Source organism: Sylvia atricapilla, chromosome 15 (genome assembly GCF_009819655.1).
Source record: "Sylvia atricapilla isolate bSylAtr1 chromosome 15, bSylAtr1.pri, whole genome shotgun sequence".
NCBI classification, from domain to species: Eukaryota; Metazoa; Chordata; class Aves; order Passeriformes; family Sylviidae; genus Sylvia; species Sylvia atricapilla.
The window spans coordinates 10,849,867-10,994,045 of record NC_089154.1 but is presented as its reverse complement, the minus strand read 5'-3'; the positions used below and the strand labels follow the sequence as shown (position 1 = coordinate 10,994,045).

The 144,179-nt window shown below is 41.9% G+C and overlaps 1 long non-coding RNA gene across 1 annotated transcript; it reads right to left on the bottom strand.

The window, feature by feature from the left end:
* Nucleotides 1–23,939: 23,939 nt before the first annotated feature.
* On the bottom strand, nt 23,940–118,437 carry LOC136368153 (uncharacterized). Its single transcript, XR_010744779.1, has 3 exons — nt 118,376–118,437; nt 24,265–24,308; nt 23,940–24,153 (listed from the first exon to the last, which is right to left on the bottom strand). It is a non-coding gene; the product is annotated as an uncharacterized lncRNA (long non-coding RNA).
* Between the last annotated feature and the right edge of the window lie 25,742 nt (nt 118,438–144,179).

Below are 144,179 nucleotides of genomic sequence, written 5' to 3'. Positions count from 1 at the left end.
AGGGTCCTGCAGAAATAGCTTTGTCTTTTGGAATATTCCCAAAAAATATTCAAAACTAAATCAGCTTTTCTTTAAGCTCTCTACTCCAGGATTTATGTACAGTGAATGATTAAAATTATCAAGAAGTCCATGCAAATGCTTTCCAATTACAATGTACCCCTTAAACACTCTTGGTCAGAAGGCTCCAATACCAAACCAGGTCTTGTTGAAAACCCTTTTCAAAGCAGATGAAACCTCTCCTGCTTATGAACCTGGAGCCAGGTCCTTCTGTTTAGACCAAGGGAACATTACAGTGCTCCATCAGTTCAAGATGATAAACCAGCAAAAAACCATCAACAACCAGATTCTGGAGAAAGAATTCATTTCAATATAAAATAAAAGTAAGTTCAGTTTCACCTGAAGGAGATTTTAGTGGAAGTCACTATTTTGAAATGAAAAGAACACAGAAGCATGACTGAAGGCCCACCTGAGGCCCCAGATTAGAGCCATAGTGAGTCAGGAGCTGTGCACTGCTGTGGGAAGGACAGTGAATGGAACTTGTGTCTTCCATTCCAGGCTGGCTCCATTTTATACAATGAAATTTCTTTAGTTGTGAGGGAGGTGACTGCTTTAAACAAGAGAGAGGTTCACAGATGATGTTTCAGGAGCAGCCAAAAAACTAACCCTGTGTGAGAGCAGCCCAGGCTGAGGCCCCCAGTCCCATACAAATAGCCCCTAAAACTAGTGATGTTCAGCACAAGCCCTGGCATCACAGCAATTCCTTCTCCAGCTGTTACTAAGGCACAAACCACACAAGAGTTCTGCTTGTCACCTTTGTACCACTGAATAATCCTCGCCGTTATTCCACAGGCTAACAAGGTGAGGCTGTCCCCTGCCCTGTGCTTTCACTGGCTGCAGGCTGTCTGTCACCTCTGCACAGCCCCAAACCCACAGCCAGGCTCAGGGAAAGGACCCCTGCCTGCAAGGGGAGAGGGCACAGGGGACAAGCAGCTCCCCAGGCTGCCAAGGGAGGACCTGACATCACCTGCCAGAGGGGAACTGCAGCTCAAACGCTGCTCTGAATCTTGTTTCCATGGCTGAGAGAAGTTTAGACAACCCAGCAAATCTAGAAATTGCAGGGAAAAGCCAACCTCTCTCTGATGCCTTAAAGGCTGAGCTGGAACAGAGACTGGGCAGAGCTGGAGGATAAAGTAGATATTTATTAAAAGGCCTTTAGGGTACACCTTGGGCAGGACAAGAGCCTGGCCAGGGCTACACCCAAGGTGGACCCAAAATGGACACAAAATGGACCACAGGTCACCAGGTCTCACACTTTCATAATGTTTGGTCCATTTGCATATTGGGCTTTAATTACAACTTCAGGTTATGAAGTTCCATCCTTGTTCTCTCCCCTCAGCCCTCCATTGTTTGTGCTTTTTTGGGCCTGAAAATTGTCCTTGGTGTCCAGCAGGAAAAGGATTTGGTTTGTGTCCCTGTGCAGAGCTGAGTGACACTGACTGTGAGCTCAGAACTGCACCCCTGGGCAGTTCAGAATCTGAAAACCACCAAAGTTAAAACTTAAGGCGTCATCTCCAGTCCCAGCTGTGTGGGGAGGTGTGAAGGGCAGGGCTGGCATGGAATGAATGCAGTGTGGAAGTTCTGCAGCACTAAATGCTGCTCTGAGATGGGAGCTGTGTTTGTGTCACCAGCCCCACACTGTGCTTGCTCTAAAACCACTTGTCTCTATCCACCAGTGCTCCCATCAGTCCATATTGTTAATTTTTTATTCCACAATCAAGAATTCATGGAGGTTAGTGTGACATTGCTGCAAATACCCTCGCAGCCTAGTAAGTGTAAATAATGGATATGGCTCCAGCAATCCCAACCAGCCTCTCGTTGTTTTGGGACACTTAAATCCTGCCTGCCCCAGCTCACCTGCCAGCAAACAAACGGGCTTCTCTCTCTGCACTGCAGCAAATCCCTCATCTCTCAGGGAAATTAAATGTGTCATTGAAATGGCTGATGTTTGGGGAAGTGCACACAGACGTGTCACTGTGACGGTGCCCACAAAGATGCGCCGAGTGCAACTATCTCCTTTCCCCTCAGAATTGCAAAATGCTGACAAATCTTCAGCAGCTCTGGTGAATTTTAACACAGTTTGTTGCATTTCATTCCACACTGCAGTAAACTACATCGCCCTCTTTGCATTTCTGCTAATTTCTGCCATTTATTTAAAAATTCTGTAATGAACAACTGCTATTGATGGCTCATTTGCTCCTCCCGTTTTCCATTTAACCTCAAGGATTGCAGCCTCCCTTATTTCCTTCGGTGTTGAAAAGTACTTTTACAGCATTACCAACCCAACACATTTGTTAGATTTCTCCTAATTAATTTTCCATGAACCTTTCAGCATGAAAAAGAAGAAAAAAAAATCTCATATTTCTGCATGAAAAATGAATTATATTTTCTCCATTTCCTTAGAAATTTACATTCTGGGCTCATCTGTGCCACATATTCTTTATGGATAATGAGCAAGGCATCCTCACTTAGCTGTCACTGAGGCAGTGAAATGTTTACAGTGTGCACTTTGGAGATTTTGGCAGCTTAGATTCCAAGAATATTTCTTATTCATGACAATAAGCTCTGTCCTAAATTTCTCTTGCACATGAACAGAAAAAGATTGATCTGAAGAATCCTTGAACTTTGCTGACCCGCAGTAATGCTGTTTGAAGAAAGGTTAGTTCAGACACTTCACGCTCATGATCTGTTTCATATGATGTGACAAAGAATCTTTTCTGCCCTTAACATCCTGCAGAACTGGTTGAGAAACTGAGAATTTCAACTAATGGAGAGACAAATTATGAAGCCTACAAACAGAATACACATCGTCTAACTGTGGAGTAAGTTCTCCTCCCGTGTTTATTCTGTAACGTTTTGGGGACAGATTATTGCCAGGCAAAAGAAACCTCAGGCATGAATCTCGTGCCAGTTCCATGCAGGAGATTTCACTTAACTCGTGAAAAATCTCTCTCTTTAATTACCCCTCTGAAGCCATTCTTTAGCCAAGTCATAAGAATACGCCTGTTGTAAAGATTGTGTTAAGATTTCATTTCTGTGCTCAGGTCCACAGGCTCACAATGACATGTTTAAGCCTCTGGGCTTTATTGAACCAAGGCCTGGGAAAAAAAAATCTTTTATGCTTCTTTCCTAGAAAACCTCATATAGTTTGAATAAATCTTTGAAATGTAACCAAAAGAATCTCGCACGAGATTGTCTTTCATTGAAGTCATAACATCCAATTCATGTAGCTACAGTTGGAAGGTTATTGCTGTCAAGTTTTGAACTTGGGCTATGAAAGACATAAAAAGTGACAGATTTCCTCCCCAGAAAGGAGAACAGAGCCTTCTGCAAACCTTTCCTACCTCAGCCCAGCTCCTGCACCAACCTGAGCCTACCCCCTACTGCTGGGGTTGTTTTCTATAATCAATCAAATTTCCAAGTGTTATTATTAACACAGTCTTTAAATAAATCCATTCCTTTGGATACGTTCTAAAGAAAAGTCAGTTATTCAGTGTTAACAATTCAAATGCTTCAAGTGCCTCTTTGAGTTCTGACTTGGAAAACCTAGATTAATTCTCAAAGGTCTTTCATACAGTTACAAGTTCTAAAGAAAATTTTAAAATATATTTAAACCTATGCTTTCCATATATTACTCTAAAATGTTCATCAGCTCATCAGGAGTAATTGCATTTTGCAGAATGAGGCAACTTCTGCCATTCCAGGAGTGCTGGTACCATGGCTTCCTTGACATTTCAGCAGTTCTACTGCTTATACTATTTCCTCTAGAACACTATACAAAAAAAAAAAAAAAAAGATATTTTTTGTCACATAAAATGTGGGTGGAATAGCAACCCTAAGCCTCCTCAAACATACAGAAAAATCCCAACCTGAACAATGCTGTTTCAGACAAGTTGTTGTTTTTCACACCAATTATCCCGTGACTCGGTAACATCTTGATAATAAACGAAATAATGTAAAAGTATTTCTTGCCAATGATGGAGGTCCCCCAGCCTTTTTAAACCTTCATATTAACTTGTCAGAGGTGAATCTCTCAGATTTAGACTGGCAGCTGTGAATACACAAACAAGATTTCGGTATTCCCTGCAATATCACTGGGCTTGTTCATTGGCACACTGGAGAGTGACTGGAAAAGTACTTTCAGAGTTACATCATGAGAGGAGCAGGGAAAAAAGGAGCTCTGCACTCTGGGCCAGCCTCGAGATTTCTGAAGGTTCAATGCAGTACAACTCATCAGCTGCAGAAGAAAAAAAAACCAAGGTATTTGTCTAAGCAAGGAGGAATTGTACCTGGTATTCCTTTTTGTAAACCTAATGGCCCCCAACCTCCTGTGGAACTCTAAATTATAACTTAGATAATTATAGCAACAGTCAGGAGATAAATTATTATAATAGATCTTCATACAATAGCATCAGCTCTTCAGAAGGTCTGGTAAGGACCCTGACAGAGATGCTAAAATCAAAACCAGCAAGAAACTACAGGAGATCAAGTCAAGCTAAAAAAGGTTGTTCAAGGCAATCAGTTATCATCTCTAGTCTTAGTTTTTGAGATCTGTGTTCTCTATTAAAAAAAAAAAAAAAAAAAAAAAAAAAACAACCAGAGATGCAGGTGTCTTGAACCCATATGAAGAAAGCAAGGAGTCCATTTTCCCACCTAAGTCCAAAATCAAAAGGAAAAAGTGTATGTTGCAATTCAGAGTTCAATTTGGAGTGACTGATCCAGAGTTAACCCAGGCCACAAAGCTGGGAGCCCTCTCCACAGCCTTTCAATTAATATTTACATGTGTTAGCCTTGGATTTGTCTTTACTCCCCTGAGGTTTTGAGACTTTCCCATTCCACTCCAAAGAGAAACTCACTGGGGATGAGGTGCAAAAGACAAGTGACAGGTAACAGAGGTACAGCCAAGCACCTGAGACACACTTAGAGCTAAAATTAAGCTTTAATTGATATTAAAAACTTGGGGCAAAATTAACATCCATTCCTAGACATGACAAAGGATGGCACAAGAGGCGAGGCATCCTCTGCATTCTGGTGACCGAGAATTTTCTATAGAGAAATCTGGGATAAAACTTCTGCAAGAAACTGAATCTATTGGAATTCTGTCTGCATTTAGAGCCTAATATAAATTCCAGCTTTTTAGTTAAAAAAAAAAAATCCCATCCCTCTCTACCTAGGAGATTTGAAAGATGTATTTCCTGGAAAGTATTACACAATTAAGCTATTTTTACTGCTGTGTACACTACAGAAAACCAATTGTCAGAGAAACACTTCGCATTTTTCTCCACAGTTGTTTTTCTGTGCAAAGAGAATTGAAAACAATTAAAACATTTTCCTTAATTTCCCCACTGGAAAGGATACTAGGGAAGTCTGACTAGCAGAAAACATGTATTATTGATTTTTCTTTTTATATTCTTTCTTGTGAAGAGGCATACTCCATTTCTCCTTTCAAGGAGAGGATCCCTGATAGCCATTATCCTGTTGTTGGAAAGGGAAGCTGTATCTTCCCCTATTATTCCCCTGTTCTCACACTCATGTGTTACTTGCCAGTAGAAACCTTGTAAGAAGGCTCATAATAAAGGAATGAAAAAATCAGGAAAAGTTTCATCATTACCAAAACAATGTCTATCTAAGTGATGCTAACAGACTTAATTCCAAATGCAAATGGAGGAAAAAAAATGTTAATTTAGAAGAATGAAGTGACAGAAAAAGGAATTATCTTAATTGTGCTTATCAGAAAACTTCCCTATTGTAATTGTGATTTAAATATTGTGGGCATAAGCTTTGATTGCCTGAACAATTCTATTGATTATATATTAATCTGTCTTGAAACACAAACCTGCTTGAATTCAACTCTCACTTTTTTAACACCACCCAAACAAAGGTACAGAATATGCAAGGTCCCACCTTGTCCCATCCCCAAAAGGACTCGACCACCTCCCCTACACGAGTGTTATTTGTGATCCCCTCTCAAACCAGCTTATTTCACACAAGCAATTCAGAGAGAACATCCCAACTGCAGAGCAAGAGGAGACCCAGTAGTGGCTGAGCTGGAGGCAGGAATTGTTTTACCCACATGGGTTCACCATGAGCGTCAGTCCTGCAGACCTCAGGGTTTGTTCAGCAGCTCTGGCCTGAGACACCTGAATGTGTGTGAGGAGGGAAATCAGCTACAGCAACCCAGCACAGCGCCTGGAAAGTTACACACTGCTCTGAACAGCTCAGACAACTGAAGAATCAAAATGCTTTTCTTTGCCATCAGCCCCGTATGAGCTTTCTCCTTAATGCTGTCAAATTATCTTCTTTTTTGTCTGTGGAGTTCACACCATTTGCAGCAGTTGCACTTGCATATCAATGAGTTGTCACCCAGCTCTGATAATGACTGTGCAGAGGTGCCTGTGCTGTCTCCTCCCTGCTTTCTGCTTCTCCCCATTAATCTCTGCTGCCTGTGCCAGGAGAGGCTGCCCAGAGCTCGGGGTGAAGGAGCTGTGCAGCAGCAGCAAACCTGCAAGCAGACACTGGATAACCCATTTTACACTGGCCTTTCCCAACACCAGGCTCTGGCCATGTGCCCCTGGTGCATCCTGCAGTGTCTGTGTGTCCTGTGCAGCCTGTCTGTCTGTCTGCAGCCCTGCCCCAGCAGCAGTGCAGAGGATGCAGCAGCACACAGCCCCTTCAAGCTGTGCCTCAGCACTGCCTTTAGAGTCTCTTCAGACACCAGCTGAAGTTGCAAACAGCTCCAGCAGCCCAATTTCAGTTTCTTTCCATGCTTGTCTCAGATGTCATTTGGAGAAATTCATATATTTTCATGCATTTGCTTCCCACAGACTGGCTGGGAAATAAGGAAATTATATGCTCTAGGAGCTGTTGGTGGCCTGTCACATTGTTTTGGTCAGGGTTGCTCTGTTTGTGTGGCTCTGAATTTTCAATCACCTCCCTGTGACTTAGTGGTGACCCCAGAAAGACGTTTTGGGGCACGAACATGGAAAATGAGCTGTACCCTCCTCACCTTACACTGTGTATCGCTGGGAACAACACACAGCATAGCACATGAGCTTTTATAACTCAAGAAGAATAAGCAACAGCATAGCATCAAAATGCAACTCTTCTCTGAAACAGATTCATGCAAAGGTCACTTTCCAGCAGAAGTAAATAACATTCATTTTGGGGGAATCACTGTAGGTGAAGGGGAAAGAAATGAACTATTTGATTTGGGGAGAAATTGGTTAGACAGAAGGTGTTTCAAAATATAATCAAAAAATAATTAGAAAAAGGAACAAGCCAAAGGACAAACATCTGTGACAGAAGGATGTGAAGAGATAAACAAATCCTATGTATGACAGTTAATTTCAGTTCAGACCAGAATCCTGCTGGGCTACATTTGGAGTAGTCTGTAAACACCCTGGGAAAAAGGAAAACTTACATTAATTTCAGTGTGAATTGTGGCAGCCTCAACAAGCAAAAGACTGGGAAACCAAACCCAAGACACTGAAAATACCAGATTTCAGCAGAACCCCACCACATGGGGACAACAAATAACAGTAAAGGAAAACTACAGCAATTAACAGACCGAGAGTTCTCCACAAGTCATGAGGCAAGAAGGCTGAGAAACAAATACACACTAAAATCCTGCACTTTGCTTCCCTAAACACCCCAGATGAGAGGGGGAAAGTCCCAGTGGGCACAGTCTGGCAGGAAAAATCAGTCTCCTAAGGCAGATGCCACTGGAGACTTCATCCTTCTCTCACTTGCTGACTTATTGTTACCATTCAGGATGGTTCATGTAACGACACAGAGAACTCCAATTTTTCAGAGGGTTTATGGCGAAGTTTAGGGAAAGACAGATTATTTTTATACAGTGTTTGGGTACAAGGAATAGGATTGGTCCTTTAGGGCACCACCTTTTCGTAAACATCTTTACCAGTAAACAAGTCGGAAAAACACCAGGTGCCAGGAGGAGGAGTTCTACAGGGATGGTTTTGGGTTTATGGTTATCATTTCCCAGGCCAGACTGAGAGAGTTTTGTCCTTGGATTTCTCACAGGTTCAAGGCACTGCCTGGAGCCTGAGAATCCATGTTCTGACCACTGATTGAGGGCTGGGGTTTGTCAGAGCTGAGACAACACCACAGGGAGCAGGAAAGGGAACTTTCTGCAGCAATTGAGGAGAGGGGTTAATGCCACTCCTTGCTGGGGCTGGTGCTGATCTGCCCATGGAATGCTCCTGCAGCATCCCAGAGGGAGTGTGGCCCCATTCCTGGAGAGGCTGCAGTGAGAAAGCTCCAGCTGGGGCAGGGAGGGGATGTGAGCCCTGCCCTGAGCCCTGCACACAGCAGCCACACCCGGGCACCCTCAGCCCCTTCTCCCCCACAGGGGCAGGTGGAAAATACAAAATTCGCTGTGGAGGGAAGGAGAGAGAATTCACAAGCCCAGATCCTAATTTGCTTCTCCCCCTGTTCTGTTTGCATTTTGTTTAGCTCACCTGTACAGACCACGGCTCATGTGGGCACAGGCATAGATTACAAATAATGATCAAGGCAGAACTGTGCTGTAACTTCAGCTGTGGGGTTGATGTGCTTCTGTCATGAAGGTGATGGAATAAGCCTAAACCCATAATTTGTTTGAATGGAATTGCAGAGAAAAGCGGCAGCAAGATGTTGAGAAGCATTGCAACCTCCCCGACTGAGTCGCTGAAACAAATCTCTTAATGGTTTTTTTTGTGATTAATTCTTTAGCTGAGTTGGAGTTTGTTTGGGAATAGTCTTGGGTAAATACACAGTTACATAACTCTGCCTCACCATAAAATAAGTGTTATTAACAGCCCTCTATGGACAATCAAAGTTAAAATTTCTTTTTCTGCAAATATTCTGAAGTATTTGTTGAAAACTTGATGCCAGCATGCTTATTGAATACCAATAAACCCATCTGCCAGAGTATTTGGGAAAAGCAAACACAAAGCAGGTGCAAATGAACTCTGATTAAATTTGTTCAAAACTTCATGCAAATACTAAAGTTTGAAGATGAGTGGAGATGTATTTTTCATATTTGGCTAACTGTAATTGCAATTTCTGTCCATTCAAAGCAGGATAATTAAGCAAAAGACAAAAAAGAATCTGGCAGCAGGCTGAGCAAAGTAACCATCCCTAAAGAAAAAGAAAAAATAAGGGTGTAGTGAGAATGTAAACAGAGTTAATGAGGGGATGTTACTACAACACCAAAACTCTGGACAAGGAACTGTAAAGCAAGTTTTTATTAGGAAAACTTACTTAGCACAACTAATTAGTTACTAATAAAATTATGTTAATTATTGCCATCAACCACAATTTCAGGCTAAATTTAGTAACTGACCATCGGCTCTCAGAACCTGAATTTGTTTTGAGCAGAAACAAAAGAGGATTCCTGGTAAAGCAGGAAATATTCAGGTCTAGGTTTCCTGCACCATGCAGCTAAACTGCCATCACCTGCTCCAAACATTTCTGGGGGTTCTCAGGATGTGCAAAAATATCCACAGCTTTAGGTTAAAGTTAAAATTAAAGCTGTCACCTCAATTGCATCCCCCTTTGACAGAAATGTGATTATTTGCTCACATCATCACTCCAGCTACAACGAATGAGCTTGAACATAAAGGAATAAAAAAGAGACTACAGCTGAGCAGGGATGTTTGGTTTGGAGCAGGCAGGGAGGACATGGAGAAGAAAAGCCACTGTGTATTTAATGAAGTGGCAACTTTACCTTGGAGCACTTCCAGGACGATAAGAACCCTATTTAAGGAACACAGGAATACCTCCTGATTGTCAGCTCATGCAAATGACAGGAGCACAGAAGGATTAAGGGTAGAAGAGTGAAAACTATTTCCAGAAGAGATGAGTGCCTAGTCTTAAGAAGGAAAACATGAAGAATTAATTGAACTAATGAATGAATGAACTAATTATCTGCATCTTCCTTCTAGACCCCATGGATTTGATTTTATCAAGAAGTTATTTAATTTAAACTTTGTAAAGGTTTATAAAGGTTTAAATGTTCTCTGGTACTAAGATTTCCTTTACTGGGATAACCTGGGGCCTGGTTGTTGAATCTTAATTTACTGGAAAGATGTTTCACCCAGACTTTCACAAGATTCTGAACAAGCCAATGGCTCCTTCCAAGGAGCTCACAGGTGGGCAGAGAGGAACTTGTTGGAGACAATGAAATTGTCATCCCTTTATCAGGGATCAAGGGATGTTTTATCATCCTGCTCCCCGTTGAGCAGGAGGAGTCTGAACACTCTGGGCAACCCAGGCAGGCAGAAAGTTACTCAACACACAGAACAAAACCAGTGGTTTTTGCTCCTTAGTTAAAAACAGTGGGAAAACCTTCCCAGTAAGTTATTAGTCATGTTTTCATGGGATTTTAGGATGAGCTTCCCAAAAGCTTCCAGTCAGGTGAGCAGAGAAGGTATTTTTGGTTTCAGAACAAACCACCCTGGCTGGAGGCAAGGAAAGAGGTGCCTCCTGAACACCATTAATATCTTGGCTCTGCATCCAACACCCACCACTATCACATCAATGAAGAGATGGAAAAACCTGCTGCCAAATTCCCAGATCAAATGAATTCTTTCTTTAGTAAATTACTGGACTGCCCCAATGGTGACTTTCAGAAGACATCTGCTGAACTTTTGCAGAGCATTTTTTTTTTTTTTAGCCACCAGTTAAAGCTGAAGGGATTTTGAGGGCTGAGTACTAAAATTTAGCTAGACCTTCCTTATTAAAAGGAAAATCTTCAGTAATTAGCTCTTCCCCTAACTGCTTTTTGGCTCTCATTACAAACAAAGTGCTATGCTAATATACCTTGTGTTGCAAATGTTTCACAATTCCTGCTAATCAAATTAAACTCAATTTTCAGCAAATAAACCCTCAATGCAGTTAATGGAAAACAAGGAACAGCACTACTTTGCCTGAGAATGGGTCATTACCACAAGCTCCTAATTACAAGTACCTTAATGCATAATGTAAAGCACAGTCATAAGACTCTAGACATAGGCTCTTAAGAATTAAAGCTGTAGCAGGATCAAAGACTTGATGTGTCCTTGAATCTTTTATATGTACATTTGAATACAGATGGAGAAAAGCAACAAAGAGAAACAGAGCAAAGCTGCAAAACACAAAGATTCATTCACTTACCCACCCTTCAAAATGCATAATAATAATAATTTATGCAGCTTATGAGTCTGCAGAAAGAGACTGATTTTGACTCAGGACACATTCTGAAACCAATTTTCATTTGCCTCCTCCTCTACCCTCTTGATAGAGAATGTTTCACACCTACCAGTTAATGAAGGATTATTACTTTCCTCTAGAGTAAGCTGCAAATACAACCAAGGTTAAAGCAGAGGACGTTCATCCTGAATTAGGTTATATGATGCCATCAAACAGGAGCCCAGGTGATTGATGACATATTGCTATTACTGCACCAGGCATTTATCAATACTGCACTGTGAATTATTTTCCAGTTTAGTTCTCTTATTGTCACATGATGGTATATTTTATCAAATTTACTTAACTGAAAAAAAAAAAATAGAAACCCCAGAGAGAAAAGCACTGGAAACAACAGAAGGCATAATAAATCACAGTTACTTACAAAATGCAGACTCTGGCATCACTTGCCAGTCAGAATTCTGCTGTTCTGAATGATTTCACAAAGGTTGCATTTTTTACCCAGGTTTCAGCAACAATCTGTGGGAATGGGCACAGCAGCCCAGCCCATGAGCCACCCTTAACCAAATCCTCCAGTTCTAGTTCAGCTAGAATCACTAAAAAAGACTCTTCCACCAAATTAAATTTATTTTCATTTTTCTGCCAAATAATTTGCGGCTATTTATTTTCTTGGAGAATCATTACACGGAGCTTTGAAACTTTCAGCAAGACGAACACACCATGCTCTAACTCACTCTGGGTATAAAGAATTCATGCTGAATTATATCTGGTGCAATTGTAAATCTTCACAACGTTACATTTGCAAAATTTCCGTGTGTTGTTAGATTCAGGCTGCCTCTCCTCACCCTCATTATTATTAATACAACATGAACTGCCTGTGCCTATCCTCCTGACACCACAGAGTATGTAAAAGCTGAGCTCTTTCTTTAGCTTTGTAGTTGTCCTCTCCCTGAAGGGCATGCAAGCACAGAATGGGAATTATGGCTATTGGAAAGCCAGTTCTTTCCTGTTTGGATATCCATGGAACTGTGGAGAAGGCAAGCTCTGGAAAAATCCCACCTCTTACCCCTGGGTTCATCCTGGGCCTCGTGAAATAAAAGATATTATCGGGAGTTTATGAACAGCAGCCAATAAACAGCAGATCCTCTTCCACCTCCCACTCACATTCACCCAATTTGCCCACCTTCAGAACCCCCAGGCAGAAATAAACATTCTAACCAGTCCTGGAAGGGGTTCCTCCTACGGAATAATCCATTGAAATACTCCAAATTCAGTCAGCTTGAGACTTGTTTATTTGTAAACTGCAGAAGCAGCAACTGAGACAGACACTCACCCTCCCATGAACAGAGAGAGGGATGGGGAGGTTCTCTGGAGGAAAACCTCTAAGAATAGGTGTGAATGGACAAATATTTGAAGTAACCTTGCTTAACAACAGACCATCCAAATTTGAGCCCTGCCCAGTCAGTTCTGCTTTCTTCTGAGATTTTCCTTATGTCTCTGAAGTATTGGACTATAGTGAACAGTCAGTTCAAATACTGACTGTTACTTAACTCATTTCTATGTCTGAAGATAATTCGCCCTCAGATCTAGAACCTTAAGCTCCTATAACCTAAAGGTGCCACCTGTTTTCAATTTTCTGAACAAGTTTTAGTTTTACCCAGACTTTACAGCTTCACTTTGTTCCAAAGTAATAATTTGCATTTCTGGAATTTTCATCCCTTGTCTCTGGCCTTCCCTCTTCTTTGCACTAAACACTGATAGTATGGACAGAAAAACCCCAGATAGTTCTGGAATCAAACCCAGAGAGTTTCCCTAAATATCACAATTCCTGTCCTTTGCACTGGCCATTTTTGCACAGACAGCTCTTGCCTGTCTCACATTCCTCAGACTGGTTTATTCATAGCAAACAAAGTGCCTTATCTCACCAAACCGCCTTTCAAAATATTATGCAAAGAGTTTTCAGACTCTGAGTAAAATGCCCCATATCCATCCTCTAAACAGCTGTAATTTTCACCTTTTTTAATTAGACCTGTGACAGTTTATGGATAATTTTGGTAAAAGAGGCTGAACTGAAATTCCATCTTACAGAGAAATTAAAGACTGTTTTTTTCTGAATCACCTTCAAAACCAAAGGCAAAGCTTAATAGATGAGTCAAGAGAATTTACAGGATCCAAAACATCTGTGCCAGAGCATTATAAAATGCAGTTTTATGGAAAAAATTGAGGTTCAGCTATGCAGCTTTGTGGGTACTGGATACGTTCATGTCTGAGAAGGGAAACAAAGAAATTGTGCCCAGGAAGAACTTGATTATTTGTGTTTTCTCCAAGTGGAGGGTAACAAAATTTACAGCAGCTCAGAGGAAATATAACTCCATTATCTACCTTTACAAGGAAGTCAATGGGTAAAGTCTCTGGTGCTTTTAGAACCCTTCCAAAACCAGGTTTGTTTTCAGTGCACTCTCTGTCCATAGCCTTCATTTTCTTTTGGCTGACTTTTGATAGTTTCAGCTGCACTCTCTCCTGTTCCCACTGCCATTAATAAATAGGATCTGTGTAGTTTTAATTACTTCCCTTAAAACAGATTGAAACCACTGCGAGAAAGATAATTTCAATGAATTATACGCAAACAAAAAGATTTTCAAGATAACACTCCTCCCTCTTGCCTGAGTTTTGTATGGTGACTCTCCAGCTCCTGCACTGCCTTATTCCTCCGGGGAAGATTCCTGCCCTACACATTGTTTGACTCAAATACTGCACTGTTACCTGGTGCTGTTCCACAAAGGCTCCCAAACTCTGTTCATTCTCAAGCTGAATATCACTGAAGTCAGACTTTTTAACCCTCAGGAGAAAGCCCATCTTGTTTCTCAGACATCTGAGAAAGAAGTGAAGTGATAATTAGAGGCTGATTCCTGTAAATACCTTCAGAGTGAGCACCCAGCAGTCCTGGAACACATCTGAGTGCCATTTATTTTTTAATACGGACAAACAGAGATACAATTCCCAGACACACGTCGTTAAGGCCTTGCTAATTACAGACAATAATCCAGTGATACAATCTTAGTCATATATTAATAGAAGTTGCAGATCCAGGGCTGATGTACAACTGACAGTGGAAAGGAGATCCATTAATTTTGTGTGTACCATAAAATTAATTTCCAAGTTTGATTTCCACAGCCACTCTCCTTTTTGATGCAGCAGAGAGTTATGAGCAAAGAAGTTTGCTTGCAGGGAACTCCAAACAAAAACCAGATCAAATGAGTGAAGTAACAGTAGCACCTGCAGATGGTGTTTCCAGAGCAGAAGCACAAATGTGCACACACAGAGGCTGGATTTGTAAGAATTGCCATGAAAGAATATCTCCCCCTTTTAATCTCATCAGGATGAGAGAGTACCTGTTCTTCATCACTATCTCTAATATATGAAGAAACTTTAAGTCTGAATAAGCAACATCAAGATCAGTAAATTCATCAAGGAAAACCTCTGAGAAAAATAATATCCCTTTTTCATATCTTTGCAACTTAAACAAATCTTGAGTTGTTTGTTAGACAATTCCACATGGACTTTCTTGTCACCATTTCACCATTAAAGTGTGGTGTTGTAAAACACTGGAGACTTCCACAGACTTAAGCCAATATAAAAATCTCTGCAGTATGAAGTAATTTTATGTCACTACTCTGGTTATTTCAGAATAGGCTGCAAATAAGAGCCTGAGGATGATTTAATGTGTCCTCAACCCATCATGGCCATGGTTAAACAAAGTAAACACATCAGTCTTTAGCAGTTATTTATAACTGGAGGAAAAGCACAAACCAGCCATGGTAAACAGAGCACTGGAAAACATTCTAAAGGGGAACTAAAAGTATCTGAAAATGCCTTTCTTCACATATTTCTATATTCCATTTCTCAGTAAAATAAAATCCCAGTGACCATCCACAGGAGGATTTATTAGAACTAAACTCACCATTTCCAAAGAAGATCCCAAGATACCACGGCTGGAGTAGAAATTTAGGCATTGAGATGTGATTACACACCAGCAATTGGCACTTGTTGTGCAGTTTTAAAATAGAACAACCAGCCTGCAGAGCTCACAGCAAAGACCCAGCTATTCTGGGGTGGAAAAGCCCAAATCCTGGAAAGCTCTCCGTGCTAATTGGGGCCCTGCAGTGGTACCTGCACCAGTGACCTGACTCCACAGTGCTGATGGTGCTTTCCCTGCAATCTGCTCAGAGAGAAGATGTTCATCTATCGTTGGGGTTCAGGACAGCTGAGTGATGATACGTGGAACTCCAATTTCTTCAGAGGCCTAATGGCAAAGCTTATGGAAAAGCAGATTCTTTTTTATACAATGTCTGGGTACAAGGAATAGGATTGGTCCTTTAGGGCACCACCTTTTTGTAAACATTTCTACCAGCAAACACGCTGGAGAAACGCGAGGTGTCAGGAGGACGGTATCTACAAGGATTGTTTTGGGTTCCTCCTTGTGATTTCCCAGGCCAGACTGAGAGACTTCTGTCCTTGGCTTTCCCACAGCCTTCAAGGCTGGAGCCTCAGAATCCATGCTCTGACCACTGTCAGTTCCCACATTAATGTTGCTGCCAAAGCCAGAATTCCTCCTGCGCTGGGGATTCCGGAGGAGCCTGGGCTGAGGTTTGCTGGCAGTGAGATGTGTGACCCCAGAGGTGGAGCTGCAGGCTGCTCACCCTCTGCCAGCCTTCAATAAAGCTTTGTGGGCAGCCAGAGAGCTGTGTGCATGGCTGTGAGGAGGAATTGGTCCTGCAGAAACCATCCCTGAGGAGCAGCTGGATAAACTGGTTGGATCATGCTCTGATCTCTGCTGAAAGGAGGGAAAGATGGGATGACTGGAATGGGGTGGGCACGCTCCCAGCACGCTGGAGACTGCTTGGAAAATGAGACAATCTCAGCACAAAGGACTGTGAGGTGCCACTGTAACCTACAGGACACAACTGCAATTAAAGCCTCCTTGCTGGAATGCAGAACTGGAGGTTTCAGTGCAGGGGCTGCTGTACAATGTCACAAGGGCCCTTCTGGAGGCCCTCTGCACTCACCTGCTGAGGAGGAGTCACCCTTTCATGAAATCTTAGCTTCAGGATTTAAGAAATTAGTGCTGGTCCATGTGTGGCCAAACTGACAATTCACTTCCTTACATACTAGATACTCATATAACTGAAAAATGTGCCCAGATAGGGTCATGCATCATAATATTTGGCATCTAAGAAACCCAAAGATGCCCACAACCAAAAACCAACAGCGAAAGTTTTGGGAAGTGGGTTCAGATTGTTTTCAGGGAGGGTTGTTTGTTTGGTTTTTTTGGGGGGTTGTTGGTTTTTTGAGTGCAGTTTTTTGTTGTTTAGTTTTTTGGTTGGTTTGGTGGAATGGGGTTTTTGGTTTGTTCTCATTTGGTTTGGGGCGGGGGGGATTTTTTTGTTACCTTTATTTTAGGGATCAGGAAAACTTTATTCCTACCCATGCAGCCTCTGCATACAGTGCTCTAGTGCTGGAAACAGTAGGAATTATTTGTGGAAGCAGTAGACAAAATTGTCTCCTGAGTGGTGCTGCTGCATGCTTAGAATTGCCAAGTCTTATGATGAGAGAGTCATGATTAGCTGAAAAAACTGATTATTCCCAGGCATGAAAAATAAACAATTGGAAACAGTTTTCCTGAATTCTGTCTGTAGTTCTGTTGTAATTTTCTGCCTGTGAGAGATGTTTGGAAGCCAGTACTGCTTGTCCTGTGTTAGCTCTGAGATTGCTGTATTCCACCTGAGGGCAGGGGGTCTTATTTTAGCATTAATGAAGCAGATTTCATATTGGAAATCACGCCCATGGCAGCACAATATTTATTTAAAGTTTAGCCTCTATGTCTTTTGTTATCTGCACTGGGCAGCCTCAAATCGTAAATAAAAACTTGAACAATTTTCCCCTATAAACTCGTTCCTTCCACAGCTTTGCCGGGTCCTCTCTGATCCCCCTTCCTTAATTATAAAATTCTTCTGAGGCACAGGATGCATGTTATTTTCATCAGTGAGAGATAAGAGATGTCAGCAGAGAACTGAGCTTTTGCTATACTTAGTCATAATCCTCCTATCACTTAAAAAGGCAACTGGAGATCTTTTTCAATAAAGCCATCAACAGGGATTCAGACATAAACACTGGATTTAGGCACATAAGCTTAATTGACTTTCAAAAAGAGATGAGCATCTCCCCCACTTAGGCTTTCCTGATAACACCACCCTGAGTAGCTCAGGTTTATGGATGCAATGATTAACTTGGAGGGGAGGAGCCAAAAATAAGAACATTCAAAGATCACTATCTTGCTCTGGTCTATACAGGGAAGTACAAAGAAAAAAAAGAGAAAAAAAAGAAGAGTTAACACATTCTTCCTGTAAAATCATTTTCAATGTGAGAATTCTCAGAAGCACCTGCACACTGTTATCCTTGTATTGATTTGCTGCAGTATCACACTGAACTGCGAAGGGTGCTGGTGATTTAATTGCATTTACATTTCACTGGAACTTCTAACATGAATTACATAACAACCTCTAGAGCGTTTTCTCTCCCTTTTTTTTTCCTTTCACTTACAATTTTATTTGATCCCTCTTCTCACAGTCCTGTTTTATCTGTCCTCCCCTCCCTGTAGTCCAAGGCTTACAAGGTCAAGGACTGAGTCCCACATCGAATGAGGCACTGAAACCAGGTAACCCAGAGTGCAATTGATCCCCGATGAGCAGGGGGATATTTCCATCTAAATGAGGAGGATGAGCTTTGTGGCTCCCATTAAGGTTAATGGGGGTTATATGGCCGGGTCCTGGTGTACCATAAGAAATGCTTGTCCCCTCAGCCAATCCATTCCCATCTCTGAGTACTGAGAGAGAAAAAAATATTTTAAGGGGGAAAAAAAATTAAAAAAATAACTGATTTAGAAGTAAAGCTCAGAGTGGTTCCATGTTTCTTCACTAACTTTCAAAAGTGTTAAAGCAGCACATTTCACCACTTTCCACTTCATCTGCAAGAGTGCTCAAGTTAGTGAGGGTTCTGTGAGAGCCATTAAAAATCTGTCAGAGAAGTGCTGGTAATGGCAAAAACATTTTTCAGGAGCTGTCAATTTGCCCAAATATCCATCAGTGCTACCAGGCACAACAAGGGATTCCTCATTTAGCACGTGTCAATTCTTATTATTAATGTCATGATGAAAACACCTGCTAAGTGTCTGTGTCTGGCAAAGTGAGGCTGTCACAGAAATGAGAGGGTGAATTCTGCCTGGATTAGTGAGCAAGGAAGAGCTGGAGATATATATATATATATATTATGTTTTCCTAAAGACAAACACCTTCTCTTTATCCTGAGCTGGGCTTGTAAAGGCAGGATACAGAGAATGCAGCAAGGTATAACTGATGAGAGAAAATGTGAAAATAATGTGCAAGATTAACTCTTTGTAACATTCCACATTTGAAGAGATGGGTTATTGGTCCTTTGTTTTGTTTGCAAGCTCCAGGTGGGAGCCCCACAGCCCAGCAGACTCTGCAGATGTTGGGGTTTTGTCGCAAGGTTTTTGACTGCAGCTCCTAAGGACATACCAAAGGATTTGGTTTGGCTTCTCCCAGCAGGAGCACTGTGGTAAAAGGAGTTCAGGTGGGCCAAGTCTATCCTCATAGGAGCACTTGAATTTCTGAGCACACAGAGCTCTGCAAGCTGGGCTCTGCTTTTACAAGCACACAGAGAGAGGAAAAATGTATCCTGGGACTCACTGAACCATATATTCCAGTATATACAGTGACAAAATTAAAATGGTAGCACTGTCTTCCTAAAAAAAAAAAAATCCATAAATATTACACTCATGGGATTATTTGAGCTAAAAGATTATGTCACCTGTGAAAGGTCCTACTGAGACTCCAAGGTAGGGTTTGGAAGAGAATTTCAGATTTCTGCTTTGGATCAAAACAAATCATATTCAATAAGAAAGGTGGTCATTAGGGAAACTATTCAATATTTTCTCCTTATCCTTACACTCATGAGACAAGTTTGAGGCAGAAGGAAATGCTGTAAAGCGGAGTCAATCCAGTTGGCCACATGCTGACCAAGAGGAAAGGCTCCCAAAACCACAGCTGCCTTTCCCAGCCCTGCCAGGGCACTGGGTGGGCACCAGGCAGCTCTGCCTTCTGCAGCTCATCCCAGCAGCCACTTCAGTCCCTGCTTAACTCCAGCTCATGGCTCTAAGCACAAGGCATTAACTGTAATGAGCGTTCTTATATTCTTAATCACACACTTGGATTCCTTGCCAGAGCCGCAGGAGGACATAATGGGCCATGTCTTCCGTTTGTGGAAATTGGTGGGACTCAATGGAAATGAATCCAGTTGTGTCAATTTGCTGCCAGATCCCCGGGGTTCAGAACCTCCTCAGTGTCAGTCAGGACCCAGGGCAAGTCTCACTGCACAGCTCACACTCACACTCACACCATCCAGCTCCTGTCTGTGCACACCTCACACTCACACTCACACCATCCAGCTCTCACTGCACACCTCAAACTCACACTCACACCACCCAGCTCCCCCAGGCACGCAGCAAGCAGCAGTAGATGCTCATACATCTCTTTTTTGAGCCACCCAGAAGGATAACCCCTGTGTCTCAGGCAGCATTGCTCGTTCTCTCAGTGAAAGACTCTATTATCCAGGCTGGTGAGTTATTACCCAGAGCACTTTGCCTGTCATATTTCACTGCAGAGCCTGCACAGTCCAGCTCGCTGTTAGGTGCCTTAAAAGTTTTTGCACGTGACATTTCAAATAGAAATCAGACAATTGGCTTTTAAATACTTCAGGTAGGTTATTTAAGTCTCATCTTTTTTTTGTTCTCAGCTCTTAGTTAGTGTAATTTGGCACACACAGCTCCTGTCCATCCTACTTGCACACTGACCCATATTCCCTGAAGAAAAGTAGGTTTCCAAAGCCCTTACAAACTCCCATCTTACAAATACTCTTTTGCAAACATCCTCATGGCTTGAAAAGAACCCAAAACCAGCTTTTGGGCAAAGCCCAATGATAAAGTTTAACAAAAATGAAGAACAAAAATAATTACATCTGAGCAAAACATAACAAAAAGAGGGCAATTTTAAATATCCTATTCTTACTATAGTTTTTTAGCCACACACTCAAATAAATAATTTAAACTTTGCTTTCCCTTAATATTAAAATGTGATTAATCTCTTCCCCCATGAAGAATTTCACAGTTAAAGTGATTTCTGTTCAGCAGAGGACTAAACCCAGAGTCTAAATCCATCTCATGCCAGCAGAGCACACCAATAGTCCGACACAGCACTTTGGCAGGATTGAATTTCCTAATCAGAAGTGCTGGCAGACACCAGCACAGCTTGGCCATGGAGGGCAGCTGGGGGCTCCTACAAGGCTGTGCCAGTCTGGAGTTCTACCTTGTATTCACTCTTGATGCAACAATTAAATCTCTACCCTTGGCAAGTGTCACATTTAAAATAACCATGCTCTGAACTATGCACGATCCAATGTTAAAATAAAGTTTAAAAAATAAATTAGGAACCACTCAAACCTTATTGATAATTCATTGTTGGATTGCTTGTACCAAACAACCACGTCTGACAGCAGACCCCAGCATGGTTAAAATATGAGAAAAGCTTTCACTTAAATTTGGATTTTTCAACAATATGCATTTTTCATGGAAATATGTAATTTTCCAAAGGTTTTGGTTTTTAACTGTGATGTGTCTACATCATATTTGGGGTTGGGGGTAGGAGCAAGCTCAAAGCAAAACCTTTCAAATATTCCGGGTCCTTACCTGAACATTTCCTAAACACTGAATTTACAAAAACACCCAGCAATTCCTGCTTCCATGTATAAACCTGTGCCAAAAGGGCCCCAAAACGCTGTCCTGTGCTAACATTTCACACAGAAAAGTGAATATTTCTGTAGGCAATCACTGGTTTACAGCAGCATGGGGTGAGCATGGCCCGTGGCATGGTGTTGTACCTGAGAACAGGCTGCTGCTGAGAGAAGTGCCTGATTCCAAGGCAAGAGGCACTTCTAGCCTAAAGGTCAGTCTGAACTGAGCAGGATTTGGGATCTGCTGGCACTTCATTTCCAAGGAGTCCTTGTGTTGCCCACAGCACGTTTTCTGACCCCTGGGGAGTGCTTACCCCCAGCAGCCAGAGCAATGATGCTCTGTCAAGGTCTGGCAGCTGCTTTCCCCCAGATAAAATCCTCTCTGAGAGAGGTAAGAGCCCCCATCCCCACATGCCCACTGTCTCAGTGTACAGGACACATCTTTCAGAGAACAATTTAAACTTGGAGCCGTTCCCTCCTCCACTAACCCATGCAGAAACCTGAATTTATAATGTGGGCATCAATGAAAACACCTGGATTTAAATAGTGCACCTCTCCAGTCTGAAGTATTTACTTGACTTCAAGAGAGCTGTGAGATACAACGTGAATGCTCCACACAGGGTTGTTATACCAAGGGGAGAAGCTCAGAATTTTAGGGACCAAAAATTCTGGTTTTGGTCACTAAAATCACCATGTTCCTCCCATGGAAAGAGATGAGCAGGGGCTCTCTGCTCCAAGGCAAAGGCCACAGGAATTGGCTGCTTTAGGCAGCACAGTGCCTGCTGCTTCCAGAAAAGTGTGAGGAGACTCCAGATCTGTCCAGCAGGAAGATCTTTGGGGTAGGGGGGATGAATTCTTACATTTCTAATTTTACCAGCAAACTGGCTCACGTGCCTTGCCTTCCCTTTCAGCTCTTGGTGTCTGGTGGATGTGACAGACACTCACTGAGGAAGCACCACCCCAGTGCTCCCTGTGGTAAAACTGAGCACCCATAAAGAGCAAAGCTTTATTCTTGATTTTTCTACATTAAAGGCTGATTGGGAGAGACTCAAAACTCAATAAAACACATAGAAAAAGAAACAGGAGGAAAATAGTATGGTCCTGCTGCATGACATTTGGCATTAGATGAACACTGAATTGGTTCATTTACCTTAACCTCTTCATATTTCAATTTTTCTTCCTCTGCTCTCCACTACTCTTTTCCATTATTTTAGGGAAAGGATAAAACAGTACAAAAAAACCCCATGAGGCACTTTTACTTCCTTTTTAAGTGAAAAACTAGAGAATTTTCATTTAAAACACATGCACATATAAGAAATTAATCTTTTACTATGAGGAGAGGTTAAGAATAAGCAACATGAGCTAAAATGCCTGGGTAGCTCTACAAATTTCCCTCCTTTAAGCTTGGTTCTATCTGTGTTCAGTACTTAGAGCTGCCTCTGTTTCTGCAGCCCATCTAAAATTAGATCAGAAGCTCTCCAGGGTAAGGATTGTGTTCTGTTTGCTGCTCAGCGCCTGCTGCCATTTAGATACTTGACAAAAATAATAATGAAATGTTGTTATTTTTCTACTTTCATGTGTAAAACTCTAAAATTCTATGAGAGCAATGCCAAAATATATAGGCAGCAGAGATAACAGCCAGCCTGGTTTAATGGCTGAGCACACCAGATGTTTCCCCTGTGTTATTCACACGCGGGTTTTGGTGTGTCTTTGCTGTTTATAAATCTCCATTTTCCACCATTATATCGGGTTTTTTTTTTTTCCTAGTTAGCCTCTGAACCTGATTCCCAAGAGGAAAAACTGGAGAAGCCCCCAGCCAGTGGAGGAGCCAGGGCTGCAGCCAGTGCACATATGGGTTCTATTGTGAGTCACTGCCCTAACGACAGCTAAGCATATTACTGCCTGCAAAATTAACTCACACACTGTGAATAATCACAGAAAAGAAATTTGTTTTGCTACAAGGTTGTTTTCCAGCTGTTTTAATGCAGACAATTTTTTCCTGAAACACAAATGGTATGGGGGGGGGGGAATAAAAAAAAAAAAAAAAAAAGACAGAAATAAAAAGACTTTGAAAATCTGCATAATTTGAAAGTGCTTAATGTAAATTAGATAGATCCGCCTAATTTTATTTCAGTACTTTTTAATTGCATTTATAATTAGTAAAATACATTAATGTGCTACACAGAAGGTCAGGAGTTCTGGTGAAAGAATCTAATTAAGATGCTCTGCTGCATTTATGTCACACATGCTCAGTAACCTTGAGGCCTTCCTGCAGCAGCAGAGGAGGGGTTTGTACTTATGTTATAAATAACTTTTTTCCTCAACAGTGCACAAGTAGCACGTGATATGGGAGTATTCTCATCTCACACCTCATCTGCACTAATTGAGATGGTTTGGACCATTCCATCTTGCACTTTTGATGAGAGACTGATGAACAAAAGTGGGCTGGTTCCCTTTCCAAGGAGCACTCTGGGAATCCCAGCTCTGCCCAACCTTTCCCTCTCAGGGACCCTGAATCAAACTGTGCCTCACACCACTGACAGAGACAGAGCTGAACTTGGTGACAGCCAGAAATTTGAGTACATGTGGTGTCAGGAATTTATCTTGATGTCTGGATCCACTAACAGCATGGATTTAAAAAGAAAAAGAAAAAAAAAAAGATTGAGGAACAGCTTACAGCAATAATCAGCAAGCAATAATTAGTGATGCTAATTTTTCTACTTAGGACTCATATTGTGATTTTATTACATTTAAATTATACATGCTCAGGTGTTCGACTGCTCTCCTTTCATCACCCTCTTAGGTGGTAAAACATCATTAACATCCTTGTAGCACCAGCATGATTGCTCAGTAAGATTAGAGATCTCTGCCTCAGCAAGTTCCACATTCTCCCGTGAGCAAAGCCCAAGGGGAACAAAATAGGAAGGGCACATTTTCATATTATACATCCACTGTTAGCCCAGCTTTGGTTTCTCTACAAGCAGCAGAATTTAAAAGTTGTGGAATAATCACTGGAATTGCAAATCCCTGAGCTGCCAGCTCTGCCTGCAACAGAAGATGAGTTACCTCAGTCTTCAATAAGAGGGAAAAACAGGAGGATGATTGCTCCTGCTCAGGATGAGAAGCTGAAGCTTTCAAAGGCTTGCTGCTCCATACCTGCTGTAAAGATGGGTCAGTGTCTGGGATTGCTGTTTATTGGCCTGAACATCACAGGAAAGAAAATGAGGTATACAGAGTAAGTAGGTTAAACTTACATAAAAAACAAACAACATTCACTCCTTTCCTTTATAATCCCTTCCAGCAGTTGTAAAGCAGCCATCAGCACCTGTGGGAATATCTCTAATAGCTCTGAAATAGAAGGGAAATGATTCAGTTCACTCAATATCTGCTTTTACCTACTGGGACTGAAGGGATTGAAGTCCTTTCTGGAATGAAAGGATGGCAAACACTGGCAGGGCTTGCAGGCTGGCTTAGCCTGGTGGGACTAAACTATCAGCAAAGCTCCTGCCTGAGGGACAGAGCTGGCTCTGCTGAGCAGTTGGGCACACAACTGGCAGCCAGGAGTGCAGAACGTGTGGACTGGCAGGAGTGTGAAGGGAATAGAGGATAAGGGCTGTGTTTGCAGAGCACAAAGAGGGAAGATAAGAAACACTGAAAGCTGCAGACCAGGGAGAAGAGTGACATTCACTCACTTAAGTTTTCTCTGCCACTCTGATAGAGCTCTAAATGTTGTATCAGAGCTGGCAGATAAACACTGGCTTGCTCTGAAATGTGTGTCCTGAGCTGTTGGCAGCATGGTCAACTCTATCTCCTCCTGTTGGCCTCCAGCTCCTGCCAGGGGGCCAAACTCATCTGGGTTCAACCAAGAACTGAAGGGAGATCAAAGCCAGGTGGCCCAAGCCCAGAAGAGTTCAGTGGCATGGCTTGCACCAGGAGGCATGAGGAGCTGAGCAGCAGGGCAGGATCCCAGCAGAGCTGCCACCTCAAACCATGAGCACCATCCCCTGCATCAGCCCCAGCCGGGGAACCACCTCCTTCCTCACCCACTGCTGCCACCAGCACTGCTGGCTGCAAGAACCACCTCAAACCCACACACCTCATGGAATTCTCCCCTAATCCAAACAGGTTTGGGTTGCTGCCTGCATCACAAGACAGTTAACTTCTGAATGGGGCTGAGGCTGGTGCTGATGTGCTGCAAATGAAATGGATTTGGACAACAGGCACAGGAGCTTCTCAGAGCTGTACAGCTTATTTGCAATACCTCTTAGATGTAACGTCATCTAAAAGGGCAGGGGGATATTTTTTTAAATGCATGTTTATTTGGTCACATGCAGCTAAAAGCACAAGCTGTGCTGAGAACATTATCAATCCTCATTCCTGTCCCTACACCACAGAACAAATCACCAATGCCATTCCTAAAGTTATTTATAAAGGCCAATTCATAAATTACCTGCACGTGTGAATGACACAATCAACTTTTCAAACCCAGGCCATTTTGTTTGTCAGTGTTAAGAATTCCATACACTGAATTCACTCTTGATCACGGTTGCAATTTCAAGACAGAAAAAAAAAATAGTTTAAAAATAATTTGGCTTCAATTATATAATCTTCTTTAAAGTGCTGAACAGTCCTCTTGGGGGAAATAATTCCCACTGCATACACTTATGCTTACTAAGGCTTGCTGAGGCAGATTCTTGGAAAGTGAAGACTCACCTCAAGGAACCATCCTACCCAACCACAGATTTTATGGAGATTTGAAAAAGTCACCTAATAAAGAAAAAGGGGGTAATTTTCACAAGATTTAAAAATATCAGCACGAGGCAGAGACAGATTATCATAAAACCCAGCTTAAATCTACTGAAACTTTGCAAGGATCTGTTTGCATGGTTAACTATCCCAGACAGACTGATACTCTCAGGAAAATACAGAATTAGGGTCTCAACAGTCAGCAGGTTGATAACTTTCCAAAAAATATTATGTAAATAAATTAAGACATGAAACTTCCCTCACAGCCAGAGTGTACAGAGATTTACAGAATAGAGAGCAAGAAAACTCCTGGATCAGGCCAAAAAAAGCCTTGAAACCTTAACTTGGCAGTCCTTAATAGTCCATAATTTCACACAGGGAAATTAATATGAAAAGTAAAATCTGACACATGTATAAAATTAGTCTTTTGTTCCCCCCTAATGATTCAAACTCGCATTAGCAGCACCATTGTCCCCAAATCTAGATGTCAATTCCCCATTACACACCAGGCACCAGGTCAATGGTACAGCTAATGAGGATCTGCTGGTGCAAATGCTTATTGTATCTTAGCCTAATTCTAGTAAAATTTAAATGGTCTATTAATTTTCTTAATAAATTTAGATATGGCTCCTGCCTGCAATCTGTCTTTGATTAGCTAACAAAAGTGTATGAAGATCCTGCCAAGCTGACAGTTCAGAATATTTCAAGCAAATCATCATCTACATTAAAAAAACATCAATCTATTCATTTCTCTGTAGGGCAGGCAACCAAAAAGGGTTCAGATCCTCAGACTTAGCCTGCCCAGGCCTTCCTGTTCTGCTTTGTCTGGACTTGGTACAAATAAATTCTTTTACTACTGTTGGAAAGTCTCAAATGTGCAAGTGCTTCCTGACTAAGACTGCAGCTCAGGAGCTCATTTGGGCACAAGAATAACTCTAAAGACTTTTTTCATCCTTAGACTCAACATGGAAAAAGGCAGGTCCATCAGGGGGAGAAGTGCACAAGAGAAGCTTCCCCCCACAGATGACTTTTTTTTCTCCAGATTTATGGAGCATGGGGCTGAAGTAAAAGGGTCCTTGTCAAGGGACTGCAAATACATCTTGTTACTGAGGGGGTTGTGCTATTTCTAAGTGAAAACATTAAAAAGGGGGACTGGGAATAATATCATTATCATCTGTAATCATCAGCTCTTCCTTGTGAGATCACAAACGAGTTTAGCAACAAAAACACCCAGGGACCCTGACTATTAAGATAAACCTGAATAATACTGAAATGAAAGCACAGCCCAGAGAAGAGGCAAAGCTACTTAAACTAAACAAGATTGTGCAAAAACCATATAAACAGCCCAAGAATAACCTCAGGATTCCTGATAAAAGGTTTCTGTTCTCTGACAGACCAGGGCTCTGACACAGCCTTCGAGTGGGGTTTTGTACATTTATAAATGTCCAACCTTTACCCAGACACGGGGTCAGCCCTTATCTTTTCATTGCAGATCACCTTCCACAGATGATAAAGCCCAAACACAAGGTACCAGGAGCCAGGGAGGTCAATCCACCCGTGGTACAAGGCAGTGGAATCATCTTTTTGCTCCCAGTGTGAGAGAAAAGTCCAGGGCCACTGAAAAACTTTTACCTTTGCTTGCAACAGGACCAGACTCAGAATAAAGAACTGTGTTACATTGCAAACCTGAAAAGTATTCGTGCAATTAGTCTAGTGTTGGCTGCATTAGTCACTGACAAAGCTCTGCACTAAGATGGAAATGATGATCTAACCCCAGATCCAAACAACCCGAGGCAGGGGATGTTGAAGACAGAAAATATTCAGCTTTCCTCAGCACAGCAGTACAAAAGTTCACAGGAAAATAAACGTTTCTCAGCTTTAATTATCTTTGAACTCTTCTTTGCTTCTGTTCTTTGGTTTGGTTTGGGTTTTTTTTTTTTTTTTTTTTTTTAACATTTTAATTACATTTGGCAACTCTGAGTCTCCTGCTGGTTGCTGTAATCAAAACTGAAAACTGATTAAATGATGCAATCTATGCCACTGGACAGCATTACTCAACCCACATACAAACAACAATAAACCAACACAGGATTTTAATATACAAACAACATTCCAGCTCTCTTTACAGCAACGAGTTCAGAACATCCAACCCGGGTCTGAGCACTTCCCCAGCCAAGGATGAGCGGCATCAGTGCCACATGTCAGTCACCATGGCAGTGTTTGTGTCCCCGGGAAGCCACAAAAGCCTCGCAGTGGGGAAGGGGCAGCTCCCAGCCCTGCAGAGCTGTCTCGGTCACAGCAAGCCCCATAGGAAACAACATTCCAGATTCCTGAGTGCCATCTGCTGGCACCCGCACTGGCAACCAAATCTGAGAGCAGCAGAGCTCAGGTCGCCCAGGAGAGTTTCTGACAGGAGTGCCTTTGTTCGTGTCCCACCTCATCCCACGGGAAGGTCAGAAGGATTTCAATGCACACTTTTGGGGGGTTTTCCCCACCGTGGTGTCTTCAGTGGATGTGGCACAACAAACCCAGACACAGCGGAGGGGATGGTGATGGGCTGGTTTGGTGCCTCAGGGAGGGCAGCCCATGCCCATCTCTCACAGACACAATTCTGTGCTGGGCCAGCACAACTTTGCCACTTTCCCACCCTTTGGAGCACAGAGCCCATATGAGGAGCTTGGGCAGCCAGGTGCCGACAAGAATAGTGGAAATTACAAACCACATTTAGGAAAAAAAAAAAAAAAAAAAAAAAAAAAAAAAAAAAAAAAAAAAAGGCTCAAAGATGCTCTGAAGCACTCAGTTTAAAGATGCTCTGAAGCACTCCCAAAAGGTGCAGGAGCCCAGAGCAGCTCTTGAGGACAAACCCTGCAGGCACAGGGAGGTGGTGAGTGGTGTCCCAGCAGCCGGGATGGAGGCTGGAGAGGCAGACAGGCCACCAGGGAAGGAGATGGATGAGCTCCGTGCTCAGGCCTGCAGGGAGGGTGGCAGCACAGCCAAAACCACCACCACTTGTCATGGGCTTGGCGAGATAAATCACCCCTGGCCACACGGGCTGCCTGCTGGGCTGAAGGCACTGGGAAGTTGGAACTTCCCCCAGCTCCCTCCAGCCTGAGTAATTCCGTGCTCTTGTGACGAGCATTTCTCAGGACTGTGACAAGTGATTTTTCAGCCCACCAGAATGATGAAAGGGTCTCATTTGGTGAAAGTCATTCTCGTGTAGCTGATCCAGGACCAGCAGTCTTTTCTGCCATTTCTTACATCAAAATGGCAGGTCAGCAGATGGATTAGGGAAAACAGCAGAACCCTCCAAGGGAGAAATCAGTTCACTTAAAAGCTACTCAGTGGTTCTTCTCCATCCAAGCATGCCACTGAATGGGCTCCTTCCTCAGTAACACTGCACCTCTTACAAAGAGAATCCAATAAATCTGTTGGCTACCTCAAATTCTTCTCTATCATGAGAAATATTTGGCATTTTCTCCCTCTCTTGTTTCATGCAGAGTTCATCTACAAACTAGGTCAGAAAGGACCCAGTACCTGAATTGCAGGAATTGCAGTTTTACTCTGGCTTCTAATAACAGTAACCAGATTTCAGTTTATGAATGGTGCCAGTTAACAACTGTGAGAAATAAATAGCAATTTTAGCAGATTGAAGCGCAGCAACTTCAAAAGACAGCTATAATGTATTTCCAAAGAAGTGTTCTTGACTCAGGAATATGTGAACTCAGGGATTTCAGGCCAAGCTTGTCTGAAATTAATCATCTCTTCACATCCCAGTCGTGGTACTGACACCTGACCATCTGCTGAGCAAAAAGAGGAAGAACCCTCACACAGAAAGAATTCACTGTACATGGATTTCGAGAGCATCCAAAAACTCAAGTGTGTTTTCAGTGTAATTGCATGGCCTGTGAATAACCAGTGAAACCAGTGAATAAACAGGCAGGAAGAGGTTTCTGTAAGCTCTATCATCCAGGTCCAGTTTCATTCAAAATATACAGGAACAGAAATGTAAAGATATATGTTTCATATTTTGTAGGATAGATTTTAGTGAGAAAAAATTTAATGAGAAAAAATTTAATGAGAAAAAACTAAGTTAAAAAATCCTAAGGAAAAAAACCCCTTAAGTCTTGACAGCAAAAAAAAATAAAAATCAAAGAGAAGCTGAGTACGAATCACTAGGGCTGTTTAAAAGTTTTTCCTTAGCAATATCTCTTTCAGATCTGGATTATGGATGGAGCAATTTCAAAGCGAATGTTTCAGTGGAACATTTAATCTCTGACTCTCAACGTTAAAAAATTACATGCCCCAGACCCAGAGTATTTCAGTTTCAGAGTGTTCTAAAGTGCATGAAAATTCCTGCTTTAGTTCTGCTCCTTTTCCCCTAAAGTAGCAACAAGCCACCAAAACCTCTTCACCAGTAAACCTAAACAAACTCACAGCACGTGAACACAAGTTTGTCTCTAAACTTCTATTTTTTGAAGACAACAGGGCTAATCTCAAACTGTGACTTTAGGGGTGGTTTTTTATCACATTTATCCTTGCAAGGCTGAGGGCTGAGCCAGCTGTCAGGAGCTGGTGTTTAACACATGGCTTTCTGTGCCGGTTGTGGCTGGGAGAGCAGGGGTTTGCTGCCAGAGGCAGGTGAGGGGCTGGCTGTGGTTTGGGTTTGTGCTGGGAGCAGGGTGAGAACAGGGGGCTGCTCTGGTCACTGCTCAGCAGGGCTGACACACTCCTGGCTTCCCAAGCCACTGGGATGGAACTCAGCTCCTTGGGCTGGCTGAACCTGCCTGCCCAGGGGGATGGGGGATGAACTCCTAACTTTGCTTTCCAGCTTTTGCTTTACCTATTGAACTATTTTTATTCAAACCCATTGATTTTTCTCCTATTTTTTTTTTCACTTTTATCCTTCTGATTGTCTCCCCCATCCAACTGGGGATAGAGCAAATGAGCAGCCACGTGGTGCTTCAGGTGCTGCCTGGGGTCAAACCACAACACTTCTAAAAGTGCTTTTTTTAACACGTTATTTTAAAAACAAACAGTTTCTTTAGCCAAAAAGTCTTGTAATACCAGCGTATTCTCTCTCAAAGCCTCTCCAAAGCCTGGTAATCTGGGAATAATTTGGTTGTAGTCACTCGTGATTAGCAGCACTGCCTACATTCTCAGAGACCTTTCAGGGTGGCTTTTGATTATTTTTCCCCTTTAGTTGGTTATCAGGGTACTTATAAGCGTAATTAATTCATACTTTGGACTCTCAGGATTATGAAGTATTATAGGATGGCAGCGCTAAGACAGAATGCTCTAATTCACCAGCTGTCATGTATTTAATTAGAGATTTTGATGGATCTTTCCTACTTAGATGAGCCTTCATACTTTGTGTTCTATTTAAAAAAAAAAAAAAAGGAAAGGCAGAAACAAAGGGGGGAAAAGCCTTCTTTTGTACAAGGAGTGTAGGGCTGTGATCAAGCCTTTGTCAGCACGGCAGCCTTGTCTATCACCCTGATGGCAGAGCTGGAGTCAAACATCTCGTCAGCTGCCAGCCCTGACACTGCCACAGGAGCAGGACTGAGGCTGCAGCCTCAAAAACGAGCCTCCTTTCATGCAGAGACAGAAGGAGCACAGGCAGAATTCCTTTCCAAAAGCAGGCAAACTTCAGGTATTTCAACCAGCTCTCTCTGTGTTTTGTGTCAGCCGGGCGTTCACAGAGGTTAAACCAACATTCTTGCCCTCAAAAATGTGAACTGGCTCCCCTCTGAGATCTGAGGAATAGTTTGTATTTTATATATTCTGTATGGAATACTATTCAACGTGACATAAAGTTGGGAATATATTTAAGTTGATCTGAAAGTCGTATTAGCTGCAGCATAGAAAAAAAATTGTGAAAGAAGTATAGAACTGGTTTATTTAAGCTATTGTGAAATGTGCTTTAAACATTTTTTTTTCATGGAAATTCCTCTTATAATGGTCATGGATAATGCACAGGACACAGTATTTTCAATATCAATGTCTACATTAATAAATTAAGAACCCTGACACTGGAATACAGTTAGTATTGAATAAATATTTTCAATTTTAGATTTTTAAAAGGGGTTGTATGGTATTTAAAGCACAAAAAAATTGTTGCAGTAGAAAAAAAATCCTGCTATAGTGTTACCTTCAATCTTTTTCATCTTCTCAGCATGTTGGTAATGATATGATCCAAGGATCTGCCTTTCTAAAAATCTTCCTTTCTATTTGGGTTTGGCAAGCCTGACTCCCCCATGAAAATAAATTTCTTGATATCTACTTCAGTTATTTGGCCTAATAACAAAATACTGATGGAAAGATAATCTTTAGAGAGGGCAGAAAGATGACAGGGATAGTTTTTAGAGAGGAACCAAAATACTGCTCATTTTAGTTTTCCTCTGTTAAATGGCTCTGCCAGTGTGAGTGGATTTTTGATCCGTAATTTAGGTTAGGCTAAGAATTATTTTGTATTAATTATTAATTAATTAGCATTATCCAACTCTGCTCCCATTAAAGTCAATGCATGAATCAATATTTAAAAGGAGAGAAAATTCAAACCTGGAGTATGTCCTCATTAAAGAACTGTGAGGGGAGAAAGCAAACAAGAAAAGGTGCAAGAACAGTTCTCCAGAGCATCTCTGCAGCAAAACCCCGATGCTGGGGAGCTGCCAGTAAAATTGGTGTTATTTTTCTGTTATTGGTGTTATTTGTGTTATTTTTCTGGTGGCTGCCTAAACTAAGATGTCTTATGGGGGTGGGTAAAAGGAGCTTAGAGGAGATCTTCAGTTTCCAACCCTCGTGGAACAAACTCCTGAGAAAAGAGACTCACCAAATCCCCAGGGAATCCTCAGCACACTGCGGGCTGGACAGGAGAGAGGTTTTTTACTTCTGAGGGCTTCATCTGGGGCAGTCTCCTCCCAAACTAGGGTGACCCCACCCTGTCCCCACTCCTGCTGTCCCCTCAGGGTGGGTGGGATGGGGATGGCACAGGGGATCCCCTGGCAGCAGCTGCTCAGAGAGCTGTGACACAGCCCTGCAGCCAGCCCAGGGCACTGCCAGCTCATGGCACAGCTCATGGCACAGCCCATGGCACAGCCCAGGGCACTGCCAGCCCAGGGCACAGCCCATGGCACAGCCCATGGCACTGCCCATGGCACAGCCCAGGGCACAGCCCATGGCACTGCCCAGGGCACAGCCCATGGCACTGCCCAGGTCACAGCCCATGGCACAGCCCGGGCACAGCCCATGGCACTGCCCAGGTCACAGCCCATGGCACAGCCCGGGCACAGCCCATGGCACTGCCCAGGTCACAGCCCATGGCACTGCCAGCCTATGGCACATCCCATGGCACAGCCCATGGCACAGCCAAAGGCACAGCCCATGGCACAGCCCAGGCACAGCCCATGGCACTGCCCAGGTCACAGCCCATGGCACAGCCCAGGGCACATCCCATGGCACAGCCCATGGCACAGCCCATGGCACTGCCCATGGCACAGCCCATGGCACAGCCCATGGCACAGCCCAGGGCACTGCCCATGGCACAGCCCATGGCACAGCCCATGGCACAGCCCATGGCACTGCCCATGGCACTGCCAGCCCATGGCACAGCCCATGGCACAGCCCAGGGCACAGCCAGCCCATGGCACAGCCCAGGCACAGCCCATGGCACAGCCCATGGCACAGCCCAGGTCACAGCCCATGGCACTGCCCAGGGCACAGCCCATGGCACAGCCCATGGCACAGCCCAGGGCACATCCCATGGCACATCCCATGGCACTGCCAGCCCAGGGCACAGCCCATGGCACTGCACAGGGAACTGCCCAGGGCACTGCCAGCCAATGAAGGTGCAGCATCACCAAACTCCAAGGATCCTCAAATTATCTATACAGAATTTACAGAATTCACGGAATTACAGAATCACCAGGCTGGAAGAGACCTCCAAGATCATCGAGTCCAACCCAGCCCCAACACCTCAACTAAACCCTGGCACTGAGTGCCACATCCAGGCTTTGTTTAAACACACCCAGGGATGGGGACTCCAGCACCTCCCCAGAGACCATTCCAGTACTTTATCACCTTTTCTGTAAAAAACTTTTTCCTACCATCCAACCTGTATTTCCCCTGGCACAGCTTGAGACTGTGTCCTTTATTTCAGCTGGCTGCTGCAGGAGGGGGATGGGGCTAGACAAGGGAGAAGACAAAGCAGCAAACTCTTTGCCTGTCTGGTTTCTCTCAAATGTTTCAGTGGAAACATGTCCAGACTTTAGCTGAGAGACACAGAAAAATGAAAGTGTCACTGACTGTTACAGATTGGTCCATCTCAAATATTAACACACAGATTCATCTGCTTTGTGGAAACTGAAGTTGCCCTTTTGTTCCCACAGATCCAGCAGATGATTCAATATTCAATCAATGGCAAAATGGACCCAAGTAACTCCAGGTCCTGAATTTCCAGTTTCCCTGAGAGAATGAACTGCAGGATTTGGCTTTAGAGAGATTAATTACAGACAGAACAATGTTACCAAACAATATTCCACAGAGCTTCCAGGAGACATCTGATATTCCTGTACCATTTCATAGTCTGATTATGACCGCCACTGTATTTCCTGCAATAGAATGTTCTTTCACAGATCACTGTATCACATCATATATTTAAATACTCTCCTTAAGTTCTTCTTCTCAAAATATTACTCATTTCCCTTTCTCTTCATCCCCACCTTTGTTCCTGTACATGGTGTGCAAACCAGCAATACCAGGACTGAAGAATTCACTATATTTCAAAATAAACAACTGTGGAATTTGTTTCCACAATGCAGTTGATAATTTGCATCACAAAAGCAGCAGATCTCCCAAAAATTCTTTTATAAATCTGACATTAGAAGTGATTTTTGCAATGTGTTTGACAACCTCTTTGAGGGAAACTTAGGCCTTCTCTAAGTTCTCACACGTCAGAAGTTACCAATAAATTGGTAATGACCAATAAATTTAATGACCCCTTCCATGGGATATGTGAAATGCATCTTTTGATAGAATTATGCCTAATAACTGAAAAACAACCCAGTAGTACCAATTTGCAATCCCATCATTATTTAGGTGAGCTTTGGGCACCTCTCAAGTGCAGAAGTTCTGCATTTAGAGTCTCTCCACTGCACAAAACCCAGTTAAGCATTTCTGTGAATTGAGGCCATGACCCTGCAAGAAGCTGAGGAACAGAACTGCTACTGAAGGATTTTTCTGATGGATCCCCTCTTTCGTTTTAAATAGATATGCAAGAAGATTTATGAACAAGACGTGCTCCTTCCTAAGCCCAGAAAGTTCATTTTATCACTTTCATTTTCTGCTTGAACAAGGATGCTTCAGGGCAATACCACAGCTGGCCAAAAGGCAACCATTTAGGTGAAAAAACACAGGTAAAAATTGCCTCTTTGCATTCCTTTCTGCTTTTATTGAAGAACTATTTTCACTGATTAACACTTTTCTCTGAAGTGTAGTAAACCACCCCTTATGAAGCCAAACTTTGCTATCCCCAAAATAATAATACTCCATGAGAATGCTTGTGTGCCTCATTATGTGTTTACAGAATAACAGATGACTGGAGACTTCAGGAAAACAACAACAACAACAAAGCAATATTTCTTTGAAGTGATAGATACAATCCATGTATGGTCACAAAAAGGTTTTTTAAATGCACACAATGAATTTTGCAGTTTGGAAAGTCCTGACTCTGTGAATGATAATTAGCTTACATATAAATCATATTCAGAAATATTTATGATGAAACTTCCACTCAAAATAAAATAGACAAATGTCTTTAACCTAATGAAATTGCGTAGTAAATTATTTCCAAGAACATTCCAATGTCAAGGTAACTCACTTAATTATCCATTATCATCGAAATGTAGACATAATGTTAATTAAAATGAAGGGGCAAAACCATTTCCATTTTTTATTAAGATCCATTGGGCTCCTGAAGAGCCATTAGCTGAGCTGGCAGGGTGAGGTGGAGGACGAGCCCTGCCCTGCCAGGTGGAGCACGGAATTCCTCAGCTCCAGAGCGGCACTGTGCTGGAGACAGGGAATTCACTGCCTCCTGCCAGCCCCCAGAGCCCCAGCTCACCTTGCAGGGTGATTTTAGGGCTGGATTATCCCATGCTGGAGGGAATTTTCCCTTCAGGGCTGAGCAGTGCAGATGAAGGGGAGCCAAAGGCATTTTCAAGTCCGTGGTTCAAGTCAACCACCTGGACTAAAGGAGCTATAGAAATAAAATGGCAAATTGGGGGAAGTTTTGTTTTCCCTTGGGTCTGGACACTGAATTGCAGTTGTGGAGGAGATGAGGAGTTCCACACTGGTCTAATGAGCTGCTATAAATCAGCAGCTCAGTGCACCCTCACACAGCACCCTCACTGCTTCTGTCCTTCACCAGCAGCTAAGGCAGGAACCTGCTTTGGCTCTGCTAGCGTGCTGCTCAACCTGATTTTTAAAATAAATATATATTTATCTGAAGAACTTAGGGAAATTACTTCACAAAACACATAGGTTTGGGACACAAATGCCTGTATAATCCTGGTTCACCTTTCCTTCTTCTGTGTTTTCACAATCCTTTAAAAAGCTACAAATAACATCACTTTTTTTTTAACTAAAATGTTTGTTTAAGTGGTTTGAATTATTAGGGCAACAGCATTTAGTCTTGTGCACAAATATGTATTGCAAAGAACCAAATATAGTAATTTTTCTTGCCATTATATTCCTGAATTCCTGTATTAATCCAGAATAAACTTCAGATAGCCACTGTTATTTTTTAAACTTCTGTTTTTCAAGGAATACATCGTAGAAGAAAATAAAAAGGACACTGACGTGGGTAACAGGATCTAGCTTTGGGGAAAATATTGCCAATGCCCACCCTTCCACAAGTTTACTCCAATTCAGGAGTTTGATATACTCACGTTTCATTTTGGTTTTCACTCTACGAGTTAATTGGAAATATGTCAATGAATCCCATGAGTAACTGCTACAGACCATATTCTTTTACAAATACCATGTTCTAACCAAAAGTGGTTTAGACATGTACTAATTCAAAATTTATTCATAAAGAACTCTTCCAGTCTATCACATTTTATTGTCAGACCAGCTAAAACCCCGCTCACCTTCTGCACATTAATACTACTCTTAACATCACTGGGGATTTTCATTAGTAAAGTGTTTCATGAAATTTAAAGCATATATTACTTCCTTCAGACCTTTGAATGGTGAATTATAATTGCTTTAATAATTCAGACTGACATAAAAATGAATCTAAGGTAATAACCAGCTTGCATATTACCTACCACATATTGCACTCTGGAAGTAATCAGGGATACATTAATTAACCAAATCCTTTTTTCTGACAAAAAAAAAAAAAAAAAAAAAAAAAGCCATGGTCGCTGACAATAGAAAGTTTCACTGGCGTGTACTAATATTTCCAAATTGTTTGAATAATCCTTTCCCATAGCCCTCATAACCCTGACACACCTGAAGAAATTCAGTATATCATAATAAGTTTCTAAATGGCTAAACCTCTCAACTTTTAATAAAGAATTCAGAATACAGAATTCTTCACTGTTACCTTACAGAAGTTGTGGGTTTGGGGGTTTTCTTTAATAAATACAATTAGTTCCCTGCTTACCCCAGAATAAGCTTGTGGTTTGTTTGGTTTCCCTCAGCCCACCCTGGCTCTGTATTTGATGAGTTTCCTGGATTCATTTTAGAATCCCACTAAAATAAGGGGAGGATGGAAATATTTGTGTAGCACAGCACTAACTATAGTGTTAAAAACCAACCCAGCACACGAAACAGAGTCTTCCAAGGATTTAGATTCTACTACGCTGCAAAATACAATTTTAGCTAGTGTAAAATAGTTCCCAAATTTCACTCTGCAAGCACAGACAGTTTTAGCACATGAAGCACCTTGGAACATGCAGGAAGCACAGCAGTGAGTATGGAAATCTGAGCCAGAAAAGCAGAAAAGGGATTGAAGGCCAAGTAGATGCTTCCCAACTCTCCTCATACCTGTTCAGGACCTTCTTGAAGCTACCAACGTGCCTGGCTTTTGTAGGATGGGGATGTCCTGTCCTCTCCTCTTCCCAATATGATCCCACAAGGAGATGAAGGAACACTGATCTCCCAAATACCACTCCCTGCTTTCCAATGGATGGGACAAACCCCACAGCACCTTAAGGACTCCCCCACTGCACCCCACAGATTTCACATCTGGGCAGCTGCAAGGCAGCCTTGTGAAGTCAGGACACTCTGGGCTTTAGGGATCACAGCAAAACAAGTTTCTCCCCTCCCTGGGTGAGCTCTGTGCAGCTTTACATCTCTAACAATCAACTTCAGCCCATTTGAAGGACTCTCACAACACCGTGTTTAAGTCCTCAATTTTTAGAGTCTGTGTTTCCATGGTTACCCCCACAGCCCATATTGCAAAAGTGCCAGGGCAAAACAATTTTAACGAAGAGCCAACTTGGTGCAGAGCAAGTCCCTGCACTCCAGCACTTCTCCCTCTCCCACCCCTCACAAAGCTCTGGGAGCTTCTGCTGCTCTGGGGCTCTCAAGGCAGGCAAACACCTGTTTTATTGAAATGACCAATTTTTGGACAAATTTCTTATCTCCCCCCAAGTAAGTTCCCAACTCCAGTGCACAGCTACCAAGGAAGTACAACAGTTACTATAGTAACATTATTCTGGGGATAAATAACGCTATTGCTTCGGATTCCTTTCAGCAAATAAAACGAAAACAAAACCCCGAGCACACTCTGGATTAATGGCATTATTTATTTAGGAGCCTTCATAGGTTGTTATTTACATTCCATGCCACGAGCTGGTTTTGGTGCTACATTCTGTCTTCTGCAAGTAATGAGGGCTACATCGAATAATCAACCCCCTCTGACTGCACAGGAGCTATGATCTCATTTGTCAGCAGGTCATTGGAGACTGACACTGCTAAACTGATGGAAAAAGCTGTCACACACCTGTAGGGCATGCACAGGCTGCACCGGCTCTGAGCCCACCCAGGACCAACACCCAGAGCCCAAGAGCTCCCCTCGGCTCTGCCTCTTGCTCCTGCAGGTGAGGCTGACAGCAAGGTGCCAAATGCCTCAGTACGCTCCTGGTGTCAACAAAAAATGATTTTTAGCTGGAAAACAATATCCTGAGGGGTGGCTCTGCTTTAAATGCAATTGCAGAATTTTATTTATGGCTCAGACACTTATGGACTGTTTAAAATCGAACCAAAATAACAAAGCGAACAAACAAAAAAAACCCTAACCCGGACTGCCAGCAGCTCTGCACAGGGCAGTGCTTGCCTGGGGAATCAAACCTCTTGACCCATGTCCCCTGTGTCTGCCCAGATGGTGACAGGAGTCTCCAAGGGGGCTGCAGTCCCATTTCCAGCCAGAGCCCCCAAAACCATCCTGCTGAATCCTTGTGTGCTCCTGTGAGACCTCCCAGATCAGGCACGATCCTAAAATAGGGACAGAGCATCCCAAATGTGTGCAGAGCCTGTCCTGTGCCAACAGCCCCGTGTCCCCAGCCCCGTGTCCCCAGCCCCGTGTCCCCAGCCCTGGCCCTGCAGGGTGGGCTCTGCTGCCTGTCCCCAGGAGTGGGGGGCCTGTGCAGCAGCAGGAGGCTCTGGGCTCTCAGTTTCTGGGCTGTGTGGAATTCCCAGCAGGAGAAGGCTCAGAGCAGTCAATCACTGCTTGAGCTGGGGAGAGCCCGGGGGGTTCAGTGAGCACATCCCACCTTCTGTCCCACTGCTGATGGAGCTGGGAGCTCCTGGGTCCCACCAGAGGCCAGGAACAGCCCTGACCCGAGCCACAGCACAGCTGGCACTGCAGGACAGATGCAGTTTGCTGTTTGACCCAGTGCAGTTCTGGATTTAACTCGGGGTAAACACCACAGCTTTTGCCAAACTTCCTACGCTAATAAAATTTAACTGAACGGGCAGGCTGGAGAAAAATTATACCATTATTGCAGTGTTTAACTGAGGTCTAGTTTAGATGGAGATCTCAAAGTTATAAAAACTGGAGGGTGTATCAGAAATCGCTGCAAACTGGGGTAAGGAATTCACCACGGATGAATCATCAGTCATTATGCAACCAAAACTCTTCTCAGCATACTAATGGTACAAGATGGCCCCTGGTACAGCAGTTCCGATTTTTGTGTTTTGTTGCATTTTATCTGCTTTTGTCTAGTCTGCTTTTATCACTCTTAATCCTGTGCAAAGAGGGGAGGCTCACCCTCAGGAAAGCTCCAGCCTCAGAAAAAAACACTTTTTTTCCACATGAGAGGATATATTGACAGACAGGCATCGGCTTGAGCATGGTCAAACAGCTCCTGCTCTTTCTCAACAGCATTATTTCACACAAACATGCAAAGGGCAATTCAGAAACTTCCAGATAAAACTTGTCAGCAGAGCAGGTAACTGCAGCAAGGTCTGTTTGCAAAGCTTCCTGCAACAAATCCTCTCTGCCCACAGGTACCAGGAGCAGAGTGAAAAATCACCCTCAGGTAATGAATGAATGTCTCAAAGAGCCACATTCCAATCACGGAGTGATCACAAAGTGATCATTGTCCAAGTGTGACCCACGGCACTCAAACAACCAGCACAAGAGTCAGAATCCCCTGATTATGGAATCAAGTCTCCTGACTTATAATAGCAAAGCAAAGGACATGAGAAAACCCAGCAAGGCATGTAAAACGATTTCTCTACATATTGCTGTTCAGCATAGGTCAAAATTTTTGTCCCTGAAAGGCTGGAAAGCAGTGTAAACTGGCCAGGAAAATGAAAATCAATTGTAAGATGCTCTAGGAAAAAAAGCAAGTTGCAAACTTGAACAAGGACAGTTAAATTGATGGGAAAGCAGCTCTCCCTGAAACACATCGGGTCATTGGGACGTCCCAAACATTTGGCTTCTTTCTTAAAGATGGAGTTATTAGAACATTAAAATTTCACAAAATATTCCAACGTGGAATGAAGACTGATCAAATTAGGTGATGTTTCCCCAGAATTTGTCATGTGCTGTAAAACACAAGTTCAATATAAGGAAGAAGGCAGCTCTGGAAAGGATGATATACAGGGAGCTGTTTCAGTGAAAGAAGAGTCTGACCAAAATCACTACAGAGCAAAACCCAATTTTGGGTGGTTGCAGAGTTTCAGTCTTTTTTAAATAACTCCACGTGACGGTTTTAGGAGTTTAGGTGTCTTCTTTTCCTCAGCAAACATCAATAAATGCAAAACCACACTCCAAAAAACAGGCTAACAAAAAAAAATAATTAAATAATCATGTCAGGTTTCATGTCCAGTTCCAAAAACCCCAGTATCTCTGCACATGAAGAGGATGAAGAAGCCTCTATGCCCAGGAAAGGGGCAGGGCAGCTTTGACAGCACTGCAGGTGCAGAGCACCTGGGGAAAGGCAAAGCAAACACAACCCCAAACACACACCTCCAACACTTCCTTCTGCTGCTTTTACTCAGGCCAGATCTCCAGTTTCTCCAGCTCGGAGATGTCTCCAAAGGGACCAGGCTGTTTTCTGCCAAAACAGCCACATTTTCATGGAAATGGTCAAAGGCTTGATGCAACAATTACCACTGAAAAATACCTTTACATTTAAATTTTTCCCACTAAGAAGAGTAATAAATTCGCAAATAAGAGGCACAATGAACATTCCTAGGACATGGATTTTCTATCTTCAGTGAAATGAACAGTTTGTAACCCAAGCAAGGTGATGGCACTAATGAATTATAAAGGCCTCTCCTCATGAGTGGGATTAATCTTACGTGTCATAAATACTGATTAGATACCCTATGTGCAATATGGAAATAAAACGACAGGTTTATTCATATTAATGTTGTGAGTTATGTTCAAACTGAGGTAAAACCATGGGAGATAAAGACAGGAGGCCATGAGAAAGCTTTTCTGGACCCCACATACTCCTGCCTGCAGCAGAAAATGGGAGAGATCACGGGCAAATCCCAGTGTCCTTCCCCTGCTCCAAGGAAAAAGAGTGAAAGGTGCAGCCCAACACCACAGCAGGACTTGAGATGAAGGAGCACAGGGAAATGCTGTAGTTAATACAGGAATAATGCTGTTGGATAAGCTTTATCTCCTGTGCTTTATCTCCTTTATCTTCTGTGAAGTCAGAACTTCAGTAAGTTCTGACTGAAATCATTTCAAATTATCCCATAAAAAGCATCCAAACTTGGCTTTAAAGAGATCCAAATCTGACTTTAACTTTCTATCAATAAAGAATTTCCCACAAGCTTTCTTGGAAGATTCACCCAAACAAATAGTCACATTTACAATTGGAAAATCTACATGTCCAACCCCTCCAAAATGAACTATTTCAGTTTCATCTGCTGCCAGCAGCCTCAGTGAAACACTTTTGTCTGGCAGACTGGAAACCCTCCATTAGCAAAGTTTTGTTCCTGCTGTAGTTATTTGCACCTTGTGATCCCATAACCTCCTCCTGGTTAACCTCAGCCAGAGTTTGCCCCCAGAATCTCTGCAGTTGGAACTGAGGGGTCATTTAGGCTGGCTGAGGTAATTACAGCAGCCAGTCAGAGCCACAGCACTAAGGAGCCGCTTTGCGTGGAAGGGGCTGGGGCACCACTAATGACTACAAACCCTGCAGCTCCCTTAATTTGGACTCCAGAGAGAGCTTTGAGTCGAGCACCCAGTGCACTGTGCTGGGACACAGGTACACCCCACACCAGCTCTGTGTCACACCCTCTCTCCCGAAATCCAGCTTTGCTTTTGACTTTGCCAGGAGCTGTTCCCGTCTCGTGGCCTTGTGAAGCTTCCAGAGCTCTGAGTGCCTGCTAAAAAACCCCACAGTGCAACTACAGGATGACAGACTCCAGATCCCTGACACTGAGATATTAAAGTGGTTTTCCAGCACATTTGTTGTTTCCTGGTATGCTTTATCACCGCCTTGCAATCTCTGTTTTCAGAGCAGCTCGTCTCACAAACCTCAGTAGGAAATAAAGATGATAAAATCTGCTTCTGACAGTTTGATTTTTTTCCTATCTTTCCCTTTGCTTCTCTCGTGCAGCACTCTCACCTTCCTCTCATTGACTATCAAATCTGTCCCCAGGTTTATAGAAATACTGCTCCTGGTAAACATAATGCAGGTTTATTGCTAATTCAGGGTGATTACTTGATGCTACACCAGAACTCCTGTTTCTCACCCAGTTTTTCTGAGATCTTACCAGTGCAGCTCTTAAACATGCAAATAACAGCGACTTGAACACTTCTCACACACTGCACATAACTAAATTTATGCTTTTTCTATATAGAAAAATAAATTTTGCTAATGCCTGCCACTTCATTAGTAACAAGCTGAAAATAAGAACACCTCTGGATCTCATCAAGGCAAACAAATTCCTGATAACTTTCCTGCCCAGCATCTGCAATCCCCATGGGACTGCTGTTCTCAGATGCTCAGCCCCTCTCTGTTTGGAGCACCTGCTGGATTCTGGTGGGTCTCAGAAGGAAAATGTTTCCATGGAGAACTGATGCATCCCCCCGTGTGGAATCCAGGGGGGTGCAAGGGAAAGGTTGCTGCTAATTCTGACCATTATCAACATACTCTGAACCATGAAAACATATTTTCCACTTTGAATTTCTATTTAAAAAATTAGAATCAGGAAAATCAGCTTGCTATTCACTTGCACATTACATTCAACTCCATGCTGATACTTATTCAGCAGTCTATTTTTTTTTTCTATGAATAAAGAAACTAATATGAGAGAGAGAGAGAGAAATTCCTGCCTGGTTCTGCAAAGATCTTCAAATAATCTTAAACATTCCATATTCAGAATTGTCATTCTTAAACTTTACTAGCTGAAGAATCAAGATATTCATTCCTACTCATGCAACTCATTATATACTATCTGTGTTTTTTGTTTCAGCCAGTAAATAATAGCTTTATAATATTGTTTTGCAGATCCTGTTTTACCTGGAACTTGTTTGAAGTGTCTTGAGCAAATTAAATCCAGAAGTGGAGCCTTACACAGTGTCACCCAAGTTATTGAATTTATTAAAAGCAGATAAAAGACATTTCTTTCCTTGACTACATCTTAAATTTAAGAAAAGTTTCTACTTCAAGTTTCACTTTCAGTATAAAATATGCCCTTGTGGAAGCTGTTACAAATGTCAAACTTTAAGGAGCATAAATTTATGGTGGCATTGAATTTTAATGGCACTATAAATGTCTATAGTAATGGTGATATATCTATTGCAATAAATTGCTATGGAGAAATATAAAAATAAATGTAAGATAAAAGATTGTGTATAAAATATGTTTTTACATACTCTTTAATGATTAAAAATCATAGAAAACTAGAGGCAATAAATCACTGCAAAGTACTGTTAGATTTTACATGCTGTTTTACTCCTGGAACATATAGACACAATCCTTTGGCCAGAAATTGCACCGACTTTAATGAGGCTAATCCAGATGATCTTTTTTGTTGACTTGAAAAAAAAAAAAATCTGCTTTCCATTAAGGATCACAGAAACACTGCTATGCATGACCCACATTACTGAAGCCATGGCTGCTATAAAAGGGAAATTTATGGAATTCTAACATCATTGTTTGGCAGTGCTTCCTGCCTGCTCTCTTCCTCTGCACACCTCCCTGTTATTTGCCACAGCTCGTCCCATTTGGGCTGGGCTCTGATTCCCAGGACAAAGGAATGTTCACATTGTAGTGAGAGGAGAACTCAAACCCAAAGAACCCACAGACGTGCAGAGGAACAGACAGCATTGTCTCTGTGTAGGTCAAAAGCAGTGCTTGATATAATAAATGATCAGTCTACACTTCCATTAATTCACTGTCTTAAAAACCTTTATGTCCTTGATTTATTTTCTTAAAACAGGGACAGCTGAAAATGATGAGATTGTTCCTTGACAGTCATGGAAGCTGACATCAATAAAACCTACCCATCCAGGAATATCAACAGAAAAAGAAAGGGAAAAAAGCAAAAGCAAAGGGAGCCTGGTCAGGAATTCTGGAATCCCAGTCAACACTCCAGGCTGGGGCAATGGGCTGGGTGGGGGGAAGTCACTGTGGGGTTTTTTAGTCTGGTTTTAAATACATTACAGTCATTTTAAATGTGGAAAATCAGCTTTTTCTCTAAATTGCAGTAGTAACATATTCCAAGTATTCAGCCCCTGAGACATAAAAGCAGCCTTGGAAAACTGGGCAGTGCTGCTGTAATCTGTGTGAATGCAGATCTGTGGTGTCTGGGCCAATCCCAGTCCACATCTTCCCCACGAGGAGGTCTGGGGCAGACACACCCAGAGAAATTGGGGAATCAGAAGCCTTGCAGCAGGACAAACTGCAAACCTGAGCCCTGAGCCCTGCCTTTCCCTTCCTTGGGCTCAGGACATAACTGGGGACTAATGAGATTAAACTGCCCATGACTCGATTACCAGTGACACTTCTGTTGAACATTCAGAAGCAAGACCTCGGTGAACAATAAATGGGAGCTGCCAGCTCTATAAATATCTGCAAATAAAAGCTCCAGGACCTGTGATGGCACTGCCAGCTGCTGCCAGGTGCAGGGTTCCAAACATCTTGGCAAAGGGTGCTCCTGCAGTGCAGAGAGGGGAGCAGGGGAGGATTCTGGAGCAGGGGCTGGGCTCACTCCACTGACAGCAGCACTCGCTGTGCAAGTGCATCCTGCAGACACCAGTGGATGCCAAGGGAGAAGGACAGGCCAGAAAACAGCACTGGAAAAGTGTCTGGAAAGTGTCCCACGAGGAGACAAACTCCAGAGAGCAGCAATGCTGCTGGGTCTGCAAGAGCTGACTGTAGCAATGTATCTGTAGAACAGACCATGCTGACGGACCAGCCAAAACTGGTTGTGAGCAATGTTATCAAACCACCTGCAGTTCTGTTGTTGGAGCTCTCAGGAATTCATCAAGGTTACTGAGAAAACAACAAAAGGATCAAAAATAAGAAGAGGGCCTGAGAAAACGTCTGCAAAAAATGTCAACCCTGGATAGGGGAAGCACAACGTTCAAATCCCTCTTATTTACACTGCTACTGGCAGCTGGTGCTTTCTGCCACCTCAGAGTGAAGAGGATGGGACACAAAACACTGCTGCTCATTTCCCACATCAACCATAACCTCTCCTGATTTCTTTCCCACCCCTTGAAGGGAAAGGAAGGCAATGCCATCAGTTCTTCGAGAGTCTTATGGAGCTGAAAACTTTTTACACTGTGTGTTTCCTTGTCTTGCCCATCACAACTGTCACTGACACTCAATATTAACATTATTATAACCCAGCATCAGCATTACACAGTTTCTCTGGGGAAAACCTGCCAAAGATCATCCATTTGGCTGCTGCTCACCTCTTACTGTGGCCTCACCAAACATTTCCCACCTTTCTGCTTTTTAGTGTAATTTATTTTTTTCATTAAAAGAATACAACGTAAATTATGAATGGCTTAAACTTCATTTTATCACTATTAGATGCAGACATATTCTTATAAAGGACAAAGAGAAGCAGATCCTGCTGGCATATGGAATGTTTTATTGGCACCCCATGGATGGCATGGATCATCTTTCCCTGCTAAAGAGGCATCATTTCCACGCTGAGAGATAAACTCCTCTCACAAAGTTATCACATGAATATTTCAATTCGTTCTTCATGCATAAGAATTTGGAACCAAGGCTGCAAGATCTTTGGGAAAATCTCTCTCTGTACTTGAAGAAAGCTCATGCAACTATAAAATAATATTGCAGAAAAACCATGGCCTCACTATTCTTTTACAAGCTGCAGACAAATGAGGGGACAAGGTGATAATACGGGATTATTCTCCTATTTCAGCAACCTAATTAATTTCATTTTGTTCACACTTTCATCTGATTTCATTTTCTTACCAATATTAATATTTCCACATACATGCACTTCACATAAAGGATTAGAACTTTCCTAGTTCAGCAGGAGAGAGAGCTGGAAATGGTCTCAGAGAAATGAATGAGCTGAAAGCCACAATCCTTCCAGGCACAAACCTATTCTAACACAACATGGGAACTACTTTTTTTTTTTTTTAAATACTTGTTATCAAATTTTCTACCAGATATGGCCACTTGGGAGTGATTTCAAGACCTTTCATGCCATGATAATAACGAAAAACCACCCCAAACCCCCACAAATAAAGCAGAGAGACCTGAAAAAGAAAATCCGTTCAAACTCCTATTAAGTTTGGCCATAAATAAGAGCAGGTGGGAAGGATGGCAGAGGAGATCACAGACAAAAGAATGTCAGCACCACTGTCAAATGAGTAAACAGGGATTTCTTCCTGCAATTCCAAGGCAATAAATTGCTGCCACCCGTGTTTATGTGTGGCACAAAGCAGCAGTCAGCGTGGACAGGCCAGTGATTACAGTGATGGATCTGAGCCCCTGCCGCCTCCATCCTGCAATGCATCTCACCTGCACGGACAGCTGAGGGGGACGTTCTGCTGGAGCTTTCAAACAAACTGCTGCTGTGGCTGAGAGCCTCAGCTCATTCTGGAGCCACACAGAGCCCTGAGCTCAGCCTGGAGCCACACAGCTCAGTTTAACACCAAACAGAGCCACACAGCTCAGCCTGGAGCCACACAGAGCCCTGAGCTCAGCCTGGAGCCACACAGCTCAGTTTAACACCAAACAGAGCCACACAGCTCAGCCTGGAGCCACACAGAGCCCTGAGCTCAGCCTGGAGCCACACAGCTCAGTTTAACACCAGAGGCACACAGCTCAGCTTAGAGCCACAGAGCTCAGTTTAACACCAAACAGAGCCACACAGCTCAGCCTGGAGCCACAGAGCTCAGTTTAACACCAAACAGAGCCACACAGCTCAGCCTGGAGCCACAGAGCTCAGTTTAACACCACACAGAACCCTCAGCTCAGCTCTAGCATCACACAGCTCAGCAGTAAAGGCAATATCTGTGTGTTATCAACAGCATTTTGGTGACAAACCCAAAACTCCCATGAAGAAAAATAACTCCGTCGCAGCCAAAACCATCACAACTGGAGACCCCAATGACTGACATGCCAGAATGAAACCTATGGTGATTGAAAAATTGCTCTTAAATAAAGGTGGAAGGGATTTTGGATATGTCTTATGGTCAGGATCTTAATTGCTCCAAGATTATAGCCCACACATTCTGGGAGAAAGTTTGAAAATGTGGTATAGATAGAGCAAACAGAGGGGATATTTCTTATTCATCTGCACTAGGTTGTGATTGTATTTTTTACTACTGTTGCCTAACTTAATAGTTGGCAAAACTAAGAACTGGTGTGTAGAACTTTATGGATGCACACCTTTAATTTTTGTCAAAACCTACATTTCTTATTCAGCTGCTAGGAATCTGTCTAACCTACATTAAAACAGACCTTTCACACCAGCAATGCTCATCAAAGAAACCTTGAGTAGAAAATAATCAGTTTTGCCACTCCTGGGCAACAGTGAAAGATTTAAAATGGTGAAAATAAAAATCTGTGTCTAAATAGGATGTTACAAATAAGAGTGGCTACAATACCCTTGTAGTCACTGCAATGAAGATGTCACTAACAAATTTCTTACAAGGAGTAACTAAGGGACTGATCATACATCTGCATGAAGAGAAGAGCAGCAATTGGCTTTTTTTAGAGTTTTTTGCCTGATTCCCAGTTTCTCCCAGCTTCCAGAGCTGTATCCTGCTTGTGCCTGCATTGGGCACCTTTTAAATCCCCTGCAGTGCTGAACTGAGCTTCACAAAGGCAAAGGGCCAAGCTGCCCACATCCCATAAAAAGGGAACCAGAGGTTGGCAAAAGCAATTCTGTTCTGTTAATTGTATGAAAATCTTGGCAAGAGTCCCCAGGGAACAAAGGATCCTGTTCCATATGAACAGGTAAATGTCAATTTTGCTGGGACAGTTTCCCCAGACAACTCCTTCTACAAACTGAGGGACACTGACACAGCACTAAAGTTAAGGAAAACTCCCCACACCTTCCAGAAAGTTAAATCCATAACTGCCAGTGACTGCCAAACTTCCAGGAAACTCTGGGACTGACACAGGTAGGCATTTATCGGTTTTGTCTAGATCCCCTCATTCCACGTGACTGTATTTCACTTGCCTCAGGCTCAAGCATTTCTTTTGTCAAAACAGCGAGAGCACAAAGCCAAGCTCTGAGCTGTAACATCTTCTGGCTGGACACTCCACCCCAGCCCTGGGGAGGGACACACCAGGACATGCCTGGGAAGGGTTCACCTGCCCAGCCCACAGAAATCCAGGCTCCACCGGGGGAAACATTTCCAGGTGCAGCACCGAGCTAGCCCTGGTGTTCTGACTCCAAAAGGGAAATGTCTTTCTCACCAGACTGTGATTTCCATGAAGTGACCCCATTTGGTGGCAGTTCTATAATTTCTCTGGTGCTCACAGAGCCTGAGAGTTCTTCGGATGTGTGCCCTAAGATCTGCATTTATAGAACACCAGCTGGTGCTTCACATTGATCAAGTTCTGCTGTTACCAACATACTACAGGGCCTTGTTTCCCTAAATATAGGACTGGTAAAATTATCCACAGTGTTATTCATCTATAACACTGAACTAAATAGTGCTTCCACTGATTTGTGATTTTTGTTATTGTTTTCTTAAAATGTCACAGAATCACATTTTTTTTTCCATTTGAAGAGAGAGTGTGATGACAGCTATAAATAGATCCTCTTGGACTGCTGCTTCCAGCAGCGTCTGAAATATAAATTCCTAACCAGCAGAAATAGAAATTCCTAAGTGGCACTTTCAGAATCAGAATTTTGGAGGGCACGTGACCAAGGCACGTGGCCACAATGAGAGCTGTTGGCAGTTCTGTCCCAGACCAGGATGGCCTCTTGGTCAGAAGTCAGAGGCACCAAGCAGCCAAAACACTGAGAGAAATGACAACACTTTACTACAAAGCACACAAAGATCGGTGAAGCATGTTGAGTCCAGAGCTCTTTTTTTCTGAACCTTTGCTCAGAGAAGAATTGAGAAAAAAATACTATGCACAACATTATCTCCTAAATTGCTAATAATGCCCCTCAGGCACTTTGTGCCACACACAGCAGCAGTCACAGAGTGGGGCTGCTGCAAGCAGGAGGAAAACTCAACATCCTGTGCTAACATGGCCATGATATATCCATCAGCCTGCTGATGGGTGATTTGGCTGTACCAGATCCACAAACAGGAGAAATGCAGGAACAGGGACATTTCTGACAAGCTGTGAGAGGCAAGGCTAAAATACAAATAGCGGAGAAGAAAATGAGTAAGTGGTTCATTGTTGAAGGGGAATAGCAGCACTGCCATGTCTCTAGGTCCTGACAGGTTCCAAGAGCATGTGAGCACAACAAGCCAAGTGTTAAATCCATAAGGAGGCTCCAGGAATGGATGTAAAATTATCACAGACATGCAAATATACAAGGAAAAACAGGAAATATTCCTGTGGGGATAATCTACCAAAAGGAAAGTCTTGAGAGCAGCCAGGGCTGCAGCTGTCCAAAAGCAATCTATGGACTCTGAGAAGAGGCAGAGGACAAAGAAATCGCCCCGTGGTGTGAGGGAGCACAGTCACAGGGGCTGCAACCCCACCCCAAGACACGACTTTGCCTTACAGCAAGCGAAATCCTGTCCAATCTGTGACAGGATTAAACGTCCTTAGAGTAAAAGATTTGAACTGAGGAAGCTCAAGGTTTGGTTTGGATTCTGGTGGGGATTCAGGCTCTGATACCCTTGTCAGCCTGCCTGTACTGACATGAAATCTGGATTAGTTCATTACAACAAGTCAGATAATCTTTTCTTGTGGGCAAGAGACTCGAAATTATTTCCTTTAGTAACTTTCCAAACAGCACTCTGGGTTTGAAAGCAGCTAAGCTCAAATAGTTTCCAACAGACAGGTTTCCCTTGTTGTTTCTTATTCTTCTCTCTTTTGACTAATGGTAAAACTTTACAATAAACCTGTGAGGAATGTCAGTTCTTCATAACACAGTGCCATTATCCCAGTGCACAAAACACCCAGGATTATCTCAGATGCTAAATCAATGACTTTAAGCCAACTGGTGATTTAATTACAGCTAAGAAACACTTTATGAAGTTCCTTACAGACGAATAATATTATTCCAATTTTATTCTTTAAAAATCTTTTTTTGGAGAATTCAGTCTGAGGCACTAAAAAATACATCACTACAGAAGTGCAATGATTTGTGTTTAGAGGGTTTTTTTCCAACATTGATTTTAAAAGGTCAATTTCTGTATCCTCTTTAGGTGAGGAAGGGATTTTTTTTTTCACTCTACAACAAGACACAGCTAGGCTGTAACAGCATTCCAGTGTTTTCTGGCACTTTACAGATGGGACTGACACAGACCTGTGTTAACATCAGCAGAACACTTTTTCCTGCAATTAACCTTTACCATTAGAACAATCTGAGTGGATATTCGAGGAGAAAAATGGAAAGGAACCACACCTTTGGTAAATGTAAAAAAAGCAAGGTTATATTCACCTGTGACCCCATGGGGTGTCTGTATCAGAAGGGATGTGTGTAGATATAGACAGATACAGATTAAATAGATAAAGATATATAGATTATGTAGATATAGATTAGATATAGATGATACAGATATTTGCATGAAGAAGGTCACTTCACCTGTATTTTCAGAAGGTTAGGAGACACACTTCTCAGAGTGGAAAATGAAATTCATTATAGCTCCATGATCAGCAGTCAGTTCCAGCAGTATCACATCACCCCCTCAATATGTCTCAGAAATAACTGTCAAGCTTTGTGCTTCGTTTTGTTGGGTTTTCACCTTGAAAAAAACCCAAACACTAAAAAGTGAATAATTACAGAAAGTTCTCACTTAATACTAGTAAAAACCACAATAATTTGGTGTATAACATGAGTGACTTCAAGGACAGCCAGCTCAGTCCTACTACGTGAAAGTATTTAGTGTTTAAACATTTTAAAAAGCCTACCTTCAATACAGAAAATATAAAGTAAAATATGCAGCCATAGTACTTCAGTTCATGAAAAAAGATTTGGTGTACACACTCGAACACACCTCACCTAGGAAACTGAAGTTTGCAATACAATTCAGATGTTTACAGCAGTTTAATCATATGTGAGTTGAAAACGAGCAAGATTGCAAGAGGCTGCTTACACGTTTAACAGTCACAAAGCCTGGAATAATGCACTTTGAAGTGTGGCTGTTTAAAGTCTCTCTTTTTCTTCCATAAATAACTGGTTGGAATTCAGTCCTGAGCTCTCCATGACCCCTAACAACTCCAAAGGCCAGCTGCAGATGGTGCCCCTCGACTTGCTTACACATGAGAGAGTCTGAGGTCGACTTGTATAAACTGCTGGCACATTTAGACCCTCCCGGGATTCCAACTTGTTGTGTGCCAGCTCATCTTAATGATTTAAATTAGTGCAAAGTTCTGCACTTGAATACCAAGGCACCAGCCCCAGGTCCATCTTTCCAGTCAGGGCTGGGCTGTTGGCAGCGTGCTGAGTGCTGCTGCAAATTCACTTAATTCTTCACTGAGCTTCAGCCACCTTCTCTGGGCTTTGAACTTGTTATTAAAATCTAAGGGTTAAAAAAGAATAGCAACTCTTTCACGTTTTACTGAAGGGCAAAAAAACCCACTAAAATTGTTGGTTTATGTATGTGCCTTTTTTTAATTCCTGGTTACTCTTTAGATAAAAATGATCATGAGAAGATTAAAACAACAATCAACTTCTAGTCTGGCAATCAGGAATGGTTTTGATTCATTGCACATTTGCCTCTGTCATTGATTTTCTACTCCCTAGTGAGCAAATATCTGGCAACTCTTAAATTTAAGCCAGATAAATACAGCAATGAAGATTTCCGTTTAACAATGCAACAGGTTGCTCTGATTTCTCAGGAAATACTCTTCCTTTTTCAGAGAAAACCAAATTCATATTCACACAGCTGCTTCTCAACACTACCCCCATCTGTACATCTAAACCCTGCTGTGAGCTGAGCCTTTAGAAAAGCCCCCAAACACTGCCCAGACCAGATAAATTCTGTGGGCAGCCCAGACCTGGGAACCCCCTAAAACAACTCCAGGGTTTAATTGCACCCAATAGGTGCCAGCAGAACAAACCAACCCAGCACAGGCATCAGTCAGGGCTGCCCCTACACCTCCTTTCTCAAAACAGGATTCTCAGGGCATCAGAAATGAAAATATAAAAATTAAAAGTGCAGAAGGAGCAGGAGGTTAGCACACAGGAAAGCAGAGACTGAAGGGGAATGATGATCAAGATTCTTAAAGCAAAGAATCATTCCATAAATGATTGTGACACTTTAAATCCTGTGGCAGGATGCTGCCCCTGCCCACTGTGTCGGCAAGAAACAAAGTATAAAGGAGCAGTTGATTTCCAGCACCACATTTCCCTGGATTCTTTGGTTTCCTTTTCATCCTTCTAAACGATAACACCCAGAATGAGGCTAAAGAAGAGGTGAGAAGAGCCCTGAGGAACCTGGGGAGAAGGGCAGGTGCAAGTCTGCAAGGAAACAAGACGAGACAAGCGAGAGAAACCAGAAATATTAAACATTTGTTTCATTCCAAGTAACACAATTTCCTTCAGGAGCAATGTCCTTAATGCATTCCAAAGTGCCACTTGGATCACTTCCAGTCAGACTGATTTAGAATAATGAAAACCACTGCTGTGCCCCTGATTATTGTACCTGTTTGTGTATGTGTGTAACCAGAACTGAGCTGCTTTTTTTTGTTGTTTGTGTTGGTCAGGGCTACGGCTTTTCACTGAAATAATTATACTACACTGCTACTTCACATAATTCCCCTCCAGGTATCAGCTGGAGAGATAATGTTATTACTTGGGAATAACACTCAGAAGAACTGTACACTCGGGAGGGAAGAGCTGCTTCACTGTGATGAAATAGATAAATTGGCACTTCTCTGGGTGCAATCAAGAGATATGAGGCTGAGTCTGCATCTATTACCATGACATCGGGACGCTGTGATATCACCCCTGTAGCAGCCCTCTGATGTAACTCTATCTCTAGATTACAGAGAGAAAGCCAAAATCAAACCTCAAAAGGCAGATACTGCAGCAGGGCTGAAGAAGCTGGAAGGAGACTTAAGTGGAATTTACATACTTGAATCTCAGGATGCAAAATTAAAAACCCTATTTGAAGGAAGAAAAACCGATCCCAAACGTACTTAGCAATGAAAAAGAACCCAACAGTCACTAGGCCATTTACCAAACAGTGAGGAACCTCTGCCACTGTCCAAATGTTTGCTGCAAGGTTCTCTGGCCTGGAGAAACAGCTCTGCATCATTTTGGGGTTTTTGCTTGGTGCTGAACAGACGGTGCTCAATCCCAAACCTCTGTGCTGTGATCCAGCCTGGGTTTCCTGTGCATGCTGCTGCTTTCTCTAAGAAAAAAGCTCTGAGGGAGTTTTTTGGCTTGCCATGATCCAATCCCTGCGACTGTGGCACCTGTTCCCAGTTTGAGCTCCTCAGCAGCACCCCACACTACAGTGTGCCAGCCCTTTAAACTGCCTGGTTTCTGAGCACTGGGTCAATTTATCTAGACGTGAAGATATAAAAGATAAGTAGAAAAACTCAAGCTTTACAAACTGCTTAAGACAGCTAGAACAAAACGCAGGGAATTAATTTATAAAAATACAGGGAATCAATTTATTGCAGCAAAACGAAACATTAGCCTGCTTCACTTTCAGCCAAAAAAAAAAAAAAAAAAAGTGTTAAAAAATAAACCCCCACATTCAGCACTGGGAACAATCAAAATGACAAAAGGGCAACAATAACAAGTTCGTGGTGACAGCTCTCACTGCAGGGACTGTTTGTGTCCACATCCCATTTGGAATGGGGGACTGCACACCTTTGCTGCAGGGAGAGGATGCAATGACCAGAGCCTCTGGAGAGAGGAGCATGCCTCTGGTGCCTGGATGTTAATCCCAGCTGGACAAAAAAACTGGGATTTGCAGTGAACTGCCAGGTCCCTCTGTCCAGTGGGAATTCTGACCTCCCTGCCTTGGAACCCAGCACTTTCCAAGAAAGCACACACAGGACTTGAGTCTCTCCTTCAGGCACCAGCTGCCTGAGAGCCTTTCTCTGCAGTGACTAATTTTGTTGCTCCAGCTTAGCCTCTTTGAGGATTTAAGTCTCCATGACCTTGCCCAGGTCACACTCTACTTTCCTGCATAGCAAGAAGGAGAGGCTGACACCATAGTAACCCAAATCTCAGCCTGAAACCATGGAAACAGGATCATCTTGCTTCAGGCACGCTACCCGAGGTGCCCAGCACCATTTCAAAATATTCAAATGGAAATATAAACTGCTTTCCACCAAATCAATTCCCTGACCCCAATGCCTACAAATTATTCCAGTGGAGAATTTCGAGGTAGGCTGGAGCTCCCCTCGGAACCTTTAGGGGAGCATGGCTGGGATTTATCTTGATGCATCAAAGAACGGGTGGTTAGCAAATTCTACCCGAAAATTCCCTTGAAACGGTGGTACAGAAAGACAGAAGGGTCTCCATCTGTTCACCTGTGGATATTCTTAAAAGCCTTTCCTGTGAGTTTCTCCTTTAATATAGAAAAATGCCTCAGAAAGTAGCCCTGGTAGTGCTGTCTAACCAAAATGGAGAAAAAATAGGGGGAAAAAGCCTTTTTGAACTGATCAGCTCCTTTTATTTTTCATCAGCCTTAAGGTTATTTGCAGCCCTAATAAGTGCAAGATTGCTGTTTTCAGTTTCATTAATCTTAAGCTTATTTGTAGAAATAACAAGAATTTCTGACAGAAATGTGATTCCTATGTGATGTTTTTCCTTTCAGCGACCATAATGGAATTAAGAAGAGAGAAAAGGCAGGGCAGCTTTTCGAGCTTTCCTGCGGGCTGTCACCAAATTTACAACCTTTACGCCTCCAGTTTGTCTGGCAGCAATGAAACAAGGTGGGGCTCAGCGTTTGTTGTGTCTCACAGCATCCAAAAAGCACCACGTCCTCCCCTCACAGGAAGGTGCAGTGAGATGTGAACAGCCAGAAAAGCAGCAAATGGGATGGGGAGAACAACACTGCACAGGACTGAGGTGATGCCATTTGTGTAGATGGAGAGATCACCTCTGAGAACTCAAGGAGATGATTAAATACAAAGGAAGAAATTGTTGGACACAGGAAAAAAAAATTCTACATGTGAGAGATCTTTTGTTTTTTCTACAATTTCTACCATGAGATATTCCAGTAAGTTAATGGCAGATTGTTTCATGAGGTATTTTACTGCCTGACTCCCACTGAATTTTTATGGAACAAGCTGCCTGAAGGTGATGGTTTTTCCTAATGTTATCTGCTATAGGTTTTTAACCCAAAGAGTTTCTTTCAGAAAATTATTTAAAACCCCCCTAATTTAACTGTCAATATTTTATAATCCACATAAATGTCAAATCCTTTAGCTGACATTACTGTTTTATTGGCATGAGTCTACGGACATGCTGTAACACATGTTCATTGTGCACTGCATCATATTTCACTTAATTAATTACGGCCTTTCTTCTTGATGAATGTCCTTGGCTTGTTAAATTGTTAGCAAGGGTAAACAGGAGCACACCACTTAACTTTTCACCATTAGTTTCAAAAGTGTTTCTTCCATTCTTCCTCTTCATCTTTTTTATGCTAAATAGCTCTACTGCACACGGCCATATGCAGAATGTAAATTAAATGCACAGAATATTCATCTGTGAAAAACCAATTTGAGTGTACAATGCCCATTATATGAAGATATATAAGCAGAAAAAGATAATTTCAAACCAAGTCCATTTTTGAATCCAGAAGTGTGATTTGCCTGTGCAGTTTCTTAATGGCTAAAATACCTGAAAAGCGAAACTTAAGCTTATTGTTTGGGGATCTGGGGCAAATACACTGGCTCAGAAATAAGTAAATGAAAGAAAAGGTAATTTTATTTTTTTTTCTAACCCTATTTCCTGTTTGTCTGAAAAGCACATGGAGCAGCCAGCCAGCCAGTCAATGATATTAAAAAAAATCATTAGGCTGAAGCCAACAGTAATATTATCAACTGATTAACAGCCACCAAAACATCATCAATTCAATAAGGCAATGGAAGACCTTATTCCCCTCGGAGATTTCTTCACTTCTATAAAAAAAAAGCAAAATGAGAAAGTGCCTCTTGAGCTGCACAGTTCACAGTGATGAGCTGGGATGGGCCTGGGTTGTACCCTTTGGAAATATATGTGTACACATACACACCCCAAAACCTTGAATAAAATGCACCTTCAGCTGTCCCTAAAACAAATAAAATTAATGAAATTAATAAAATAGACCTTCAGCTGTCCCTACCCACCTGCAGAGAGTCTCTCTGCCAAGGAGCCCATTGCTATGGAAAGCATGAGGGAGCTCTCCTCAGTCCAAAGATGCTTCCCAAAAATATTTTGTCTTCTCAGCATTACACATTTATCCCTATTCTAAGGCCTTTTGCAATTCAATTGTATTTACCAGACCTGCCAGCAGTTCTCCAGTCAACAGCAGGAAATTATCAGGACTATTTTATTCATCCTGTGCTCACTCTGCAGCCCACGCTGCCTGCTCCCTGCTGGTGTCCTGGGGAGCTCATCCCATTAACTCCCCCTGCTCCCACCTCCCCTGGCACCGACCTGTCTCAATAGTGTCTGAATTCATTGTGCCCCCTATTTACACACCTATTAGTGGCTAAAACCCTCCCCTCTCTCCAGCTGGAATGACATTACACCCATCTGAGCTCTTTTTACATCAGATTTATTTGCAGGTAAACACAAAACAAACGGGATGATTCTCTGGCAAACAAGGTGTTTGGAGCAGCAGTGAATAGAAATTGCATTCTGACAGGTTAGTTCTTCTGCTTAAGTTCTGGAGCTGCTATTATGGTTGGAAAAACATTTATGCAAACTGCTCAGAAATTTGCCTTGGTCTACTGCCCATCCAATATCTTATTTCTCCGATGGAGTCTCATTTCAATGTAATCATATTCCCAGTAAAAATTGAATAGTGCAGGAATGGGAGATGCAACACAAGTTATGCAGTCTAAAAGACATGAAAGACTATTAAACCTGGCCATGGGGTTTTTAGGAGGGGGAAGGGAATGTTTACTTGACTATATTTCAAATATATTTTACATGAAATTTTGATTTTATAGTAAATATCCCTGCTGATCCCTTTGCCACTTCCCTCTGTAGTAAACATGATCTGGTGCAAACATAAGGCTTATTTCAAATCCTAAAAGGTAATTAAAGCTGAGAGAGTCCAGAAAAAAAATCACCAATGGTTCTTCTGTGCCTAAGGGAAGTTTTAATTAAAAGTCACAGGAGAATAATCTGTAAGAAACAAAACTGAGATGGCTGCTGTTAATTTGCCTGGGTCTCAGGCAGATGAACAGTAAATATTGCAACAGCTAAAGTTGCTGTGGGTTTGTTGTTCACTTTAACACTTGATGGCAAAGCTCTGCCCTCGTCTCGTGTCCTGAGCATCCCTTGGCAATGCCAAAGCTCTGCTCTCCTGAGCTGGGGCTGAAATCCCACCCGGGAAACTGCAGCACCTGCTGAGCCTGGGCTCCAGAGCTGGGCATGGGCACCAGAGAGTTATTCCTGGGGAATGGGACGGGATCCCAGACCAGCAGCTCCTGTGGGGTGAGACAGGATCCCAGACCACCAATTCCTGCGGGGTGAGACAGGATCCCAGCTCACCCCACAAGCCCCTGAAGCAGTCCAGGTAAGGAAATCCCTTTCCTCAGGATCAAGTCCCTGCAGAGGCTGTGCTCCAGCTGTTGGACACAGCCCTGGGCTCTCACTCTGCCCCACAGTAAAACCAGCAGGGAACAGCCTTTCTTTGCTCCTTTTCCAGAGAACAAAAGGAAGGGAAAGGATTCCCCCTTTCCCCCCTCTTTGCTGTGTCCAACTTTTGTAGGGAATTCATCAGTTTGTAGTTTTCTGTGGATTCTGTGGCTGCAGCAGGTCCCACTGTGACCTGTGGGTGAGGATGACAACGCTGTGCTGGAGGAAGGGGACAGTCTCCCCCTGCCCAAGCCCAGGAGGAAAACCAGGAGACAATTTTACCACTGGGCATCCCACTGCCCACCACGGACATCATCCCCCAGAACAGCAATTACTAACTGTTATCCTCCAAGAGCCCTGCCAAATGTCAGATCAAGAAACCTGGGGGCCTGCCCTTGTTTTGGGGAGAAGGAAGAGTGGTGCACTGTGTGCACACAGAATCACAAAGCTGCATTCTGCTAATGAGATCAGTAACTGCCACAGATCCAGTGTCTTTCTTGCACGGGGCAAATTTCACTGCAGGCCAAAAGTGACTATTTGGGTTTGCTCAGAAATCTTTCCACAGCTTCATTACAGCCAATGGACATCACAGATAAAATCTAGTAAGACAACCACTTCTTCTTTTTCTTTTTTTTTGGTCATATTATTTTTTTGTAACTTTTATGCATCCCTAACAAAGAAAATCACATGTATTTTGTGTTTTCTTCTTGCAACACAAGGGAAAAATCTCTACTCCCGCCCACCTACCTGCCCAGTAATTGTGTGTTTCAACAGGGTAGCTCCACTTATAAATTCAGACATTTCCAGGTAAAATGAGCAGCAAATCAGTTCTTCCTACAGAACACACTGAATTGTGCTATTATCCTACACCCAGCAGGTGCCAATTGTTACAAAATCAGGAATGTCACAATTATAAGCAGAACTGCTTGTTAAAATTTAAGAAGCAGATAAACAGCAAACAGGAACATTAATTACCCAACAAATTTTGAAGAAAGGAAAAAATGTTTGTGTCTGATGAGACCAGTATAATATTTTTTGTTCTATGGGCAAGATGCATCTCTTCAAAATGTAATGTTTGGTTAAAAACCTTTATGAAGACTATTATTTTAAGTGTTTCTTAAGTTACCAACCTAAGTATTTTTCCTGTGAAACATTTACAAATACTACAATTAACCATGGTGGCACTCAAAAACAGAGATGCTGCATCCATTTACACTTCTTGGTAGCTGTGTTTAGAGAAAACTGAAAGGGAAGTGAGGAGGCAGTGTCTGAACAGTGACTGCCCTGGTGTTCTGCCTGCTTGGCCATGGTTCTTCCACAAGGATCTTCCACAGGGAAGGTCCTCATTTGAAACTTGTTTCTGGCTCAGTTTCTCTCTCAACCGTGTCTGTCCTATTCCATGGCCTTTCCAAGTCAGCATTTGTTATCTCAGAGTTTGCACACAGATGTGCATGAGTATGTGAGCTTTCTGTCAGGCTTTGAGAATTCCCTACAAATCCCACACTGGATAATGAGCACACATCCCACAGCTGTCAATGGGAGCCCCAGAGCTGCAGCTCCCCAGGGGACAGGCAGGGCAAGCAGGGCAGGGTCCCTCCAGTGTCCCCGTAGTGGCACTCTCAGTGTCCCCAAAGTCACACTCTCATTGTCCTCACAGTGGCTCTCTCAGTGTCCCCAGAGTGGCACTCTCTGTCCCCACACTGGCACTCTCAGTGTCTGTCTGTCTGTCCCCACACTGGCTCTCTCAGTGTCCCCACACTGGCACTCTCAGTGTCCCCACAGTGACTCTCTCAGTGTCCCCGCAGTGGCTCTCAGTCCCCGTTGACCCTGAGCCCAAGGACTGGGCTGGGCTGACCAAGCCCTCACCCATCTGTTGGTCACTGCTTTGTCCCCCATGGGACAGGGGAAGGAGTGGGAAAAACTGCAGAGAAAAAACTCCCAGGCTGGAGCAAAGACAGAGCAATCACCCAGCAGTGACTGTCACAGGCTCACCTGGCAGAATTTGACTTCATTTTTTACCAATTAATGTTAATTATCTCTATCCCTTCCTATCACCACAGGCTGCACTCAGTCCCTAAGCATCCCCTTTCCTCTCTCATGCACACACGCCGTTATTGCACGGTTCATATTTCTCCTGAAAAGCAAAGACAAAGACAGATTTCCACTGTTTCACAGTAATACCGATTTTTCTGTGTAACTGTGGGGTTTTTTGTTCACCTACTTGTAGCCTGACAGGAATGGGAGAAGTATCTTCAAGCAAAGCAGTTTTAAAAATAAAGAGACAGATTACTCATATCTTTATAGACAGCTCGTAATGAATACTCAAAGGAGAATCTGACAGAAGTGGCGAAACACACTCCTGAAAACTGGAAAGACAGAGGAGAAAGAAGGCTTCTGGTCTACCAGAGCTGATACCTTAATTAGGCAATTATAACTATTAAACATTGCCAAAGCTCCAGGCCTAGATGAATTACAACTGAGAAATCAGTAGAAAAATGGTAAGGGGAAAAGGGAAGCCCTCGGCAGGATTTGTGATAACTCAGGAAGGAAGGAAGGGACTATTTGAGAACTAGAGTAGCAGTTAACATAATTCTTTTTACTTTAAAAGGCTCCTAGACCATAGAAAGCCCAAGCTTCTTATCCTGCACTCAGCTATGCAGAAGACAGAAAATTATTAAGCCAGATTTAGAAATGCCTGAGTGAGAAGATGACAGGAGACTGAACAGAGAGAAGAGGAGGTCGTGGCAGACAGCTCCAATTCCCTTCCTGTGTTCCTTACCTGGAGACAACCCAAACGGAATGGACAATTTATTTGGAACTCAGAAAAGCATTTGGTAACGCAGCACAGAGCAGATTGGTTTGAAAGGAGGTGAATAAGTTTGCAAAGGACTGGCAAAACAGATTCCAGCAGATTCAAAGACACAGATGCTGCAGCAGCAGCAAGGAGGAGGCCAGCTGTGAGTGCAAAGGGGCAGCTGGAGCTCCTGGGAGCTCACAGCTTCAGATTGTTCTCCAGAGTCCTGACCTTGGCATGTTGTGCTCAAAACTGTTATATTTGCTGGTGGCTGAGGCAACAGAAGCAGGAGAGAAGCAGCAAATGATTTCAGACTGAGCTGGCTAAATGTGGTTTATTTACGGCCTTATCCATGGCACACACGCCATGGGCAGGCACCTCGAGGAATTCCACAGCACTGCAGAGAAAAGCTGCCAGTGGGAAAAACTGGGGGAAACTGGGATGTGTTGGGCCTGACACAAAGGGTCCTCTTCTAACTCATTACGGAGAAAAATTAAATTTCTCGTTAAAGAGAAAAATTAAACAGATCTTGGGGTATTTATAGTGAAAAGTATGTAGAAGAGAAAATGATTGAGAAATGTGGAATGGGATGGCTCCTAAGAGGGTCGTAACCAATGAAGTTATTGAGTTTGTTTCAATATTGGCTGATAAATATCTAAAAATAAAATATAACTTAGATTAAACCCTCAAGAATTTTGTATTTTTCAGACATCAATGATTTGTGAATTCTGTTCAGAAGAGAGACAATCTTTGGATACAAAATACTTTAGCTTCTATACCATGGATGAATAACAAAACTATTAAATTCCATGCTGTTGAATTCTTATTTTCTTAAAAGGTCTCAGTTTGGGGTTGATTCTACACTTATCTATAATTTTATTAAAAGAATTTTAATTTTATTCATGTTATACAGGGATGAGATGAGAGAGAAATGAGAGAAAATAGTAGATTTAAATTTTTGGCACCATAACTTAAGGGAAATGATAGAATTATAAAGTAGGTAATTTCTTAGGCTTACTGAAGAGAAAGCAAAAAAAATTGATGTAAAAACCTGTGACTAATACAAGGACAAAATAGCAGCTTTTCTATTGTAGTGTAATACACAGAATACCCATCTTTTAAATAGATCCAGCATGAGAATAAATCTGGAATAGTGAATTAAAATGATGCTGAATGTGGCTCAAGGAGGAAAAGGTTGAGTTTGGGGATTATAAAAATTGCAAGTACATAAACTAATCTGTTTCTCTGGGAGAAAATGCATGTTTTGATGACTCTGTAGTTTTGTCTTTTCTTATAAAGGTATTACTGCATGTTCCTAATTTTAGTGTGGCAAGACAAAAGGATTTCCTGCCCAAGTACCTCAGGAAACAGCCTGAGCTGATCTGAACAGCCTCAGACACAGCCTTTGACCAGGGACTGAGGAATTCCTTGCTCCTAGGAAAAGGCTCCAGTCAAAAACATTTTAGGGGATGTTTTGAATTTGTATCTGTATGTGACTGCTGATTTAACTGGGCTTTATGTCCTTACATTCACTTGTAAGCTTAAAGTGATAATTTTGGCAAAGTTGTAGCCTAATGACTTTCAAATAGACTTAAGAACATATTTTGATATAAACTGCATTGCCAAAGTCAAATATATATCAGTAAGTAAAATTAACCTTCAAGTGATACTTGAATAACTAAACCACAAGGGTATGGAAGAGATTAGATATACTGTACTTTAATTATGTGACAATAATTCACCTCATTAATCTCTTAGGAAACAATAACCACAACAGTTAAATACTGTAATTAACAAACCCTATTTCAAACTTAATTTTCATTTTATATGACTTTGCAATATTATCCAGTGCAATCATAGAAAAGATAAATGAAAAAAAAAATAAAAAAAAGCAAATATTAGGTTCTCTGAAGACATTCAAAGTGTCCTCATCTCTTCCACCTATGACAGGAAAGGAGCAAGACCAGCAGTACTTGGACCTGTTTCTGTTCCAGTAAGTGGAGACACAATGGCTCCAATTCATGTGCAAATAATCCCAGATTATCTCAATTCCCCTTCCTGCTAGGTCCAAGCACTCTGTGGTCATTCCTGGTTCTCTCTACTATCACCATTCCTAATTCCAGCAGCACACACTGGGAGGGCTGCTGCAGATTTGGGTAGCACACTGTGGCTTAACAAAGCTGATTTAATGTGCATTTAAGGGTTTTTTGCCCTTTTGTTGCATTACATGACGGTTTCTTAAATTGCATGCAGAAATAAACCTTTCTGGGTTGATGCCTTGGAGTGGACACCTGGAGCAGAGGCCAGACAAGATTGAGAGAGTAAAAGCAGGTATTTATCAAAGCAGGTATTAAAGCAGGTATTTATCTTCAACAGATACACCTTGGGCAGTCAGAGCCTCCCAGGGGCTACACCCAGGATGGACAATGGTCACGGGTTTTTCACACAATTATAAATTTGGTCCATTTACACATCAAGGGTTAATCCTCCACTTACAGCTTCAAATAATGAAATCATTTACTCCAAGTTTGCTCCCCTCAATTCACTTTTTTTTTTACATTTTTCTGGGCCTGAGACAGTGAGGTGTCCTTGAATTCCACAACCAGAGAGGAATTGTGTTGTTTTAATAAAATGGGAGAACAGCAGCAGACAGGCCACGGAGTTTTGGAGTTACACACTAAAGCACTACAGGATCTGAAAAATATAAAAGCTAAATCCTGAGGCATCACTGTCACTGCCCTTGCCAAAGCCTGAAATCCCCCAGACCTTCTTTAGCCCTTCCTAGCATCAGGAATGCTGTGGGAGGGGAGCACAGTGATGTCCATGGCTCAGGAGATCCCAGTGTGGGCAGAGAACATTCCTGCACAGCTCTGCAATGCCTGCAGCAGCCTGGGGCACCTGAGCTTTGAGTCCCAGACAAGCACAATGCAGGAGGAAATCCCGCAGGAAAAAAAAGAGGATTCACAACATCAGCACCTCAGGGTTGCTGCCTTGCACCAGATCTGGTCAGCAATCAGAAATCTGACAGAGGGTGTGTCCAGCAGGAGCAGGGAGGTCATTCTGCCCCTGGACTGGGCACAGGTGAGGCCACACCTTGAGTGCTGTGTCCAGCTCTGGGTGTCTCAGTTTAGGAAGGACACTGAGACCCTTGAGCACATCCAGAGGAGGCCACGAGGCTGGTGAGGGGCTGAGAACACAAACCCTGTGAGGAACAGCTGAGGGAGCTGGGGCTGTTTATCCTGGAGAAAAGGAGACTCAGGGGTGACCTGATCACTCTCTACAGCTCCCTGAAAGGTGCCTGTGCTCAGGTGGGGTTGGGCTCTTTCTCCAGGCAGCACTGACAGAACGAGAGGACACAGCCTCAAGCTGTGCCAGGGGAAATACAGGTTGGATGTTAGGAAAAAGTTTTTTACAGAAAGGGTGATAAAGTACTGGAATGGTCTGTCTGGGGAGGTGGTGGAGTCCCCATCCCTGGGTGTGTTTAAACAAAGCCTGGATGTGGCACTCAGTGCCAGGGTTTAGTTGAGGTGTTGGGGCTGGGTTGGACTCGATGATCTTGGAGGTCTCTTCCAACCTGGTGATTCTGATTCAGAGATGGAAAAGGAAATGGGGACCAACGGAGCCCCTCAAACCCACCAGATGAGCCTGGCACCTGCAGCACGGGCACTCAGGTGCTGCCAGTATCAGAGAGGAGACTTCTGCAGGAAGCTACAGGAAAAAGCTCCCAGCTCCATCAACAAACACCAAAACACTGGTTCCTGGGGATCTCGGGTCTGTTTGCACCATAAGAAGATTCAGTCTTTTTATTTGATGAGCTCACAGTCTAAGCCCATAGCAACTGCAGGTCTTTTCCATGTGGATTAAGCCAGATACCCTTTAGTTTACAGCTGTACATCAAAACCTCACTTTCAAATATTTCTTTGTAGATTATATTCCTCATTCAAATGTAATGCAAATAGGAGGGAAAATGTTTGTCTTGATTACTTTGATTTTAGCTTTTTAACATGTTTAACAGGTGTCACGTTTACTCCACAAAACTTCTGTAAAACTACACTTGGATTACTTGGCTTCTGCTTGCTGACCTTTTCTTCTTTATAGCTCTCCAAGGAGAAAAGGAGATATGTTTATAAAATCAGTGAGCAATAAACAAGAAGTTCATGCTCTCACGGAATGAAAAATAACATCATCGAGAAAGTGGTGTTCAAAAATATAAGTGTCTCAGAGAGAATAAAACTCATTCATTTATAACATTTTTCTATTAAAACAATGTAATAACTCCTGAAGTTCCAATGATGTATGAGTATCTCCTTGAAGAAGATCTCCTGTACATCTGATAAACCATAAATACTGTAGAGTGTACCTCAGGCAGAACAAGCACAGCTTGGCGTGATCCTGAAAAATACCCAACGTTGTGTGAGGATGAGTTATGAAGGTGAACAAATTTAATATATCTCCTTGCCTCGTGGACACCCACAATTTGCAATTTAATCATCCAAAAGTTACGGTGTGTTCATAATTGTATTAGATTTTGAAATAAGGCAGTGCTGGTTATGTTAAGCCTAAAAAATAGCCCACCTTTTCAGCTTTATGGTAATTTATAAGGGAAATAGTTACAAACAAGGTGAATGGAAGCATTAGAGCTGCACTGAACAAAAGGACAGTGTATTGCAGACAGATTCTTGAATCTACATCACATTTTTATCATTGTCATATTTTATGTCTCCAGATTTATAGACAAAGAAAAAAAACACAGTCATTTGGGGAGGGTGATGATTTTTTTTTTTTCTGCAAGCTAATTTTAAGAATATCAAGACTTTCAGAGCGGAAAAAAAACACATTGATCAGTCTTGAACCTCTGTTTAACAAGTAGAGGCACAGGCTGTATGCCTACAGACCCAGATCCTGGCAAAATGGGATTATATCAGAACCATTATTTTATGTGAATTAGTTTAAAAATCACCGAATTAGATCTAGATAGAGAAAGCTAACTTTGTGTTTTAGTGGCTTAGACATTACCTGAATAAAGCACAATGATCTGCTAGCTCTTTTTTCATTAAACAATTTCATTGTTTAGAAGAAAAATGAAGCATTTACTTCCAGAAAGATGGGAAGAGATTATCCTATAATAATGCAGCCAGGTGCACAATTTCAGAAATCAAAGACCTTGGTTCAAATCTGTACTTTGAATTAAGCAGAGATTTAAACATGATCCTCCCATTTGATATAAAATAAAAGGAACAGCAGCACCAGCCTCTTTCAGGATCTAGACATTCAATCAGAATGTTTTTCACCCTCTCTGGGCTGAAGAATGAGGAAAATGTTATTTTGGGTAGATTTGAAGCAGCCCTTTTCCCAGAGGGGTGATTTCCTCGCAGTGCTCAGGGCTGAACGGCTCCAGAGGGGATGGAGGCTCTGCCTGCACAAGGAGCCACAGTTTGAAGCCAGGTACAAGCTGCACCAGCAGAGGCTTCACCTTTATACAGGAATATTTTTTTCCACAGTGGAAACAAGGAAGCTTCTGAGGCAACCTCCCCATGGAGGCTTTTCAAAGCATGACAGGACAGGGTGCTAAAAAGGCTCCTTTTCTCCACAAAATGTTGGACCAGATGATCTTTCAAGATCCCTTAAACCTGGCCTGTTCTATGGTTTTTTCCCTCAGCAGCTGGGCATTAACAGTAAAGACAGCATTTTTTCAGATGCTGCAATAAAAATAATTTTTAAAAGGGTAACTCTGAAGTTTTCTTGCTCTATTATCAGTGAAGGCTTTAAAAAAAAAAAAAAAACACAAAAAACAACTCACCACTATAACATAAAACCTTCTAATTCCTCCCCAAATGACAATCACATAACAAGATCTCTAATAAAAAAGGAAAAGATTAATTGGAGAGCTGCCTTGAGAGACCGAATGTTCCAGACCTGACAGTTTTATAATGTTAGTAATTAGGGCAATATTATGAGTTATGTTATCAGAGCCAGCAGCATGATCAGCAATTGTTTGCATTTCAGGAGTACAGCACACAGAAAGGAGAGCACCCAAAGCAGATGACACAGATGTTGATGGAGCAGAGCTGACTCCTCAGCTGAATGCAGTTCTCACCCTGCCATGAGTTCTCACCCTAGAAGTGCCTTCCATGCATTTATCTTCATTAAAAGAAATGTAATCTTCAATCAAAAGAAAAACAAGTGACTTAGAAGTTAACCCAGAGGAGCCTCCTGCAGGTGTCAGCTTTGTGTAAAGCAAAATTGAAGCTGAGCACAGCAGCAAGGGGAGGGTGGGGAATGAACCCAAATCCTTCTCACTTCCACAACTGAACCTGAGGCACCATCCTGCTGCTTTCCTGCAGTGATCTTGATTCCAGGGGGGAATTCCAGCATCCCTCTCTCAGCCCAGGGCTGCACAACAGCTGAGGAAAAACAAAACCCAAACCCCCAAACTGAGCAAGGTGCCCCCCAATAATGCTAAAGCCAAGGGTCCTTTGCTGGATTAAACAGTGAAAAAGGGAAAAACAAAGTCAGCTTGAAAAGTAACGTCCAAGAAACATGAAATATTTGTACCAAAGGGGAGAGAGAGAAGGGTGGGAGGTGATGTGTGGGGTGTTTGACTCGGTGTGTGCCAGGAGTGACCCCCAGAGCAGGGAAACCCCAGCTCAGCACGAGGAGACAGAAGTGGGGAGTTGTGCTGGACCCCTACAACAAGGACAGAGAGAGGAGTGGCTAAAGAACAGGGAAAAACAGAAACTTCCAGGGATTATTGACAGAAGGGTTTAGAAATTTCTAGTTCCATAAGAATATGTCACAAATGTCAACTATTGTGGCTTATCTACAGACTGGCTGATTCTGTCTGAATGCCTAATGCCTAATAACTAATTACATGTCATCAAATAAGTAAATAAACTGCTTTGGTGATGATTTGATTTAAAGAATAAATTTTGAAGTTTTCCTTTATTTACAAGCGCTTGTTCTTCAAATGATCTGCTTGTTTAACTTTCTTTTCTTCTTGTTTCTGTACCTGTTTGAGACTATAACCGTCACCATATGTTCAAAGAAATTAACTTCAACTGAAATGAGGTTTTTGTCATCAGTTGTATTTTTGGCTTTGTCAAATAAAAACCTGGCGAACATCATGCAAAGGATCACAGATGTAGTAAAACACGGGATGCTTATCAAAACCAAAATGATAAATCTTACACATCTTCCATCACATAAAATAAATATCATTTATCTGATCACTTATGGCAACTCACGAGAAGTTCCTGCACTCTGATCCAGAGTGGTGTAAAAGTTGATCTTTGACTTCTACTAAAACCATAGAAGAGAACTTCCAAGTGAGTTATTTTATACCAGGTGCACAGTTTTTTAAAATCAATAGAGAGTAAAGTGACTTTTGTCTTCAGAGAATCAGGCCCTAAACAACTGCTCCAGTCCTCGCCTTACAGATGGAAAAAGCACCGAGGTAATAAACACCCCGACAAAAATAAAGCCTTGTTTTACAGTTGAACTAAAGGCTCGGAATAACTGAAACAAAGTAAATAACGCAGCAAAGATTCATCTCAAAGGAGTACTACTGTAACCACTGAATAATTACAAGCAGCAATGTTTATTAGCATGCAAAGAAGCCAGATCTGTTCTGCTTCCAGAGCAGCACAAAGGATAAAAGTCAAGGAAGCAGCGCACATTATAATATATCACACACCAAAATTCTCTGTTTGTTTCAGAGAACATCTTTACTCTGGAGGCACGGAGTGCAGAGCTTCTTGCCCAGAATAAAAAGAAAGTCTTTAATTTCTATTTCCAGTGATGCATTGTGCCTTCGGAGCTCTTTCAATTGAAAAAGTACAAAGGTTTCCGCGTACAGAACTTTTGTCAAAATGATTACAGAAGTTGTCATGGAACAATTTCCAAAACAAACTGTGTTATTTTCCTTTTATGGCCCCCTTGACATTTTAGTTCTTTAGAGCTGGTGTAAGTGGTATAAGTTTCTATTTTCACAAGAGTGGCAGTGTTTTCTCTGATAAATAGCAAAAGTTTAAGAAAGTCACAGGCATCTGTGAGCATGTTGAAAAGACAATATTTTCAAATACTTCATGTTTGTATGTGTAAATTAATAAGTGTACAGAGGGAAGAATTGAAGCAAGAGAGTGAAGGAAAGATTTTTCAGGTGTTTTCAAGATACTGCTCCTCACATAAGGAATTACTGACAAATTCATTTTTTCCCTCTGTGTTTGCATCTTTACAGACACAAATCAGCAAATGACAGAATAAAAACTACAGAGAGATGCTGTCAGGAGCCACACAAAAGAAAAGGTGAACTTTAAAATGAAACCTTCAGAAACATGACTCATTGTAGCAGGATGTGAAGAAACATGGTCCATCTGAAAAATCACAGCTCTACTTCAAGAACGTACAATTAGCAGTTTAAAGAAGAAGATGAATTATTTGCCATTGGGTCATCTTTTAAAAACAGTGTTTAATCAAGACACTGCAGATGGAGAGGGAGCTAAGAATTGGCTATAAATTAGGCATTCTCCATAACAATAGTGGGAAAAGGGAAAGTTTAATGAAATGTAGTTGCAGTTTTCTCAGAGAAACTTTGTGAACAGCTGAGCAGATCCCCTCAGCTCTCAGAGTGCAGTCACACATTAATAGTCAGTGCATCTATCAAAACTACTACCTGCACTACAAATGTGTAACCTGTCAGACAAGGGAATCCCAGGGGATGCACATCCTGCTGGGCTGCTGAAGATGAGTTACTCACTGTCTCTGTGACTTGAAAGGAGCAGAAAAAAAAGAGAACTTGGAAATTCCATCGTACTGAGAGTGTCAGTACCACACCTGAGAGATATGGTTCCCAAATTAGCCTCCTAAAACACAAACTGAGGAGATTTAATTTCCCTGGACAGGTCACCCACACTATTTTCCCAGTCTGCCTCATTCATCTTCCAGCTCCAGGAAGATGAGTAGACTGAAATGGTTTTCAGTTTCCACACAATTGCACTTTCTTTCATATTTAAACTTGCTTTCACTCACAATTCAGAGAATCACAGGATGATGTCACTTGGAGGGGACCTCTGGCACTCACCCAGTCCAATCTGCCTTGTGCTCCTCCACTCAGAGCAGCCTGCTCAGGAATAGTCTGGTCCAGTTTGGAGCATTTGAGTACCTGCAGTAAGTGCCATTCCTTCCTTCCACCCACACACACACAGTCTGTCCCAGTTTCAGGATAAAAATGTCACACACATACAGATATGAATACACACACACATATTGAGATGTATTTATATACACAGGGAATTTCACACATTCTGCCTCCTGTCCTTGGGCAGCCATTGTGCCTGGCACTAAAATCACAGCAGCACTAGCAAGGTTCCCCCAGCACAAATGCAAGATTTCCTCAAGTTTGGACCACTCCCCACAGAACCACAGGTTGCCACAGCTTTAATAATCATTTGTGGGCCTCTGGATGAAAAGACACAAGAAGCACCATCCAAGTCAGTCTCCAGGTGGATACGTGAGTGAGGATCTGTGTGCACTGTGGGAGCTGAACCCAGCCACTTCCCACTGCTGAAATCCCCAGTCCAAGCAGCCTCATGTCCATGGACAGCCCTGAGCATCCCCTTCCCCAGCTCCTCAGCCCACAGAGCCCAGCAAGGGCACCTCCACCACTCTACACCAGGCTTTCCACCTGAAAACGCAACACAACCAAAGAACTCCTGAGACAGCAGAGCTGAATCCTCTTGTCTGCACCAAAGACACAACCATGAGCCAAAAAGATAAACTGACACCCAGGAAACACCACTATGTTTTTACAGTATGATTTCAGCAACCGCAAATATCAATTGCTTGTGTATATCTGTGTCATTAAACAAAACAAAAACCAAACCAAACCAGAAAATCAACCAAGCAGTCCAATTCTCCTCCTTGAGTGCAGGTTTATACTGATTCTCTGAGGATTCTGTCATACTTCAGGGCACTCAACAGAGACCATAATTAGCCAGAAGTTGTGCAGGAGACCAGATGATCTGACACAAGTATTTGGCAAAGGACGTGCTTATGGTCTGTGTGTGGGCACTCAAGGTTTTAGAAATAAAAATAACAGAAGCATCAGTAACTTAATGACAAGTAAAAATACTGATAATTAAATGATTTTAATAGCATGTCAAGATGAGGAATAACAGTCTCAGGAAGTGAGACCAGGAAATTATTATCCCTCAGGTTTCTTCCACACTTTGTTGTTCGAGTGTGAAAAAGACAATATGCAAACTCCACGGCCATATATTTAGCTTTAACACTTGATTAGTGCCAACAACTCCAGAGATACCATCTTCAGGAATATCTTGCCATTCTCACCCTTCTGGATTGAGTAGATGCTGAGAAAGTTTAAAAAAAAATGTTCCAAACTAGATGTGTATGTGGATTTTTTGAGACCCTTAAACATGCAAGCAAATGAGAAGTTTACCTCTCACAGAAATACCCTAAATTTACATTTATTTTAGGTAAACTCTTTGGATAAAAGCTTCATTATCATCTCCTACACTACACCATAGTGTAAAATCAGCTGGTGAGCAGTTCCCATAGCCACAAACTTGGTTGTTAACACTCTGCATGGTTTTTTAGTTAGATTTATAAAACATTTTCCTCACAAAATGTAAAAAAAAAAAAAAAAAAAAAAAAAAAAGCCAGCCCTGCAGACAGCGGTCCATCTCTAACAAATATGTTGTTCTGGTAGCTGTGTTTATGGAGACAAGACAGGAGCACTCATGTCCCTGTAGACCATGATTTCTGTGGTTAGGGAATTGCAGAAAATTAAGTATTTGCAAGTTCAGGAGACAACTTAATGAACAAAAGCCAGAATTAAGAGTGGAAGTGACACCATGGACAACTAAACAATCAGGCCCTTTTTTTGTATTAAAATTTCTATTGTCTTCACCATCTGTATGAAAATAGCCTAGTTCTGTGTTTCATTTTCTGTTCTAAAATATATATTTTAGCAAGTGTTAACTGCATATCCTTACCAGCAAGGAGTTCAACTGCTCCAATTTAAAGCACTACTTAAACAAACAATAACAGCTTTGGGGTGTTGTTGCTGTTTCTGGGGTATTTTTAAAATATTCTCAAAATTCACGTGCTTTAACAATAAGTCTAGAACTCTTACGGTGGGGAGGCAATAGAAAGATTTTTATCCGATTCCTATCCTCTTTGAGATCTGTCTTGTAACAGTGGAGAATCCTTGGAACAGAGCAAATCACCATTGTTAATTTACTAATCCAAGTGCAGGCAGAGCAAGTGCAGTGTCAGATCTGTAATGGATTTTCTGTAGCATCTAAAAAAAATAAAAAATCCAACAGAAAATATTTTGGACCCCCTGGGTTCAAAATATTGAACTCCCTAAAATTCTGGCAAAGCCCTTCAAAGCAGATAGATTATTTTCTGTGTGCCTTTTTTTAGATTTCTCTGCCAATCCATGATATCATGGAGGAGAGTTTGTCCCTGCTCTGCAGAGAGATGTAGATATTCACACTCATGGATATCCACACAGACATCAAAGGCTTCAAAATGGGACACTGGATTAGACAATTGACATCATCTTCCTCAACCCTGTAAATCTAGAAGCAGCTGCCACTTCGATCCCTTCCTTAGAGGTGTCCAGCCCAAATCCCAGCTCCTCCAGGAGCTCAGACATCTCCACATGATTTACTGAGTTTTTCCAATTAAATTGACTGCAGTTTAGGTGCCTGACAAGAAATTTGCTTTAAATACAAATGTACATAACTGAGCTCAAATACAGAAATCACTCACAAAAATATATTAGAAAGCTAGAAATATAACAATTAATTTCCTGTGTCCAGTAATTGGATTCTCTTTGCATAGATTATTTATTGCACAAATGACAACAGAACGTGCACATTAATACCTTGCATATTTCCACTCGTGCTTCCCACTCTCACAAAAGCTATTTTGCCTTTCTTCACATTCATGGAGATTCTTCACCCTTTCTTTTAATTGTCAAAACTCTCAGTAAGTGCAGTGAATTCCTCATCATTATTTTTAACAAGTTTTCCATGTCCCATTGAATCAAAGAGCTTAAAAGCTTTGGCTTCAATTGCACTTTTTGAACCTCCTGTTCTTATAAATATAGACACATTTCCTTAATAGGATTTCCAATTTGATGTGCCCTGAGCTGCAATGCCAGAAGGATTACTTAAATTATTGAAATTTAATTCCAAATCATTCTAGGTTTGATCACACGACTGAGGAGACTTTGCTGTGTATTGTGCAGGGACAAGCCACACGAGTCTTCTTCACATCACAAAGTTTGGAAAAACAGCCTTTGTAGGGCAAGCCAACTACACTTTACTTTTTTGGGCCCTGGCTCTTAATACCGTGATTTTTAATACCACAATTTCATGTATCTGATTTTCACAAGATCACTCCAGCAGATATTTTGTGAGCCAAGCCATTCCTGGGCTTCTAAATGAATGACAAAACAGTCTACAAATTTATCCCATTGCTGGTGTCTATCCCACCAGGGAATCAGATCCTCTGGCAAGAATCCTTATGGGTTTGGACAAGGATTTTCCCCTTTTGTAGTAGGCACAAGCCAAAAAAAAACAAACCAAAACCCAAGACCTGAGCAGGAGGAGCCACAACCCTTGAAGTCTGAGATGGAGAACCTCAAGGAGAACGTGGTGCATGAGGAACATATGGCAAAGCATCCAGGAGATGACAGGAGAGATGTTCAATGGGCAAACAGTCAACACCAACAGAAAGTCCAAGGCAGAAAGTCCTGAGTGTTTTAGAAAGGTAAGATGTTTGTCCTGCATAGTCAATGTCATTGAAAAACATTGCCCTACAGTCAGTGAATAATAAAACTCGAACTCTGCTCCCCTGTACCCCCACAGAGTTTCATTCAGCACTATCTGAATCAAATCTGTAACGTGTGTTAGAGCTGAAAACTCTTCCTTCAAAGATAACTCAAAATTCCTACCTCAAACGTGAATTTTAATATCTTAATTGATATGAATTTTTTTATTGAGAGAAACTTTTAAACTTTTCGCATTTCCTTTTTTCAAACACCTCCAGCATTATCCTGTAGAAATTCTGACCTTTCTGGAATGAAGTTCAGCCCTCTGCACAGAGAGTATTTATCTTATAGACAACTTAAAACCAAAACCTTTTTTGGGGATCCCTGAATTCCTACAGGACAACCCCACAGAGCACCTACATGAGAATAAGGGGTCTGTGGGAACACTGATGAGCTCAAAATTACTCTTTTTCCACCCTTTGTCAGAATTCACATTTGAGATTTCAATGAGTTGAGATTTGTTTGCCTTCACTGCCTTTTTATGCTCTGTTTATCCCTTCAGCATTTGTCACCTTTGGCACTGCACTGAGCACTGTGCCCAGTTCCCTGAACTGCAAGCAAAAGTCAAAACCATCCAGAGCCACCACTAACAGTGTCCCCCACACTTTCTGTGTCTTTCCCTAAAATTACAGCAGTTGGAAAACCAGATTTGTAAGATTTGAGCTTTTCTCAGTTTATCTGACACTCTTTTTTGGCAGGTGATTTCCAAATTTCTAGTCTCAACCCACTTTTTCTGTACAATATTCCCTGTTGCCCTCTGTGTGAGTTCACTGTGGACCACATCTGTCCAAAATGTCTTTCTCTGTGCCTTGAAGTTTTCTTTGACTCTTAAGTCTCTCTGATCTCTTGTAGTTAAACATGAGGTGAGAACCTGGGTGATTCTTCTGAAAGAAGTGAGAGCAACATTTTCCCCTTTAACTACCTGCAATTTGCATGATTTCTGGATTTTATTTCCAAAGTTAAAAGCAAACGAGAAGATTTAAAACAGAACCTTTTAGAACTAAACCTAAAACGCTAGAAAAGAATTTTCTATTTAAAAAAAAAAAGAGTTTTCAGTGAAGACTGTAGCTAGATAGGTCAGATGTGTGAAAAAGCCTTACTCTCCATTTTCATAACATGTTTCTATCCCAGCATATCTTCATCTAAGTAGACTCTCTCTTTGATCTTTATGTATCAGCAGGGCAGAAGATAAAGGGATTTGATAAATCCCCAGCCAATAAAGGGGAAAATCACACTTATAGAACTGGCCATCCAGCAGTCTTCTTCCCCAAAGTGAACATTACAACTTATCAGGCTGAAATGTTTTTTTGCAGACAGAGAGGAGGAGGCAACTTCACCCCTCCAGTGGCACTGAATGTGGTCAGGACTGACACTTTTACTAAGTGTTGACATCAGCAAATCCTGACTATTATCTATCAATCCAAGAGCAGCTGAGCCCTGTGTCCTGCACTGGGTGTAGGGTGAGGGTGGCACTGGGGGCTGCTGGGGTGGCCTCTGCCACACGAGGCTGGGGACAGGGACAACTGCCCATCCTGAGGCACTGATTCCCAGGAAGAGGCAGGGAATTGGCAGCTGGTGGGAAGTTGTGATGAAATTTCCTTTGGTTTGGCTTTGCTTCTGCACATCACCTCTGCTTTATTTCATTAATCTGCCTTTACTTCAAGCCAAGAGTTTTTCGTGCTATTTTCTGCCCCTGTCCTGCCTGGGACATGGAGTGAGAGAGCAGCCCCCAGCAGCCAAGCTGAGGTTACCCACCACAAACTGTACCCCAGCCATCCATGGGTAATGAACTGTTAATCACTTTTAAAGCTACTGGGCATTTCTTAAAGGATGGCTGATTATACCTGGCAGTTCCAGTTTCTCTGAATGTGCCCTGCAATCAAATGGCAAAGTGGTAACAGGGCAAATCTCACTAAATGCATCACACTGCGAGAGAAATCTTCCCTGGCCCAACAGGAAATCTTTCTGTAGTGGCAGCAGTTCCTTCAGACAAAACAAATTTATGAGCCTCCTTTACAAAACTAAAGTTTCATTTCACGTTTTTTACAGTTGTAATCACCAGTTATGGCATTTCTTCAAGCCCATCATGGGCTTTCCTTTGTGACAATTCAATATACTAAGCACAAGCCCATCAAGAAATTATCTCAATGAATATGTCAAAATAATACAATGTGTTTTCCCCCATATTGTGCTGATGGATTTAAATCCAGTCTTTAGGAAATGGTAATGTTTTGGGGAGATGAATCTGCTTATGACAGACGCACAATTGAAAAAATGATTTCTTTTCAGACCAGCAATTTAGAAGGGCCAGGTGGAGGATGATATAAACCTAATGAAAGTTTGAAAACAGAGCAGGACTGAAGGCAGTGCATCAACTCCTCAATCTCCAATCAAGAAGGTAACATCTTTAATAGCTTTTTAGAGCTCTGCTTCTCAGAGCTATAATCTTAAGTTATCCAGCTCATGCAGCTCCAATCTTCTCCAGTCTCACTTTTCTCCCCAGTGAGAGATTATGAAATCCATTTATCTTCACCCAGTAGAATACTGCAGCTATAGACACAAAATATGCTGCTATCAGGGAAACAAAATGCAGTGGAAAGCCTTCTGATATATTTATTAACTGTTTAGTGTTTCTTTATTAGAGAAATAATATAAACTCAGCTTCTACAAAATCCCCAAGGAATCAACACAGCTTGACTGAAGCGTGCCATTGCAATGAATACTGTAAAAAGTTTATTTTCAGGGAAAATATTCCTATGTCTCAACTTTTTATGTACCAAAGAGCAATACAAACCAAATCCTGATTCTCTGGGAACACACCCCATGTCCCCCCTATTCAGTCTGCATCCCCAGAAACTACCAGGAGCCATTAATAGGCTCATTAGCTGATCCCAAATTCTTCCAGGGACATAAAGTTGTACCCATACAGGCTACAAATATTAGAATTACTGCAGCTACTGCAACGCCAGCCTCTCCAAATGACACTGACATTCCTCTCTATATTAACAACTTAGTTAAAACTGGGCATTCTGTTTTCTGCTCCTGCTGCTTCCCCCGATTCAGAAGGAAAAACAAGCTGGTAACAAGGAGGTACAATGGGCAGGGAAGCAGGAGCATGCAGAAACACCATGTTGTGAAATAGACCCTCACATTTCACCAGCCATCCAAGAAAACCTGTCTGAAAATAGGCAAGCAGAGAGAAAGGGCTGAATTCAGGAGCACAGGTGCCCGTGCACAGTTCAGCCACCCTGCTGGGAATTGCTGCCATCTCCCAGGATCCAAACCTTCAAAAACCTGAGCACCAGAATTGCTCAGACACATGGCTGTCAGTCACACTTCGGGGAAAATGGAATCTTTCCCAGAATCTAGCACCACTTTCAATTTTTAATCTCAATTTTAATTTTTACTCTGTCAATTCAACAACAAACAGAAACAAATTCCCCAAATTTCACATTAGGGCTCAATTCAATTAAGAGTAGACTAAAAACTCAGACTGAAGTCTGAAGCATTCAAGTTACTTTAGTTTTCAGAACCTTTGAATACACTCTTATAATTAATTTGCATTACCATAATATAAGTATAAAGACTAGAAGAATAAACCAATTTTTACCAACAGTAGCTGCAGGCTCCCTACTGTCAACATTACAACAACCAGAGAGAAACTCGTGGCCAGAAAGTACAACATTATAAAAGAAATATAATGTTTTGCAGTACAAAATTCTTGATACTGGAATTACATACAACTGAGCCCAGCTTCCAAAAGAAGCAGTGCTGTTACAGGTTCTATTCAGGAGCTTCCTTTTAGAATACTGGGTTAACTCACAGTTTGAATGAGGATTTTTACAAAACTGGGGAAAACCCACAGTCCACAGAAATCTCTTTATTCACCCCTCTGACCACCTTTAAGAGCCAAACAGATGCCTGTTTATTACAGTATTACACAACAGCAAAACATCCAAATCTTTGCATTTAGCATTCAAAAGAAAAAATAGAAAATAGAATGGAAAGCTCTGAACATTCCTAAAATGCTGAAATGCGAAAACACTTCTATGGATATATTTTTCAAATATTTTCCTTCCATTTTTCAAAGGATGGAAATCAGAATGCCCAAATTTTTCACCTACAAGAAGGATTTAAGAACCTAGACTAGAAAACTGTCCATGTGTTTGCTGTAACATTACTGGAAACACGAAAAAAAAAATTTAGGTTAAACAATCTGCAGTAGAGTATGAAATACAGTCCTTACCTTGCTATTTTTCCTTTTCAATTGTGTGAGAGGCCATCAGTAAGCAGTTATCATTATCAATAATGAGACAATTATGACAATCCCTGGAAGCAATAACCTTTTATAAACATCTTGACACCTACAAGAACCCTTTTCCACAGAGGACTTGGGTGATAATGACAGATGCTGCAGTCAATCAGAAATTCAGCATTTATGTCCAAACTCCCATGGACAGGATCTTCTTTAAACAATCTATTTTGGTGTGAATTTGTGTGGTCACATTTGCAGCTGAACCAGGAGGCACAAGGGACAGAAACTTCAGTGGAGGGCAGAAAGGCTTTGTAGATTGAATAATGGAGATTTCCTCAAAAATAACACTTAAGAGCTGGTTTATTTCAAAGCACTACCTGAGTACACATCAAACGTGAAACTTTTCTTGCTAAAACTGAAAACACATTGTCCCATCAGCATTTTTATAATTTCAATTTTTTTTAATTACCTCATTTCAGAATTCTCTACTTAAAATCATGGTAAAAGGAGAAAGCTCATAATTTAAATGACTTACAACTCTGTTAAAACAAAATCTTTTGAAAGGCACAGAAAGGGTTTCTGTTTTTGTAGCTCTCTATTTTCAAGAAATTTTTGTTCTCATTTAGGATCAAAAAGCCAACAATAGGATAAATTGGTAAACAAATAAATAAATACCCCTCTACGCATTTCTTCAGATTTTCCACAGATATACACCAGCAGATCTACATCCACTTTTTTGTGGGTTACCATGGTTATCTGCTTCCCTTCCTTGTTTGAACGAGAAATTGAGAAAAAAAGAAAGAAAGAAAAAAACCCAAACAAATCACATTTAATCAGAAAAATCACATACTCTGCTGCATCCTATAATTCCTTTCTCCATGGTAGCTAAAAGTATCAAGGGCCAAGGGCAGTGGGATTCTCATGTCCTGGGCAGGTTTGGGATGTCACATTTCCAACCTCTGGACCAACTCTGCTGTGTTTTGGAGCCGTGTGGACACAGAGCAGCCCTGCCCATGGAAATGGCAGAGCAGGAAATTCCTGAATTCTTGAGCCCCTGATGGAGGCCAGCAGTGCACAGGCAATGATAAAGCTTCTAATGCATGCAAATTTGCAAGGCATGATGCATTTAATAATCCCTTGTCTGAGCAAGCTGTAAAAAAGCCAGCAGGAGGAATAATTAATTTGTGTTAATAGCTCTCAGTGTGGTTTGTGTAGTGCTGGAGTTAAAAGATTAAATAATCTGGAGAGCTCCAAGTAAGACTTCACTCCACCACTCACATTGTGATTCTGTGCAAACCTGTGAGACCCCAAACATCTGGGCCCCTCGACACAGAGCAAAAAGTGCCAACAGCAAACTAAAGGAACCCAGCAATGAGCCCAGCAGGGGGAAATCTGCCTTCCACAGCACTGAGTTCACAAGAAGGAATAATTCCAGAGTGCTTCCTGATCATCCTGCGTGATGGCCACTGATGGATCATCCTCACAAAGTCTTCTGAAGTCAAAACATTGATTTTGTATCACAGTGCGCTACTCCCTGAGTAACTGAATGGAATAATGCAAAATGGTGTTATCCTCATGAGCTTCTTGCCCTTTTAATATCACCTTGAAAAGTACAATAGGGGCTATTCTCACATGAAAATAAGGTCAGCATCTACAACAGCTCTATTAACTCTTGGTTTCAACTGGTCAGTCTCCACATTTCATTTGGGTCACTTTTAGCTCCACCCTAACACTTTGAAACCAGGAGGAATATTTTCTTCTGGTAAATGAAAATTATGAGGAAAGAGAATCTATCTACAGGTGGAGGGCCCAGAGAAATAATCTCAAATCATCTTATACAACCCATCACCTATTTTTGAGCCAGAGTGTTTCTGAACATCATATGTTTAACAGAAAAAACATGTGACTCAAGATATGACTTGGTCTGACAATTTATGAGCAAAGTGGTGTAAAATCTGGATGTAGTCCAGATCACTCAGTTTAAAGCAAGGCAAGAACCCAATTCTTATTTCCATTCTCCATGTGGCAGGCTGTGTTTTGCTTTCCACTGTGGATCACTCCTGTAAGTGTCATTGTAATAGACACTATTGTCAGAACACAAACATTTTATATCACAGGGCTGAATTAAAGAGGCACAGAGACTAATAGACCTTCTATCATATGGCAACAACTGCAGCAATCAGCAAGTTAAATGGAAACACTCAGTAGCTGCTTCCTAATGAAAACAATATGCTTACAGTCTGTTCTGCATTAATCACACTTAGAGAAAGCTGAATTACAGTTTCCTTCCTATGGCAAATATTGCCTTAATAAGATATAGAGGTAGAGGGGGATCAGTGGAGTGAAAATGAAAGATGTGGGGCCAGGGTTAGGTAGATTGCTCTCAAGGAAAAATCATTGCAGAGCATCCACACTAGAAGAGAAAGCAATGGTTAGGTAACGTCTCCTGGCTTGGCTTTCATTTCCTTTGTCTTGTGTGGAGTAAAAGCAGGTGAGGAAACAGGTGCCAGCACGCTGCCAGCCTTCCCCAGCTGTGGGGAGTGCTGAGCACACCTTTCTAGCCCTGGCAGGAACCTCCTCAGCAGCTGCACTCAGCTGCACACACACCCCAGGGGAATACACGGACTTTTTTTAGTACTTCACTTATGCTCCCCTCCTTTTCCAACCGCTGTGCTTTACTGCTTTCCCTGCTCCTGAAGGTGTGAGCAGCAGGGATGTTCAGGGAGCAATGAACCCAGCTAATTAATGATCTCAAGGGAAGGCAAATAAAATCCTCCTGGGTAGAGAAGTTTCAATTCAATCACGTTTTCTAGCTTGTTCTTAAACAGCAGGATTTTGGTTTTTCTACTCCCTCTATTCTTCCAGGGTTGGATTCAATTGCCAGTCCCCTGTCCATCTCTGTGACACTCTCCATTGTCCAGCAGTGTGCAGGAAGGAGGAACTGCTGGACACACGTCACCACACTCAGTCTCCAGCTGCAGGACTCTGGGCACCACCCTGGGAAAGGCACAAGGCCAGCCAAATCTCACCCTGATGAGCCACGTCTTGGCTTCAAGCCCTGAGAGGAATTTTTTAATTTAGGGTGAGCTAAAATTATCCTCCCAGAGGCCTTTGCAGTTATGTTAATGAATCCAAGTTCTGCTCACCTATTGGTTGTCTATGATCCATATTTGGTATTACTTCCAGAATTGTCCACTCCCAAGTCTACAGATTGTCACTCCTCCCTTTTTTGTTTCTTGTCTTTTGGGGCTCTGTCCTCTATACTGTGTTTGGTTTCTGGGCATCGTCCCTATTTTATTTCTTATTAAAGTGATTTTCCTTTTCAGGCACTCCCCCATCCCCACTCCTTTCTCTGTGCCATGTTTGCCCTGAAATCAAGGAACCCAAGAAGACCTGTCACAGTCCCCACGCTGAGACAGGTGGCCCCACACAGGGACTTGAGCCCTGGCCCCTCAGATCTGCTCCCTGCCACTTTATAAACCCTGACTGCTCAGCAGTGGTGTGAGTGGAGCTCTAAAAATGTGCGAGGTCGTGTCACAGGCCTTATATTTGTTAAGTTTCATTTTAGTGTAGCATTTATTTATTTTTTTTTACTTTTACTTATGGAAAGCAATGCAAAAGAAAGAAGCATTGGGGATGTCATTAACCTCCACCTGCTCGTGGATCCTTTTTGGGTTAAGGCAAATGCCCCAAATGCCAAAGGCACTCACTGAACCTTGAGCAGGGGACAATAGAGCCAGAGGAATTCCTGGGCTGGATTTGCTACAAGCAGCAATAAAAACTGGAAAGAGCTGTGAAGGTTGAGGGCAGCCTGAGCTGGAGTAGTGCTGGGATTATGAGTTTAACTTCAGCAGAGAAGTAAGCAAGACAGATAAATTTTAGGGATGGGGCAATCTGTAGAGTAAAAAATATCACTAGAGTCCTCTACAGCTGCCAAATAGAAAGGTGAAAGCACTAAAGGATACTTGAGAGTGGGATCATAATGCAAAAGTATCCTTGTCTGTGACCAAACACATTTATATTCCTAGGAAACATGAATGAAATAACCTGTGAGCTCACTTAGAACCTCCCACTTTCAGAGAAGTCTAACTTTAAAAAGCTAACATAAACAGGGCTTATTGCATTACATCAATAATAATTTCAACCAGTGCTCCTAAAAGCTTTATGAAATTTTGCACCGTACCAGAAAGGATTAAGGTAGAAGAAGGTTCTATTGATTCTGTAATATTTACTCTATGAAAAATTCTGGATCAGACAGGAATACCCCACTGTGAGCAGCAATGGCTGGAAAAATCACAAGTCCTGCCCATGAATGGACGAGAGGCAGAGATCAGTGGAATTCATGTTTACAAACTAAAAATTTGCCTAAGCTGATTTTTATTCCTCTGTAATATGAAAGGTCTTTGGCATAGGGGGTCAAGGTTTGACTCATAAAATTTAAGTCAGAGTTGAACACTTTGGAAAGCTGGTAACTGAGCCTTGTGCATGACAAAGAACTTCAGAGTTCTGGCACGTCCCGTGCAGAAGGCATCTGTATTTAAATGTCAAATAACTGAGAACATATTTCAGCCATAATGAAGTTGTTCAAAGGCTAAACTATTCTCACTCTTATAACGTCTATATCCTGTCTGACATCTGAGTTTAAGTTTTCATTTTCCTACGGAATCTTCTACCCTCTTTTTCTTCTGGAACAGACACGATCTCCTTACAGTGGTATTAGAAATGCAGTAAGAAATCAAAGTAAGATAATTAGATTCAAATGCCTTGTTCTATCACAAGAGGAAAAAAAATCAACATTAAAAAAACATCTGCACTATAAACCACTACCAAATGCCAGATCCCACTGGCATTTTCCAGTGGAATAACTGATTATAAGGGGATTCTGTAGAAGACCAAAAAGTTGCAATGCTATAGTCCACAATGGCCAAGAATATATAATTACTTCGCTTTTTGGTGTTCACCTCAACATTAAATAAATGCAGAAATGAGGATGTGAACTAACTTTGGAGCAGGAGAATTACAGAGTAAAAGAATTGAAATATGTCCATGATTTGTGCTTCCTTCACCACCCAAACTACTAAAATAGTAAGCAGTTCTACAAAAACTGCACTGCACTTTTGCTGAAATGGGTTATCTGGGGATGAAACAGCAGCATCCCTCTACTACTGACTGCCCTGAAAGGAGCTCTATTTTCAGGCAAGAGTAAGAAAGTTTAACTTGTAAAAATACCACTTGAGCAAAATCCCACCTTCCACTGCCAGAGAGCTGCAGGCACAGCATCCCCTGAGGGAAGTGCAGATTGCTGGATTTATTCTGCATTTATTTATTTATAACTGCTCTGTTACAGCCTGGGATTAGCACCTGGAGGCCTAATCTGAAATAAAATCACGATTATTTTATATAACTTTTTATTAAATAATAACTAATCCTTAATCCTTACAGGGTGCTTGGTGCCACAAGAACACTGTTTTTCTCCAAAGGTTTTGCACCAGGGGGATGCACCTGCAGAGATGAAGCTGAAACCTTGCAGAGGCTTTGGGAAACAAAGGGTGCCACATTCCTGGCTTCCTGTGTTCATCAGGGGAATAAAGTTAACAGTTGTAGATGAAGCCAAAGCATGGGACTAAACCAATTTAGCAGCATTAAGGGAAATAGATGTTGCAGAATTGGGGTAGAGCAGCAAGTTGGGAAGCAACTGACAGGAAAAAAAGGTTGAGATTTTTTGTTTGGGAATTTTTGGTTGGTTTTTTTTTGTTGGGGTTTGTTTGATTTTATTCCTATAGGTTAACATATGGCAACCAAGTACTGAGACTTGAAAGAAAGTTTGTTCTTAGATAAGCTGCAAAAAAATTAGGTATGTTTTTAACATGATGCTTGAAATTGAACTCCAAAACCTGATTTGACTTCCAGATGAGAAAGTACAACCTAGGTGAAAATGGCAAAATTCCCTTTTGCCTCTGCAAATCAACAGCATTTAACGCACTCCAAGAAGTCAGGAAAACCTGGAAGAAATTGGCCCTGCCCCTTCCAATGAGTCCTGCCAGTCCAGTCATGGGTCAGCTCCTCCTGGAGCCTATTGAAATTTATCTCTCTGTTCAAATGCCATCAAATATTTGGGAATGTCCCACTGCAAGTTCAGGCACGGAAAAGTCAAATTGGTCAAACAGGTGCCAGGGTCACATCAGGACCTGACCCAGAGGCCACTGAGGGCAGTCAGCAATTCCCCAAGGCTTTGAATTTAACACACACAGAGTTGTTACATCAGGGGATCTGCAGGGAAGGCTGAGGAAAGATCCATTCATCCCTACTGTTAAATAAAATAAACACTGGGAGAAGTCACGTTAGCAGACATTTGTTTCTGTCGTGATCCAAAGCAAAGTAAATGAAAAAGGCACTTATTTTCAAACCTGTGTTCTTTATCTTGTGATCCTGTTAAACAGGAAAAGATCTGTTTCTTGGGTTTGTGCGTTTCTAAAATAAATGTTATTTTTTAAGTCTTTCATTTCATTTAGTATTTTTTATAATAGTTACATATATAGCTTATGTCTCTTGCCTGTATGTCCTCAAAATAAGTATTAAACTAATTAATAAGAATCATTATAATGTTTTGCTTCTGGCAAAAATACTCCTTTTCAACATTGAAATCTTTAGTCTCTGATTAACAGAACACTTTTATCATGTTTTTCTTTACCAAATTCATTTCCAGTTTATATGAAGCAAAAAAACCTGGATGCCTTATTTGATTTTAGTGTATTAGCACACAACTTTGGGTTCACTTGGGAATCCTTGTGAAAAATAATCTGTCACTTTTCAGACAAGCACAATAGAATTCACTAAGATTAAAAACTGAAATAGAAGATATACCCTTCTCTTCCATCTTTTGAAGTGTTCTCAAAACCTTTTCTGTCATATTGATGATCCACTTAAACTTTTTCATCTCAATCTGATTACTTTGTTCACACTGCTCCACAGATTAGCCTGAAAAAAGACATTTCAGCCACACTGTTCAGCAAATGCCAAGAGCTCATCTTCGTAATATCAGTGCTATGTGATTACTTACATCATATTTCCACAAGTAGAGGATTATACAGCCTGACGGAAAATCCACTTATTTCACAATTAGCAAAGGGAATTTTTTTAGTCATAGGAACTTACATGCATTTTTATCAGCTGTGTTCACCAAAAAAAAAACAACAGTTGGAAAGAAAAAATGCCCATATTCCTTTCTCCCAGCAGATGTAATTAATCACAAATCTCAGGACAGATGGAACTGTTGTAGAGGCTTGGAAATCTCCACAACGCTTCCAAAGCCATTGCATTTGCTGTTTTGTGATACTGCAAAAACAAACAAAAAAGCGCTCGGTATTCAAGTTCAATTTTCGTGTTTATGTTTATCTGTCTATTCTGCCCTCAACACTGCCTGCTTTATTTCTTATTTGGCTGAAAGAATAGGCTTGGCTGGGATTAGGACAGCTGTGTTTCCAGCATTGCCAATTGTCTGCAGTTTGAAGTGCTCAGGCTTGATCCTCTGCTGTATTGCTGGTCCACCATGAATATTAGGACAGCCAGCTGTCACCACTGCTTGTTTGCACTTTTCTACCCCTATTTCTTCTCTGCCTGCACAGCCCAAGACAGCCTCGAGTTCTGGTTTAAATCTGGGATGATCAGAGTTACTTCTGTTGCAAATTGAATGGCCAAGGTTTGCTCCTTGAGGCTGGGATGAATAATGCCCTGAACAAGCCTGAAGATATTTTGCAATGAGCTTCATCCTTCATCCCTGTGCACTCAGATGTGCTCCTGCAAACTGGGTGAGGTTTGTTTGGTCTTCACTCCGTCTCACCCATGGGTCCCTTTTAGTAATGGATCAGGCTCAGACATGACACTTTTAAAGACACATAAAACTGTCTCATTATTATAGAACTTGAGCTGATCAAAACCAAAACATTTTTTTTTCATCATTTTCAGGACTTGCTCAGCAATTTTGATCTTGCAAAGTACATAAAGAGACTACAGAAACCCAGGGGAGATGGAAGTCTAATGAAAACCTCAAAGTTTAAACCTGCCTGACCCAATCCCTGGCACTCTAATGCACCTCCCTGAAATGCTGTGCCTGGGCATCACACCAGAGCTCCTGCCTCACACCTGAGCTCAGGGCATTGATCTAAACAAGGCAGGAAAATTCCTGATTTCCGCATGGTCCCCTGTTCACTGCACCCCCACGACCAGGGAGATGTTTTCTGTAGAAGGAAAAGAGTTCCAGTTTCACCCCAGGACCTTGGAAGGGAAGAACTCCAGAAACATCTTTGCCCTCCTGCAATAATTGGCTCAATACCAAGACAAAAACACTGATGAGTCTCTTCAGCTGTTCCTCAAAAATGTACCTATTCTCTGTTGGGCTGTTTGCCAAAAAACCCACCCAAATTGTTCAATACTTAAGGAAGAGCACCAGGTTTCTCAGCACATTCCCGGGGTGTTGTAGCAGCTGGAGAATGGAGCTCCTCTTCACTGTGCACAGCTTTTGTTTTATGTCACTTTCTTCTTTAATTAAAACCTTTTTGATTTTACAAGCCACTCCTGACCATGTCCTCTTGCTAATTATTAATAAGCCATTTCTGAGGAGTTGCTGGACAGCACTCAGAGTGTGTTGGACCCTCGTGGAGCTAAAATCATCTGGCTTGGTGAGAATTCCACAGTCCCCCTTCCACTGTTCTCCACATGCTGGCTGGAGCTGCTCCCTGGTTCACCAGCACAGCACAGCCTGAGCAGGTTTAATCATCCCTCTCCCTCCCATCCTTTGACCCTGAAGAACATTCAGGGTATTTCTGTTCACACACGAAATCATTTCCCCCAATGTAAAAATAAAATATTAAAAAAATGAAGCCACCAAATTCTAAAACCAACCAGTGCTTGGAAAGCTGGCAGTTTCTCTTTAAATATTTCACTAATGTATTCATTGATTAAAGTATTTCAGACCCAAATCTGTGCAATCAGCAGAATTACCATTACTCATCGCATCACTCACTCTGAATCACAAAATGCTACAGCTATGAAAAGATTAAATTTGTATTGGCTTTTAAGCATTAATACTAAAATAAACACTTCAGCAATAAACATGTCAGCTAAGTGGCACTGCAGTCCTTCCCATAATCTGAGGGAAAATAAATGCTCACAAACTGTTTTCCATATATTAGAAACATGTAAAATTACAGGAATTTCTCTTCATCTGTTTTTATATTGAAGCTGACAGTCATGGAAATTTTTTCCAGAGTTTAAATCTGTCAATTCCATTTCAGTGACAGATGTCAGCACGTTTAACTTACATTTAAGTGACGTTATTAAGCACTAAAGAGAAAGAAAATATGGATGTTCTAAGGACACGCTATCTTTACTTTTTCCCTGTTGGAAAATCCTACTGAGTTACCTGTGTGAGGACTTGCAAATTTCACATTAAAACATTTGTTCAATATTTTAAATCAGATTGTTTTAATAATTTGAAATGTGACAGAGAAATATACACTAAAGGAATTTTAAAATAAAAATCCTCAAGCAATTTAAGTTATTTATGTCTCTTTTGATATGAAAGTACCCAATTATTCCTGAACAACCTGGTACCAGTAAAATGTCAGAAGCTTAACAGCAGTGCTGGAAATACAAATCTGTACCAAAACCTGAGGTTTGAGGAGGTTGTTCCACCAGCAGCATTTGAATTAAATCTTTCAGATGAGAAGCTACTTTAGAACTTCAGTCAAATACTAAACACGGACTGTAGCAAAGCTGTGTAAGCACAAGAAATTTTATTCTTTCCATTTCCCTGATGTGGAAAATGAAAACCAAGAACCTTCTCCTATAATAAGATAATTCCCTGGGTTATTTCTTTAAATGTTCCCTGAATTTGATTGTTGATTCTAATCTAACCTTATTTTGACTCCCAACAATCCTTAACTAAAATGTTTACAAGATGGAGAGCATACATTGTTTCTAATTAATTTACAATTACTTAGTTGGAAGTTAATTACATCCTCAGTCAGGACAACCCAGTTCACTACTACCAATTTACCTCAATTATTCAAATGAATTTAATTGATTTTTAATGCATTACTCAAATGCAAACATAGACTGAGCCTGATGTTTTCCTTTTGCAAGAGAGACCCTTAGACTGCTTATGATTTGCATAACTTTGTGAGGCCTTTTCTTCATTCAAAATACAGACAATAAATTTTAAATTAACTTGCTATCAATAAAACACCCTTTTTTCACATTTCAGGCTCAAAACCCAACCTTGCAAATAGCCAAGTGCTTTCAGCCAAGGGTGCAACAGTCTCAGAGCACCAGCTTGCCTTCCTAACATTTCTGAATTTTTAGTTTTCTGGTTTGTTTGGGGTTTTGTGGGTTTTTGGGATGTTTATTTGGTTGGCTGGTTTTTGGGGAGTTTGGAGAGGTTTTTTTGGTTGGGTGGGTTGGGGTTTTTTTTGTTTGCCTTTTTTTTGTTGTTGTTTTGGGTTCAGTTTTGGGGGGTTTTGGTTTTTTGTGGGGGGTTTTTTTGGTTTTGTTCTTTTTTTTGGTGGTGTTTTTTTGTTTGCTTTTGGTTGTTTGTGGTTTTTTTTTTTTTTTTTTTTGTGAGAAAGGATAGATTTTCCATTGGGACATTAACATCCTTGTCCAGGCAATACAAGTGTTCTGAGCAGAGCCTTTTACTGACAATTCCTTCCAGCAGCCTGCAGAGCAGATCCAAAAGCACTGCCCAGGAGCTCGGCAGGGTGCAGCCTTAGGTTTACTAACTCCTGGGAAATAAATAAAAAACGCTCAGGTGGAACCCAATTCCAATGTCCAGCTCTGCTGATGACTCAGATAGACCTCATTAAATTCGTTCTATTTTATTATGCCAAAATTCTCATTTGCAAATTGAGGATAATTCATGGAGCAGACCAAGATCCTGTGATAAACGGCCCTGAAGAAGAAGGAAGTGCTACTGTTGATGAATTAGCTGTGGCAACACTTCCTTTAAAAACAAAAATAAACCCAAAAAAAGTCCAAATGACTCTAGAAACAGCGTTGCATTCCCCAGGATTTGCATTAGCACTGTGATCCAACAAACTCTGCATTTCTTTAGAGGGAACAGAACAGCTTGTCTCCACACTCTATTGTAATTACCACTAAACTGCACTGGAAACTTGGCAATTCTGAATTTCATAACACCCATGACTGACGTTCCTAATTAATACTATTGTTTTTCTCCTCTGGCTGAGTTTCCTGAATGCCAACCTCCATAGCATAGACTGAAAACAGACATTAAAGAAAATAACATCAATGCTAATCTCTAGCACAAATACATTAAATGCCTCAGTAACACGCAGAGGAAAGGACAGCATTCCTATAAATAATGGATCATTGCAGCCTGATAATCTTTATCCTCCTTCACTAATAAGATGATAATCTTTCTCCTCCTGTGTCCTTGCCTTTGAATTTCAGTGCTGCAGTGGCTGAAGTGCATTACCAGCTCTCCTTCTCATCTGGCTTTGAAATCTGTAAATAAAAGACCCTTCCAAAAGAGGAAAGCAAAAGCAGCCTAATGAAGATACAATGCAGAACGCTCTGCTGCATTAGGCCCTGATTAATTCTTTTTACTTTCTGTCATCTGAGCACAGATCTGAGGCCAGGAGAACTCATAAAGTTATGTATTTGGTTCATGCTGCCTCGCTGGGGAGACAGCTCTAATGTGCAGCAGAGATCACAGATCTCCAGGGGATCCCAGGCTCCTTGCAGAGGCACAATCAGCATATTCAAAAGCAGCAGCAGCAGCTCTGAGCTGACATCTCTGCACACTTCACTCAGGAGCAGAGCTGGGCTTTATTCCTGAGCTCATCTGTACTGGAGAGGATCTGTAAGAATAGCAACTGTTCCTGGTCTCATGGCTAGACATGGTGTGGAGGGTGAAAAATATTTAATACATTAAAAATTCCTCTCATTTGAGAAATGCTAAACTGGCTTTTTAACCTTTCATTTGAAATAAGGTTCCTGATGCAGGTGGTGGGAAAAAAATCATGGAAAGGAAGTAGGATAATGTGAAAAGCAAATTGACTATTAGAGGTGCTCTGAAAACTATTTCATTTATAAATACAGCTGTGATTTGGTCTCCCAAACAGGCCAAAACCCCATGACATTTAAGTTGAACCCAAAGCATCCTATAAACCCTTGATGTCTCAACTTTGCAGTCCCAAGGCTGAATAAAACAGAGTCCCTTTGCTGAGATTGGGATGTAGAGAACAACCTTAACTTGGTGTGCCAAGATCAGCTGGAAATCAGCAAAGCTTTAATTTCCCATAGACTTCCAGCAGCCCAGATACTAACACCTCTAAGATTTAGGTCCAAAATTTAGAATAATTGGTTTTGACAGAGTTAAGCCGAAATAAAATGAAAAAAACATCACAGTGGTGACTGTGCCTTACATATTCCACATATGGATCAAAAATATTTGAAGTAGACTATTCAACACACAAAACCATGTAGCTGATCAGTTAAAACATCTGTATTTCTTCGCTAAATTGGACAGAAGAGCTCTGCCTTCACAGACCTTCCAGGAAAAGAAATATGGTGGGACTTTCACACCTGACTCTTAGAACTCACAATATAAAGAGTTAAATGAACTTGTAGCTACAGTCAACTGGCAAACACTGTGAAGCATTGAAAGAGAGTTAGAGATTCAGTCTAAATGCTGGAATTGTGTATGGAAAGCTCAACGTCTCCTGTTCCTAACTCTGCAGATTGCTTCCAAATGTCTCACATGCATAAGAACCAACAAACCCCAAAATAGAGCAGCGAAGCTTGGAAATGCCATTCAGCAGTGGCTGAAGAGTGGGAGCCTGGTGTGCAGCAGCACTCAGAGAGCCCAGTGCACGTGTCACTGATTGCAGGGTCTGTTCTGTTGGAGGCTGAGCACAAAATGTGCTGGGTTTTTTTCTTTTTTCCATTTTAACATGAAAATATTAAAGGCATCAGTGTGTGTTTGCCTACTGAGTTCCAGTAAAACCTCATCATTTTCAACGCACTGAACTTGTCAGTTTAAGTCAATCATGCTTTGTTAAATAGTTGTGATATGCTTTTGACTTATATTTCACTTTATAATGTGTATCTAAATTGAACTGAAATTTCAAAACAGAATAATTAAATCAACTCGGGGGAAAAATGTGCCAGTTTGAAAACGCACAGACTAAAGCAGGTGCTTTCTTGACTTCTAAACTTTAAAGCATTCTGAGTTGGGAGTGTCCCTGTGGCAAGTTCTCTATTGTTTATGGTTTCAAATTCTGCAGACTATTATTACTTGTTAAAATGACCACAAAAATTTCGTAAATGTCCTTTTGCTTCATTTTCAAACCATATAAGTAGGAAAATACCAAATGCACTTAAAGTCCTAGTAAATGCCTTACCCACAACCTTGCAAATATCAAGCAGAGCATCCACCTACAGATCTTGTTTTGAACACTTCCCTTTTTTCACAAGGTCATTCAGTCAGCACAACACTCAAAGACCAAAAGCCTCTGCATGTCAGAAGCCTTTATTTTTTCTTGTCTGCAATGTCATCTCCATCAAAGTCTGCAAAGAGCTTGGAAGAGGCTCCAGTCCCTTTGCAGCCCAGCATTTTGTGGTGTGTGGTTTGAGAGAAGCTTTTATCAGGAAAAGTGTCACAAAAAATTTCTTTCTGAGCCCCATCACGTTCTGTGCTTTGCTACGGATACGTTCCTGGAATACTGAATATTCCCCTTGCAAAGCTTTGACATGTGGCAGTTCTAATGATCTTTGTCTTCTACCCTTCACCTCATGACACGTTTTACCCTCCCACTCCCCTCCTGATATCCCACACCCAGGGTCCCTGTGCTGTGAATTCCTCTGCAGAGCTCAGTGCAGCTGACAGCAGCTTCTCTTCTCATCCTTGGGGCTGTGCTGTGGGAGATGCACTCCATGGCAGAGACAGCCTGTCCCTGCAGACCCTCTGGTGACCAGATCACAGCAAGACTGACAGACGTGACACCGGGGACAAACACGTCGACTGTCATCGGCTTCTGGAGAAAATACTTATAATTCAAAAGTAGAGGGTTTTTTTTTTATTTGGTTCCGAGACAGACACCAGACCCTGTGTCCCAGATTTTATTGGATAAAGGACTTCACGGCAGTGAAAAGCCAAGTTAAAAAAAAAATTAAATGATTGAACAAACCATTAACAACAAAAATACTAAACCATCACTGTTTCAGAATCTCTTTCTTTCGTCCTTTCTGCTTTTCTCTGGTCTTCTCCTGGTTTTGTTTTCTCTTTGCATCTAATACTTCTGATATACTAATACTTCTTAATACTTCTTACTTACTCCAGCAAGACTTTTAGTGTATTTAGTCAAAGTTATACAAAGTATAGGCACTTTTTATTATTTAGTCTTTTGTGATTTGTCTTCTCTTTAAAAAAAGACTGTGACTGCATTTCTGAAAGTATCTGTAGTTGGATGCACAGTGTTTTCACTGCTGGTTTGGGAAATGCCCTTCCCAACAGAGGCTGCAGGATTACAGTTTGTACTGGATGCCTGGGGAAAAGCTGCAAAACTAAGGGAAAGGATATCATGGGCAAGGAAGGGAAGCTCTAACCCAGGCCAGTGTTATACAAGAGAAAAGAGATTCAGTAAAATAAGGACCTATTCTGGAAATGTAGCAATCCTCCAGGAGAGTTTCACAAAGGATGAAACATAAGAGGAGTAAGAGAAGATTTCAATTTTCAGAGAAAACAATTGTTTCTCAATATTGCAGTGCTGGCTGGAGAGAAAAGAGACCAGGCAAACCTGTTCTAACTCCAAGAAGACTTACAGCTACATGGAGATGGCAAGTTTTTTACTTAAATAACATAATAAGCGTCTCCAGCTGATAAACTGATATTGAAGAAGAAACACAGCAGAGAAAAAGAATCTTTTTTCCCAAGGATTCATGAGAAATAAAGCAATCAAGGGAGAAGGAATATGTGAATCTGCAGGAGATGACCAGTGCACAACTAAATTACAAAGCAGCACTGCCAAATAACAAAAGGATCCCAGTAAATATCTGAGCTTATTCTTCGTGCTTCATGAGGGGAAAAAAAAAGGAGGGAGAAGGAGAGTATAAAATCCTGTTTATTTCCAATTAGAAATCAGGATTTCAAAGGCCAAATCTTTTTCTCAGCAAACACATATAAATCTGTGGTTAATCTGCCTGCCAGACAGACATTTTAACAGCACACTTCCCCAAACAGCAATCATGGCACAGAAACTGGCACCTCTTCTCAGAGACACTGCAGATTACCTCAGAAATCACCAGCAGAAAGCAATGAAGCATGAAATATATGACCCTCCAGGTGAACGTTGCCCTATCTCAGAGCCTCGTTTGTAAGCTGAAAATGTACCATATAGGCTTTTTTATGGAGACTAACATTTAAAATGCTAATGCAAATGGCATGCAGGGAAACAGGCACTTTGAACACACAAGGGCATCCTCAAAATGCAGGGACATATCACTGCCAGTCCTTTTGGGAGGTGTGTGATGAGCCTGATGTATGTGTTAAACCAGGATGTGGTGCACAAAGTCATGTTGAGCTTTGTTCAGCTTCAGCCAAACCCTCTGATTTCTTACCTACTGTACTTCAGGCAATTCTAGGCAGGGTTTTTAAGCTGCTTCTTCCCTGCAGAATGCCAGCTTCTCTTCTGTTCCCATTTGCCTGGGCTTCAGGTGAGCAACACGTGTGATGGTCTTTGTATCTCTCCTATTGTATGCAATTAATGTATATCCTCATTGTTGTAGATGTATCTCAGCCTCATCCACCCTTGCTGGCAATTGTTGCATCCCAGGGCATAATCTGTGATAATTAACAGCTGCTTGTTTCATCAGCTTGGCTTCAAATAGTTATTTTGAACATGTTCTCTGCATTGTGTATGTGAAAAAGCAATGAACCCTGGTAAAAAATGTATGTTAGCTCTGGATACAGCAAAGACTTGAGAATACAAGTGTGCTCCACGGTGTGGCAGAGCTTCTGGGAGAACACTAAAGTAATAAAACATAACATTACTCAGAACTGAATGTGGTGAAGCTAAACTGTGCTGAACTTTATCAGCACTCAATTTGTATCAGATGAAAATAGAACTGCAAATGAGTATCAGCGGAATCTAGCAAAAAGTAAAATTTGTGTCTTTAAAAGCTTTAGGTAAAGGAAATTTAACCTCTACTGACTCCGTTATTACAAAAAAAGGCAACTGAAAATTTGGTGTATAACAGATGGATATAATATAGCAGCAACATGGATTTACTACAGGGATAAGAAAACACTTTCTTGCATCTAGGGTAGAAATTCAGTGAAGCACATGAGACATGAAACACACTCTGCCTGCACAACAGCTGGGCTTTGGGAAGGAACTGGGCTTCAAGAATGACCCATTTAATGGATCCCTTTCTAAAACACCTCCAGGGGGTCGCTTCTCCTGTGTCCAGCACTACTGGAATCCCTGCTGCCATGGGAATTCTGCTCCTCCATGGCTGATGACAAGGGCGGTGGGTAGTGTGGGTGTCTCTGTTCATGGCAAAGACTGTTAATCCTGAAGGGCTCAGTGCTTTCACTACCTCGAGGACCAGAAGGAAAAGCATTCCAGAATTCAGTACCCCAAACTGGCAGATAAATTAGCTAGAGCTCCTGATTGCCACTTGGAAAAAATAAAACTGTTGGAAAGCCATAGTTAAGATTCTTCCCCTAGCTGATTAAGTTCATCATCAAGGGAAATGTGACCACAGTCTGTATTCCCTGGTTGCAAATGACTCACTTGAGCACGTCCCATTGCACACAGAGCAGAGAGAAGCCTGAGCTGCTGCATTGCTCTCAGCTCTGCCAAGGAGAACCACACTCAGCTTCCACCTCAGACATCAAGCCCAGCTGTTTAAATGGAGTTTGAGGCATTGCTACTGGAAATAGGCCAAGTATATCAGAGGGTCTAAATGCAGGTCTGTTCCCTCTCAGGAGACAGGCCTGAAAATCTTCCCCATTTCTTTTCTTCATCTCTCTCATAGTACATCATATAAACACACTCTAGAATAGTAGAACTGCTTTAGAATTAAGAGATCTCTGTTCTCTTGTTCATGCATTGCCCAATAACCACAAATGGTTGTTTTTCTATTCATTCCATGCGTGGCACCATGCTCAGTTCAGGAAAATGTTGTAAATAACTAAAACCCAGAACCCCACACATCCTCAGCCTCTTTCCTTTTTCCCTCTCCCTCTCTCCTGTCAGCTGCTGGTACAGATGTCAGTCCCTGACATGTTTTCATGATCCCCTCACTCAGCATCTGCCCACAGGTGAGACATTGCAGAGGTGGCTGTACAAACCCAGACTTTAGAAGCACAAGAGGTTCAAGGAGATCCTGTGGCTCCCTACACATCATTTTAACCAAAGATTGTTCCAAGAAGGTGGCAACTTTATGTGCATTCTTCCTAATAAAATTAAAGAATAAGCTGAACAACTTGTATTGAGACAGCAAGTGATAACCTATTGAAGACGAATATAGAACTCAACCCCACAGCAAGAAGGAATCCCTGGTATGTAAGGAACTGATGAGAACAGTCAGTCTCTGGCATGGGGCAGCCCGGCCTCCCCTCTGCTCCCCAAACTTCCCCATGGACACCCAGCAGAGAGCCCAGCTCTCCTGCCAGGCTGCCCCAGGGAATGGTGTGCCAGCCACAGCGGTGTCACAGGAGTGACATAAACCAGCTCAGCAGTCAAGACTTTGCTTTGGGGCTTTAGGGAAAGTGGCATCACTGCAAGGAACTGAGATGACAAGTTAATACCAAATCTACATCATTCTGTGGAGCAGAAACTCACCTTCTGACCTTGCTCCATTTTAACCTGTCATCACTCTTTAAATATCTCCACTACTGTAAGACAATGAGAGCAAAAAGCTTTGTACCATTACAACAACAGCTTGAATAAAGCAATGAGGTTTAGAGATTACCTCTCCCAGCATCTAAAAATACAGAAATAATTGAGTCTGATCTTTTTCAAAGCTTTCCACCCCCGTAATGAGGTCTGATGGATTCAGCATTGAAGATTTAACAAGAGGTGCCTTTACACGAGGTGGCCACACTGCACAGGCACAAACAGCACCTGAGTGTCCTCCTCAGGAGTGCTGAAGGAGGCCTCACTCTGCTCCCTGCAGCAACAGCTGCTCTGCTAAAGAAAAAAATAAATTCTCTTGCATAATACTCACAGCTTGCCCAGGCCCTGGTCTCAATCCCAGAGAAGGAGTTTGTTTCTATCCCAATTACTGATTTATTTCTCTTCCCAGTTTTGGGGTTCAGCTTGCACTGTTTGCTGCAGGTTGGTGGGAAAATCAGCCCTTTTTCAACCCAAACCAGCACATCAAGAGATGTCAATCAATAATCAGAGTCTCAGCTTAGTGACTGTCAGCACTACCCATCACTGCTTATTTTCATGGGCTTAAAGAAGAAACACTCACATGGTGAATTACATGATCTGGAGTTTGTTAATAGATGATCTAATAAACTGCATTACACTTAACCAGCTAAAACTTATAAAATGTATCCTTTGATTTAATAAATATGCTCTAAATCATAGATAACGCTCCTACAAATCCTTCAATAAAATATTTTGGCTGCTTGAATTATGAATGACACCTCCATAAATTGTTAAATCTACCCAAGCTTCCTAAATAAAAACACATCCATGACTCCCCAAATCCAGGCAAATGAGAAGACTCCTGCCCAGGGGCAGTGTCTGTGGGCTGTTTTTGGGGAGCTGCAGGGGCTGAGCACAATCAATCAGAGCCCGTTTGCTGCAGGAGGCAGAGCAAGGAACAGTGCTAAGCATTTTTCAAAAATGAATAATAACCCAGGTACCTGGCACCTGCGTGTGACGTGAAGCATTACAAACAAATGAGGAGTAATAGAGCTTACTGGGCATAAAATGTTACTGTTTTATAAAAAAAAGTGCAGAATAAGCAAAGTAGAAGTAATCACCCTGAGCGCTTCCACCAACTAAACAACCTTTAAACTTTCTGAGGTCCTACAAAATAACATGATGGATTAGCATCTGCATGAGGCTATAAAGGGAAATGAGACAGAGATACTTTGGAACGATCCTAGAATTTTAGTCCTACCTTTGCTCTGCTGCTGTTCAAATACTAAAACATTGAGTTAACTATTTTAATGGTCCAGATCTTCCTATTGTGTTCCCCAGGCTTTTAAAGTGCTTGGAGAAATATTATTCAGGCTTTAGGCATTTTCCAAATTAATGTCTGGAGACTTCCAGGCATTTTAAATAACAGTGCCAATTAAATATTTCCTTATATTGCATATTATTGAATATACTTCACTAGAGATCCATCTTGCTAACAGTTCCCCTGCTTGGAACTTTAAAGAGTAAAAAAAGGAGGGGAAAAAAAGACCTTTTAAAGGAAGGGCAGGCTGATACATGTGCAGATGGAAGGTGTGCAGCTGGATACTGCCTTGTTCAGAAAAGGGAGAAGTTACTGCATTTGCTGGGCAAAATGTTGCCAGTTTGCTGAGAGCTTCACTGCAGAGAGCTGGAAACCTCATTTTGCCATAGAACTATATTAATTCTGCCCTAGAAATCAAAATTGAACTTGGATTCATCGTTACCAGTTTCTCAATTTTAGCAGACAATTGTTGCCATCATATTTTCCAGTTTGTTGGTTTGGGAGTTTTTCATCTGCTTTAGCTTCTTGCTAAAGATTCCTTGTACCTGTTTTGTCTTTCCAGAATAATCCTGCTCATGTATCCCAAAGGATTGAAAGAATTTAGGGTCCCTTCAGTGGAAATACTCTCTATTTCCATTAATAACCAGAGGAAATCTCTTGGTCGCTAATTCCAGCCACTACATAATAAATTCCACTTGGAAAGGAGAAAGAATTCACTGTATACATGGACCAGCTTCTGAAAAGAAAGATCCCTGGGAAAGTATTTAGAGTCCCCAACTATAGCACCTTTAATTTAAATCTAAGGACTTGGATTTTATCCTGGATTTATATTCCATATTCAGGCTTAGAAAAACAGGCAGAGTAAAGAGAACTTGAGCAAACACTATTTGCTCATCTTCCAGAATGCTTGAAGTTCAGAAAGCTGAAAAATTGGAATTTTGGGGAGACAGCCACTGCCATATCCTTTTGCTTTCATGAATCACAAGTTGTGGGGAAAGAAACCAGATAAAGGCAAACTTATTTTACTTTATTGTGCCATGAAAAAGTTAAGAGAACAAAAGTTCTAGCACTCCTAGAGCACAATAGGATTGGGTAAGGCAGACACAGAGCAGAACTGGGTCTATGTGTACAACTGACTCGTATCAAAATTGGCTGTCTTATTTCTCCTGAAATTAAAGTGCATTTGTAGATGCTCTTTAGAAAACAATACAGTGCCATTATGTTCTGAGAGAAGTGGGGTATTTAGAAGACAAATTTACATTTGGCATAGTTTAAATGTTCACACTGAAAGAAGTGAGAACCTTTGTTTTGAAACACAAAAATATCACACTGCAGGAAAAGAGAGAGAAAGAGACAGTGAGAATAACCGAGTGATGGACTGAGAGATAAAAATTGTGCAGTATTGCTTATCCAGGCAGCCAGCAGCACTAAACACAGCTCCCAAATATCACTACTGTGGTGATTAACAGCCTTTCCCACATTTAAAAATCATTCCTGAAACTCTAAAGTGGATGGATTTCTCCCCACTATAATTAATTCTTCTACATTGAATTGCAGGAAGCTGCAATGCCTTTTCAATCCTGCATTTTCAAAACAGTGGCTTGAATCTGCTCTGAGCTCTGTCCTGTGAGGGACCAGTGGCCACTGGTGTGTGCAGGTGATGGAGAAGCTGGTCCCAGCCTCTTCTGCCCACAGCAAACACCTCAGATCTCCCAACGGCACCAGGGGCAAGGATACCCTAGGATTTCACATTTGTATTTTTCATGTATTTGTAACCCTGCAGTTCTTTAGTGTAGAACTCTAAACTCCACACACGGTGTGAGCTGCTGTTCTCCCATTTTGGTCAGACACAACAATTCCTCTCCAGGGCTGGCAATCAAGGACACCTCACTGCCTCAGGCCCCAGAGATGGAAATAAAAGTGAATTGAGGGAAAGAATTTGGGGTGAATGACTTCATTACCTGAAGCTGTAATTGGAATATTAACTCCCAATATGCAAATAGACCAAACTGATAAATGCGTGAAAACCCATGACCATCATTAATTTTGTGTGTAGTCTCTGGGGAACTTTGCCCAAAATGTACCTGAAAGCCCTTCTGTAAATATAACTGCTTTTTATTCCCTGAACTTTGTCTGCCCTCTGTTTTTAGGTAGAAAGGATCAGTTTGGCCCCAGAAATGATCAGTTTGGGCACAAGGAGGTGGGGTTGAATGAGGTAGCAGAGAGCAAAGGCAGCAGTGAGGGAAGGCTGGAGCAGGGTTTGCCAAGGGCAGCCCGGAGTGCTGGTGGCTGTGCTGGGGTGCAGAGCTCCTGTGGGGTCACAGTCACTCACTGCAGCCCTGCCCTAGGGGGGCTTTATGATAGTTGTAGCCGCAGCAGTCTGTTCTATGAGTGCTGTATGTTCAGTTCTCTGCCGTTAACTCTGGTTCTGGGAGTGAAGCAGGGAGAAGTGTGGAGCTTGTTTTGAAAAACAGAGTTCACCGCTCTGTGTTCCTTCTCCAGCATGTTCAGCTGATGCACAGAGCAGCAGAACAGAGATGTTTTTTGCTTTTAGTTAGTTTAGCTAGCTGAGGCAGAGAAGCTTCCTGGACTGTTGTGGTTTTATTGTGAGTTTTTGTTCCGGGGTTTTTTTTGGGACTGTTTAACCCCACACTGGACTGAAAGACCCAGAGGAGCACTGGGACCTGCTCGGCTTCCAGAGAGAGCTGTTATACTCACAGCAAGAACTTCCTCAATTTGCCATCTCACTCCAGAACAAAAAGTTTTATTGTTTCATATTATTCATTCTTTAAGCTTGTGGGCACTTTGTTTGTTACATAAATAGCTTTTTCCACTTTTCTCCAAGGAGGTTCTTTTCCTTGACCAGTTGGGGGTAGGGGCTGTGTGGGTTTGCTCCTCACAGAGACCCTATTCAGGAGTTTTTTCTCTCAAATTTGCCCTAAACCAGGAAAAGCCCTCACTGCAGCAGTGCACCAAGAATCCCCCAAGAATCCCCAGAGATGAAGACTAAAAATTGCTGAAGCCACATCAGGAATTCCATGTTTTGTTTGCAGATCTCCCTTTTGTTTTGTCAAGCTGCTTCTTGACAGGGAGAGAACGGAGCAGCAGTGCCAATGTCCCCTGCTCAGCAGCTGCAGGCACTCCTTGGCATGAGTTTGGAAGTGATGCAAGGGCTGAATTCTGCCATTTTTGCCCTTTATGGCTTTAATACACAACACCAGCAGCAGTGCCACAACCTCTGGCACCACATGAATGTTATGCAAGTAAAAAACAGAGATAAACTACGAGTAGTGCAATGTGGAGCGAGGGGCAAGGGAAGTTAGCTGAGAGATCCCACATCTCTAAATCAAAAAAGTTTTGGTGTCTATTATTTGTGCAGAATTGAACAGGCTTGGAGTGTTTCTGTGTTGGCAATATGGCAACTTGGCACTTCCCAAAATCAATAAAATAAATCTGAATTTTGTTAAAAACAGAAAGCCCTTGGACATTGTGAGAGGTATCAGTGCATCTTTCTGAGCCTGAAGGTATTCACTTAACACAACTTCACTAAGAAATAACTAAATTCAGAATATCATCATTGCAGCACATCACATCAGCTTTTTCAGTCTCTTCCCAAAGATTACCTCCATTAACTTTGTTCTTTTACAGCAAAAAAATGCACAAAAGGACTTAAAGCTCTTAACAGACTGCTGAAATGTTCTCTTTGTCACGTGTTCAAGAGACAAAACCAACTTTCAGATCCTAACCCACACCCAATTCCCCATGCTCAGAACAATGTGAAACTAGTTTACATCCATACACACACGTGCACATAGAACTTTCCAGAAATAATCCTTTTTTTTTGGTGCTGATAAAACACAAAAAGCCCTTGGGGCACCCAGCACTGAAATGGCTACCTGGTGTTATTTACCTTCCTACTTCAGCTTATTTGAATATCCCAACCCAGAAATAAGGGCCCCACTGCCAGGTAACTCTGCCCAAAATACACAGAGGGAGGGAACTAAATTGAGAAAGACATTTCTGAACCTGAGGGTGACTCTGTGCAAGGGAGATCCTCCACTCACACCACCAAAAACACCGCCAGGTGCTCCTCAGTGTGTGACAGGCACAAACCCCACAGCTCACAGGAGAGGAGTCATCCAGAGCCTGGAAAGGAGCTCCAGAATTCCATGTGAGACATCTGTGGAAGATTAAAGATTATCTCTAGTTGACTTTGCTCCACATCTCAAGTGTTCCGACATCTGCTGGGACTAGAAACTGTCTCAAGGGGGAAAATAAAAAGGAAAAAAGATAAAAAAGCTAAATGTCCTGTGATCAGGGAGCTGTCACTGTGCAGGACAGACCTGGCTTGCTTAAGACTGGCAAATAAAGTAAACGTCACAGTTTTTATGGTTGTTTGGAGGGTGTCATAGGAGCTGTGGCAAGACTGGGGGCGGGGGAAATGACTCTTTATGTTCAGAGCTTGTGAACCCAAATGTGTGCCAAATTTGGGGCCTCACAGTGTGAGACAGACACTGGCACAGCAGAGCCCACAGCAGATGTCAGGGACTGAGCAGGGACACAACCAGGATGGTTCAGCCCTGGGAACAGGCAGCTGATGGAAGCCTGGCTCCCCTCAGCTCCCTAAAGGCAGTTTTTGGGAAAGAGAGCCAGAGCTGGACACGGGGGCACAACAATGAGAGGTACAGACACAGCCTGGAATACACAGGAACTGCTGACTAGAAAGAAGGAAAAGAAATTTAATGTAGAATATGGTCAAACATTGGAAGAGAGGTCCAGAGATGCTATAGGAGAGATTCAAAACTCAGAGCAGAGAAAGTGAATAAAAATATGAATAAGCAAGTGCAAAAAAATCCTTAAAATGAGCATCTGTGTCTTCTGATAACACTTTGAGCCTTTTAGTGTCTTATTTCATTCAAGAATCAAAACCCAGTTGTGCCAAGCCCCAAAACCGAGATAAGTTCATCACTCTGAAGTGTTTACAAGATGAAGTTACAATGACAACTGATAAAGCAGCAAAGAGCAGAGATGAACAATGGAAGAGCTCAGAACAGAGACTCAGCAGCAGCACCATCACAGCACGTCCCACACACCGTAATTAATTCATCGTGGTATCCAAAATTTCAACAATCTTTTCAGCATGTTCAAGTACCTTCAGAGAATGAGGCCTTTGTAAAAGGAGAACATAATTTCAAACTCAGACTTCAGTGATGACTGAAGACAAAAGCTGAAGGTGCACTGGTTAAAGACCCTTGTCATGGCCTTATTACAATAATAAGGCTGCCAGTGGATGGAAATTAAAGGCATAATTGTCCTCATTGAAAACTGTTCAATTTCTGCAAGCTGGGATTCTCTTTCCCCTGCATGTTCCCTCCTCATATTAAAAAAAAAAATATCCTCTGTAATCATAAATGCTCCTATTCAAGAGCAAACTCTTTTCTTTCACCACTTTAAACAGCTGCCTATTTTAATATTGCAATGGATTGGAAATCATAGCTTTCTAAAAAGCAAAACACAGTGTCCTAAGAATTACTTTCTCTTCTAAAATGCTGATTTCTTCTAGACAAATAGCATTCTATTCTATGTCAATTTATTCTAAAGGGAGAAAAGAAACCAAAGAAAACATATTATGCACGTAGCTGGACGATGATAACACAACGTTTTACCTTTGGAAAAGCTCAGATTATTTTCTTACCTTGGGCTTTGCCTTTTTGCATTGCTAATCTTGTTAATGGGCTGCATTTGCTCTGAAATTTGCATCATGAGAATAAGCAGCCTTACAAGGTTCTCAGTTTGTCTGTTGGTTACAGAAGGTTATGTTTGACATTGGGAAATAGTAATAAGCCTTAGAAAGGTAAAAATTTTAACACGCTTCCTTAGGGTCAGTGGTAAAACAATACTTGTCAGTGTCTTTAAAACATGAGGATCTGCACTTCCTTTTATTCAATTTAATAACAAAAAAAAGAAGAAAACAAAAAAAACCCACTAAAGGATGTCTCTGATGATTGCTATATCTCTCAGGCTGACCACAGAGTGGCCAGCCAAACTTGCAGAGCTGGAACCGTGACCAGCGCAGCTCCAGTTTTCCATTCCCTCGTGCAGCTCCCAGGAGAAGCAGCACAGCACACCTGAGCACACAGGGAACAGCTGGGGAGCCCCAGCTCACACCTGTGCATGCTGACATTTGCTTCCAGCCCAGCTCCCAGGCACTGCTCCGCTTCTGCACGACCGAGAACAGGGAGGAAGGATGCTGTCAGTCACACAGCCCCGTTCCTGATGTGCTCACCTTCTGACAAACACAGTGAAACAACAAACCCAAACCGAGCTGAGGACACGCTGTGTTCAAAATGCATCATTTATGATACAGCTGTAAAGCCTGAGCTCATCTGCCTGTGCCCTTCCCAGCCCTGAAGGGTGCCCTGCTCTCCCTGCAGCCCCGTGCACACACCCAGCTCTCCAACCCCAGTGTCTGGAGGGGTGTTGGCATCAGAGTTTTCATCTCAGTACCCCCTGTTAAGGCTTGCTGTGCCACGGTATTGCTCTTAGCATCTCCTTTTCAAATGACTCAATCTTAATCTGTTGATTTCAAGTAAATGGTTTGAAGCTCTTCAGATAGAAAACACTGCAAAATAAAAATTCTTCATAATTCTCTACACACACTTTAGTGGTAAGTTGTGAATCACTTCAGTAATCTGCAGTAAGAATGGTTCAGCCATCATAAATGAGTGTTTTTTGGGGGGACTTGTAGAGCCCCCTGTCAGAGTGATTCCAGTGATCCACAATTGCAGCCCAGGCACTGGGAACAGCACGGGCTCAGAGCCTGAGGAGGGCAAACCCTTATCACAGTCTCACTCTTGATTCAATGGAACAGAAATGGGATAAACAGGACTCATGCATCACAAAAAGCAGCAAAGCTTTTTTTTTGGATCATAGGGGACATACAGAACACAAGGCTGGAAATGGAAGGTCTTTGAGAGGGAAAAGGGTCTGAGCTGAAGGTTAAATATATGCACAACATCCACTGGGAGTCTGTGGCTCTTGGACTCCATCCTAAACCGTCAAAGTTCTGAAAAAATACAGAATATTGAAGTGCCCTAAAAGAGCTCTTTAAAAAGATACACATGACCCCCACAGAGTGTGTCTGTGCTGTGAAGGAGCATCATCACGTTCAGAAAAGAAGCTCTCACATTTGCAATTCTTTGTTTGGCCAAAAAAGAAAATACATATTCCTTCTCCCTTGTTACATTTATGTGATTTCCTCATTGCAAAGAGGAACAATTGGCAGAACTGATGGCACTGAGCATTTATAGGTTACCCAACACACCAGAATAAATGCTCTGTAAAATAATCAGGTGTAAATTCTTACAAATCAAGAGACAAAAAAATCTGTCCTCCCCCATCCCAATTAATCCGACCTTGAACTGGTATTTCTAAGCAAAACTAGACAGGAGAAATGCCACTGAAAAAAATCTTCCAGCACTTTCCTTCTCTAAGTGGCTCAGACAAGACTGAGAGGCCACAGAGTGAGTAAAAAAGGGACAGCAGTGGATGAATGAAATGGGCACAAATATGCTTCCCTGTCCTCATTATTTCTGCAGCAATTTTTCAAAATGCTGTTGACACCATAAAAGTCCCCAGGGAGAACATGTTAAGTTAAGGGAGAGCAGCTCCATTTATCATTAAGGGGACAGCAAATTTGCCTGTAGAAATTATGCCAACCTGCTAATGCAGCTAATCAGGAACTGGTGGAACCAGATCTTGCTATTACAAGTCAAGGGCAAATTACAGGATTTCACTGTGATTACTGGGGATTTCAGAGTTGTTCATTCTGGGGAACACGTTCTACATTACTACTGCCAAACCTGGGGGTGGACAGCCCAAAAACCACACTAATAACAGCAACAATATTTTACTTTGAGAACCTGAGATCCCTGTCTTATCCTGGGATAATAAAGGAATTTTGCAAGGCTTTGTACACAAAGACTGTATGAGAGCAGAGAGACAATGTTACAGCTGAAGTGGGAAAAGATGTTAAAAATCTACATTTTCCTAGGATCTGAACTTCAGATAACTCACTTTCTTTTTACAGTACCATTCCTCAGATAACTCAGGAATTAATTAAAACAGAAAACCACAGGAGGGTGAAACCAGATGAAAGAGCACCCATATGTGAGAACAGGACCACTTCATTTCTACTCCTCACCTTCAGTTCTGTCATTCACAAGGGGAAGAAGGCAAATTGAGATGTGCTTATTTTGACAGAGCGCAGGAAATCCAGGCCTTTGTAAACAATAGTCAAACATTGTGATGCCTTAGTTTGGTTCTGTTGGGTTGCAGCTGCAAATGAGACTTTTGAGGCCGCAGCAGCCAGACCAGGCAGAGTCTTTGAGATTCTGTAAAGGAGACACAGGAATTTACCTGCATTCACAGGCTGGGATGTTTATTCCCTTTTCAAAAACACAAATCCCACCATTTTCTTTGCTAATCAGTTTTTTACCTGCTTTCCATTTATTCTATTCATTTAGGAAGATGTGCTCTGCACACTTCCAGTTATCTCCAGCTGGGACTTCCCACCACAACTGGTTGGTCTTCTTGTGCTGAAGGGTTTGTCTTACAGCTCCTACACAAGTGGTAAAGGGATCTTTCACCTCGTTCCTTATGCACTGGCCAGCTTCCTAAACAAAGGCAATTAATTAATTCCACAGCTTTTCAGAGCAACCTGGGATAACCCTGGAAAATGTCATATTTTGGACGTGGGTGCTGCAGGGCAGAATAAGCATCTGCTCCACAGCAGGATGGGCTGGGCAGAGCAGCACATGGAAATCAGGTTCACTGGGAAATCAGTCATGCAGCAGCTCAGAAACTGCCAGTAATGCACAGATAACACGAGGATGTGCAGAAAACACTGACACTTGTTCTGATTATCAAGCAGAACTTCCCCCTGGTGCCTGCAGGTCTAGAGAGCAAACACCTCTGCATTAACATATGCCTTGGGTAACCCAGCACGCTGGGATCAGCATATTGAAAGCTGAAGGGCTCTCCCTCATCAGATTTAGTTGTTAGTTTGGCCTGAAGGACACATGTAACTCTTCCTATGAAAAATAAAATATGAATTCCAACTTAATTTTAAAGGCGGGGGGGGGAGGAAATACAAGCATGGAAATCTGCCTTATCTGGCTTATGAATGAAGCTGCAGCCTATTCATCTGTTCTGTTTGGTTCAAAAAACATTTCCTAACAGAGTCCCTCAGGAGAGGGGAAATGTTCAGAAAGGTTGAACCCCGAGTAGAAAACAAATCACAAGTCCACTTGAACAAAGTCCATGACCCTAAAGCAGAACAGATGCATCTTAGGCCCTTGTGAAGTCTTCAAATGTTGAAATCACAGCCCTCCTCACACAACACTTCTCACACAGATGAACCTGAGGGAAGAGATGCAGTTTGCCACTGTATTGATGGCTCAAACGGGTAGAATTCTGAAATGTAAACACCTCTGAGACTGGATGGTCATTTCATGCTTTTGTCATGAAGAATAATTTAGTTTTTGTAACCCGAATCACCACCACAAGGGTTACCTGGTGAACAGGTGTGGAGAGACGACACCCATGGCTCTGTAGGATTCCAGAACACACAAGAGCACAGAGGCTTTTTCTCTAAATTGCTCTACTTGCTTCCAGGTGACCACAAAGACCACAGAAGTCACCAATCACAACTCCTTTTTGTAATGACCCTTCACCACAGTGTGAGCCACGGCAGCTCCTTTAATAGTCTTAATGAGAACGTGGAAGATTTAGTGCCATATTTCCATAAAACAAAAAGCCCTGGCTGCCCCTGCACAAAGCCCCGTTGCATAGCTGCAACAAATCACTCTTTCAGCTATGATTTTTTTTTTCCTATGACATATAAAAGCTGACCAATTTGTACCAAGCAGTAAAAGGCCCCTGGCTACATGCTAGGATAGAGGGGATATCCAAACATGCCTGGCTTCCACCTGAGTTTTAATCAGAAAATGTAGGAAATATGCATGTGACAATGGTTCTGTCCCAGTTCTTTCAAGGGAATAAATGTACTTTTAACTGAGAAGAAGAGAGATGTCAGTTCAGGGCTAAAAGAATTCATAAAGACATATTTAGGACTCAGGAGAAAAGATGAAAAGACTCCTGAAATTAACATTAACAGCAGGCACACGGTGTAGTCTTAAAATATTTTTAAGGTATTAGAGAGAGAACACCTGAAGGCTACAAATGTGTCTTTCACAAATACTTCATCTAAATTTGCATCTGCTGCTGGGGTCATTGACCAGGGTCACACACAAAAGGGGCATTTCTCACACTCCAAGGCAGGTAAAGAAAATCAGGGGTTTTAGTACATTCTACTTCTCAGAATATATTTCAATATTCCCTGCCAGTGACTGAGGCAGGCACAGCACTGAAATTCCCCCTCTCCAGTGGGATGTTTCCAGTCCTGCTGGGCTGCACTTGGCCTTGGGCTGTGACAGATCCAGGTCCTGTAGCTGTGCAGAGAACACTCAGAGCAATTCCCATGAAAAACATCCCTGGGAATTTTCTGTGCCTGGGGAAATTCCGGGATTTAAGTGCTCTGTGATGGCTTTGGGAGTTTGTGCCACTTGCCCCTGGGTGACAATTCCCAGAGCAGCCTCTCAGGACAAACCCCTTCGTCCAGCAGCAGCCCCAGCCCAGCTCATGGGGACAATAATGATACTAATGCTGCATCTGCTCCAACAGAGGAGAAGAAAAAGAAACTCACCAAAACCCTGACTAATATAACATTAGTTATATACTGCTACAATGGCAAGTACTCTTCTACCCATAGTTCTCTTATAAATATAAAAAATCCAAAAGATTCAGGTGGCAAATGGGTCAGCTGACCTTCTGTCTTTAAATACAGTGCTGCAAACAGTAGATTTCTGCATGGAGTTTGATTTGAAAAAGCAGAAAGCAGGAAATAATAATAAAAAACTGGAAATGTTTGCCTTTTTTTGTTTTGTGTAGTACCCTTCAAGACTTTTGTCAAAACATTGACTCTTCTTCCCTAGTTAGGATAGTTATTATAATTTCATTGGTAAATAAAAATACTACTTTTTAAATTTACAAATACCAATTCCATATTCTGTACTAAAAAAATTATGAGAACAACATGCTTCAGCTGAAAGAGGAAAAACTTGTTTTGCCAGCTTAAAAACTAATTTGACTTTCGTTAACTTTAATTAACTTTTACACCTGCACTTTCCCAATGAGCTGAGGGGGAAGATTAGCCACCGTATATGATGCTAACAGGAGTTTAGTTCAATATTTATTATTCATCTCAGTATTCTGTAGGAATTAATTCATTTAATGAGCAAACAGGCATTGTGAATACTAGAATGGGTTTTCAACACTTCAGGTATTTATGTCAGTGGAGGTAACAGAGAAAATGTTGACTTGTGGGACGCTGGGGTGTCATTTTCCCCCTGTGCATTTCTCTTCTCCGCTGATGTTTTCACCCCAGAAGTTCCCTCACACTGATCCAGAGCCAAAGCACTGCTCGTGGTGCAGCTGGAGTCCCTGTGAGCTTCTCCTACTGGGAAAAACTCCCTCTCCGAGTGGGTAATTCTGCTTTTCAGCCTCATTTCACTGCTCTACACCCCACTCATTGAAAACCCTCTGTTAATCCTTTGGTTCACTACCTGCTGGGTTTAAACATTCATTTGGGGGTTAGATCTGATGCCCAGTCGTAGGTAATGAATTTTTTCCAGCAATATTTAAAGCTGTGACTCCATTTATCAAAACAAAAAAAGTTTCAAAAGAAGCATTTCAAGCTCTCTCCCATATTGCAAAAGAATATCACAATCCATTGCTGTTATTTGGGGATTCTTGGATCAGATTTCAATCCCTTTCAAGTCCCAGTTCCTTGCCTCCACGTCAGTGACTCACATTTTGTTGCTGCACTCACGAAGTGTTTTATTAATGAAGATGGAATAACAAACACCCACACTCTGGCACATCTACTGCAGGCCTCACAGTTTTACTTTTCTCTTTGCTGGTACTTTCACACATTCATTTTCCATATTTCAGATGCTTGAGGCCTTGATAGCATCATTATAGAACTGTTTAATCAAACCCACAGTTTACTCTGACAATATTTGGCATTAGTAACAGCTATAACTCACCATAAACATTCCACTGGCAACTCACTCATGGGAGATTTTTCAGTGGCTTTTACATAATCAAAAATCATGTGGCATCAAACAGACACTTAGATACAGACTGTAATTCTGAATTATTCTGCTATGGCTTTTTGTATACATAGAAGAAAAAACAGTCGATTTCTTCCACTGTTCTGTATAAATTTAAAAGAAAACAGTGGCAAAAAACTGTAGTAGTAAAAAACTTATATGTTCCCCAAGGAGGGAGAAACCCCATTCAACTGAGTGATCAAAAGACAGAATTAAAAATATTTCAAATGCCCAAAAACGAGCAGGTTCAAAACCTATTTAGAAAAAAAACTTAGGAAGAATATTTATTAGAGGTTATTAAAGGTAAAAATTCAAATTTCCATTGATCCATTACATCTAGGTCCTAAGCTGGGGAAATTTAGGACCACAATAAAGACCCTTGTACGGCTGCTAGTTCTTAAAGGTTCATAATACCTGTTACAGGCCACAGTGGAATAAAGCATCATGCACAATGCTCCCACCAAGTACAGCCACTGTTGTGCTCTTAACAACACTTTCCATCTTACTTAGGCAGGAAATTACTGGCAGTTTTCTTAGGATGTAAATTGGAAAACACTGATGAGCAACAGGCTGAACCTGCAATTGCTTCAATTACTCTCATAACCCCTTCCTTTTTTAAAAACATCAATACTGCAGATGGCTTTGGGGAGCTTATTTCTATTGCTTTGGGGAGCTTATTTCTTCCTGCATTTTTTTTTAAATAGTATTCTGCATTAAATGGATGTTTAGCCATCTTCCTCAGAAGCAAATCTATCCCTCAGCATAAGCGCTTCCTTCACAGCTCCCATGGAACTACAAACAGCCAAGGGAAGAGATCAATATCACACTATTTTCAGCTGTTTGGTCTTCACCTTTAATTCAGTCCCACTGCCAGAATCTCCACGTGTGGCAATAGCAAATTGTTTTAAATTTTGCACCTCATTTGCATTTATGTTTTGGATATCCAAACACAGGTGTGTTTGTTTAAACAGGTACCCACAGATCTTCATTCTGGGGCTGAGAGATTCCTGCTAAATGCTCAAAGCAAATGCTTTGGCCTTTCCCCAGCAGAGTGTTCACCTCCTTCACATGAAGAATATCCAAGTGCTCTGTGATGTGAGGACATTTACCCAGTCACCCCTCAGCCATGTCCCCATCTGTACACACACTCACTTTTGCAAAGTGCAGTGACAATCAGAACATTCTGTGCTCTGCCTAGTAAATAAGAAGAGGGTGATTACAGCCGTTTTTCCAGAGGAACCTGAGATGTGCTGGACTCTGCTGACTTGAACTCTCAGATGTCAAAATTCTATCCTGTGAAACCTCCTATCACCTGACATTTATACAGACGAGAATCTTTCCCTCCACACTCGTGCTAATATGGCCAAGAGGCCACTGTCACTGCACACTCCCACCTAACCCACAACAAAGATTAGTTCTGGAACAAAATTAAACTGCCTCAGACGTGATTTTTCCCAGATTTGACTCTCTCCAAGCAAACCACATCTACTACTAGCAAAAAAACCACAGAGCACTGCACGTGGTATTTCATTTCAGTCTCTATCAAACTGGTGCTTTCCCACTAAAAGTAAAAAAACTCTCCCAGCAATAAATCCCAGACATTTTATAAACCTAATATTTCAAGCAGCAATTTAAAAACAGTATCTTTCTTTCAAGAATCAACAGGAAAATCATATATACCGACAAGTTTGAATGAATCGAGGTTGTTTTAAAAATCAAAATTTAAAATGCTCTATATTCCACAAAGCTTGACTTATACCCATATTACATCTGTTCTCTGCCAGGTAAGAGCACCACGGCCCCAAATTCAGCACAAGCACATTTGAGGCTTAGCAGGGAGCCTGGGTGAGCTGGGAGGGCAGGGGCAGTGTCTGCCCTGGCACAGCAAACCCAGAGCCATGGCACTGAGCATAGGCACCAATTCTGTTAGATTATCCTTTCTTCTGACCCAGAGATGGGGCTCCTGAGAGGCATTTTAAAGACTTTTATTCCATTTTCAGTCTCATGAGAAGGGTGAGACAATACAGATGTTGCAACTCACACCACCACAATCAAAAGCCAAAAAATTTGCTAATTACAATCCCTGCTAAGTGTTGCTTAGCTTATCAGTTTTTGACTTATCATTACAATGCTGCTAATGCCTTATAAGTTTGTTTGGTTAAAATACCAAATTCAGGTATTTTGGTTACCTAAATATTTTTAAGTATATTCACCTAAAAATACCCCCCTTGAGTTATACTACAATACATCTTTCATAGTTCTATTTCTCTAAAATATCCGGTCTATTTGCAAGGTCATCATTTGAAACTTGTTTCTGCTTCAATTTCTCTCTCAGCACTGTCTGTCCTTTTCCATGGCCTTCCCTAAAGTCAACATATTTCATCTCAGAGTTCGCACACAGATGATGCACAAGGCTGTGTGAGTTTTCAGTCAGGCTTTGAGAATCCTCCGCAGATCCATTCCCCACCTTGGTGCCACATCGAGCACACAACGAGCTCAGTGCAGAACAAAACGTTTTTAGGGAAAAGCCAGACTTGTGTTTGCCGTGGGGTTGATTTTGGCTCTGCAGGGCGCTCCAAGGGAGGCTGCGGCTCTCCGGCAGTGTCACAGTGCGCTGCCGATGGCACTAGATGGCATCTCGGCATCGCGCTCCGCGACACGGAGAGCATCACGGCGGCACAGCCCCGCAGGGTCCTGCTGGCTCCTCGGCTCACACGGGACATCCTGCCTTGTTCCTGACACCCCGAACCCCAAATCCAGCCCAGAGTCCCGCCGGAACCTCGGCACAGCACACACGGAACACCCTGCCTTGTTCCTGACACCCCAAATCCCGGCCAAAGTCCTGCTGACACCTCGGCAAACAGAGCATCCTGCCTTGTTCCTTATGCCCCCTCCCCATCTGACTGCAATTCAGATTTATCCCCATAAATTGGCCCCCAATACACACCACACTGAGTTTGTCCAAATGACAGAACTGCTACTAAGAGGGATCGCATTGGCAGGGATAACTGGCTAACTCATATCCCTCATCCTGATATATAAATTTTGATTCTCATCAGAATTCTCAGAAGTTTTTAGTGGTGGATTCTGGAAGCAGGCTTTCTAGTTTGGTGTTTAGTTTGCTTGGTTTTCTTTCCTTTTGATATATAAATTTTGATTCTCATCACAATTCTCAAAAGTTTTTATTGCTGGATGCTAAAAATAGGTTATCTAGTTTTGGTATTTGCTTTTTAAATCCTGGGTGTTAGTACTTTACAAACACTGCTAATATGGGTAGAATGCAAAAAAACCACAATAAAAATATATTAGCTGAACTATAAACACTTTCCATATTAATGATGCATTGATTTATTTGCCTTAGGACTGATGAAAGCATCAAAATGAACGGGATGTGATTCCCACACCACAGCTAAACAGACCTGGTCTGAGGGCAGCTCTACACTGGTTAAGAGTCTTGCTGTGCAAACATCTATGCAAATCAATAATTGTATTCATTCATTTTCCCAACAGCACATTTTCACAAATCCTGACTGAAAACTAAGATTCAAAGGCCAAGCGGGGCAAAATGATCACTTCCCCCTTCGTTTCATGTGGATGATGTAAGCAGAAATTACAGGAGTGCTGTACAAAATGTATTTTATACCCTGTTTGTTTCAGTGTCTTGTCTCCATCTCTGGGAGGACCCTGCACCCCACAACCAATTTAATACTGCTGGCAGTGAAGAACATCAACTTCTGCACAACTTTTACACAACTCTGGCGCAGACACAGCCTTTTTCCTCATCTCCATTATCTCTTTATTCATTTATTCTTAGATTGTCAGCCCCTCCTTGAAATTCTACTAAATCCCAGTATTTAGAAGTACCAAAATTTGATTACTAACAGCAGCAAAGGCTTTTGGTTTTCTCCTTTGCTTTTTCTGCAGTTCCTATTAAAGGAACCCCTTTTCTTCTTTAGACATGTCTTGTGCCTCTGTGTCGAGCTGCTGCCCAGCCCCAGCTTTTCTTTCCACACCAGAATCATGAGGCTTCAAGAAGATTCAAGGATCTTTTATCAAACCATACCTGGCATTTCAGCAGCTCTCTGGATTCACCCGCTTGTTAGCGCCTGAGTTTTCTGCTATTGGAAATAGTTTATTCTTAATTTGTTTAGTCTCTCACCTCCTTGGCTAAAGCACAAACACAGGAGAATCTCTGATGGGGAAGCAAAGGAAGGCAGTGAGAACAGGGCAATTTCTCAGTTTCATCTCTCCTGCCAGAAAAGATGACACCTAACTTGATTTTAATCAATGAAAAATTCAAAATCTCAACCGTGTCAACTTATCCTGGAGATCTGCTTCTCTAGGAATAATAAATCAGCTCCAGCTCTGTAGACACCACACCATTAAGACTCCAGGCAAGGTTACCCCTGATAAACAACATTCAGCACCTGATTTAATAACAACACACAAGTAGAGGCTGATGGAACAGGGAAAAGTTACCAATATATTATAGAGTTTGAATCTAAGAATACCTGGTTTGTCTTAGTGTTACTATTACTGGCTGTACAGGCAAAATCCTCAAATTAGAAATGTTACTTAGTAATGAATGACATTGTTTCATCATCCAAGTTATACTGGAGGATTTTCAAGGAGATATTTCCAGATAATGTGGAAATATTAGCTATAACATAGGGAATAATGGCTGTGACCTGCAGCCATGGGGCCGGCTCCTCTGCTGGGATAAAAACACAGCCATGGGCATTAACAGGGAGCAAAACAGTGGGAGCAGATGGAGGTGGAAGGAACAAAACTCGGGATTCTGTAGCTGCTTCTGACTTCCCCCATCTGCTGTGCATTAACACAGCAACATTTCATGTGCCTGGATTCACAAATCAGAAATATCATGGAAAACTTTACAAAACCTTCTCAGGTAAATTTTTCCCCTCATGCAGTGTTCCCTTCAGCATTAACCACTCTCTTATCCTCGTGACAGAGCTGTAAGGAATTTCCTCTATTTTTCAGTATTTCCCTAAATGAGTTTGAGAAATAAAACCCAACTCAGCCAGATATTCCCCGGATTTGTTGGTTTTATTGGCACAGGTTGGATCAGCTCTATGTTACTATTGGAGATGTCTGCACAATGCACTTCCCTTTCTCCCCCTGTGAAGAAAACTCTCCCCTCCCACCCAACCCATTAGCCAAATGCTCTGTAATGATGCTCAGGGAAGTTATTTTTGCTTTCAGTTCTATTGTTCTCTCCCTGGAAGTGACAGATTCATTTAATATATATATTTTTTTAAGAATGCCAACACAGATTCCATTCAATAAGAATCTGAAATTTAAAGAAATTCACCTTTTTTTTTCTTTTTGCAAGCCATTATCCCCAGCTAATAGATATCCCTCCTGAAGCAGTAGCAGAGATGAAGTAATTTCAGGTACTATCACATTTCTATTCAGATCACAGGCAGCAATTCTTGCAGCGATTTTATTTCTCAGCAAAAATCATTATTGTCCCTCCTGAATTACCCTGAAGAGTCCTATTTTACTCCCACTACCTTTTCTCAACATTGCTTGATTAAAAAACAGTACATGGTATTTGTTATCAAATATCGATATATAGATGGGAGCGTGAGAAATGGAGACTGAGGGAAAAGCAAAGGCACTTTAGAAAACATAAACCTTTAATAAGCAGGAAGGAGAATTTAAAGCAGCCTAAGAGAAGACTGAGAAGCTGCAGATAGAAGAGAGCAGCACTTAGAGGAAGCCACAAGAAAAAGGGACAGAAACCCAAGGATCCAGCCCAAATCCACCCCTCCAGAGTCTGCCAGCCAGTCATTTTACAACTTCCTAAAGCTCCCAACAATAATTCCTTCAGTTAGATTCTCTTAGCTCTGCAGGTACAACCAACTGCCTGATGAGATTTAAGAACAAAAGAGAGGCTTTAAAAGACTCAATCACTCAGCTTAATGAAAACATCTTGAATTATTTAACAAACAATCTATTAAGCAGCTCTAGCTATCAGGAAACATGAAGTTTGATAGATCTGACTCCCTGCTGGAGTTTTATATCACAGTGACTCCAGCCCTTTTAATGCAGTCTCAGTGATGTAACACAAAAGTGAATTCAGCCTGAGATGGAGCTGCATTAGACTTTCATATAGGATCTGTCACTAAGAGCCAAAGAAACAGCCCACAATTATTTAAAAAATAAAGAAAAAACCCTGGAAATAAGCTTTTCTGGAACTGGGACATTATTCAATATTTCGTTCTCAGGTCCATTTGAATTCTCATCTGTCAATTCTCCTTTTATTACCAGACTGTTCTATAAGCAATGATCTGGCAACACACTTGAAAAATCTACGTATTCTTTCTCATCCATCACAACAAACAATTTTCCAAGCAACAACAGAGACAGTGTAATTTCAAGAGCAATAAGCCCAACTCCTAACTCATTATTTTTATGCCATCGTAGTGTGGCATAAGAAATATCATGGAAAACAGGAAACCTTTTCCTCTTTCCATCACAATCCTCTTTAGTACATCAAAATGCACTGCTAAAGATGCCTTTAGAACTCTTTCCATTGCTCCAAAATGAGCAAAAATAATTACAGTCCAAGCTGCTGAGGCTCAAGGAAGACAATTGAAATCTTGTTTGTAAAGCACTATGTCAGAGTCTGAAGACACCTTGAAAACAAAAGGGTTTAGTCACAGAAAAGAAAAAAAAATTCAACTCCCTGAGACAGTTTGACCAAGAAATTCAGGAAAGCCCCCAACCCTCTCAATACAAAATGACAGGTGTTCATCAAATCTTGTTCTGCACTTGTAAAAGCATTTTCTAGTTTAGAGAACACATTCAGCCAGAAAAACACTACATCGTTCTTCAAAACATTCCTTTTTAACTGGCACAAATCTAATTTCGATGCAAATATGTGAAGCACAAAAAACCAAGTTCCTAAATATAAAGCTCCACCTCTCAGAACATCATTCTCAAAGTTACCTTTTGACAAGCTAACAGAAAGGCTGTGATTTTGTGCAGCAAGACATTCCAGTGAGAAGCATCAGTGCAGGAAGAATTATTGAAAGATATTCTTCCAAAACCTACTATATGGAGTAAAAAAAAAGGATCCTGTCAAATCATCCGAGCAGCTAAAAATCTCTTTGTATACATTTTCACTTTTCAAGATATTTTTGTATTTCTGTTGGTGTGACTAAGCAGTTTCAGAAGCCAGAGATTTCCAACTGAAAGACAGTGCTCATTTGGAGGAGGTCCAACCACCTCCTCCTTTCGGGGAACTGTTAATGTTTGATGTTCATGTTTAAAACAGCATTAATCATGCCTGCAAACAGGGAAAAGGGGGTTGCCAAACATTCAAAACACTGAGTATTTCCTTATTCTGGCAAAAATCCACAGTCCTACAACCTCGAGTCTGAGGGGATACAGATTAGATAATCAGAAAAAGAGGAGGGGAAATGTCCAAACTAAGTGTTCACAGTGACATAATTTCAATGCCTGGCACTAGCCAAGGAGAGACACTTGGAAAGGCCCTACAACCCCACATTACTGCTTCAGAGAGACAAAAAAAGATTAAGGGAACTTGACTGCAATGAGTGATTAACTTTGAGTGACATCAGGCAATGCTGAGTATCACCAGCCCCTCTGTAAATCAGGTCTGTGACACCTCAGCATAACCTTGGGTTGTGGTCCACATTTCCTGCCCAAAGATGCCAGTGGACAGAAAATGGAGCATGCAGCAGAGGCACAGGGTAGGTTATGGCCAACCTTTAGGCCAGGTAGTTCCCTCTTGGTCCAGCCCTGCTCAGTTCCCAAGCCAACAGCAGCTTTGCCCTTGTGAGTGCTTTGATCTTGCACTCACCCAGACTTCTGCTCTCTCTTTTGGATCTGCCCTCCTCACTGTAACCTGGAATTCCAGAGGGGCTTGCAGTTGTACCCCAGCCTCCCATTCCCTCAGATTTTATCCCCTTTCTGCAGAGCAGAGACACAGCCTGGAGCCCAGTCTGTGGGTGAGGTGACACAGTTTGTAGCACACTCAAGAGAGAGCCACGGGGTTATTAATGAACCTAACGGCAACAATTCTGATCACTTTGCCTCTCTTGGCTGAGAGACATTCCCTGTACTAAATATTCACATGTTAAAGAGCATTTAAGCCAATTCAAGTGCAGACACTTCAAAAGCAACAAGGTGTCACAGGTAAGAGTTAGTGCCAGTGATTGATGACCAAAACAATTTAAAAGATGATCTAAACTCAGTTACAAAATCTAATCTCTTCAGCAAAATGCTTTACTTACTGGACCTTGAGGACTGTTCTTGGCACTGGAAACCACAGTCATAACATCAGATTTATAGTCCTGTAAAGAGAAGAGGGGAAAAAATAGTCAGATTAAAGGTAATAGTTGGCACTTCACATATCAGGACTAAAGACCAACACTGAGCACCACTGTGATTAGACTCAGAGGTGCCATTAGTAAAACATTTGATTAGGGAGATTTTCATTGTCGTTCATCTTGTGCCTAAGACCCTTTTGACTAAATTACACACATTTTTGGTTTTACCATGATGATCCCCAAAGAAGCCAGGAGCTGCTCTCCCTTTTGGGAGGCCCTGGGGTGGGAAGGACAGGAGGATGATACAGCTGCTGCCTTTCAGAAACTGGGGGGAGAGCTCCACTGCCCTTCCTCAGCCAGGCCTGCACGGGAAATTTGGGTGACACTTCCTCAGCCACTCAAAATTCTCTCAGCATCTTATGACAAATTACTCTATCTCATCAGAGAGACCTTGGTTTATCCCCTGCTCAGCAACAGCCCTGTGAATGTTGTTCCAAACCCCTGCAGCACAGGCTGTGCAGGAGGCAGGCCCATGGCTATACTGGCTCGCCATTCTGGTGTCACATCCCCATCTAGGTGCACCCTAAAGCAATGTAAAATCCCTCATTTTCTACCCCTCAGGAAGTTTCTCCTACAGCCCAGCTGGCATTCCACAAGTCACAAAGCAGTCTGGGGCTTGGCCATGAGAAATCTGAGTACCCTGCTGTTATTGCAATACAGAAACAAAGGCTTGGGGGAGTTTTAGACAGGTGATAGAAGTGCCACAGTGTCTAAATACAGGTGCAATAAATTCAAGTGCAAGACTCAGGGCAGTAACTAAAACAGGTCTGATTTTAAAAGGAAACGCTAGGAAGAGTTAGCAGGTTAAAGTTTTGCCTCTTCCCTAATGAATACAGCCATTGCATTGATATTTGTATTTTAAAAAGGCCTCTCAGGGTTGGCCTTCTCTTGTCATGCCTTTCCTGTCAACAGAGAACAGATTTACACAGCAAGGCAAGTACACAGTTCCCCCTGCTGTTTGGGAGCAAAAATCTGATAAACTGAAATTGAGGCCTGTCTGTCCAAGGCAGCAAAGAGTAACTACTACGAACTTCTCTGAAGTATCATCATCAAGTGTGCCTCCATATATAAAGCTTCTAGAGCCTTTATTTACAGGAGATGTGCTATGACCCAGGAGACAGATCATATCTCTGGGAGCTGGTAATAATTCTTTGTTCCTTCACCCCTGAGCATCCCCCAGTCTCTGAATTATATAAATTAGAGTATCCCTCCACTCAATTTAGCCATTGCAAACATCATCCCCTTCACAGGAAGGGCGAACAAACAGACAGTACATGATGGAATCCAAGAAACTTAGAGTTTGGAGGTTTAGTGTATAGTAATACATATAAGTTGGAGGATTTTGGGTGTTGTCTTTGCCCTTCTTTGCCTTCTTCATGGGTTTGGGTGATTTTCTGTAATTGGGAGAAACAGGTTCACGTTGCAGGCCTTGGGTGGTCATTACTGGGTCAGAAACATAAATAATGTGGGTGTCACGTTGGTATTGGATACTTCTAGCTTAAAAGACCTTGGATAGAGTTAGGAGCTCTCCATTTTACCTCATTTCTCTGGCTTGCTAGTTAAGCTCATGGCTTATAAGCCTGTAAATACAGAAGATAGAATAAACATTCCAAGTCCAAACTGGAGCTTGGCATTTCCTGAGTATTATTCATCCTGACCCTGGCAGAGAAAAGAGGCCAAAACCTTTACATTTACAAAGTGTAAATAGATACCAAACTACCATCAAAATCACCTCCCAGACAAACCCCTGCAGTCACCATTTGCCCACCAAGATGCTGCAAACTGAGACCAACACTGAAGAAAACCACCAAGCAAACCTTCTCTGTCACAGCCTGGATTATTTGATAGTGCCTCCACACCCTTGCAGGTTTCCTTCAGGTTTACTGCTGTCACTCTCCTCCCTTCTGTCCCTTTACCTGATCTGCTCTGTTCCTGCTGCCCCCAGAGCCCCCTCCCTGCTCCTGCTTTGCTGTGCCCCCCTGCAAGCACTGTGCAGCAGGATGGATGTGCAGATATTTGTATTCCGTGCCCATTTCCTTCCCCTCTCCTTCCCAGCAGGATGATATTGTTCCAGAGCTCCTCAGGCTGCACCATCTCCCTGGGATCACAGTGCTCAGAAGGACTGTGGGAATCCAAACTAACCTTTTTGCAGGGCTGCTCCTCCTGGGAAACTCCCTAGGAGAGGCAGACAGGCAGAGACACAACACATTTTGCTTCACAAAACTCTTCCAGGAGGCAATGCCCCGAGTTCCAAATAAATATGACATTTTAAGCAGCTATTTTGCAGATTTACTTTTTTTCTCCCCCCCAAACCCAGCTAGTTCCTAAGCATTGCACAGCTCTGTGAACCAGTAACAAATTAATAAACAGCTTTAGGCCAATGCTGCATGTGGGACTCTTCCTTGGGAAGCTCGTGGTGTGCTCCCTATTAATAACTCACCACCTGTGAAAATCCAGGGACATTGAACCAGAAAATAAAGGCAAAAATAGCAAAATTCCTCAGGTTTTGGTTGTTTTTAGTGGGGGCAGAGGATTCCAGCAATCCAGACTAAACTAAACCTGTTAGCAAGAGCCCAGATCTCTTCCCCAGTGATTCCAGATGCTTGGACTGGGATCCTCCAAACCCCTTTCTCCTCCCTCTGTACCACAGAGGCTGAAATCCCCCTCCCCTCACTGCAGCATTCAGCACTGAGAGACAAAGGAGATTAATTCCCATCATAATGATCTTCACATACAAGACACTTTCCCCTACACCCTTTCTGTATTTACAGCAAACAAAAAATTGGTTTGTGGAGCTGCTTTCCCACTCATTTTCAGGTAACGTGTCATAATAATATCTGCTACATGTTCAGGTTATGCAAAGTGTTGTGCCACTGACAAATCATTTAACTATGCACTTGTCTTGGAGGCTACAGGAAAATGGAAATTACACAGTTTCAACACTGCAGCAGCACAATAAACAAAAAACTTTCTCCCTCCTGTAGAGCTACACTTCATGTTCCTATCAGTGCCTCCTCCAGGTAATTTCTTTTGGGTCTCTTGTTTCCATTAACATTTGTATTTTGAGGTGATTTCTTCTTGGTACTCGGAGGTGGAATTGCAACAACCATTTACAGGCTATTTTATTTTTTTCTGTTACCAAGGGCAGCTGTGCTGTGTCCATGCCAGGCTTTCCAGAAGTTTCTTATGATTCCCATTACTATCCATCTGCCCTTAGAGAAATCAAGAAATAGCAATAAAACGCTCCCTAAATTTTATATGGGGCACAGCCTTCTCCCCACCCCTCAAACTGAAAGTTTGGAGTAAATGTCAGCTAGCAGACATTACTATCCATTCTTCTGCCTTTAATGGGAAAAATAAATTTTAGCAGTCTTTCCCCGGTGTTAAAAGTCTTAGCTACTCCCTGGGGATAGAAGGAATCAATGCAAGTAAGATCCATATTTTCTTTCTTGGAACACCACTACTTCCAGCAATTTATTTGACTGACTATGCCTTCTATTACCATGTAAATTGTTTCAGGCTGCAGGAAAAAAAAAAGTATTAATCTCCCCTCAGTAAGTCATAAAATAAAGAAATCAATTTCAAGGTCAATTTAGTCTAAATAACACCTGCTGCCCTTTTTGTAACATGCAGACTCCTCTGAAACACTAAGTTGCTGTCTATAAAGGCATCAATACGTGATGTCTCACATAAATCAGGGTGCTGTATGGCACAGTACAGCTGATTTGCAGGGTACCAACTGGGGCTGGCAAAAAAAAAGATTCAGAGCAGATCCCTTCTCATCACAATCTCTTTAACATAGGCATGAGGCTTTACAACAGAAAATAAAGCCAAGGGAGCCTGGAGGGTGTAGGGGTCTGGTTCTGGAAGGAGCTTGTGCCTTGTAAGGTTTTGGGGACATCCAGGGAGTCCCAGCTCTGTGCTGGGAGCATTTAGATCCATGAAGGGTGGGCAGCCTCAAGCATCAGCTTCAGAGAAGGGGAAAAGGACAAAAAAAAAAAAAATCGTAGTAACAAGAAGAAATCTTTCCTTCTGTTGGAAAGCAGAGTGGAACGGCAGTGACTGGAAATAGGATAATGGGGTTTTTTTTCCACTATTCTAAAATTCAGAAAAGGGAAATAACTTGAAATAGTCTCACCTGCTTCCACGGAGGGAAAATTTAAGTGGAAATCCATTTGTCTTTTGGTCAAAAACTATCAAATCGTTCTTTAAGGGATACTTAGCGTGCCCTCATTGTAGCACAAGGCTGCATTTGATGGCTCTAAGGGGGCAGGACATCCATGCCCTCCTCCTGAAAACTTGCCTTGAGCTCTGTAACCTTTCTGGGCTGTAACAGAAAAGCTCCAAGGCCCCAGGACTGGGTGGCCTGGTCACTGTGTTCTCCCCCACTGTGGCACTTCTTGCCCATAAGAATACAGCTACTTTTCCTTTCCCGTGTCTAATTCACAGCAGTGTTGGTGCCTTGTTAAATACAAAGTTCCTGACAGGGTTTTATTTCTTCCTCTGGGTCCCCCAGCAGAAGACAATCCAGACAACCAACACCCAAGCAGCAGAAGTTCCTGAATGAAGCAAACATTGAGATATTCTGGAAAGGAGACTCCATATTCCTGTAAGATTTTCTAATGAAAATAAAAGTGTCGCCTGAAGGCTTCTGAAAAGGGCTGAGAACATAAAGATGCACAAGGCTGAGCAGAAAGCAAACTGAAATCAATTTACAGAAAACACTCTAACATAGGAATGCTTTAAAACAGGAACAGATTGTGGCTTCCCTAACAGAGACAAACCACAGCTCTGCCCCAGGTGCTCCAGGCATGCAAAGAACAGGGCTCCATGCAGAAATGGCACAACAGCAGAATTCTCTCCCAGACTGGTGGGCAACAGCAGGAGATGTCCAAAGCCTTCCCATCATGGGTGAATTTGGAATTATTGAGGGGTTTCAACTACTTGGTCCACTCAGCAGAAAAACCTTGCTGCTGTGCCCAAAGAGAAAACCAACCCAACTCTGTCCTTTAGAGCAGGGAGCACACAACACTGCCCCTGTTTCACAATTCATAGTTAGCACTGGAATGTGGAGCCATTTTATATATATATATATATATATATATAGTCTTTGCATGCATTCAGCTTTGTCTGGAAGACAACATTTCGCCAAATACTCAAAATAGATTTAATCAACTCTGATACATTCATGTATTTATAGAGTATAAATAATTCTCCTGTGATGACACACTAGCAGAAAGGAACCCTGCCCTTTTCCAACAGATAAAACTCAGTGAACCAAAGGTTACATAGAAATAAATTGGAAAACAAAGTCACAGAAAAAAAAATCATTTATTTATTGGATATAAGAAAATATTTCATTTCTTAAATCCATGGTCCTGAATCCTATTTAATGCAAACTTCTCTGTGAAATCCCACTATCAGAAGCCAAGGATAATGGCTGCGTGTCAGGAGCTGCCAATATACTGATTCAGTGAGTCAAGAAACAAGGATGAGATTTACTAGGAGTGATAAGCATATTAATGTTATATCATCTAAAAATCATACAAACACTCATTTTGCAGTTGAATGTGTCTAATAGCATGAGATTCCACAGCAGAAAAACAAACAGAAGCCTGGCATGGCTGTCCAAGGGCTCAAAAAAGATTAGAAGCACAAGAAAAGAGCAACTTTTTAAAAAGAGTTTATTTGTTTGAGGCAAAGGAACAGGAACAACCACTAACTTCAGATGCACAGCAGAAAGATCAGTGTAAGACACACAATGAGCTTTTTTTAATTGGAAATTATTTTTTCTATGTGCCAAGGAGAAGCCTCAGAATCCTGAGCTACGAAGCCCTGTAAGGAACAGGGAGAGATGCTTCCCAAAGATGAGGAATATAAGCAGTGCAAGAAGAAACCCAGAATATTCCTGCCTACTCCTGCTTCACTGAATGATGATGTATTTCCTAATCCTCCAGCAGTCCATGAAGTGGGTCAATTACTGCAGGATCTGCTGTGAAATCAAGGTGAAGAAAAAGACAAAACAAGGAGAGAGTTAAATAAATACTTTCAAAATGGAATCACAAAGGGCACAGATGAGCATGTCTGACATTGCCCATTATCTCCCGAGCAGAATTACTTCAGGTTTACTGAGGCAGGAGATTTCAGTAACCTACAAGTCACTCAGGAACGTTTATCTAGGAGTATTAGAAGACAATCAAGAGCAGCATCTGCAGAGCAATGATAATCATCACCGAGGTCTCAGGGCTGGAAGGTTCACCCTGGCACTGTCACAGCAGTAACCATCCCCAGGGATCTCAGAAATCCAACCCAGCCCTGGCTGCAGGGAGTGCTGATTGCACAGCCCCAGAGACACTGCAGCCCAGCTCAGATAAGAAATCAAAAGTTTCTGTCTTTGCTGGAAGCTCAGAGAAACCCAGCTGGGCTCTATCTCTACTCCAAACAGCCTTGGATAATGTTTCCAATGATTCCTGTTTTTCACTGAGCAAAGCAGAAAGTGCTGGAAATCTCACGGGAACATTCTCCCATGGCATCCCACCACCAAAACACCCCATCAGGAAATGCTTAATTCACCAAATAGCCAACGTTTTCATTAAGTGGATTTAAATGCAAAAGATCAGCCACAAGATGCACCCACATTATTTATTCCCCTGGGCACAGAAATATTTCTTATGCTACAGAATTTTCAGTCAATGATTGTATTTTAAATTTATTACCTGCCCAATCACTATTGCAGGATGCTTCACAGAAATGAATATACTTTTTATTTGATTCTCTGGCACCAGTTAGAATGGAGCCATGCACAAATCCAAGCACTAATATTCTGCTACAGCAGTACACAACCCACCTTGCATTGTCCTGCCCCAAACTTCTCAGACAAGCTAAGATCAAGTTTCTAGGGCTGGGACTTCAGAACAGACTAAGTATATTGTTACATTACTGGGAATAATTATATGACTCTGAAGTTCACTTATTTAGAATTGGGATCTCTTCTATTACTGTAAAATCAAAAAGCATTACATGGAGTCTTTCAGAAAAAAAGGCCAGAACATATCCCATCCAGTCTTTGCTATATTACATGCAGATAAATCTCCTCTTTGGGGACTGCTGCTGGTCTAACATGACACGGTCTCAACTCAGAAAATAAATATCTTACTGCTGTGCAGAATTAGCAATTTTTACAGGCTAAACATTGGCTGCTCCTCCACAGAGCATCATCGAGCTGTCCCAAAGCATTCCCATCCTCCCTTCCTGCTGCCAGCAGCAGTGTGCCATGGCCTCTGCTTCCATGGCTTTACAATAAGAACTGATGAAGACATATATTTCAAATATTACTACATTACACCCTGCGCTGTGATTTTTGATGAGTGACCTTCCCTCAGCTCCTACCAGGGCAGCATTCTGTGCACTGCCCAGGGCCTGGGGAGCTCCCCCAAGGGTATTGTGATCCCAGGTTTGCTTTATTCACAGGAAAATTTAACACGTGCACCAGCTGTCATTTGTTAAAACATTATAACATCTGTTCTCTGAATGCCATTTCAACACACACCTGCAATTCCAAGGCACCTTCTGCCCTGAACACTTGTTGGTTTAGTACAGATTCCTTTTGGCATGGATAGAAAAAACTACAGTTAAGTATTTCAATTTTCCTTATATAACTAGCATTCATGTTATTTTTTCAGGAAGGTTGATGAGGCCTGAAATAACAGGAGATTTCTTCCTTTTATTGAAGAAATACATATAAATGCAAACAAAAGTGAGGAATCAATTCAAAATCCTAGGATAGCTTTCCAATAAATAAAAGTGAAATGAAAATTCAGTTGCATGCAGCTATTACAAGCTCATATAACTCTGCCAAGATAGCACTTCAGCGCCGTGTTTATTTCTGTCAGAATAATGTGAGGAATGCTCTATCAGTTGGAACTGGATTACAATAAATAAGATTCAATTTAAGAATAAATGGCTCGAGTCCTGAGTGCAATTTAAAATTTGTATATTTAAGAAAAATAAATCTATATCTCTCGCAAGGAAATAATACTTTGGACAGTGAGTTTATGAAGGGATACAAGCTATGAAATTATGTAGCTGGTGCTAATGTGCCACAGTACCTGTCAGCTAAAGAAAAACAGCAGTAAAACATAGCAGCCAGAGAGAAGGAAGGGAAACGCTCCGAGAAAAAGCTGGAACATGCAGGGAAGGGATGCACCAAGAACAGAAATTAAGGCCAAATCCTGGTATCACTACCCCATAACCCCATTACCCTCTGCCATCAGGGTAAGCCTGTTTCCACAGTATGGAACTGGAACAGCCAAATGGCTTCTGCCAGAGTTTTGAGTGTCTCTATAGTGCTCTAAGACATTGGAACTTAGAGCAAAAAACTGTGACTGCCTTCAGAATGAATGAGGTGATCCCTCCAGATCCTCTGGGCTGGACAGACCTCTGCTTCCTAAAGGTTTCACCTCAAGAAAGTGGAACCCAGAGCCATCATTTGTATCTAATTCTGTGCTCCACAGAGACACATTGAATTCTGCCACTATTTCAAGACCTCAGGTAAATGCCAAGCTGGAATTTCCATGGATGAAAATGGATGGTTTGACACTACAAACTCCAGGCACCCACCACAGTAAGTCACTCACCCTCCCCTGCCACAGCCAGGCAGAGGAGAGAAAAAATTAACAAAGGCTCCTTGAGTTAAGGACCAGGAGAAAAACACTCCAAGGGCAAAAAGGCTCAGCTTAGAGGTACAAAGTGAGTTTATTACTAACAGAATCAGAGGAGGATAAGGAGTTTCTAACTTATGGAATTGAGGCTGTTCTTTACACACTGGATGTGTCCATATAAAATAAGGGAAGAAAGGCTGGATTTAGGCTTTCTGAAGTAACCTACATCCCTTGGGCTGCAGCAAAAGGAGCTCTCTGTGATGATTCGTTTCACTAAAGAGTAGTTCAGCGTGCACAAAAACCTCTGAGCAAAGGACAGAGGGCAGATGTGCCCTCCTGACAGAAATGCAAATGCACCCAACCAACCCTGCAGACCAGGGAAATTACAGCACAAGCCTTTCCTTGAGCTCCCACCAAAAAAAGCAGCAGCAGCAGGAGGGGAAAACCTGGGGACAGCTTGGACCAAAGAGACCCCACATGTCTGCATGGCCCAAGCCAGCTCATCACCAAGCCCCCAAACACAGACACCTCCACCCCTTTATCTCACAATGCTGAATCATGGCCTAAATAAAGCACTGAAGTCAAACTTCTCCACAAGCTAAAACTTGCAGCTTTAAGTCACAAAATGTTTTCACTTATTCGTGATGAAACTTTCGTCTCTGCTTGTTCCCTAAACAGAGCTGGGAGCCCAAATGATTTGAAGGCATGAAGATGTGCAGTCAGAGCTCTGGGTGGCTGTTTGCCAAGACAAAATTGTACCTGGCAGGTGAGAATTCACTTCTGAAATGGACATCAAATGCAAGGAAAAATATCTCTAATATTTGCAAAACAGACAGAATTTCTCTAAAAATAGGCTTTGAGTAGGATTAAACATTCCGGGAAGAAGTTCACAGGACAGAAGAAGCATTTTAAATAGTTCCTCTTGGTTTATAAAAGTGACTTAGCAAATTTCCAAATCATTGAAAAGTGCAAGGTGAGAATTTTCACCAGTTTCCCCTGGTGATGGACTCTGCAGTGACACCCAGCTGTAACCTGATGTGGTTTCTGTCTCAGCAGTTACATAACAGGTTCCACCTTGTTTCCCCTGACACCAGTGACCCAGGCTCTTCCCGAGGCTTCAGCAGCACAAGCAATCCTGAAATCCTGCAGTACAGGCAGCTCCACTGCTCATTCCCTGGTCACTGTGGCCAGCAGACATCCCAGCTCTGGATACAAACTAGTCCTGACTTAAGAGTATGCTTAACCCTTTGACATTTGAGAGATCCACTGCTCCAAGACAAAAGCTTTCCAAGTTTGTGTCCATCATCCTGCATTCCTCTGACACGACACGAGTGCATTTTCTGAGAGGGGAAGCATTGATTTCACCAGAGGTGGATTTGCAAATGAAATTATAGAGATGCTCATTTCAATGTTTGCTTGGCTTTGACAAACCAAACTGAATATAGCCAGTGCAGCACTGCCAACATGTTCAACATGGGAACAGAAGGAAAGGGAAAGAAAAATCAGCTTACAGCAGCCACCCTGCACAGAGAGCTGAGCATTCCCACCCCAGAGTCATGCACAGCTTCTGGCAGCCACAGCTGGAGCTGCAGGGTCTGCTCTGACAGCATCAGGAGAACAAGGAGAATATGGATTTCAGGTAAACGTGGGCTATGCTGTGGGCCATGTTCTGCCTAGGGTTGAAATTCAACCTCTCTGCGTCTGCATATCCACAGCAAATAGCTGAAATCCAAACAGTTGAAGACCTAGATGAACCAACTATGTTTTATATCTCCTGTTGCTTGGCCAAACATCCCCTCACCCAAAGCAGGTACATCCCAGCAGCCAGCTCTGGCTCCTGGTGGTTTGATCCATGTCAAACACGGAACCAGCTCCCTGGTTATTTGCTAAAGCTGAATTCACATGGGAAGCTACTCTTCCTGGGACCTGCTGTGTTATCTCAGGCTTACTGATTCTGAAATTAGTCACTGGATTATAAATCAAATGGCATCTAGTTAAAAAACAACCACACCAGTAACAGAGATCAGTGTTTGGCAGGAGTACTGGCTGTGCCTGTCAGGAATGGATACTCAGTAAAAGGAACTCAGAGCCAAAAATTCATGTCCCAAAGAAAACTATTTTCCTGTACATGAAATGAAGCCCCCATTAACAACAGTCAGCTTGTAAATAACATCTCCCTAATAAAGGGTGACTTCTTGCTGCCTGTCCAGAGGAACAGTGCATTTTGGCACATTTCGTATTTTGGCCTTCAGTCTTTCACTCCTCAGGCACTGAGGAAGCAATGGAAAAGAGATTATCTTCTTAAAGGAAAAGAATCCTGCATGCAGATTGTGGGGTTTGATACCAGCAGCCATAATATCCCTTTATATTCAGAAAAGTACTGATAAGCACTGCAACTCCGAGAGCCAACGTTCACAGTGCAGCTGCCTGAAGGTGCAAACATGAATTTAATGCTAAGCCTACATTACACTTTTAGTCTTTAATCACCCAGGGCTGTGCAGAGAGCAGCTCCATCTTCCCAGCTCTGCTCTCACTGGAGGGAAGGCTGAGAGATCAGAATCCTCCCCACTCTGCCTGCATGGCTGGGGGACAGATAAAACCTGCAGAACTGGGTCCCCAGCAGAACAGGACTAACACCCAAATCCTGACCAGAGCAGTGATGGTGGCTCCCTCTTCCCCCAGGTTCATACAACATGGAATACTGAGAGCCAAACTTTGTTCAGAGCTGTTCTGTTCTTATTTTTAAGCCCCTAGAGCCCTTTCCATACCGTTAGTCATGGAATTGAAAAACAGTATGAAAATTGAGAATCCTTTTGGGGCTTTTTGATTCACAACTAATATTTCCAGAATAAAGTTTGTTGTGCTTTAAGCAGCCCACGTTCATATTTCTGAAATCGCTTGGCAATACAATGTACAGATTTGACAAAAACTCAGAGCAGCAACCCAAAGAAAGTGTGAAGAAGACCTCTGTAAACACTGAGGTTTTCCTACTTGCAAATTAGACTGACAAAATCCCAGGCAAGGCCCAGTCTAAGAGTTTCTGAGAGTCAAACCTTGACTTCACTGTCATTCCATCCTTCCCCTGAATCTCTTTTTCAAACAGCAGCTATGCTTAAACCTGGAAATAGTCAGATTCCTCCTCCCAGAACATTTTTGTGCTTTCTTGCCAAGTCATCCTGTGAATGTGCTTAACTACAACTTACAAGTCAATTGGTGTGGTGGTTCCACCCAACACCCATCAGTCATCCCATCCTGCCCACGGATCAGACCAGCTGCCTGCAAAATGCCCTGTCAGTCTTCCAGGCACTGCCTTCACCAAACAGAAGTGGGCTAACAGCAATGCCAAGCTGCCACTCTGCATCTATCAACAAAAGGGAAGATTTTTTAGGAAAATAATAATAAGCTCTCCTCGCAGCACTAATGCTAAATGACCTGAAAAACTTTCCTAAGGGACCGAAGCCACAGAACAAAGTTTCATTTCATCTTCCTAGATCTGACAGCTCAATTTCCCAAGTTCCCAGGGACCTTCAGCAGTGCTAAACAGAGGCAGTAACAAATGTCAGTGTTTACTCTGAGATCTCTTTGTTAAAGCTCTCTGTACTCAGCAGTCTTTAATAACCCTCTTTAGGCACAGGCAGAGCATGTTCTGCATAAAGCAATCAGGAGTGACTCAGCACAGTGTGTCTGTTACAGCTAAACGAGATGGAATTGCAGGATTTAACTCCTATTCCCCATCAAGACCCTTCCCCTATCCTGGGAAGGAAACCAGCTTTGTTTTCAAGCACCACAAGCCCAAAGCTTCGCTTTTGCTTTGCCACCTGCAGTCCCGGGCACAGCCTCATGTTCTCAGCACCCACATGGAGGGATGAGATGCTGCAGCTTTGGAGCTGCTGCTGGCAGGGCAGGAGGTGCAGGAACCAGCCCAGAGGAGGCATTCCCAGCTCTGTGAGTGAAGCAGGAATTGCTGCCAGAGGAGCTGAAATTCCAGCAGCAGCCAGGGCTGATGTGACAGGAGTGTGCTCACTATAAACAGCAGATCAGCCCCAGAGCCCAGCCCAGGGCAGGCTCCTGATCCAAAAGGAGCTCCAGGATAATTACCGAGGTGTCCTGGTGACTGCAGCCAGCCCACAACCAAAGGCACTGCTTTGGTGCAAAGCTCACAATAACATTTTCCTCATAATTCACTGATTGTCCAAGGTTTTCAAAAACTGGCTCTACATTACAGATGCTGAGGAGGTTAATAGCAGTGCAATGGGCAACAGGATTTTCCTGCACCTAGTTTACAATTACAGCTTTTCTTTTTTAATTAAAAGGCCAACAAACCTCTAATTTCCAGAGTAAGACTTAACTGAGCTGACTTGACTTTCATTACTTAATGAAAATAAGTAACCAGGAAAATATCTGGGGGCTTTGCTGCCATTTAAAACAATATTTTTGATAATCTGTTCTCCTTTGATAGTACATTTGACCAAGAACTTTTTCTGAACACTACGACATTCACAAAGAGAAAGAAACAGGATCAAGGAAAATAAAATAGTAGCCAGAAGAATAAGACACTCAATTAACTTCAAAAAGCAGGATATACAACCCAAGTCACTCCTTAGGGTCATCCATCTAACCTGGTGTTAAAAGCCTTCAGTTATGAGAACTCCACTTTCCCCAAGTCATTTATTCCATTTCTTTTAGAAAGCTTTTCTTAATGCCAAATCTTGATCTCTTTTGTACAATTTAAGCCCATTACCATTTGCTCTTTTCCCCATGGATCTGCATTATCATCATTGCCTGAGTCTCTGCAGCAACTTTTTCTGCATCTAAAGACCACCAGTACAGCTTCAGAGGTTTTCCTCTTCCTTAATCTCAGCAACCTCTACTTTTCCAGTCTTAACTCTCATACAATAAAACAGTGAATAAAAGTCACAATTTTACATAAGTTTGGGGACTGAAAGTGAGGCTGAAAGCAAAAGACCTTGAATTTTTCAACAATTTTGGAAAGTGGAGTAGCACCTGGATCATTAATATTCATAGAGAGATATGCACAACTATTTACAGACTTCTTTGCTTTTGGGATATTTTAGCACTGGTGGATCAAACCTGAAAGGATTTCCATACCTATTTATTTCTAACCACATGCACACCCAGGCAAGCCAGCCCTCAGGACCAGAGAATTGTTCCTGAGCACAACTGGTCATTTCAAAACTCCCAAAGCTGAGCTTTATTCAGCTTTTGGGAGCTGGTTATTTAATTCAAGCCTGGAAAGCACAACCACAGATGGCAGCTTTTGGCTGCAGCACCAAACTCCCAGTTGCAGCTCCCTTCAGATGCAGAGTTTTCAGCTGGCCCATAAAACCAGAGGCAGCTGTGAAATTTTAGAATCTGGTCAGTCTTTCAGATTATCAACTCCCAGTGTGGTTTGGTACTCCCAGCCCTGTTCCTGGAGATCCTGGATGTGTGCTCTATCCAGGATCTCTGAGCCACAGGGATTCTCTGAGTGAAGGACACGGGAAAACACTTTTCTCATGTTCCAATGTCAAGTTCCTCATTCCCCTTCCACTCCAGGAACCCTGCTCCATCCACTCTTCGCAAATGAGCACTGCTGCTGATACAGATGGAAACACACTCACACCGGTGCAGATGGGGTTTATTTGTAGAAATATCTCTCTAAACATAATTAACAACTAATGGCAGCAAAGAGCAAACACATTATTTGTCCTTTTTTTTTTTTTTTTCCAACTTTGAACCCAAAAATAGCAACCCAGCAGGAGAATTACTTGAGTCAAATGAGCTAATGAGGAGACTATTCCTGTATAATGAGATCCAGAGAAGTCTGCACTTGCCTTAGCCTATTCTATTCATAGTGTCTGCAGATTTTACTCTGCTCTTTGGACCCCACACACACCTGATCTGTTCCTACCAACACCACTCTTCCCAAAGTTTTATCTGATGTTAAACTCTGGGCTGGCAGTTACATGACAGAGCTCTCCATCTATTCCTCCTAAAGCCTGCTTGCCTTTGCAAGGCTGCAGGGATAACCAAAATCACTGGAGAATTAGAACATGGAAAAGAAAACATAGAGCTAAAATGAAATATACTTCAAATTATGGATTGGCTTCATAATGAACAGTCTTTTCCAGCCCAACAAAATTAGATGTATCCTGTAGTAGAATCAGCACCTTCTTACAGGTGTTCTTTCCAAACATTTCTTAATTTTGTGTTCATTAGTAACACAGTTTGAGAAAAACAAAATATCCTTGAAGTTATCCATGCTATAACCAAGAAAAAAAAATATAGAGATAAAAATCCACCTTTTGCTGCAAAATGAATACTTTAACCTATTTAATCATTATCTTTATAAATCAAGGAAGTGAAAACCAGACATTTCTCCTGCTCAGGTGTCTTCTGAGCCAGCAGGTGCTAAAGTGAAGCAGTGCCAGGAAAACCTGAGCAGCAGCAAAGTCACCTGAAGGCTGGCTGAGCTCCCCTGGTACAGCAGCCATGCCCAGGAGCCTGGGATACAGAACCTGGGCTCTGCTGGGCCTGGCACAGATCCTTGCCTTGGATCATGTCAGCACAAAGGGAAACAGACTGCAGGTAGAATAATGAGCCTGGGAAAACAATAGAGACACTAAATCTGGTAAAAGAAGCATCTGCTAGAGCACACCAGCTGCCCAGCCACACCAGGAGTGCTGCCAGTGTCACAGCAGAGTTCAGCTCCCACGTGGTACTCATTGATCATTTCTTTAAAAAATGAAACAAGAAAATCCTCCTGCCTTACAAAAGGAAAAAAAAAATGTAAATTAATACACAGTTTCAGGCAAGAGAGACATGAGATTTGAGATCCATTTAATGATTTATGTGGTGAGAGATAAAGATCTTTAGCTGAAGGAAAGAGGAAAAACTCCTAAGCATGGAAAAATGTTCTTAAAAGGCAGCATTCACATTCCTAGGCATTTACCTGGATGGGCCTGGCTTTATTAAATGGATCAGGGCCCTCAGGTCACAGTGATCCTTAGATTTAACATGGATTATCTCCCACAGACATTCAGGCTGTGTGCTGGAAGAGAAGCCAAACCCCAGAAAATGCCACTGCAGATGAAGTGGAAAGGGTTATTAGGGCAGGATGGGTGACTGAGAGCTGGGAAGGTGCTGAGGTTGGTTTGGAAGGCACAGAAGGTGACAGCTGTACGTGTGCTGTGGGACATGAGACAGGCAGCCTGGGACTGGGGCTCTGCAGAGGAGCTCAGCTCTGCCCCCAGGGTCCAGGGCATCACCAACAGCCTGGGACACACACAGGACCTGAGGGTAGTGGCTACAGTGAGAGAAACACTGCTACTAACAGCTAAACCCATCTGCTAGTACCCTAAGCTAACAAAAAAATGAGAAACTATTAGAAATGTCTTAGAAATTTTGGGTTCATACAGCCCTCCCTACCTATCCTGAAGAATCTCAGGATATTTCACTGCTCAGGAGCTGCATCAATGAACATGCTCCCCCCTTCCCCTGCCTGGGCAGGGCTTCACTGATCCTTACCTGGGACACAGAATTTCTGTGCCAAGAGAACATAAAGAAACCAACACCTAAATCTTGCTCTTAGTGGAGCCACACCTGCCTTTCCCCCTTTTTTATTAAAGAAAGCTTCATTTTACCTGCCTTTTCCTACTCCACAACTGCAGGGGGCCATGCTGCTGCATGCCATGCATCACAAATAGATTATTCATCCCTACACATCCTCAGCGTCTTCAGTGACATCTGCAGCCTTGCCTTGTAAATGGAGCTCCTTAGGAACAATTAGATCTTCTAGAAATATTTAGGGCATTTTAAAAATCTTTGGTATTTAGCTTCTGATAGTTCCATCAGGACCATAAAAAAAAAATCTATCAGGTAAATAGGTCTTTAGAATGATCATTATTCAACCAGACATTAGTGGTTCCTAATGACTAGGAAGATGCTGTTGCACTCCACTGAGCAGGCTCTTGTGGCATATTGATATGCACAGGAAAACACATGCAAATATCTGTGTATTTACCTATTTTGATTGTTGACTGCTTGCCGAGTTAAAAGACCATTTAATATGTTTCCTAAAATAATTAAAATTGCATAATTAGGGCAAGTTCAAGAGTAACCATTTTTAAATGGGCACATTAAGTAAATTTGTTTCCACTGTCCTTTGCTAAATATGAGCAGTACTTTTATAAATAGGCAAAAGCTATAATTCCTTTTTCTCTGCCATAGCCCGGCAGCAGGACACAAAATTCCTTCTGAACAGCAACTAATTGGGACAATAACTCTATTTTTACAGACATTTGGGCAGCCTGGTTTCAGCTGACCAGCATACAGACAAACAACCCAAACAGAAGCAAGTGCTGCCTGTCCTCAGCACAAATAAATGAGATCAGAAGAAATTACAAGTTCCTCAGATTAAAAGCAAGCTACAGCTTTACCTTGTTCCCAGAACGATTGAATAAAACATATCCTAAAGAAGAGAGAGAGAGAAATTTCATTTTCCATAGCAGTAACATGTTTTTTGCTGGCATGTGATCCATGTCAACCACACTCACAGGAAGCCACTGAAGAGCCCTCAGGAAGACAAACCCTGAGAGCTGATGAGGAATTTCACAGCCTGCCATCAAGTGTTTGTTTAAATTCCAGTGCAGTGTGCCTGCAAGTACAGGGAGAGGTGCAGGGAAAGGTCGATAACACCAAAAAATAATCATCTAATGGACAGTAATCAGTGTATTAGGCAAATCCTGTTTTCAGTCATTTTCCCAAGTCAATAACTGTCTAACTCTGCCCAAAGTCACAACGCAGAGGCTCAGCCTGCATTTGGAACAGATGGCATTGCCAATTATTTGCCTGCAATGACAGTGGCTGCAGACGTGCCACAAAGTCAAAGCAGTGCACACTTCTCATTCTGCCAATAACCATAAATCACTCTGCAGCCTGACCTGTGGAAATACCATCATTCTATTTTATAAGGTGCTTAATAGCAAAAAAAAAAACAAAAAACAAACCACTATAAAAATATATATATGTGAAGAATATTTCATATCATGTGTACATTTATAGTTGTGATTATATAATATAGAAAAGATAATGTATATATCAACTATATAATTTTATAGTCTTTATATGGTAATAAAGACAACAATTCTAGAAATGCAGAATATAATTTTGTACAATAGAGACCAAAATTAAAGATTCAGGGTTTGTTCAAATGGAACAATGAAACACCTTTAGGAATCCTCCCTGCACTTTTTGCCCAGAAAGAACTCTCAATCCAAGCGTCCTTTCCAACCAGATCTAATTATCACCCACTACACTGCATCTGCACTAAAAACACCTCAATTTCTGAAAGATCCTGAAGGCAAAATTTGATGGCCCAATCATCACAAAACCCCCCATCCTGTAACTGAAACCAGATCCTTGAGGTTTGGTAAAAGGGAGGATCTGGTGCTCGGGTGATTAATAAAGACATCAGGAGGACACATAAAACTTGGAGCACTCAGGCTCCTGCTTATTGATGGGTGAAGCTACAGAGGCCCTGCAGCAGAATTATCCTCATATGATCTCAATCTGTTTTCCATTGATCTTCCTTACACAGCAGTAAGTTTTGATTAACTTTAGAAGCAGCAATGACTACTTCAAAATGCCCAGAATTGATCAGACATAAGGATTTCCTGTTAAGTAGAAATTAAAAACAATATTTCTTCCAATATCACAATTAAGAAATGCCTTTCTCTTCGCAAAAGTATAAATGAAAAAGGCTGCCATGTTCCTTTGGTCATTTTGTTGGCTTGGAAGGTCATTAGGACATCTCCCAAAAAGGTGAATTAATCACAGGGAGAAGTTTTTCCAGGTTAACACAGCACCAGGACTCCTTTGGTGACTGCACAGCTCAGTGTGTTACAGGTACCAGAAGGCACCACATTCACAGGAACTGAAAATATAAAACACTTGCAATAACCCAATACACCAAAGTAAACAAAGCCACACTTGGAAGTAAAGCTTTTGAAATAAAAGCTGCCAGAGCAGCAGCTGAACATTTCAGTGCTGTGTTATTGCTATTGACAACCATCTGCAAAAAGCTCTTTTGTCAGGTCTGATATCTCTCTGGGTTTGGCTTCTAGAATGGCCTCCTGCCTTAACTCACCTTCTTCAGGAATTTTCCACAACTGGAAGCACAGTGGACTCTCTCCTAAAACTTCCCACCTTGTAAAGGGAGCAAAGAACAAAGAGCAGATTTGTTTTCCTCAAGGTTCTGCTGACACCCTCTGAAATCTGCAGTAACAGCTCTCTTTACTTTTCAGATATAGATCTAAACTGACAGTACAACACCCCAAGATCAGCACATCAGTGTAGCTGCTCGAGTCATTAACTGTTCCTAAGGTTTGTACAGCTCAGTTCATCACACAAGCTCCTCTAAAGGCAAATTTTACATTCCTGTGCTCTGGTAGGAAAGTAATAAATAGACTGGATGCCAGCTCCATGCAGTTCAACTTCCAGAACACCTTCAACTTTCCACAGTGCCTCTCTAAAATGACATTTCCTCCTCCAGCTTGATGGGAAGCACGAGTTTGGGATTTTTTTCCAGACATACTTGTTCAATACTCTGCTGCCACGTTCCAGATCATTGTAACTCACAATTCCCTCCATCTCCTCAGCATTTCATATTTTTAAAATGTTACAATCTCCCTTCCATAATGTTATCTAAAAATAACAACGTCAGGCTGGCAGGAAAATCCACTGCAGAAATTTCACACCATTTTCAGAGCAGTGAACGGGGAATCTCCCAGGGGGATGCACTCTGGGTAGTGAATGATGTGTATCTGGAGAGAAATATTGTGGAATCGATGCTAGAGATCAATCACTTTAAAGAAATACAGTCATTTGGGACAGACTCTTTTGCAGGGCAGAAAGCAACTCTGCTGGAAAACCACTTTGTGCACAATGTACATTTGTATGCAGAAGTTCATTTATAACATATCTCAGGAGATGCTACAGCTTGCACGCAGTTATTTAAATAGTTTGGGAACTCTGCAAGAGAGATTTACTCTCACTCTCCACACATTTTATTATGGAAGGTTTATCATCAATATTAAAGTTTAATTCCCCCAAAGCAGTGCATTAATACATTCATAAGCTTTAATACCTTGAGCTTTGTGCCCACCTTCATCATATATTGAACACAATTGTCAAACAGCAGTTCCATACTTCCCCTTCCTTCTTTTTCATTTTAAAGGGATTTCAGAAATATTTCAACTGCACAGGGTCATTTTGATGCACTACATTTTGCCTAATTTTAAATGTCTGCCATGCAGAAAATTGAGTTTTATGGTCTTCAGAGTAAAAACAAAGACTGCAGACCCCCAGCTCTCACGGCTCATTCTTTTCAAGCAATTTTGCTAATCACATACAGACCTTTTGCTACATTTATTATTTATTGCTTGCCCCTAAATCCTGCTCTCAAGTTCACCCATAATCATTTGGGTTTTATACCCTTTCAATATTTAAAAACCATCTTTTGCTTTGTGTAATAAACTTAACATTGGGAGTCATTTCCCATTAAAGATCCATCCACTATTCCAGACTGCTTCCAACAGACCAGTGTCTGTCCTGAGGCTGTCCTGTGCTTCTCCTGCACCCTGAGGTATTGCAAGAGAAGATCCTGTGTCTTGTTAAACTGCTAATTAGCATAATGGCACAATTAACCATTTTTCCTTATGTGCTCTGAGCAGAGAGGAAGTGGTAACACATGAAAGGAGCAAAGAAGGACGTTAAATATAAAAGAGGAAACTAATTTAATTGCAATGAAAGAAAGCAAACAGCAGACTTATTACAGGAGGAAAAAATAAAAGTACTCCCAGAGGCATTATCACTTGTCAGAATTGCTGCTGCTCCTTCCTGGCACCATGGCACACACTGGGGGGAAAAAGGGGGAATTCAGAGATCATCAGGAGAGCTTTAAAATTGGCTCTTGGTATCTGAGAGAGTCCACACTGAGAACCAACACAGCCACAAACCCCCAACTGTCTATGAGTAAAACCTTAATTCAATATGTAATTTAATTTGGCTTCTGCTGCCTGTAATTGCTTCCATCCTCAAGAACAGCTGGCAGACACCAAGCCAAAACTGCACACTCAGGACAGCAGGAGGGAGGGGTTTAATTAATTTTTTAAATCGTTGTATTTTATTTAGCTTTTGCTGCCATCTACAGTAATCATCACAAATCTGCACAAGGAGCAGGTACAGCACCAAAGCAACAAAATAAACCTTCAGCACAGTAACAAGCTGGGCTAGACACACACCAGGGGACTCCCACTGTCACTGCAAGATCTAATAAACTCTCTTTGCAGATAAACTTTCTGCCTCAGCTGGGGCCCCAAAATTCATTTACAGCTATTTGTCAGCTCTGTAAATGAATTAACTCATCCACAGAGCTCCCAGACACAAGCACAGACTTCCTGAGTCTGGATGCCTCAACGAGGCAGCAGTGCTGGCTACAAACTGATCAAAGTTTCAATTTCTCTCCATGAGACTGGAACACTGACTGGCTCAATTCAGTGTCTAATTCTTCCATATGGCCACACCACAAAAACGTGGACACCATAAGGCATCAGTTTGCTAATTTGCTCCCAAAGAGCTTCGTGTAATCAAAATATTTTCCACTTGTTATCTTAATTAATGGAATTTTTTACATTCCAGGGTAATGCTGCACTTCTTCAGAAAGTGTCCATGCCATAAAGCCTGTCTGTGGCACAAAGCAGGATGCACAGGGGACACTGAAAATGTCAGCAGGATGAGGCAAAACACCCTAAACAAGAATGCAGCATCTGCTTTGATGGTAATTTTAACTTACAATTAACTCATTACACCTTAGACTCTACTTTTCAGTAACTAATGCCTGATTTCCAGTTCCAGGGTCTGATCAGGGGTTTCACTGTGATTTTCATCTCAGCTTTGTCAGTGCTGTCACAGCACCTAAACCAGCACAAACCCCATAACCCAATTTCTAAATAGATTGATTCAAATCAATTTTTATGACTTTTTTTTTCCTCCTGTGACTCGTAATTTTTCTTTGGGGGAATTTCTGCCCCTCCAAGAGTCTGCTGCCTCCTGCCTAACAGCCCTTGGTGTAATTCTGAGCACAGCCTTCCCTGGCTCTCTGAGCAGTAACACACACAGCTGCATTCCCATTCAGAGATGGGCCCCAATGCCACTTTACACCTTTCTTACTCCTCGGAGTAAAACCAGGCTTAAACTCGGAGTTATCACAGCAGTGGAGAGCACCATTATCACCTTGTCAGAGTTGTCTACTGAGTATCTTTGAAATCCAGTGTTCTCAGATGAACCTTTAAAAAAGATACCCAAGGCAAGACACTACTGGGAAACCAATTTTCTTCACCTTTTCAATTCTCTGGCAAAGATTAAATCTTATCTAGTATGATTGCAGAAAATATTTCTGAGGATTCAACAAAGCCAACTTAACCTTTTCATAGTCATTCTTTTCATAACTCTGAATTAGGGAGTAAATATTAGGGTTTTTAGAAGGATAAAGCACCAAAATATTTGTTGATTTAAATTTCTGCCATAGCACAATCCACTGAGAAAATGCCCTTATCAGCCCTGATAAGATGATGGTGAAACCCAGTTTAAGCCATAACAAAATCTCCTGAAGATCAGCAAAAACTGGTGTCAAACCAAACATCTCTTTTCTAGCTACATTTTAGTACACATGGGGACCATTAACTACATGAGATTTTGAGCTAAAGTGGAACCTGGGCTGTTTTTCTGGGTTTGCTTTTTTTTATTTCTGATTGCTAGAGACCACAGCAACACCAGGTATGATTTCTCCTACTTCCTAATTCTTGGAAGGAGAGATGTTCACAGCAGTGGTAAAGCCCAGACCAGTTTCAAAGTTTCCTTTTTATCTTTCCTTCTTCCAGCATCACTAAATTGCCTTCAACAACCTGTTCACAAAGGTCCTCGCATGCCAGCAATCAGAGCTATTGCAAATATTAAAAAGGTCCATGATATATTTCCCCTTCTTCTTATATAATGCAACATATAAAGCCAATAAAGAGAAAATAAACCTAAAAAGAGAGTCTCACAAAGTTCCTGATCTGGAGATCAAAGAGGTGAATTCTTGACTATACAAAACGCCATAAAATTAATTCCTTCAGGATTAGGATTATGCCCAACACTCCTCCTTTACATAAAACATGCACTTCAAATTTTTTTGCACAACTGTTGGAAGTCAAATAATCTCAGAGCTGATCCTGAAGTGCTTTTCCCTATTTGTTATGCACATGGCACCCACGAGGGCACGGGCTGCCCTCGAGCCAAGGAACTGTGCTGCCAATAGCTTGCTACAGCTCAGACATGAAACCTCCTCACCCAGCAGACAAGGTTTTCTCCAATAAACTTCTTACAGATAAGATATGAGAGGGTTTTTGTTGTTCTTGTTGTTTAATTCAGTGAAGTTTTATTAATAGAGCTGAAATCTGTAGGCCAAAAAGGCCCATGCAATAAATACACCAAAGCTGTTTAGGGCCTGATCTGTTTGCAGAGTTTTGCCTGTCTATTTATTTAAGAGTCCCATCATTAAAATGTAACATGAACTAGGGGAAAAAAAGACTCAAACCTTAAAAAATAAACTTAACACTGCACAACACTTACTCTATGTCAGTCTGTGAGCACAGTGGGAAACAAGTTTCACCAAATTAGATTTGAAAACCAACATGAATCCTTTTAGGAAACCACTGAGTACATCTGCAGTCAAAAGGACAGGCAAAACTTCCGTCCAAACTGTTTCTAAACGTTCTCATCATCCTACATGGTAAAATATTTCCCAATTAAAAAAAAAAAAAAAAAAAAAAAAGATATTCTTAAATGTCAAGTGAAAAATTGGCATGAATGAAAGGTGCAATTTCTTACAGTTTTAATAATTATTTTTCAAATGCTGCATTATTTCCCAACTGCATTAGTAGGGTGAGGAGGGGCAGATTTTTGTTATTCCTGTCCTCTGTAGCTGGCCATGGTCCTGATTAACACCATTAATTGGAGCAGGAATAACTGCTGATAGCAAAATAAAATCAATAGCTTCAGAAGTTCAACACCTTGTCTTTATTCCCTTTGGTTTTTTTGATAAAGTAGAAATTCCAGCTGAACCCAAATATCAGTGCTCAGAGGAATTCATATTCTGTACACACGTCCATAAGCCACTGAGCAATGTTCCAGTTACAACCTCCAGTCAGAAATATACTGAACATTTCAGATTTAAAATAATATGAGAATAACAGGCATCCTCAGCAGCCACTGCTTGATCCTGAAATGCATAGGGGTGGGAATGAAGAGTGGCATGTTTCATCTTGGTTGACAAACGCTCCCAAAGAGCCGCAGCTCTGTGCTAAGTGCAGCACTTGGGGAAAGCCAGGAGAACACAGAAACCCTTCAGCCATTCCTCCAAAAGCATTCCCGTTATTCCCTGGGAAATCAGACATGATGTGCATCAGAGTGCCAGTTTCCACAGCCAGCACTGAAAAAATGGTCTGGGGAATTGTAAGCCATCACCCACATCATTAAAACTCAAACATAGATAAGCAGCAGGTAGTTGCAACTAAATTTGTACATTTGGGGGAAACTATGTATTTCAGACAAAGCATATTGAATTATCCCTACAGCAGGCCCAAAGGAATTACTACAAATTTCCAAAGATAATGCTTCTGATTCAACATAGGTTAAAAAGGTGCACAAGATATGAAAAAACACTGAAGTTTTACATAAAATGTGCTCTTCCTCATGTCACCATCTTTAAACATCCCTCCTTTCTCCAAAGTGCACTCAGGTCAAGGAGCAGAGAATTCACACCCTCCATGGGATTTAGCCTGGGCCAAGGTCAGATTGGTGACCAAACCAGCATTCCCTAAGAACTTTTCAGTACCCAGAAGGTCCCACCAAGCTTCAGGCTTCAGTCTTAAAGAAAAAATACCCGAAAAGGTACTAGAGCAGCCATGAGAATGGCCCAAAGCAGCACAGCTGGAGTCAGCTATGGGGAAATAATGATTTATGGATAATAAAATTGAGCCAATAATTGTCATAAATCATGGAGGTAAAGAGTTGAGCAGAAATTGAGAGAGACAATTCTTCCTGACAAAACAATGAGACATGACCAAAGATCCTTCACTCCTGGGGTAAATTTTCAATTAGTCCAGCAGCCACAGGCTGGGCTCACAAGGAATTACCAAATCGAGGCAGGACTAAAATGAAGAGAAAATGTTAGAGGCTTCCCTGTTTCCACAAATAGGCACAATTTTCTGTCAAATTCCTTCCAAGTTGCCTGCAGAGCACATTTGGGTACATCCCTTGTGCATGTGATGCCTTAAGTTTTATCTTTCATGTATTTCAGGTTCTGTGCTGCCCAGGGGTGCAGTTCTGAGCTCGCAGTCAGTGTCACTCAGCTCTGCACAGAGCAGGGACACAAAACAAATCCTTTTCCTGCTGGACACCAAGGACAAGCATTAGAAGCTTCAGGCCAAAAAAAGCATAAACAACTTTTTTTTGAGGGCTGAGGGGAGAGAACCAGGAGGATGGAACTTCATAACCTGAAACTGTAATTGGACAATTAAACCCCAATATGCAAATGGACCAAAAACTCAAAAACGTGAGACCTCATGACCATTTTTCCATTTTGGATCCACCTTGGGTGTAGCCCTGGCCAGGCTCTTGTACTGCCCAAGGTGTATCCTTGGAGGCCTTTTAATAAATGTTTACTTCATTAAATATTTATTTAGCTTTATTTATCTTATCTCTGTCCAGTCTCTGTTCCAGGTCAGCCTTCCCAAGGCATCACACACACACCTGCAACCCAAAAGCCTTTCACAGCAACAAAAAGGACAGACATTTGTTAAACCAGGAGCAAAATAGAGGCTCTTTTATTCTGGCACAAATTAGGGCTTTGAAATCACTTCTGAGACAGCAAAACTCCACACAGGTTTGTCAACCACAAGAGGCTGAAAGACAAGTCAAAGGGCAAGGCCAGCTGTCCCTGGGGA